The sequence below is a fragment of the Caloenas nicobarica genome, chromosome Z (genome assembly GCF_036013445.1).
Source record: "Caloenas nicobarica isolate bCalNic1 chromosome Z, bCalNic1.hap1, whole genome shotgun sequence".
NCBI lineage: Eukaryota > Metazoa > Chordata > Aves > Columbiformes > Columbidae > Caloenas > Caloenas nicobarica.
Genome location: NC_088284.1, coordinates 77,207,239 through 77,328,926, shown reverse-complemented (window position 1 = coordinate 77,328,926; position 121,688 = coordinate 77,207,239). Strand labels below are relative to the sequence as shown.

Here is a 121,688-nt window from a genome sequence, read left to right as displayed (position 1 = left end):
AGCAGTTACACAATTGTTTAGTGCACAATTCAATATATTTTTTTTTCTACTATGTAATTCAAATTCCTCTAGAAACTACTACAGTGCACAAAGGGTACAGACAACATTCTGCTGTAATCTAAATAATAATTGATTTCATTCAGTGTATTATTTATCCCCATATGAAGGAAATCCATATCCTTCAATTACAGCAGAATAACAGCTTGGTCTTCTCAAAAAATAAAAAACAATCTGTCAGCGGAAAAACAAAACAAAACAAAACAACTTTGTAACCAAACTTGGAGGTTTTTTTCCTTCTCAGTAGCATGAAAGATTCATCTGTTATTGACCATCACTAGTATATGAATTTATGCCTGTAAGCAGAGAAAGTAGCAGTTCATGTCTTGTATAATTATGTGATTTTTCATCCTAATTAGAAAAGAAGTGCTGTGGTTAGGAGTCACTATATTGACGTATTGACATAAGTCCTTGTTATATGCTTTGCTGCCCTCTTTGCCAATACACCTACCACTATAATGCCAAATAATTTTAAAATAACTTCTTTCTATTTTCAGTTTTTCTGAACACATTTATAAGAATCAACTCTGTGGATGTTCATGTACTGCGTTAGTAATATCTGATTCACACAAGATGAAATAAAAACTCTGGCAAAAGAGTTATCCCATGAGCCTGCTGATTTACAACACTCAAGAAACTAGCATTTGCATTTTGTAGCATTGCAAATGGTTGTGTCGATGGAGCGAGACATTTTAGTGCAATATATTCTGTAAAATTGTGTGAAGAACTCCCCTCACCAATCATAATTATTCCTGCAAGTACAAGAGCAATTCCCACGCACAGTCAATTTTTGAATTGAAATAATTAGCAAAAATGCACCAAACATTTCAGAGAGCATATTGTTCCAGAAAGAAGACTACTTGTTATAACTACATAATTAAAACACACCTGACAGAAATCAAGACAAAACTCGACCTTGGCATTACCCCACTGAAGCCAAAGGGGTAATACTGGACTAAATGTCAAACAAACCTCTTGCTGCAATTTTACCTGATGTGATCAACCCAATAGAGTGTGTCAGCAAAGACAGTACAATATAAGGCGTGCCTCAAAATCAGAATTACCCAAGGAAACAAACTCATAGAGTAATAAAGTGTTATTCCAGATTTTATACCGTATGCAGAGTTGTGGCTTTTTGTGGGACTCTTAATGGAGTCCTAATTTCTTCTGTTTGGTTTTGCTTGTTATTTTTGAAACGAAACTTAGTGCTTCTCTGTATTCTGCCTGCTGCCTCTGTCTCCTCTCTTCTCTTTTAGACCTCTCCAGTGATGCCTCTAGACCACCAGCATAATTTCACTTCATTATTTTAAGCAAGCGAGCGACTGTACCTGTTACATTTAATCAAAGTATTTTTAAGAAACACTGTTGTTTACAACATGTTATTGCATTCCTCTCGGAAAGCAGTTCTAGAACAGTAAACATCTGCCCCTGTACATAATGTTTTAAGTTGTATTTTTAAAGTAATTAATTAGTATATAATAATATTAATTTCAGGATTTCTTTTTTCAGTCACCACAACTAAACCAAGTTAATTGTGCTTTAGTATTTTCCCATTTATTCACAGTTTTGAAAAAAATTCTATATACCAATACATAATAATAGAATGATTAGAAACACTTAAATTACATTATACCATGTTCAACAATTTACACACTACTACATTAATATATGAATAATTGTATGTCATAAGCTATCATGTCTCCCTCTTCATTTGAATCAGTTTTTGCTAGTGTAGGCTTAGGCTAGTCAGTACCAAACAGACATGACAAACAAAGTGTTTATAGTCTCCCACAGAAAGCAAAATCCGAAAAAAGTTTTGTTTCAGATCAAATGAAAATATTTAATTTTTTTTTTCTTCTTTTTTTGCATAAACAAAATGGGACAGCTGACTGTTGATTCCCGGTATCCCCAAGGACCTGGGGAAGTGCCCAGCTGCGGTCAATAGTGCTCAGAAACCAGAAAACCAAGTATGTTTCTATAGTCTAACTCTCTGCCGGCCTGTATTTGGACAAAAGTTTATCAAGAATCAGTGCAGTGGAACATTTTAGTCAATTAAAATGAATGTTGTTGTTCTGTGGCCATAAAACCTTCCCCTGGCAGATATCTAGACAGCCCAACTGTCAGTGAAATACAGGAGAGGGTTTGGTTGATAGACATCCCGAGAGGGTTACCAAGAAATATGTGTGTATGCAAACATCTTCTGTATTTTAAAATAAACTTTGCACAGCATTGATGTTTTCCCTACTCTGATTTTCCACCCTCTTTCACTGTTAACATAAAAATTAACTTATTGATACCACCAGTTGTTTTTATATCAAATTAAAAGCACCAAAAATGGAGGATATTGTGACATTTCCAAAAAAAAATCTAATTATCTTCCTAAAAGTGCTCTTCTAAGAACTGATGCCATATACTTTGGGGGGTTTTTTGGTAAGAGATTTGTGTTGGCTGTCATAAGCACAACAGTACAATGCAAGCAAGGACAGGAGGCAGAATAAGAAAGTGTACAAGAGAGCTGCAGAAACCACAGAAGTGAAGATTCTCCGACAGCAGAATTGATGAACCGTACACAAGTGCACACTGCCTCCATAACTTATATAATTCACACAAAAACTGGTCTGAGAGGACCAGTCACCTTCCTGAAGAGTGGGTGTTCAATATACATGCCTTTCTGAGACTCTTCAGCAAAGACCGAGCATTAACAATGTGTGTTATGTGCAGAAAGTAACAGAAAACAAAGGTAATTAGGATCACTCCACAGAGGAAAAAAAAAAAAAAAAAGTCTGTGGACATTCTCCCAACTTAGTTTTTAAAAGACGAGGTTAAAGAGTAACTGAAGAATCTGCCCTTGGGATGTTGTTTGTCTTAGTGCCTTATTCATACGATTCATCCTGCTCTTAGTCATGCTGGTGTCTAAACGATCCTGTCATGCACTCTTAAAAAGTGGAACAGCACAAATCTCCTCCACATTCCTCCTGGAAACTTCTCTCTCCTGTGGTGCCTAAAAAGGCCCTTCACAACATCAAGGATGCTGGTGCTCTGTGACTGCTATTTATTATACCAAGCATGATGGATTGTTTCTCTATTACTTTGCCCTCAGCTCCCCTGCTTGCTGCATTCGCCTGTTATCTTTTATTATACGCCAAGACAACAATGTCTTTGAGGCAGCAGCTGCTTTTTTAAATAGATGAGTACAGAACCTTGCACAACAACAGCACTACAGCCCCCGCAAGTAACCATGCTTGTGAGGGCAATGAGAGGGTTGCTGCAGGTCCCATGTCTATCCACTGCATCATTCACGTGTTGCCACCACAAAAGGTGAGTATGTGAAAAGGCAGCCAAAACTTCTGCAAAATGTTGTGCAGAACTGTCACAGCCTTTGCTTTTGTGGGCATCAGGACTCCAAGAAAACATCCTTGGAATATCAGCAATATCAGCAGGAAATCCTGTTATTCACAGGTGTGCTTAAGGATGCTGCGTAGGCATCATCAGAGGCGCCAAACAGCTAAACGAGACTACAGCACAGAAAGGTGATCAGAAGTGGTCAGCTTGGCTTCTCCAAGAGAAGTCATGCTTGACCAACCTGATGACCTTCTAGAGTGAAATTACTGGCCTGTTAGATGAGAGGAGATCAGTGGATATTGTGTACCTGGACTTCAGTAGGGTCTTTGACACTGTCTCGCAGAAGATCCTTGTAGAGAAGCTGTTGATGGGTAAGCTGGATAAGCAGGCAGTGAGGTGGATTCAAAACTGTCTGAACAACCAGGCCCAGAAGGTGGTGGCCAGTGGCACAAAGTCCAGTTGGAGGTCAGTAATGAGTGCTGTACCCCAGGAGTCAATACTGTGTCCAGTCCTGTTTAACATCTTCATTAATGATCTGGATGATGATGCAGAGTGTACCCTTAAGAAGTTTGCAGGTGACATTAAAAAAATGTCTGGACATGGTCCTGGGCAAGTGGCCCTAGGTGACCATGGTTGACCAGGGTGTATTGGACCAGATGACTTCCAGAGGTCACTTCCAACTTTAACCATTCTGTGATTCTATGAAGGTGTCCTAAACTTGCATGAAAATCAATGAGGTTCTTTCACTTTGCTTTTAAATTTCATAGGGTTTTAGTAGTAACCTGAAAGTGTCTAGTAGAAACAGAAGTTCTATGAGATGATGAGCTTAGAAAAATGGGACCCAAGGAGCTAAGATAACCTCAGAGAAATGCTACGTGGCAGCTGTGAGAAGAAATTCATCCTAGTATTTGACAGGAACTTTTAATTTTGCTTTTTTTTCCTGATTTTATGGTCAAGAGCCTCCACCTTGGCTTTGTTGGAATATTTTTTTCTAATTGAAGCTCGTTGGGTGCTGAGGCTGATTCCAAGCACCTGTGGAAAACATAACTTCTTCTCAGGAAACAAATCCATACCAAGTGATGTTCCATTGAAGCGGTGTTGCAGATTAACTTTTCGTGTGCCTGCCATGCAAGAAAATCCCAGGAACTGAGACTTACTGCTGCTGGGTTCATTTGATGGTGGACAATGTCAAATATCAAGCGAGAATTACTTTCGTGTCGGGCTTTGACCAGATTGCTTCTGGCATGGAACAAGCAGCAGAGACAAACCACGGTATCAGGTAATCGCATATTGATGTGGGGGCCTCCGTCTCCAACAGAGTCCATGTACTCCTGCAGAAGAAAAAAAATGGTATTAGAATAAGAAATGTAACCAGCTGGATGGATTTAGGATTGTATGATAATGAAGAAGCCTTGTGAGAGAACTGGAACCTCCCAGTCCTCCTGCAAGCAGATAGGACCCAACTCCTTTTTTTTTTTTTTTTTTCCTTCTCTTTTGGCAGTTTTGCCATCCCAAGCAGTCAGGGACTATTGCAGCGTAAAACTTGAATACACCTGAAGGAAGCATCTCTTTGGGCTCACCTTCCTCTTACTCCTTTTAACACAGTTAAATTCCTTCCCTTGTGTGGCAGGAAGCAGTGGGGTGATGAAGAAGGTTCTTAGGTGGGTCGCTTCTGATGTTCACTACACGTAAACAAGCACAGCGGAATGCGTCTCGGTGTCGTCTGTGTGCCACACTCTTCACCAGGAGGGATGTGACAGGAGGCGCCATGGGTCGGGGTTGTGTGCAGGTGTGAGGGTGTTGGGACGTGTGCGGCTGTAGGGGCGAGGGCATGTGGAGATGATGGGGTCAGGGTGTGAGGATGTCCGAGGGGTGTGAGGGTGTGTGTGGGGGTGAGGAGGTGCGGGCGTGTGGGAGAGAGGGAGGTGGTGGGTGGATGTAACGGTGTGTAAGTGTGGGGGGTGTAAGGGTGTGAAGTGTGGATTTGGGAATGTAGGGGGGTGTGAGGGGCAGTGGGTGTGGGCATAAGGGGGTGTGAGCAGGTGAGGGGGTAGGTGTGAAGGGGTGGGGGGTGCTGAAGGTTTCAGGGGGTGTGGAAGCGGGTTTGAGAGGGTGTGGAAGTGGGTTTGAGGGGTTGTGAGGCGGCTGCTGAGGATGTGTGAAGCGGGGTCTGGATGTGAATGGGTCTGTGAGTCGGTGTGAGGAGGGCTATTAGAGTGGATGGCGGTGGGCATGAGGGCTTGTGTGAGGGGTTTGCGGCGGGTTTGAGGGGGCCGTGGAAGGCTGTGACGCTGGGCAAGGGGGCGGACGTGAGGGGGCGCGGGTGCGGGGGCTGCCGGTGTGGGGGCCGCCCGGCCCCGCTGCCCCGGGCGCGGCCGCCCCTCGCCTCCCTCAGCGCCGCTCTCCTCAGGCTGCGCGCTCCCGCGGCCGCGCCGGCGCCTCCTGCGCGATCGCCCGGGGGCGGGCGGGTGTTGGCGGCAGCGGGCGGGCGGGAGCGGACCTTCCCCCCGCTGCCCGTGTGCGGTGCGGCGGATCTGGGCTCGGGGCAGCCGGGCGGGCTCACAGAGCGCTGCCCTGGCCCGGAGCTGCGCGGGAGCTGCCGGGGCGGCCCGTCCCGCCCGGCGGGCGCTGAGGCGGGAAGAGCGGGCGCTGCCGACGGCGACAGGTAAAAACGCTCCCCCGGCACCTCTGCCAGGCGCGGGGTCGCCTGGTCTTCGCCTTTCCACACACGAGCGTTTTTCAAATTTTATTTTAAACGTTTTACATCTCGTTAGGGTGGGCAGAATGCTGAGGAGGGGCTCAGGTCGGTGGATGAAGGTCTGTCCGTGTGTGTTTGTCTTGCAGAGCGTTTTTCTCGGGCTCTCAGTTCAAACACCGTTCACTCTCGGTGAATTTTTCATGGAAAAGCCCTTAACATGCTTACTTTTTTAGTCTGCGTTTATATTTTTCAGGTGTGTTCTCTGTAACTTCTCTGTAGAGAAGTTGTTCGTCCCTGTTGGGGGGGGGGGGGGTTTGTTTGGTTGGTTGTTTTTTGTAGGTTTTTTTCCAGATCTCTCTCAGGAAAAACGTTAGAGCCGTTAGGTTACAAGTCAGGATGCTGCGAAGCAGGAATGAGCAACAACATTGACGTTAATGTAGAGCCTCAGTGAAAACTTCGGTCTCCTAGTGCTCCCCACCATGCTCCAGCCACCCCCGGCAGTAATTACTGCTGTGGGAAACACCTCCAAATGAGAAAGAGCGCTTGGAAAGATGATAAATGCTGTGGCAGGAGAAAGATACTTAATAAGCTGGCCGGACTGCTCCAGACTTTCCCAGAAAGTACAAACGCAGGAGATCCTAAGTGAGAAGATGGGTGAGAAATGATCCTGACTGTCCTGCAGTTAATCCTGGGAGAACGCGAGGCTGAAGAGACGGGCGCTTCGCTGTGGAAAATTGCACTTTACAGGCTAGTTTTCCAAAACTGGATGTGGGTCTGGCAACTTTGGGGGAAGGTGAGGAAATTTTGGCTGTGTTAGAATGTTTATTTTTGAATCAAAAGTTACTCTCATGTGTGATAAATTTCAACATGTTTATGACAGTGTAGGAATTCAGAGTTCTTCTTACACTGGCTGAGAGATTTTACAGGGTTAACGTGGATGTGAGGAATCATAAAAATCTGTAAAAGCTTATGCTCCCTAAGTGTGTAAGCATGTCTTTCTTTCAGAGATGAAAGAATGATTTTTAGACTCTAAACCCTACTGCGTGTGAAAGCTTCTTTGTGTAACTTCAAGTGCTGAGGCACAGAGGACAGAAAATTTGGCTTTCACATTGAAAAAGTGAGGAGTATCTTGCAAGAGCATTGATTCATAGCACTCTATTACTTAATGAAAATGTTTATTTTCATATTTGTTTATAACATTGATCAGCCTTTCTCCCCTCAATTTTGTGATTATTTCCACTGTTACATGTAATAAAACACTGTGAGAGGTTCTCATAGTAATTAAATACTATTTACAAATAAAGAAGCAAGGGTTGGAGGAAGAAGTGTTGAAACTTTTTGAGGGTTAGTGGCTTTTCGCACTGCGATGGCAGCAGGACCTGTATCAAAATAGAACTCTGGGATATCACTCTTACATTGTGAGCCTGCCCTCAGGATAGGACCCAGCACAAATCCACAACACTGGCTATCTACTTCTTGGAAACAAATCATCATCGGCTTCGAAACTTGATTTTTATGCTACAGGGTGCTTTCTGCTGCTTCATCTCGGAGCATTTTCCAGGATAGTATTGCTTTTTGAAAATAAAATGAAATGAAACTCTTCCTAGACAGAGGTTCCAGAAATATTATTTGTACAAGAACACCAGGCATTTGTGGGTGATCTGAAAGACCAGTTCATGATTCAGTGTCAAACACTAGGTTGCATAGTTCTTCATTCTTCAAACTGCTTTCTTGGCACAACTTTACCCTCACAGCTGAAGAGCAGCTGTGTCACTCCTGATGCCTCAGCAACACATGTAGTGGTTCTAACAGCACAGTTAATTAGATTTAGGGATGTTTTGTAATACCAATCTGTTTAGCATCCATCTGTGATGAATTATCAGATAAATTACTCTTTTAGGGAATCTGCCTGAACTGAGATCTTTCACTTCAAAATAGCTAGCCGTGTCTCTTTTGGAGCAGGTTGTACCCAGTCCTGGTGTGGCCTGTGCATTTCCCGCTTTATATTTCTTTCTCCGCTTTCCCTCCATGCTACTCCATTCTCTCTTGCAGTGCAAAGTGTGAATCAGCCTATGATTAACATGGCTGGACCTGGGCAGCAGAGGAGCCCCTTCTCCTTCTTCCAGAGATTAGCCACTCCGCTTTGCAGACCTGCCAGCCCCAGCCTGCGGATATAACCATTAGTCGGGTTTCTGAAATTAAATTTATTAGCACCTGCAAGCCCTGGTGAGATCTCAGGCTCACTGGAACTGCTGACCTACCTGCACAAAAGCATCTTGGCCTTTCTCCAGGCCAGGTTCATGCAACATCCTGGCTACACAAACTGCTCCAAGCATTAACTATTGGCCTCACTAGCCTTCTTCTACCCTCACAATAATAGTCCTGGTAAAGTCTATGGAGATGGTGAATTTAAGCAAGTGGAAGCGTCAGATGTGATGTCAGAAAAACAGTCTCATTGTTAGCATTGACCTGCTACCTGACTTGGACTATCATTCTTCTCTTTCTCTGCCAGTTTAATATCTAATTTTTTTTTTCTCCATAAAAAGTATTTCAACAGATGAAAAGACTTGTGTAAGAAGTGCTATATGCCGTCACTTAAGTAAAGCAAGCAGTTAAGTATCTTAAGAGCTTTAGATAAATATTGAAAGAAATGCAAAATCACTGATGACTTCCAGGTAAGCCAAAAACAAGGGAGAACACAAGCTGAGTTCCAGCATGTGTGCTAAAATATATTTCTCTTTAGTTTGTTCCTGGAAGTCTAAATGCACGAATTAATTGGCTACTTTTATAGAAGACTCAAAATCTTGAATATATTACTTGTCAAAAATATGCCTTTCATAATAGTGATTTGCACATCAGTGAAAGCTATGATAGACACTACTGAATCATGTACTTTCAGTATAATGGAATGAATCCTTACAATAATTTCAATGCAATTACTTAAAAAAAAAGAAGTTTTATCAAGACAGAGGGAAAAAAACCAACCAACCAAGCAACAACCACCAAAACCAAACCCAACCGGTTAAAATAAGATGATAGTACCACAGTGGTGTCTCTATTCTTACCAGTGATCAGAATTGGGATGTTTATTATCATGCGGACAGATAGGGAAGTTCTGGCTCTTTTTCATCCTTCTTAATTTCTCAGAACAGGACTGCGGTCATATGTACACAATGAATATTCTTTGTGAGGGCCATAAGCCCAGAAATAAATGCTACTAAAGATGAACCAGTTCATCTCATGTGTTTGTCTCCTTGTTTGTTTGTTTTGGTTTTGTTTGTTGTTTGTTTGTTTTCCTAACATATGAAATATTGTGAGGTATCTTACCCAAACACGTGCTGCACATGACCATTATTACATCATGTCAACAAGCTACTATGTTGAATTATAGTTAAATACTTAATTAACACATTGATCTAGCTGTTCTCATTGTGACTGGTAAGCCGCTGAATGTCACTGCTTAGCAAAAGCACCGGTAGCTGCAGAGCACGATGCTATGGAGTGAAATACACTGAGAGGGGAGGGATCTATAATAAAATATGTCATAGGTATTTCAACTGACTTTGTTTGTTTGTTGGACTTTTGGATCAAGCTACATTGATATCATCCTTTGATTTTGGAATTGAAAGTAAAGCACCAATATTGAAGAAAACCAACAAAATGATCGCTCCTCAGTTATTCACAAGAACATTACTAGTGCTTTCAATGGTAGATAAAAATGAGTCTCTGTTAATTTCCTTTGCAGTTAAACTAATTAAACATTTTTATTTAGAAATACACTGTAAATAAAATGTAATTTTCATATCCATGTCTAATGTTGTCTTTGAATTATACTGCCATGTGAACTGTTAAATATTGATTTTTTTTCTCTAGAGATTTTCTCTGCATGTGGGTAAGCAAGCACGTAAAAGACATAAAAGTAATTTAATTGTGTTGCTCCTGTACGTGCAGGTGTATGTTCATACAAGACCTTTCATTATTTATACCACATTAAGCTCTTATCTTTTTGTGTGTGAAGCCTCTATATTTTCTTCAATGCTATCGAGTATTTCTTTTGTTTGGGAGTCGATACTCTCTGCCTGCCCAGGTACTGGACTCCTCTCAGCTCACGGATCCCCACGATGAGTGGGACAGGTTGTTTCACTCAGACAAGTTTGTTTCAAAGCAGCACAAGGAAGGTAGTGTACTTCCACAAATGTAATTACTTTTATAAAATATGTTAATATTTATTTTTCAGCCATTTAATTCTTCTTAGAAAAAAATTATATTACAATGATTGCCTTTCATAGTTATTAAGACCCATGCATGAACTTTCTTTAACTCATTAATTTCTAGGTGTTTAGCATTGCCTATTTATGAGAAAGAATAAGTGAATGTGACAAAGAATCTCACATTACTGAAAAAAATTCTCTAGGATTAATTCAGTTCTTATTCCTTGCACTGATGAAAATCAGGAGGGGTACAGCTGTCACACAGCCACTTGCGTGTAGTCAGTATAAAGCCATCAGAGTGTGGAGAATTAAACTTTTCTGGCAGATTATTTAGCAGAGTGTGCAAAAGGGAGAGCAGTCAAAGAAAAGAAAAAAGGTGACAGTCATGCTTTAAACATATGTAAATGTTATATTGAAATATGATTTTAATTTTTTAATGCACTTCTTGTACTGGGATATTTAAAGGAGCAATTTTCATACAGTTAAATCTTCTTTTTTTCCTTCTTTTTTTTTTAGGAGGGGCTCTTTACTTTCTCTGAAAACCTGTTGTTCTTTGCAACCATGAGGAAGGTGTGAGACAACTGCGATGACCGAAATGATGGAGTTGCCAGCAGACGGGAATTCCCTGATCAGAGCTGTCTACCAAAGCCGCCTTCGCCTCACCAGGCTGTTACTGGAGGGTGGTGCCTACATCAACGAGAGCAACGACAGAGGTGAAACCCCTTTAATGATTGCTTGTAGGACGAAACATGTGGACTCCCAGAGTGTCAGCAAGGCAAAAATGGTTAAATACCTCCTAGAAAACAAAGCCGATCCCAACATACAGGACAAATCTGGAAAGACGGCCTTGATGCACGCGTGTCTGGAAAGAGCAGGGCCCGAGGTGGTGTCGCTGCTTCTGAAAAGCGGAGCTGACCCCAGCCTGCAGGATCACTCCAACTGCTCTGCGCTTGTGTACGCCATAAACTCGGAAGACAAGGAGACCCTGACAGTCCTTCTTAATGCCTGCAGGGCACGAGGGAAAGAAGTCATCATTATCACTATGGACAAGTCCCTGTCGGGAAGGCCGAAAACGAAGCAGTACCTGAACGTGCCTCCTGCAGACCTGGAGGAAAGCCATCCCCCAACTGCCTGCACTTCCCCATCAGAAATAGAGCTGAAAACGTCTCCATCCCCACTTTCAAGTTCAAGTGAAAGTAAAAAAGCACTCTTCAGCTTTGAAGATCTGGACCATCCAAGAAGCATGGACAGCTCATCTCAGACAGTTTCACTGATGAGAAAATCCAGCTCAACAAAAGTAGGGTCCAAGCTGGCACAAGTGCAGCGGCTTCAGTCTGAGCCTTGGAGAAAGAGCTCTCCGTCACTGTTTCACCAGAATAAAATTGCCTCTTTACAAGAAGAACTTCAGGATATTACTCCAGAAGAAGAGCTCTCTTTTAAAATCAATGGCCTTGCTTTATCAAAGAGATTCATCACCAGGCACCAAAGTATTGATGTAAAAGACACTGCTCATTTATTGAAAACTTTTGATCAGGCTGGATCAAGGAAGTTCTCATGTGATGAGATAAACTCTCAGACTCCTTATGGTGAAGAGAAACATAACCCCAGTGCGATTCCTTTGGGTAAGGATGCCAGTTCGGGACAAATCAGCTTTATTTCAAACCTCAGCAGTATTATCCAGAAAAGAAATTTGGGAGCAAATCACTACAGCTCTGATTCTCAGTTAACTACTAGTCTAAGTCCTGATGCTGTAGAAGACAGCAAGCCAGTGATAGGAAAGAAAAAGATTCTTTCTCCATCTCACTCTTTGTTATCAAGTTCTAGAGAAGTACCGGAGAACATGCCTCCTGTTACTCTGAGCAGGAGAAATCAAGCTTTTCTCGAAAGACGGGGTTCAGGAGCCTTATTGTTGGATCATCTTGTTCAGACAAGACCAGGTTTTCTTCCGCCACTGAATATGAATCCCCACCCCCCAGTTCCAGATATTACTGTTATAAACAGGGTTTCTGGGATGATTTCTTGTGGACAAAAGCACTTAATACCAGCAGCACCTGCTTTCCCCAGGGAGACCAAAAATGCAAAAATGCTTCTAAGGAGACAGTCTTTACAGACTGAGCAGATTAAGCAATTAGTGAATTTTTAACAGGGGATTAAAAGGTTACAAAATTCACTGCACTACCTGATTGTAATTATGTGTCACAAAAGATGGCAGGTCTGCAGTGTAGGGCTCTCTGCCTTGGAATGAGTTAAATAGCTTAGAGACTACATGAAAAGATACGTTCAACTAATGATGCTGCTTTCTGCAAAATGAGGAATATTTGTCATACTGTTTTCATCACGTTTTCAACTTCAGCACTGAAATCTTACCTGTGACAGGCTGAACACACAAAGGGTCTTAGGCACTGCAGTTCTCATTTTAGGCTGGAAATACTATCCCTCCAAGGTTTCCCCAAACGTGTACTCTTTTTCCAGCCAGAAAGGTGGTACGCGTGGAATTTGGGAACAAAACATTTGAGTGTGATGCTGAACATCAAACTGACTCTGAGTTGTGCAATACTGAGAAATCCCGAACACAACCGGTGTGCACAAAGGGCAGGTGGTGGCAAGTGTACACAGGCAGCGTTTTCTGGCTTCAACGGCGCTGCTATGCATAGACAGGCAACACACAGACTGAATAGAATTGATGTTGCAAAGCTGTGTTGCGTGCACAGCTGCTCCCAGAAGATCCCAGCTGAGGACTGGGCGCCCGCTTTAGATGCTGTGCTGCCCACCGGAGAGCTCAAGTTCAGCACACACTGCCCAGGAGAGTCAAGGAGCCAGCACAGTGAGCAAGAAGTGTTGAGTAATCTCATGTAACATGACCAAACCCTGTTCACACTGTCAGTTAGGCCTGTGTGATTATTTTCTGCAGTTCCAGACTCTCAAAAATCAGATCTCTGGATCATGCAGGGTCTTTCTCCCCAGTCACAGGCCTGGGTTTCTTTTCAAGATAGGATACAGGTGATGGGACACACACCCAGATGTTGTCGTGATCAGCGAGGACATTTCACACGCTTGGCAGCAGTGTAAGAGCTCTGTCCTGCTCATACATACCTAAAAAAAAATCTGACAGCTACGATACTCACCAGGGACACCCAGGTCCTCATTTTGCCTAATTCAAAGCAGAGGACTGAATTTCTTACAGATGAGACACATGCCTTTGCCTCCAAGCTGTTGCATATTTTTAAAGTATCTCTATCTCAAGTCTATTTTTCCTTCCCATTTTGTGTTCTGCAGTTCTAAACCTCTGCCTTGTCTTTGTGCATATTCCATAGATGCTTGACTTCTGGTATCACATTTAGCATTTTATAACTCTCCTTCTGAAGACTGAGAAGTATTGAAAGTGTTCTCTTTTGTCATAATTCACAGAAATTAATTATATTGAAATTGTGTCTGTATAATGTGAATTTCTTTATACTGAGGTAGCTTTTTTCTGAAAATACACAGGGTACTATCTGCCTTCTTGCACCTTTAGTCAAGATTCACCCAGTCTGCCATCACCTAACAAATAACTGTAATGTTATTTAGCTTTTCCCTTAGTATAAGACAACTTCAAGTGGATTATATACAGTCTATGTAAATACCTTTTTATGTAGAAATATAAAAATATCCGAAAGTTCATAATACGCATATCGTGAAGAAGGGAACATTTGACTTCGGGAAAGTAAAGGAATGTGGTTTACATCCCTACACGACAGAGTTGTACACCAAGTGCTGATCTGAAACAACAGATTTAAATCTTGAAATCAGTTTTGCAACGAAAATCTCTCCCATCTCTAGTGACGGCTGCTAGAAGGCAGATGACCTTACCATCGATCCTCTGGCCAAGGTCTCGAAGGTAATAAAATAAAGAAAGGTAAAACAATAAAGAAAGATGCAAATCTCTATTGCAGTTGTAAAAATTAATTTTTCCCCACCAAATACGACGTTGAAAGCCATGGTGTCTTTTGCTCTCCTTGCATCACAGATCTGCTAACTTGGGATGCGGCAGCTCAGAAGGTCCACAGTGACCTGCATGATGCCATCATGTTTCACTTACTCAGATACGATTGCCACACTGGTTTTGTCTTTTAACCCTCAAGACCAATCGGTACCAGTCACTTTTTTTTTTTTTTTTTTAAAATTAGAGATAGAGATAGAGATAGAGATAGAGATAGATTCAGCCACTGAAAGACTCTTGGTCATTTCTGGATTGGCTGACAAACCCTATCTTCAGCACATACACAAATAAGTGTTCACCGTGTTAAAAATAAAACAAAACAAACCCAAACAAAAACCAAAACAAACAAACCCAACAACCAACCAACATCTGAGTTTGAACATTAAGCATCCAAAAATGAGAAAGCTCCAAAAGTGAAGTTACCTACATTTTAAGAGCTATTAACATGGTGAAGGAGTATTTGGTTATGTTTCAGTTCTGCCTCTTACTTCAGGAGGTGTTACTGCATCAGCATCTATATATACCAGGTAGAAACAAGGATTACATAGAAACCTTTTTAAGGCAAAAAAATTGTATGTAGCATATGTCAACATTAAATTATTAACTGGGTACAATATACTTTTCAAATGGTTTTATGATATTATAAATGGAAATGGCAATTTTCTCATCCATTCATTGCATAAGGAAGTTAAATATTTGAAGTTAAAAATACATCTTTAAAAGACGCAAATTCTTTTTTTAGAAAAAATGAAGTAGGAAATGAGGTGTTCTAACTGGTATCTTTGCTGAAGGTATAAAGCCTGATCTCTGTTGTATTGATTTTAAAATTAACTACACACAAGGGATTACTGCTCCCTCAACTGAAAGGGTAATTTTTTACAAAATGCTCAATGGAGGAAAATGGCAAATGTCTTGAGAAGTGACATTCTTCTGTACTGTTGCCAGTATTTTGTGCTTAATTTTGATGCAGAAACAATGTGAAAGGTTAACATGTTTATTGTTACAAGCAACCTTCAAAGGAAGAACAGTTCCATTTTGTTCTCTTGATGTTATGATGCACAAATAAAACTTATTTTTTCCCCCGTCGAGGGAATACGGAAATAGACATCTTTAATAGACATCCTTTAATCACCACTGAGGAGACGCTGAGTCACTGCCAAAGGTACTCGCTTGTAAGTGTTTCTCAGGCTGCCTCTACACAGGAAAATTGAACAGTTAATTAGATTAACCCAACATAGCTAACTTTGTATTAAGTATTGTGTGAGAGAGGCTCTTCTGTTGGCTCCACTTCGGCGGAGATAAATGCACTTCTACCATCTTTGAAGTCTTAATCCTCGTCATTTTCCAGTCATCCATAATGTCTTACAAGCAAAGAACGGGAAGCAAGACCTGAATTTCTAATGTTAATTTCCCCCACCAAAACATTACAGTTTACAAACAATGAAACACCTGCCAGGTGTTTGTCATGTATCTTGATAAAGAAAACACCACAAGCTGGAACTTTTTCCTTGCTGGTTTTCTTTCAAGCGCTGTGGCCTCCCACCCAGAGAGGACCATCTGGACCAGTTCTCACAGCTTACACTGAGGAGTTTCTGAAACTGATGGCATAAAATCCTTGAACATTTAAGCTATATAAAATGGAAATGACATTTTTGTAAGTATGGCTGATAATGCAAGTTACTTCTTTCAGTAAAACACATGACCTGTGTGGTTATTGATTTCAAATGTATGTGGTAAGTTCGGATATGTGAAAAACATTTTAATTTTTGGTTGTCATTTTCTCTGCAAAATGCTGTGAAACCATAGTGAAAGCAATTTCTAGATAAATAGTGTTGGCATTGCAAAGACCAGTGATCACCTAAAAGGCTTCATAGTTTGGTTTAACAAATTTAAGAACAATAAGTGACTACACAAGAATGCTATAAAAAAAGCAGTTTTCAAGGTTGTGTTTAAGGCATGTTGTTCAAAGTAGTTTTCCAAATATCCTTCCCTGCACTTTATGTGTTTTTGCTTTAAGGAGAAAAGCACTAGGAATTGCTTCGTTTTGATTTTTGTTTTTGTTTTTTTTTTCTACAATTATGCATCACTTCCAAAAGAATATTTCCATAATTTAATGCAGCTACAGAAGAAAAATAGTGAATTAAAAGAGACATTAAGTTCCTTTTTTTTTTTCTTTTCAATTCTTAATAAGACCTTCATCTTTCTGTATCTGTTAAGCAGTGCAACTAATTATTTTCCAGCTAAAATCAGGCATTTATAAATAAAGAGATCCTTACATGAGTAAACTCTTATTCCATTAGGTGACTATTTGGTTCATGTAACAAGAGCATGGGTTATTACAGAAAGGCTAATAATAGTCACAAATAACCATCTTGCTAAAAACATCCACACTGTATTCATAAAAGGGACAAGTTTGTTTGGTTTTTAAAATTAGTTAGAGAGACACTTTCCTGTTGTAAAATATTTCCCAATATTTCCCAGCCACACATTTTCACCTTATAGTATTACTGGCACTGAAGTACCTTCAAGGGCATCAGGTTTGCTAAGGATACACCTTAAGAAAACTCTTTTTTTTTTTTCAGACTGAAAGGAATAAAATTCCAATTTTTATGACTAATTGTTCTGATAAAATACCAGCTGCTAATCCTTCTTAAAAGACAATAGGTCTTATACTCCTTTACACAAGTTAACCTTACTTGACTATATATATATATACACACATTATATATGTACATATACATGCAAAATTCCATTTCTTCAAAGAACGACACTGGTTATCCGATCAGGAGTCTCCTTGGCCAACAATGCCTGTAGCTGGGTGAAAGCAAGCGCAGACCTCATAGGAATGTTCTTGGCTTCAGCATTTTGGCTTCTTTTTACTGGTCAAGAATGGGCAACAGAACCCAAGGATTTCAAAAAGAACCGGGGCACTTTGGCGATAGGACAGTTACTTCGTACAAATTCTTTACTTAAACAAATTCCTTGCAACTATCTGTTAAAGCTCGACAAAGATGAAAGTAATTTGTAATAACCAAACTATAGGAATTACAGAAGAATTACGTAAAACTCCTTTTGCATCTATATTAAGCCTCTGCGATGGTATGTACAAGGTAGCAGCTGAAATGTGACATTAAATAATAAAAAATAAATCTAAGCTGAAAGGAATCCCTGGAGGTCTCGACCGACCTCCAGCTCAAAGACAGGCTTGCCTCAGCCATACTGCTCGGCTAAACTGGGACTAAACTGGGACTCAGGAAGCCAAGGTATCAACAATTCAACAATCAAGGATTCAGAGTTGCCAACATGAACTCAAAACCACCGTTTTAAATTTAACCATAAAGACGGGATCCCCTGTGCCAGCACCACACCACAGATCTAATGTTAATTCAGAGGCTGGAAAATAAGTGAATTTCCGTTCAGCCATTTAAAAAACATGCTGAGATCTCAAGAAACAGTGAAGACTTTTTTTTTAAGAATTGTATACAGTCCCATTTATTCCCAAATTTCTGAAATCCAGATGCAGATGCATGCTGATGAACTGTAATTAATTTCGGTATTTTTTCCCTGAAGGCATCAGCTAGTAATTTTGAACACTTTAATGAGCTGCCAGGGACGGCATGAGTTACAGCCTTCTCTCTCAAAAGCTAGTTCTTTTCAAAATACAAACATGACCTGTAAAGACATTTTAAAAACACAATAATGAGAACACCTTTTAAAAACATTTTAATTCTGCTTGGACAGACCCTACTCAGATTATGAATGTGCATAATCAATTTTTTTCTGCTACAGCAATGAGAGGAATCACAATTAGGCAGTGAAAGCAACAGCTATGACAGGAAGGTCACTGAAAAATTCAAGAGAAACAAACCAAAGTATATGGGTATTAAAAAAACCAACATACAATTGACAAAAAAAATTTAGATGTTCAAAATTCAGAAGACGGTAAGAGTACAACACTTTGAATTTTACTGGAAGCACAATACAAACTGCTTCTTCTTTATGAGTTTTAATGAATAAGCCTGAGATGTTATCTTTAGCTGCTTATTGTACCAATCTGCCCAAAGTTACTGCTACTGTATATGGGAACACTGACCTTAACACTCCAGTGCAATCCGGAGTGTGGAATGAGTATTTTCATCAACGATGCTGCTAAAAGGGTAATAACAATTACAGTAATTTGCAGTAAAAAGGCGTATCAGATGTAATAGCAGGTAGAGGAAGGTGGTAACATCTTGCTTCACTGCAAAGACATGTGCCAAAACTCATCGATCAAAGCCCTGGAAGAGAGGCAAAGAACTAAAGGATAACAGAACACTCTCACTTTTGCACATAGCACAAGATTTATAGGTAAAACTGACAGCAAATATAACAAGTTAATACACAGAAGATAAGCCTGCGCATCAGGGAATCACACTGCGTAGGGGAACAGGTATTCTCACAACAAAAAATGGTACAACTGAAGAATAAATGTTTGTGAGCTTCAAAACACAACAAAAAATTGGTTTTCAATCAAAATGTCAAGAAACTAGATAATTTTGTGGTAAGAAAAGGTTTCTAATCAATATAAAGCTTATTGAAAAGTGTTTCTTTAAAAAATTGTCCAAACACTTCCTAATACATTTTCTTATATTAGTACTTTTACCCTTATTAAAAGAAATACTCAGAAAATTGAAAGAAATTTTAAATCAAGTAAAAAGCATTTTAGAAGAACATTGAATCCATGGAAAATCTCACGATTCTTGAATGTTATGTAAGATGCAATTCATAACAGGCGTTCTCTATCCTTTACAAACAAACAAAACCAAAACCAGCCCACTTTCATTTCCCCAACACAGTGATTTCCACATTTTTTTTCTTGAAGGACAGTGCCATTTCATCACCAAATTATTAAATGAGTTATAAAGACTTTCTGTGCAATTCAATAACTCTGTCTTATCACCAATAACAAATTCCTGATGGCGGGCTGCGGAGGCAGAGGTTGATGTAAACCCAATTCTGCACGAGGTAACTCAGAAGGTTCAAATTGAGATTCCAGGGGTGGCTGCACAAACATTGCTGACAAAAAAAGACGGTGTGTGGGGGTGTTTTTTTGTTGTTTTTTCAGTCAGAGGAGGCCAAAGCTGAATAATTCTTCAAATAAACAATAAAGATGGGGAAGAACTGCTTTTGAAAAATGCGTCCCTGGGTGCATTTAAACAGTACAAACCTCAGAAATATCAGCTTCTGCTTTTCTTTCATCAGTAAACTTCCACGTTACTGCAGGATATTATTGAGTAGTTGTGCAGGACTAATGAAGTCAGTTCTCTTCTGCAACATGTTACTTTATCTATTTAGAACGGTCAATCAAATTCAAAGAAAAATACAAAGCTTGAGCTACACTTGCAGTAAATTAGAAATGTTTTATTAATCAGTTAACTCACTTGGACATCCTGAACAATACCTAACTCCATTAAAGTCAATGAGGTTTTCATGTAACGAGGGCTATTAAGTCTCAAACCACATCTGAAAGGTATCAGCAGACATGAAGAAACACTAATAGAGAAAATTATTCCAGAAAGAGGCAGCAGAATTTATAGCTCCTAAACAAAGTTTTAAGTACAAGGAACAGATCACTGACAGAAGGTTTAAAAAAAAAAAAAAAAAGCAACAGCTACAGTAACACAGAACTGCCACAGATCCCTGTTTCCAACAGAACAAATGAGTGGCTTTCATCTTACGTTTATCACATTTATTACTTTATTGTCAGCCTCACAGTTACACATCTTATTTCAGAAGGAGAGCGTTTGTATGAAGACTGGCATGAAAACAGCAAAACAAATTCAAATTAATTTATTTACGTGAAAGTCAGACCAGACTGACATAAATATCATCACAGGAAACTAAGATCCATGGGTAAAAAAGAATACATTCAGAAACTCAGATATATAGGACAATCCATACAGAATAATCAAATTTGCCATATAGTCAAACCCTTCTTTCACTCCAAGAATGCTTCATTGAATTAGTTTCCAGCATTTTGTTTTATCTAGTTTTACATGTTTCATTACCTTAATTAATTTTTCTGGTAATCCAGATCAGGTCTTCTTTTTATTTTATCTGAATATCCCTGTTTATTCGTATCCACATATATTATTCAGTGATATATCTTTCATGATGCCTGTACCCTTAAAAATACTTCTGACAATTTCTGATAAGGTTTTTCACTTAAGAGTTTAACCAGTTTTAAGAAATCCTAATACTCCAGGTGTGAATTGAGAAGTGGGAAAAAGGTTTCTAAATAACAGAAAAGTTTGTCAGTACGACCACAAGAAGGCCCAACCAACTGAAAGACAAAATCTCACAAGTCAATAAATGTAACTGCCTGAAAGAAGAAGCTGAAACAGATCTCAGAGTCCCTCCCAGTCCTAAACATCTATTTGAATTGCAAAACAAAAGGACAAGAAGATACTCTTGTCTTTAAATCTTTTAGAAGTAAATGTATGGCTGGAAAGTATTGCTGCTTCTGAATGACTGGCAATATCTTGAAATCTTCACTAAGCCTAGAACTAATAAAGCGTTTCATAAGAATAATACAAAACCCCCAATGTTCTTTAATGGCATTTTCATTCAATAAATGAACATGGCTACAGCAATGTGTCCTCATGGTATTTCCTTTATATCCCTCAAAAGTAAATATTGTTATTTTGACACCTGCCCACCCAGTTCATTTTGCCTCACACAGCTATGTTGATTGCAAAAGCTGGTTGAATTCCCCTAAGTGCTTCTTGTTCAATGGTATATCCCAAAATATAAAAACCTCTGAACTATACTGTTTCCTACTGATTTATTGTATGTGCTATAGATTCAAAGCAATGTCTGTAACTCTGGCTTAATTGGAGCTTTGGTCAGTCTTGTACCCTCTTCTCCCAGAAGGGGAGTTGGGTGGAAGCGGCATGACCCCAAACAGACACCGCGAGATGAGGTCTGTTCAGACAACAGCTCCTGAACCTGTGGTAGTGAACATGGTCTGGCTTAGAAAAGCATCTTTGAAGTATTTAAACTATTTTCCATAGTTATGATGTTAGGAAACAGTTAATCCACCCTCCTCCCATATATAGTAAGGTGTGCACTCAAAGCTCAAAGAAAACAGATGCCATAAAGAACTGAGAGGTTGGATTGGTTCAAATCAGACCATGTTGTCACAGTGAATTTTAAAATATTTCTCACCATTCATTAAAAGGTCACACTGCCAAACTTCACCTTCTGGTGGTTATCACCATTCATGCTGACTGACTGTGTAAATTAAGTACTCTGCTTAACTATTCCAAGTATAACTAGATGGTTTTCTTCCTCATTTGGAAAAATATTTCCTAATTTTACCCAAGTATATCTTATTCTTGAAAGTATATCTTAACAAAAATGATGAAAGCTCTACCCCTCAATAATGTAAAACAATTATTAGATAAACCTGGCAAAGGAGCTTAGGTAACAACCAGGAATCTTGAATTTTACTGACTGCATGAAATCACCATATTTCATGATTTAGGATTAATAAATATAACTAACTTTTCTATCACAGTTGTACTAATACTATAAAAAAAAGCTGTAAGAACCAGAAAATGCTGTAATTAACTCTATAGTTCTAACAGGCTGTTCAGTGTTGTGTAAAACGCCAAAGTTTAAAGAATTAATTCATGTGAGAGGAATAGGGAAAGGAGGGCAAGAAGATGACAGGATAATGTCTCTTCACAGGGTCAGATTTCATTTAGAAATCAAAATCTCCTATGTCATCGTGAAAAAAAATTGTAGTGTTTGGCAAAATATGACAATACACAACTTCTATCTCAATCTGCACAGATTTCAGTATCTGTATTCATTTTAAGTGATGCAGAAGCAAGAGAGCAAAAAAATGCTTGAAATGAAATCAGGTTGGACACCTTCTGTAGAAGGTGCAACATGGTTGCAATGATTTCAGAATTTTTAGAAGGCAACTTCAACTTTTGAAAATTTTTGAAATCGTATTCTGAGAGTTAAAAACATGCACAATCCAGGAGAATGTAGCAAATAACCGTACTTTCACAGAAACGTACAATCTTTGCTGAAGGCACTAATCACTGTGCAGCTACTTCATTCTTAGAGCCTCTGGCTTTCAGAAAGATGGCAGCGCAACATTTTAGGTAACTCCTCTTATACTTTAGTTTAAAACTCTTGAAAGAACCACCAGCAGTTCTCTATTTTGTAAAGCACTACAGCTCTTTTGATGCTGTCTCTGATGTGTACCTCATGGTAATCCATCTTTGTGCTTTATGTACAGGACAAGATCACTCTTCATTTTGGGTGTTCTGTTTGCCCCAGCACCTCCTGTGGTGCAGGGACAACTCCAGTTCAGCAGTTCTTGGACTATGTTGCTGATGACTCAGAAAGCACAGAGTCAAGACACGACGTGGAATGCACAATAACTGCATTGCAGAGAACCTGATTAGTTTTATTTGGTAAAAATAACCTTTCTCTCTGGGATGTGTAGCATCATAGACCCCACTCTTCACATCCAGCAAACAGAATCTGTTGACTAAGAGTGAAAACGTTATCCAATTGCAATAGCATTAAAAATAGAGTCTTTCCAGATGAGCTACAAAATAACCCCTTTGGTAACTGCATAGTTTTGTACTTAACACAATCTTGACTCTTTTCCTCCCCTGTAAAATGCGAAAACAGGTTTTGGTAGTGACTGAGTGTCCCACAGACTGGCTTAGAGAAAAGCAGTTAGCAGCAAATTACTTGGTCCTCGACTGTCCACTGGGGCCATCTTCCCTTTTATATGCTTGCAGGGAAGAAGTACTAGAATATTTAGGTAATGTGAGCAGCGTTTACTACACACCACTGGGTGAATGAGAGGAACATGCATATGGTAAGTAACATGCATATGATAAGTAAGTAAGGTAATGCTCTTAAAGGCAGCACTAAAATTTCTATTTGGGAAGCCTTTCAATAAAGTGTTATACAGAAACCACAGTTGTGCTCTATAAGATTCTTTTGGGAAGGAAAATGTATTTCCCTGGACAAGAAGTCTTCACACTTAAAAAGGCAAAGTATTATAAGGCCAGAAATTGCCTGCTTTGTATTTGCTATTCTATTCCTATGGCCTTTTTGAATTCAGAATTTTGTGGCTCCAAGATGTCATAATAAACCCTACTTTTATCAAAGTTTTCTCGGATGTAAAGTAAATCTTCCACAGAATACACATCTTCTTTTCCTGTCCAAACAGTGAGGCTGTATCTGTATTTAAAAAAAAAAAAAAAAAAAAAGGAAACAAACAAAAGAATAAAAAGAGGAAAAAAGAATATGTTATTATCTTAAGATAAAGCACGTAAGACAGAAAGACACTGCACTAGTAGGCTCCTGAAAATATTCAGGACTATTGTATCTCAATTTTAGGAATGTAATTAAATACCAAAAACTTAATGTTTAGGTTTCAAAAGTAAGCAACCAGAGCTTATGAACCATCAGAATTAACAGTTTGATATGTCCCTGTGTTCCTCACCCCTCTACACCCAGGCAAGTCACCACCCTGGATCTGTGCCACAGTCAACAGCACTGAGAGCCCCTCCAACCCTGTTGTTACCACAGGAACTTCAAGTTACTGGGAAAAGCAATTTCTGGATCAAAATGCTACCCCAGAAACTGGCATGATCAAACACATCCTGGTTTGCACAGAATGCTTGGTACAGGCAGACCAGCTGAAGAATATGCCTGATAGTCTTTAAATAAACCTCCATTTGACACACAAAAACTAAAATTTGCAGAGGTCTACTCCTTTGACACATTCTTTTTTCCTCATTACAGAGGTAAGTCACACAATCTGGTTCCAGTTCTTGCTCCTAAAGCTTAAACTTGCTAGAAATTCCCCAAACTTTGAAGATGGACATTCCTTCACCACCCAGAACAATTTTTCTGTAGCCTGATCCTTGTGTGAACTGTTCTGCCAAACCTAGCATGGACTAAAATAAAAACTCTTAGGCAGATATCCAGCAAAGACATCTACCAGGCTGAGCATTTAAAGTTTGACAAAGTAACACACAGTTACAAGCATAGCATTATAACAGAAAATATGAGGCAATGTCACTTATGGGTGATTTTCACACTGTTTTGTCACCTAATACATGATATGTAATGATGCCATCTGTTTAATTGAATATATCTTCTGTACATTATCACATACACTTTTCTCATTAATTGCACAGACTTTATTACAACTCTAAAAAAACCCCGAATAACTTTGAAGTATCATTTAAAGCTAAAAGCATTCTGCTCCACAATCTTCAGAATCTAGTCGTATGTCAGCAAAACTGGCTCAGGAATGTGTGTCTTCTAATCATGCCACTAAGAAAAAACAGGATTTTTATGCTGAGGTAAAAGAGAAAATCCTAGTATTTCAGTGGGAATAATGCTTGGGTCCAGTAAGGACCTATTTGATGGCTGATGCTTAAGGAACAACTAATAAAGTGTAGGTGGGCAGAGCAGGTGATAAACATGAGTTAAAGATAATACGTACAAAGCCGGTTTTATTCTATTATATGTAAATAGTTTTTTTCTATGAAATTGTTATGCGTCTGTAAGAACTATTTTTAGAAATAAATACTAAGTGTTTGGAAACCACTGAAAGTATTTCAAGTACTTAAGCAAAATCAGCTTTGTAGCATGCTCATTAATTTCCAACCTAAAAGTCACCATTAACGTTTTTATGTCACTTTATTACAGAAAATATAAATGCTGAATCCAATAAAAAGTATCTGTAAAATGTAAGTATTTAAACTTAATTAATTCCAAATTGCAACATCCAACTACTTGGTCTATTTAACTACACTAGTCTTAAGAAATGTTTATAGTGTGACTGGATTACAAACCTACACAAGATCCCCCACCTTTAGTAAGTAATTTTAAAAGACGCTTTTGGAATTTTATTATTTTAAAGAAATGGATAGTGACCACTTCTGTGTGACAACACAATGCAAGAACTGAAGGAAATAAACAGCTGAAGGGATAATCTAGAAGAAAAAATACTGTCAATGTAATTGGGATAAGTAGGTACAAACAACTGTTCTATATTTAATACAAACAATTATGTACCTTTGCAATAAAGACAACTAAAAATAAAGGCCCCAAACTTACCTATCCGACTGTTGCGTTAACCAACACAGCTCAGACATTGACTGTCGTACCAATGCCGCTCTAACAGGGAAAGTTACAGGCTGGGAAAGGGTATTGCATATCTGAGTCATTTCCTTCACCATTACCCAATCATAGCCTACGATAAAGACCACTGATTAAAATGAATTCTTCACAAATATGATCTCTATAAAGAGACAATAAATTCTAGAATGGTTAGGCTGCAAGATAATACAATAGCAAACACTGGTTTTGTGAAAGTGACAAAGCTCTAAAGTGAAATTGCTAAATCACTATTAAAAAAAATGTCATTGTCCCAGAGAAGAAAAGTAATACTAATATGGAAAAATGAACTTATTTTGAAAATCTTTACTTCTGTTTATTGCAGTGTTATTTTACATATAGCTATAGAATGTGACATTTTCTAATGTCCAGGAAATTATATCTTTGCTCTCTCTCTAAAAAGCAGTGTTGCCATTGACTGCAACATGGACTAGTTTTAACTTGACAGTGGTGCTTAAAAAACAAACATTTGGAAAAAAAATAGAAAAAAAATTGAATGAATGCAATAGAAGTCTTTAAGTTATAGAGAAATGAAGCATGTGAAATGTTATGTACTTAAAAAATGCTAAAATCAAGCAATCTAAAACACTTCAAGTGCTTGCTGTTGAAATGTTTATAAGCATTGGAGCTAGTTAAAACAGTATTTAATATTCTCTTATTTCTACAGGCTATGAAAACCTCAACTTCAATAACAACAGTTAATTTCTTTTCTCAAGTACATGTTGTGACTGAAAACTTATGGCACCAAATCTTTAAACACCCTAGCAACTTGCTGAAATCAGTCAAATACGCTGCTTTTCTCATGTCTTACAGCATATGCTCAATTAGCGTTACTATAAACTGAAATTTAGAATGGAGATAAAGTCATGTTTATTAAAAAAGACTCAGTACAGTATTTCCAGTACATTATTTCCAGCAACTTTTTACTTCACTGAAAATACTTTAAACTACTTTTTAAACTTTTTACTTTTTAAAGACTACTTTAAACTACAACTTAACTTACAGTTTAATGAAATTACTGTATATCATGCAACAAAATCCTCTTAACACAATATTAAATCTTGGTACTGAAGAATTAGCCATTTAGAAAGGTGTATAATTTTGCTGTTGTAGTTACAAGCAACACTGGTGGGGACTACACTACTGCACACAAATGTATGTGCATTGGAGTAAAACACGCTAACAAAGCAGCTATGAGAATTATGAGAGGGAGCCTGTGAAAAAGATCCCAAAATAACAGCTACATGTTCAGGATCTAAATTCAAGTTAGGGATTAACAATAAGAAACCACAGTTAGATTCTCAAAACTGAGATTTAAAAATGTTACTAACATCAATAAATTGGGAATTTTACTGAAAGAACTCAATTATTCAACAGAAATGAAATGTTAAAAGCAATGTGGACCTGGAATTTTATTTCAGGTCTCTACTGCACAAGGACACTTGCAGGGTTTTAAACTTCCAGCTAACTTATTTTGCTACAGGAAACGTGCCAGAATTCCAACTACCAAACCAATCCTGTTAGGATTCAGGGAGCAGATGACCTGGAACAGAGTGTAAGCAATTTGTCCCCCAAAATTCCTCAGTATGTGCGAATAAGTTGAAGAACAAAATACTGTTTAATGATTAAAATATCAGGGTTTTATACAGTTCTGCTGCAACTCAAACATTGACCTAAATGCTACAAAACAGTACAAAACATACTCCAAAGAAGAAAATCATTCTTCCTACATTCACTATTATTTTCAAACTGACGGGGTGGCATAGAACTTATTCCGAATCCACTGTTAAATGAACTTGAAGAAAACAGACGTTGCGGTCTAAAAATCAAATTTTCAATCTTTACCTTTGTTGTGTTTGCCAGGGTGCCAGCCAGTTGTCCATCCCAGCGATAAAGTCACATCTGGGAAAAACGAAGTGACGGTGTCGAGGAACCCTTTTGCATCCACCACAGCATTACTTCCATTAGGTCCCAGGAGGATGTCTGCGTTGATCCAAACAGGTCTCTTCAAATGCTGCTTCACGTGCTCAAGAAGCTCCAGGGAAGGTCGGGTGGCTTCTAGACTGTGCCCAAAACACACCGGAGAGACAAGACACCTCCCTCAGACCCAGGATGGGCAATGCACAGCACATGTATAGATTGATACATTAATGAAACTGTCCCTGTAAGCCAGAGAGCAAGTGCTGAGGAACTTTTCTACGATACCATCAGGTGACTATGACCGCTGGTGTGAAGTGCTGCAAGCCTCCTGTATCCCTGCGGCCCAACACGAACTGCTTCGTGGCTCTTATCTCATGGATCTTCTGACTGTAACCTGTTAAGAACTGGATATTACTGAACGCTTGGGAAGGATTTTAATAAAGGAAGCCACTGCAGGCTCTAACACTTTGGCTTAGACTAGACCACTGGGCTGAAGATACCTGAAAGTCACAAATACTACCATGAATTTAAATATATTTATTCCATTTACACGTCCCTGAAGTTTATACACTGTTCAAAGGGTAAAACGAATATCTCTCAACCTTAACAGCACTTTAAGTGGTTAATCTTCTATCTATATTTCAGATCCAGTTAACAGACAGAAAGTTAGCTTCACAATTGTGCAAGACAATGCACCCACACTAGGAGAATAAAAACCCCAAACCTTAACATTTTCAGGCAACTTATAGACTGTAAAGGCACCCATCTGAAAATTTTATCCCTGATCGTGGTTGCTCTCACAGCTCAAAAGTGTGGCATGGTGGCGGTATGTGAAGTCTGCCCGTCAGATATTCATCCTACAGCTAATAATTAAGTATGAGATATAGTCAGTAGAGGGACCAATGCAGCATCTCTTGTAAGCATTTAACAAAATATCTTAAGTCACATATTCTCACTGTTCTCTCAAATAAAAAGCATAACTAGAAGGCAAAAGATAACTTTTCTCTATCCTAACAAAACTTTTGAAACAGCAGTATCAAGGAAGGAAAGGAAATGTGGTATAATGGGGAAAGGGAATGAATGTCAATAAAAGATGTACTTTTTCTCTTACAGCAAATTAATTAACTTTCTATATAACCTTCAGGAATTTAACATCATTATGGTCAGGATTGTGATTTCCTTACTAATTAGCAAGGACCCATGTTTCCTCCTGCAAGTCGTCAAAAGTTCTGAATAAGTTCTGTTCTCTTCCTCAAAACCTTGCAGTGACCTGATAAAGAGCTGAGCCAACCGAAAACTCTTCATGCTGTTCTGCAGGGTCAAATTTCCGTGTTCAATTCCCTGTTCAGCAGTCCGTGAATGCAGGGACACAAAGTGGTAAAAAACTATTCTCACTGTTTTGTAGAGATCGTTATGTACCAAGTTATTCCCAAACCTGGCTCACGATGAGGGCAGGTGAATCGTGTCAGGATTTGCAGCCAAAAATGTGAATGGCAGCCAGCTGTTACATTAGGTTAACTCCAAAGCCAAATCCCACCTAGAGCTGCCCCCGTTATTTCCTGTGAAAAGTAATTTTAACTGTTGTATTGTTGAGAAAGCTGCTTATATTGGAAGGAATTCCACTAAACACTTCCAGTTAGTATTAGCTTGTCTTAGAGAAAAGTGAGTCATGGCTTGAGTTAACATTATTGACTTAAGTATTTCTCACATTGCCCAAGCCCAGAACAGTTTGCATTTTCCATACGCAAGTAAACGTCAAAAACAGTGGAATGCCTTCCTTTTTACTACAAAGTACAAGATAATGTAGAGAGAAAAAAGCCCAAAGCAGCATCTCTTGAAACAAACAACAAAAAACCCCCCACAGATAGCACTGTTTTTATTGCACAGCATTTGGAAAATTCGAAGTATTGCTGACTCCATATTGAATGATTCTGGCATTCCTAAAGTGGGACTCTGAAGTCCTTTTGCAGAATAGATTCATTTCTGTAGATAAAGCCAGCAGGAAATGGGACTGTGTGCTCAATCAAGCTGACAGAGTAGAAAAGTACAAAATACATATTTTTAAGCACTGTTAAAATAATCTTCAAAACTTGAGCAATGGCATCCAAATAAATATTACTCAAAAGAATATCAAATTATTTTAGCACTCATTTGACTATATCTGCACTGTGTGCTTGTATTTTTTAAATGCTTTTATGCAATTAGACTTCTATAATGCAACATAATTTTAAAAGCTTTTTAAAATCACTGCACTTGGCTGGAAATTCCTTGTGGAAAAATAAGAGGCAGATATTTTTAAATTAATTTAAACAATAATTAAAATACCCCCCCCCACACACACAAAAACCCAAACCAAACAAAACCAACCAACCAAAACGAACAAAAAAACCCCAAAGAAACACACAAACAAAACAAAACCCAGCCAACCAAAAAAAAAAAAATCAAACAAAATAAACCCAACCATCAACAAACAAATCAAAGCAAATGTCTACTTCTCTTGCCCTTTCAGTTCTCTGCTGCGGCAGACATTTACAGATTCCTTCTAAAAGGATTTAGCCTGCCCACATTTTTTGTGTTTTCATGAACTTTGACAGGAAAACTGTGATTGCATGACACAAAACAACAGATACAAATCACTTTTCACAACTATCCAGCATTTTTCTGCATCTCTATAGCATTCCTGTCCTTGGGGGGAAAAAAAGCTCTGGGAAAATGAAGATATTCATGCTAGTATGGGATGACATTTCTAAATTTTTATGAACTTCAGCAGACCTGAACAGGAGTTGGCTTTTCAGCAAGCTTTTCAGAAACTCCCTGTAAAACCTTGACACTTTCATTCCCCTTCCATGGCAGAGAAGGACCCAGGGAAGCTGGATGCCGGCAGGAGGGCCCTGTGCACCGCCAGGCAGAGAGACCTGGCGGCTCAGCCCCGTTTCCAGCCTGGGAGCCACTCTTTGACTTCACCATCAGAAATTGTCTTTCCCAATTTCTTTGCGCAAGCAGAAAACTCACAGGTGCTTCCCAGACAGGTGCTATCGCTTCAGTTTCCCCAGTGGGAAAACTTAGCTCTAGAGTAGCTTGGTAACAAACTCATTTAATATAAAATAATTATTTGTAGTTCAAAACACTTTTAAAGCTTTTATTCTTGACATGCATTTAGTTATACTGATTACTGATTATGATTCACTGCATTTTCTGTTCAGGAAGGAATGCGTTACACTAAATTTTACAATAAGAAAACGTTTGGTCTACCACCGCCATAGTTAGGACTGCCTCTAAAATTATTCATTAGTCATAACCCAAAGAATATAAAAATCTTTTTGTCTTGAGATACCTCTTAAAATCCAGTTTAACACCTTTATCTGTGTTGACAATCTCTTTTAGCCATTCCTGCAGTGTGTTGTCACTGTCTCTTTCAGGGGGGTGAGCCATGATGGGTTCTCCATTCCCTCCCTCGCCACCACGAAGAAGAACATCTGCTTCTATCATATGAACATCACCTGTGGATTTGAAAAATAAATGCTCTAACAGAAGCACATCCAATAATTCCAGTGTCTGCTTCAGAGTCACAACTGCAAGGCAAGTCTTTCTACACTGGCCTGTGCACATTTACTCGTCACAATGATCACGAACTGTGAGCTGCTCTCTGTGAAGCAAGAGGCACATTTATTTGTGTTCTTCAGTCGCTAAACTCCTCAGAAATCTACAAGCACGTGAAAACTGATTTTTGTAGATACATTTGGCCAAGCAATCACTTTTTTTTTTTCAGAGGAACAGCAACACAAGTATCCAAAATGTGAATCCACTCATGCTAAATTTCAAATATTTTCCTCTTATTACCAGGCTCCAGACAGCCTTTTACACTAAAGGTGACCAGATTTTAACACTGTCAGAGACTGACTATTCCCTTTGCCTCATTCTCAAATCTGGCCAACTCATCTTAGCCAAATCTTTAAAAAAAAAAAAAAAAGTCAGCCAGCCAGCAACATCCGCAACAAAAGGGCAGCTGAAACACAAGACAAGTTAGTGAAAATTTTAGGAACACTGCAAGATCTTGAAATCAGGTTTCTGTAATGAGAGGCACCCAAAAGCCTGGGCAGTGCTACCAGATTTGCAGTGAATTTAATACGTACCGTTACTCAGACTGAAATAACAATTTTAAAATATGATAATTATACAGTCAATAGGAAGGAAATTACATACAAAATTACATAAATAAATTACATATTTTTTCCAATATTCACATAAATTAAATTAAGATTCACTGAAATAAACTGGTTACAAATAACCTGAAACCCTTTAATCGTCTGTAACGAAATGGGACAGGAGGAAGCAGTAATAAAACTGTCCTGTAAAATTCAAGAAATATTGGAGGGAGCAAGGGAGGGAAAGGGAAAGGGGAAGGGAAAGGGAAAGGAAAGGGAGGAGAAGGATTTTTAATCAGGTCATTTCCATTTTCTGTTTTCCAGAGTACGTCCACAAAGAGGAGTGTCTGCACGCTAGGAAAGGTGACCTACCACAACATCAACCAGGGAAGAACAGGGAGAACTTGTTGGCTGCTGCCCAGGCTGGTGTCACAGGGAGCTGTGGTCCAACCCCAGCACTACACACCTGGGACACCAGTTTTACCTGCAGCAGAAGCTTCTGTGTTCCCCTGTGCAAAAACATAAACTGAACAACACTCCAGATAAGCCTGAGTGCGTGAAACCAGGAAAATCCTGGTTTTCATGGAGTTTTACAGAAGGCCAATGCAGACCCTAAAACAAAGAATAGGATTCAAACAGAACAGGAACTGGTTACTGATGAGAGGAACTTGAAGGAAAAACCCAGAGATAAAGCTTGAAGAACATGCATATAGTAACAAACCACGAAATTTAGCAAGGACTAGTGGTGTATTGTGAACTTTGGTGAGCTGTGCTCATTATAAGCTCATTTTAATTACAGAAACATGACTCCTTGTCAAAAGCTACCCACTTCCAGAAGACCCCTGCTCTTAGCAAATGAGGAATGGACTCTCGATAACGTGCAATGAGAGACATTTATTACAAATTCAGGATTGCATTTATACTTGCCAGGATGCTTGCTCACGCACTACTGATTTGCGAAGTGTTGCATTACATAAGCGATACATTTTTGCCTTCTGACCAAACTTGCTACCATAGAAGCGCTTTTTGATCTATCACAAGTTACCCCCCTGTCCTTGATGTATCAATATGTATCAATCCCTCTGGCCTTAATGTATCAATCAGTATACAGTCCTTCCTTCTTGTATTTTTCCAACAACGCTGGTTCCCACGTTGTCAACTCTTGTAGTTTCTCACAGGCCCGATGTCAGAATATTGTGACACCTGCTCACTAAGCATGTGTGGAAAATTTTATGTTTACCTTTTAAACCAAGGTGAGAAAAGTTTAGACCAATAGATTTAAGTAGACATAAGCATATGTAAATATTAGGAGCGGTCAAATGAAGATGTATAAATGCATTACACGTTTGTTTCCCGGTGTGCCAGCTTTGCCAAAGATCACTCAGTGCCTGTTTCTGTGCTGAAATGCAAAAAAAGTGAACAGCCCGGCCCTGTGTGTGAACCGGTACCTGCACACGGGTGATGACACCGTCTTTTGGGATGACGCCACCTCCAAACAGAATCACAGAACGTCAGGGATTGGAAGGGACCTCGAAAGCTCATCCAGTCCAATCCCCCTGCCGGAGCAGGAACACCCAGATGAGGTTACACAGGAAGGCGTCCAGGCGGGTTTGAATGTCTGCAGAGAAGGAGACTCCACAGCCTCCCTGGGCAGCCTGTTCCAGGCTCTGTCACCCTCACTGAGAAGAAGTTTCTTCTCATATTTAAGTGGAACCTCCTGTGTTCCAGTTTATACCCATTGCCCCTTGTCTTACCATTGGTCGTCACCAAGAAGAGCCTGGCTCCATCCTCGTGACACCCACCCTTTACATATTTACAAACATTAATGAGGTCACCCCTCAGTCTCCTCCAAGCTAAAGAGCCCCAGCTCCCTCAGCCTTTCCTCACACGGGAGATGCTCCACTCCCTTCATCATCTTTGTTGCCCTGCGCTGGACTCTCTCCAGCAGTTCCCTGTCCTTGAACTGAGGGGCCCAGAACTGGACACGATATTCCAGATGAGGTCTCACCAGGGCAGAGTAGAGGGGAAGGAGAACCTCTCTCGCCCTGCTAACCACCCCCTTCTAATCCACCCCAGGTACCATTGGCCTTCCTGGCCACAAGGGCCCAGTGCACAAGGGCAAACCGCATCCCACGGGACCGCAGGGCCGAGCGGCCACCCTGGGATGGGCCTCGCCCGGAGGACGATGCGGGAGCGCCCGGCGGCACCACCAGCCACCCCTTTCTCCGTTAATCCGGGACAGGCCGCCCGGCAGCGCCTCACACTTACTTCTCGCAGCCTCCCGGGCCCGGGCCTTGCTGTTGGCGGCGTGGAACCACCTCACGGCGGCCCCGTCTCTGGCCCCGATGCGCCCCGATCTCAGGAAGTGATCCACCGCCGGCTCGCTCCAGGCCAACGGAGAGCTCCCCTCAGCTCCGCGGCCCCGGGCCCCGCCACCGCGGGGAGCGCCGGTTCCCGCCGCGCAGCTCTCACCTTGCGCCTCGGCCGCCATCGCCGCGCCCGGGCCCGGCCCGCCGCTGCGGGGGGGGTGCTGCGGGGCGGGCTGAGCGCCGCCGGCTGCGGGGCCGGGCCCGCGGGGCTGCGGCCGCGCTCCGGACCGGGGAAGGGCAGCGGGGCCCTGGCTGCTGGCGGGGACGCAGAACCAGGGGGACGCAGAACCAGGGGGACGCAGAACCGGCGGCAGCGTGCACTGTCAGCAAGTTTGCTGATGACACCAAGCTGGGAGGAGTGGCTGACACGCCAGAGGCTGTGCTGCCATCCAGCGAGACCTGGACAGGCTGGAGAGTTGGGCGGGGAAAAATTTAATGAAATATAACAAGGGCAAGTGCAGTCTTGCATCTGGGCAGGAACAACCCCAGGTTCCAGTATAAGTTGGGGAACGACCTATTAGAGAGCAGTGTAGGGGAAAGGGACCTGGGGGTCCTGGTGGGCAGCAGGATGACCATGAGCCAGCACTGGGCTCTTGTGGCCAGGAAGGCCAATGGTACCTGGGGTGGATTAGAAAGGGGGGGGTTAGTAGGTCGAGAGAGGTTCTCCTGCCCCTCTACTCTGCCCTGGTGAGACCTCATCTGGAATATTGTGTCCAGTTCCGGGCCCCTCAGTTCCAGAAGGACAGGGAACTGCTGGAGAGAGTCCAGCGCAGAGCAAAGAAGATGATGAAGGGAGTGGAGCATCTCCCGTGTGAGTAAAGGCTGTGGGAGCTGGGGCTCTTTAGCTTGGAGGAGACTGAGGGGTGACCTCATCAATGTTTATAAATATATAAAGGGTGGGTGTCACGAGGATGGAGCCAGGCTCTTCTCGGTGACAACCAATGACAGGACAAGGGGCAATGGGTACAAACTGGAACACAGGAGATTCCACTTAAATATGAAAAGAAACTTCTTCCCAGTGAGGGTGACAGACACTGGAACAGGCTGCCCACGGAGGCTGTGGAGTCTCCTTCTTTGGAGACATTCAAAACCCACCTGGACGCCTTCCTGTGTAACCTCATCTGGGTGTTCCTGCTCCGGTGGGGGAATTAGACTGGACGATCTTTCAAGGTCCCTTCCAATCCCTGACATTCTGTGATTCCGTGATTCCCTCCCCCCAGCACACACTCCTGCCCAGGGCTGTGGCAGGAAAGGTGCTGTGAGGAGAATCCTCTAAGGGTTGCAAGGTCACCACACATCCCCGCAATGTCGTCTTTCTTTAAAAAATAAATAACCAAACTAATATGTCAAATATTTAGCGAACTTTATTGATCATGACTTAATGTTAGTAGCAGGTGAGTGGAAATTCACCTGTTCCTGTGGTCACCTCTGCTGCTGGTTCTCCCATGCAGGGTAAGACACCTGGGACAACAGCTGGGAGCAGCTGTTCAGCCTCTCACTGCTGCTTCTTTTTAAGCAGGACATGTTTTGTTTCTGCTTCTCCAGAACTGCAGTTTCTCTGAAGTTACATTAACCAGCTCAAATGCTGCCTCAGTTTCCTCCAGGGGAGGATCCTGAAGCCTGAACCCTTCTAGGACTGGTATTTTGCAGCACAGGTAACCACAGAGCAGATGAGGTTAAGTTACAAATTGTTTTTGATACAAAAACATGAAGTATCCCCTATTAGCATAAAGAAGGCATCAATATTTTTAATAGTCTCATTATAAAATTGTACCAGCATTTTTACTGAAAACAATATATATCTTGCATATATATAATATTTAGTTTTGGTTCTGTTCTTGATCAACAGTTGTGTGACAGTTACCAAACCCCAACTATGGTTCGCTGAACCTCCGTACAAATCACATGCATCACAAATACATAAATAGATCTTAATGACCCAATATCAAAAATACATAATATACAAGAACCTCAGGTATACTAAAAATCAACCTGTTAATGAAAATTCACACTTAATACATCAATTCTCCCTGAAAGTAAAGGTGGCTACTCAGAGGTGGCAAAAGCAGTAGACAGGAACAGAAAAGATATTGCAGAATTCTTGTCTGATTTATTGCTAAATGTAGATTACATCATCAGTAATCTGGTTTATTATTAATCCTTGAAAGGTCAAATTGTATCAGGACTTCTGAGCACAGAGTAAAGAAAAAATACCAGTATTTATAAAAATAGCATCAATTTAAGTTAGATAAGTTCTTATAAATACAAGAAAGGAGTTATTCTGTAAAAAAAATAATTTAGAGTATATGTTCCTGAAGCACTACCACAATATCCTAAGATTAAAGGCTTCAACTACAAAGTCTTCATAAACACACCTACAAAATTCTTCCTCATGCTGACCATAAACAAGTGTCAGAAGGCATGCAGTTGCATTTCATACTGACACATGAGATTTGCAGTCAGCTATGAAAAATCTCCTGTTTGAATCTCAAATTGCAAGAAAACAGTTTTGTGCCAGCTTCTACTTCAGCGTTGAGCTCATTTGCACGTGGAAAGCACATGCTGCAGAGATCAGAGCTAACCACAGCGATTTTAGTAACTCATTTATTTGAGGTTAAGAGGGAAGACAGTATGGCTTGAAGTTACACTACATATAGTAAATGCTACGACTGTGTAAAGAGGTAACAACAAAACCTGTCCTCTTCTGGATCTGTATTAAGTGTAAACTTTCAGAACTTTAGGAAAAATTACAAACTACAATTTTTCTGTGGTGAAGTAACCAGAGAGGATTTGACAGTTCTAAAAAAGTTTGAAAATCTATTAAAATGTAACAGATTTATAAACTTCAACATTTTTAGTGTTTGTAGAATTATAACTTTGGTGTTCAGACCTAGTAAATCAGTATATTGCCTGTATTTAGCATCACCAAAACAGATGTTCTATAATGAAAAATATTAATTCAATTTTCAGTGGTAGACTGGTAGGATCTGACATTCCACCATGAATCACAGGAATCAGAGCACTGTCCAGTTCATTCAGATAGTTCTGCGGGAGAAGGTGACCTTCAGATCCAGCTAAGTACTCAACCTAGAAGGAAAACATATCCATGATGATATTAACATTCTTGTATTAACAAGACAACACAAAATTGTGGTATCTTGGTAAAAAAGTATTTCAGCTAGCATGAAGTGACAAAACATTCAAACACGGGCAACTGGAAGGACTTTGTGGTCAATCATGACTGATTAGGCTTGCTATAGAAAAGCATACACACTCCTGCGTTTACAGGGCCCCAGATTCTCTGTGTCCAAGGCTGCTCTAGTCTGATGTCCAAGAATGACCTAATTATATCGTAGTATCACAGCTACTATTAGATTAATTTCAAAATACACTACTGAAAACTAGGTTTTTCAGGACTGTATTTCCAGATTCTCTGAAAAAAAAGACAAGGAGGTGTAACAGAACACCTTCAGAGGCGAGGAACAGAACTTGAACTGACAGTTTCGTAGTCTCTTGAGGGGCACCCCATGCTGGACAGCCTTGCCTTCCCTCTTGTCCATCCTCAGCTGGGCAGACCTGTCCTTTCCTGCTGTACAGATTTTGGTGCAAATATCCCTTACTGAACTACATTAGGGAGCAAAACCAGCTGAAAACCTCACACGTTGAGAAAAGCATTGGAAAATTAGCTCTTTGATTTCTCTAAATTGACTCACCTTGGAGGCAGACGAGTGTCAGAGAGGGTTAGAACTAGGGAAGGACTGATAGTTTACAGCAAGCAGCTATTAGGGAATTTAGGCAGAATAAGGAAACGGGACTATTCCTTTCAAGAAACACTAGTCATTAAGACAGCTTCTTCATGAACTTCATTCTCAGTCTGGATCCAGGCAGGGCAAAAAACTAAAATCATTCAGAAAGAGATCCAAGGTCTTTACAAGAAAGAAATTTCAGCTGAAATGGGAGTGTCTGCAACAAAAGTTGAGAGATTACCATATCTGAGTCAACAGAAACCCTCAAGCCGATCTTACTCATCCCATTATTTTTCAAGGTTTTAAGGTGTGGGCAAAGAGCAGTACTGCAAGCAATAGCAATCTCTTTAGCAAACTGTTGAGGAACTGGACAGGATAGTTCATGGTCCTTCAGGAAATAGTATACCTGAAATTACAGAGATTACAGGACAGTCAGCAGCGTGGTTTTATTACAAAGTAAGGAAAAGAGTAATTCAGCATACACATAATGCAGAAGAGAGCAAACTATAATGCTTTTTTACTGGCAGAGTAGTATTAAATATCTTCAATGAAAATACTTAAGTGGTCATGTGAACATCTAGATTATATATTTATAGAGTTGTCAGTGCTAACAGACTTTGTCTTTTTCAGAGTAGAAAAATGAAAAGTATGTAAACTTAGAAGAGTTAAGAACATTCTACATATCAGTATGGCTACACACCAAATAAGTTAGTTTCTTTAGTAGTATCACTTAGTACAATCACTTTACCACTTAACTATTCTAAAGAGTAGCAAAAAGGCTCGTGAACAACATAATTTACTAACTTTGGTACACTTCAATATTTTTTCCTCTCTTTCAAAGTCTCTGCCTTGTGGTATTTTTTCACCCAGAGTTCCTTTCATTGATATTCCATCGACTGGGCTTAAAATTCTATGGAAGATAACAGTATGGTTAATAATTAAAACAACACTATGATTTAGATTGAATAACTTCTACAAAATAATGTTTAGCCATCCTTAAAGGCTATTTAAACAGCTTTACAACAAGATGTAATACAGGACTTACAGCATGTTTATTTTCATGATACAAAAATAAACATCTTAAACAGGGAACAAACAACACTTACTCAACAAAAACCTAATCTTACAGGCTTAAGAAACCACCTAAGGTAAAGCCAACATTTGTTCTACCTGGTCACAGAGCCACAGACCAAGACAAGCCCATGGCCTGAGAAACAACTTCAGATGAAACAAGTTTTGAGTTAGTGGTGTACAATTAGAAATTTGAAGCTACATAAACAAGCATTCAAATCACATCCAATAAAGATGTATTGCAACTCATTTTGCTTTGTTGAATGCAGCGAGTGGCCAAGGGCAGTTCTATGCATTTTCAAGTACCTCCCCCCAGCAAGGAAGCTTAAAGGAATTAACTGCATCCTCATACAAACTAATTAATGATTTGATAGAGGATTTAAAAAAAACCACACCACACAACCTGGTGGTTCGTACACTCTTTCTGTCAACTTCCCGAACAGAGAAAACAGTATTAATTTTGGTGAACTACGAGCAAAATCGTTCTGTTAGTGACATCTAGAGGACTGCAGCTAGTTTACCATTCTACTCCCTTTCAGGTTTCAGTATCAAGTACTTTCTTTCAATAAAAATACCATAGTTTAATTTTAAGAAATCAAAAGGTGGACATTTGAAAACTGGGAACAAGAATTATCTAAGATGTTTTGCTTTGGTAAAGCATTTACCCTTTGTTAGTTTTTTCTTCATCTTCTACCCAGCAAATATCCACATATTCTTTTATGTCTCGTGTATCCATTTTGCCACAAGTTATTTTGAAGTCCTTCTTGTCTCTTAACGCCTGACATAGGCTTTCCATCATTTCTCGCGTTATTTGTACCATTAGTCCATCTAGAAGAAAACCAGTTGAAAGTCCAACTTATCTACAGAAAGATTAGCACAGCTTTTTAGTAGAATTTTGGCTTAAATTCTAGTGGGACCAGCTGTCTCCTACAGCTCGTCAAATGGACTTCACCCCCCAACTACAGCATTAAATGTTATATGAAAGAGGAAGTGATGAAAACTTTTCTTGTCAACAGAATTAAGTCTTAAAGATAATTCTAGACTAATCTTAGAAGGTTTTTTGCATGTGTGTCAAGATACATATTTCATCAATGCAGCAACGAAAATAGTTCCAGATATAGGCAGTCATAAAGGAAAGACTTGCATTAATGCAAGAAGAATTAAAACTTAGTAGGTTTTAAAATAAGTAGGTGAACTAGCATGTATTTTTAATACAACATTTGTTTGCAGTATGTTTTCTACAAAGTTAAAAATCCCCAAAAGTTTAGCTTACTGATAAACAAAGATCTTGCACGAGACTGCTGCTATTTTACTTCTTTTTAAGTTCTCTTAATACGAAACCACATAGGACAAAACTCTTACCTTCAACTATACTGGATTTAGCTAAAAATCCTGAAGATGTTTTTAAGGCTCCATTAAACACCACAAAACTTGCACCTGTAACTAGAAAAAGTAGGGACAAAGTGAGCACCACTTATATCGCTCAAATTTGCAATATTTACCATTTAACTTGCATTCCTTTTTATAAAGTCAGGCAAAAAAGGTACTATGGTACTGACAGTGCTAACAGAAATCCCTTACTGACAGGACGATAAGAAACAGCTCTCTAAACAGAGAAGACTTTTTTTCTAATCAGATCTTGTCAAAAAAGACGAGTTTTGTTAACTTATTTGGTGAGTGCATACAGTATCCTTTTAAGATATTGCTGGCAAGCCAACACAGGCAAGCCAAAGAACTCCATACACAAAGAGACAGTTGAAGAAACAGTGGTGTGTTGTGGGTTTTTTTTATTTATTTTTTATTTTTTAACTCCCCTTTAAAACAGACATGCGACTCAACTTTTGAATTAAACTTATTCACAGAAGATATTTCTGAAGTTTAGATAATTTTCAGTGGTACTAAAAGCAACAGAAAGAAATGACATAAGTGAATTTCCATGCCACAAACCTTTGAATACATTTGTTTGTTACACACAGTGCTTCAAACAAAAATACACTAAATAGCAATGCCTAATGAAGGACAGAACAACATTTCAGGTTGACACCAGAGAGGGTAAGAGTACAGCCCTGTCAATCTGTAATTTCCCCCAACTAATGGGCCTTGTTGAAAAGCATGACCCATCAACAGCCCAGACACAGATGTATTACTGTGGCACAGCTGCATTACTTTCAGAACCCAAAAGGTACCTCTGCTCTCTTCTCTCTACATGTGGTTGTAGCAGTTTGCTAGGTGTTGTGTAGAGGTACTCACTGTTATCGTATTTCCATACACTCAGTTATTGAGACTATTTGAGTATTATGTAAACATTTTAACCAATTCAGACTAAAGTATCTCGTATCTGAAAATGCAGACTATATTAAAAAAATTCTGGAAACAAAGAGGAAAAGTGTTAATCTCTATTTAACACGTTATTTGTAAAAGGTACCCAAGTGATTATACAAACCCGCAACATTTTATTTTGCACTTAAATTACCTTGCTGCTTGAACACTCAACTTCTTGTCTCAACAGTTTTCTGGGAATATGTATTTTCCTTGCAGCCTAAAAGTGAACTTGCATTTCTGCTCTAGAAATGTGATTTTTCTCCAAAAACCAAACTAGACAGCTTACCTTTCCTAGGGTGTCCAGTAGCACTGATTGCTTGTGTGTCATAAAGGCCATGCTTATTCTGCACACACACAAAGTGAGAATCTGCTTCAGTATTAAAACTTGCTCCAATACTAATTACGTGCTCATTGGAAGAATTTATCACCTTCATTACCTGTCAATGCAAAATTTGTAACTAAACTGACAAATCTCATTATGCAGTACTCGTTTTAAATACAAGACCTTAGAAAAATCCAGCTCTCAAAACAAATTCCAATAGTCACTTGGTCTATTCCAAAGAGTCTGAACAACACCATTTGCCACTACTAGCTGGAAGAACACTAAGCATGATCAAAAATACTATTTCAGTAGAGAGGGATCCGTAAATCTGAGTATCTCTGGACAATGCAGAATATCAGAGTTGCAGAGGTTTTGTTTGTCTTAAGGCTAAAATATGCATTAAGCCTCATGCAGTCTACTATTCACTTTTTTTGGTTAAATCTTAAGTAAATAAACTGCGATAACAACTAAACTGGCAAGAAAGATTTTTTTCAAGTTTCAAGCAAAACACCACTAACAGGAACTGTGTAAGAAATAAACTTGGAAAATACATGCTAAAAGACTTTGAAGAAATAGCTTTTTTTCAGCATTTAGCAGTTTTCCTGAAGCTCACTTTTCATTCATCATTGTGCACTTTCCAACATATCTAGGAAAAAGGAAATGTGTGTTTGGAGAATTTCATGCCCTCCCTCCATCACATGCTTATGCCAGTTTGAAGTTCAAGGAGCCTACTGCAGAACAAATAGCAAAGTAATCTAGAGAGTTGCTATCATGTGGAGAATCCACTTGCAGAACTGTCTGGAAACTGATTATGGAATAAAAACATTACAGCCTCTGGAAAACAAACAAACCAACCAACACCACCACAAAAACAAAGGGAGGAGAGGGTGGTTCTTAAAGAGCTCATGTTAAAAGATGTGATTGGTATTACACAAAAAATAAAGACTACAGCAGTTTGGATTAGGAAGCTAATCAAGATGGTTTTACTCACCTCATTATACTTCCTTAAGGGTATTTTAATACAGCTCCTACCCATTTCCACATGAACAAACAGGTTGTCTATGGTAGGCAAAGTATACTGGTAATTTCTAAGGTCCTGTAACAGAAGAAGTTTATGTTAGCAGACAAGTATAATTTTCTTACCTTTCATAATAAATACTACCTAGACAAAGAACTTTACACACATCGCTAAGACTTCTAAAGACAAATGACATTAAGGGAGGCTAAAGACCTAGTGATAACTTTTTTCCTACTGTGATGTACGCGAAGGGTACCTTACCGAATATATAAACAGATTTATAGCACTGACAAGGTACCTCTATTTACCATTGGGTTATTTAGACTATGGCTACTTTCTGCAGATTAGGATCTTAGTGTTTTAGGCAACAAAATACTTCAATGCCCTCTCTCTCTGATAGAAACGCAAACCATAGAAGCCACCATCTAGATTAGTTTCCAGCCTCACACCCTGGCCCCTACAGCTCTAACTTCTTGAGTTATAAACTGAATGCTGTACTGTTTCTTATACCTTTCTCTAACTCTGACGGAGTTACCATCCACCATTTCAGCCACTTCTGCAAAATTTTCCTATTCTGTTTTATTCCAGAAGAACAACATTAGGTGTAAAATGCTCTCATTCCCCTGTATTAATTCAGTTGAAGAAAGGTTAGAGAAGGCTTTTATCACCAGCTGAGCCACAAAATCAGTATCTTCCTTAATCAGCACAACTCTACAGCAAGAATCACAGAATCATTTAGGTTGGAAAAGACCTTTAAGATCAAGGCCAACCATTAACCTGGCACTGCCAAGTTCACCATTAAACCATGTACCTAAGAGCCACATCTACATGTCTTTAGGTTAAAGTTTAGATTAAAACTCCTACTGCACCAGAAGAGGTAATCCTGCCAAGGAGCACACATTCCCACTGCCACTACAAACACAGCTACAAAGGAGAATCACAGTAACTCTAATCCAGTTGAAAATAAACTACAGAGAAGCCCCCTTAATCAGCAGCACAACATGAAGATGCCTCAAAGTCTGAAGATGCAATTCCACATTGTTACTGGCACCTCACTTGTCAGGTAGGGAGCTGGCTCATGGAACTAAAACGCAAGATTCCTCCATTAAGGAAAAAACACCACCACACACTACTTTTCATATGGTACAGCTCCTCTGATTGATTCCTTATGTAATGACATGGACATAACAGTGGCAAAAAGGAAAGAGGAGCCAAAGACTGCAGTTTCATTTCAGCTGTAACAGTCTCTAGATTCTTATGACAAGATGTAGTGATCACCTAAATAATACGTGCAATTCTCTCCACAACCTTACAGCACTTTACATCACAGCACTAAGTATATGGTCTAAGTATTAAAAGAATGTTACTAGTCAGGAATACAGGCTTTCTGAAGTATAATAAAATTATTTGAGTAACAGAGGAAAAACTTCCTCAGGGAGGGAATGACATGAATTCCAGACTTGACTTTGCCAAAACCTAATGCTCTTCACATAAACAGTGAGACTGGTTAATTGTGGTAAGGTTATGTTTGTGTGACAAAGTAATTACTGTTACAGTTGGACCACAGCATCTGCCTGTCACCTCTTCAGATTGAAAAAATGTCAAATTTAAGACTAGAATTCCTGCACCACACCAATGCTTGGAAGTGAAAAATGCTACTGAATGATTCCTACCAGTTTCAGTGTAACTGTTAACATTTTTCTCATTCATTTAAAGCCATTTCTTACTACCAAAACCGATGTGTAACAATATAACATGAAAGACAGCTTTCCTAACTCACATACAAATATTCCTTGGTAAGAAAGCTTCGAGTCAAGTATGAAGAACAAAAACATTAGCCCTTTGCCAAAAAGAACTCTGCTTTCAAGAAACAGAGTTTTGAGGATATTTTACATAATCTAAAGTACAACAGAAAGGGAAGAGAATAAAACATTTACTCACAACAAGCAGATTCATAATTGTGTGTCCTATCTCTCCAAAGAGTGGTTTCCGGTGCCTGAAACTTACTACAGGAGTTGGATACACTAGGGTGGAGAAAAAAAGTCATGTTTACATGTCAACAACTGTAAGACTTGCTAACTCAACTATTTATTTTTTATTTTCAGTTATAACTTCTGTTTCTTAATCTCAGTATCTGACCAGCCAAAGGAACTAGAGCCCCTGTCTGATTCTCTATCACAGACTGTCCTTCAGCCAACTGCGTGGTTTCCCCACCCTTGGTTAAATCCTACTGCAATGTCATTGCATGGAGTCACTCTTCTAGTGGCAGTAGTTTTTGGCAGAGACTTGCTGCTGCTTTCTGTGCTTTGTCAGCTGTGTTTTGTGCAATAGATCTGGATGGAAACATCCTGGGTTCAGTCTCTGGGTCACCAGCGGTGGGAGGGGTTGCAAGGCTCAGTAGTTGCTTGAATAAGAATACCATACAGGTTACATCTGCTGCTATGTTAATGCTCTCATACAAAGTGGAGTACCACTTAGTATTGGTAAAGAGAGCAAATGAGGATGTTCGTACATGCTTTAAACTCCCATGGCTACAATTTGAAACATACACAGATGGAAATTACGGAAGGCAATGAGATGTAGGAGACCACAATACGAAGCTGAAAGCAAAACATGTAGCGTAGCAAAGTCAGGATTCTAAGGTCAAAGACAGAAAATTGGCAAGGAAAACCAAAAAAAACATAGTTCAGTAAGAGAAAGAAGAATGACAAAGAAGCTACAACCCTTGTCAGCACACAAACATGGAAGCCCAGTGAGTAGAAATCTGCTCCTGACTCAAGAAATCCGTAAACAGGCCAGTGATAACCATATCTATGGACTTGCAGCTTCTAGAATGCTAGGGCTTACAAAAAACGCATTCAGGTCAGGAAAATTGTATGATGCATTTTTGAGATTCATTCCACTTAAGCATCTGATCTGAACTCCTGCTCTCTAAATCATAAGCAGCAGTGCAACAGGAAACAAAACAGCACCTGTATTGCTAAATTAAATGTCCACGTTATTCAAGCAAGTATAGAAGCAACTCAAGAGGGCATTTAGGACAGTATATACTTTCAGGTTTTCTCAAGCAAGGTTTATCTGTTCTTCAAGGCAATGGGAACCTGTGTAAACACTTTCCTTTGGTGAGCCTGGAGCAGAGTGAATGTAAGTCTCATTGGGAGAGCAGAAGATGCTCACATCAGCCTGCAACAGATTGCAGAAAGTAACTCCCACATGGAGGTTGTGCCACTGCACAATCTCTGGTGGTGCACGTTCACATGCTCTCTATCTACCTCACTTTGAAAGAATGTTTCCTGTATGTTTACAAGCCTAGAGATTTCTAACGTATTAATTAGTAAGTTATCCTTGTAAGTAATGAATGCCTTTTATCCAGGAAGCAGTAATATTTTGCCAATATACCCAGTATTTAATTAAAAAAACAATTTGTCAAGAGTTGTAAATTTGGCTTGAACTTCCCTTCAAATCTTTCTCATATGACAAGGGTCAGATACTTTGATATCTGTCAGTTTTGGTTTCTTAGATTTCTCACCAGCTAAGAAAAAAAAAAAAACAACCAAACCCAAAAACACCCCACCAAAACCAAAGAAACACACACACAAAAACCCAAACCAAAAAAAACAAACCCCCAAAAAACCCAAAAGAGTCTAGTATTACAATGTAAATTCCCAAGTGTCTCGAAGTTGGCTTCCCATTTATGAAGCCGCAGTCTTACGCAAGTGTAATATAAAATACTGTGAAGATGACTTTAAATACTTTGTCTAAAAAACTTCTATTTTCCCAAGGGAATCTTACATTTATACAGCTATTTAAAGCGTTAAAACTTACCCCCATATTCTGCTCCCAATCTCAACATTAAACGGATTGGAAAAACTTTCGCCCAGGGTATTTCCAGCTTATGGATAAGAATGCCACAAAGAAAAGGGTTATCTGGTAGAGTTTGATGATCAAGCTTCTGAAAAGTCGGTGAAACAAACAGGAATCCTCCATGCTCTTTGTTACCAAGAAAGTTTTCAGTAAAAGTAATGTTTTCCATGTTTTTTATTAACCTTCCTGTAGAAAGAGTGACAGAGTCTTTGCACAGCTGGAGAAATAATACATTAGTGTCAAGAAAACTACTCTGACCAGTGGTCTCCTACAGACTTGTAAGCCATACAGTGTATCTTGCATCATCCTGAAAGTCTGGCAGACAGCTAAACCCACAGATTAAGCACTCTCTATTGACTAAATGAACTTGAATACGAAACCAGGTTTTTCCAAACAAATAGCAAAACACTAATGTGTACAATGTTCTGGCACACACCAGTTGATGAACTTCAGTTAACCAAACATCAAGTATTTATATACAAAGGAGTGTTACACTTCTACAAATCAAGTTCCAGATGTCCCAACCCATGGACTCAAGGCCTTAAATCCAGAATCTCCAACACAATATGACTGAAGAACAAAAACCCCCTGCAAAAGGGATGTTTACAGAAGCATATGAAACAAAGAAACCTAAATTCTTTCCTTCCTGTTGTTTATTTAGAACCCAAGGCTAACATTACAAGCTTTTTCAACAGAATCATTAGATACCTACAAAAAAATACTTACCAACTTCCGGCTTTAAAGATCAGCAGGAACATATTATAAAGTAAAAAGCTAGACATTAAAATTACATACCTTTCATTGCATCCTTATAGATGTCAATAAATAATTTGAATATTTCACTAGGAAAAATCTCTTCATCTGGCAAACACTGCAACAGAATGATAATTTCCTCCTGACCCAGTCCGTGTAGTCCATTTGTTGAGAAGTACCAGCACTTTTCTGAAGAATCTTTAATTAAAAAGAAAGATACCACAGTAATGTTGTTTTACAGTCAAAACCAGAAAGCTGGATTTAATGGAAAAAATAAGATGTGCACCACTTACAAGTTATTAGCTTGACATTCACAAGCAAGTTTGCATTTAGGACAAAAGTTAATGGATTAGGACCTCCCTCCATGAGAAGCAAGGTGACCTGTTGGCGAGATGGATGTTCTTCCACCAGAGGATCTAAAAAAATTAACATCTGATTTAGTTCAACGAGTCAGTCAACTACCTAAAACAAGACTTACAGATCACAGCACATGAAAGACTGTCCCATTCTCCTGTCTTAACAGGGTGGTAATTATTTTTAAACTTATAATAGCTACAGATCATCCAATGAATAGTTTACCGTAAGATTCAAGCAACATATGAAAATAAAGCATTACCTTGTAACAAAGGTGCAAACGGGCTACCATTCATTTGCTCATTACTGACAAATTGTGTACGTTGTCTCCTCATCTGTATACTGAGACTGTTAGTTACCATCAGTGAGCATAGTCACTACTATAATGCATTTCACTGATGAAGTATTCTTTTCATAACATACTGATCTTGCTAATAATGCATGTTCAATTATCCAACAATCCAACATGCAGCAAACAAATGAGAGATTAGAATTGTATTGAAACACAAATTATATATACACAAGTTCATATTAAGAAATCTTGCATCAGGTGATTAAGCATTAAAAATTTTCTCAAGTTTTACCTTTTCCTTTTCCACCCACTGCAAGCAGAAGCGGTGGCAGTCTATCACCATCAGGAACGAGGCTAATCTCTTTAGGAACACAGTTTTCAACACCACATAGTGCTCTGTAACTTGACGGACTAACAGGCATATCAGTTGTTGGATTAGTTGAACTGGAACTAGTCTTCTCAGCTTCTGCAGTAGGAGAACACCCTTCGTTTTCTAGAGTTACAGATTGGTAACTATGTACCACCTCAGCTGGGCCTGGAATGGCCTGCTGTGCATCATCTGAAGAAACAGGACATAATTCCTCCTTTCTTCTAACAATATCAATTTCTTCTTTAGGATTTGAATTTACATCAGTTAACGTGTCACCTTCTTCCAGGTTTGCAGTCTATGAAGAAGGAAAAAAATACAACACTACACTTTCGTCTCACAACAAGCTAAAATTTAATTGTTAGCATTCTAGAAGCTAAAAGAAAAAAGAAGAAAGCCACCAAATTTCTCCTGGATCTTCCTTTTCTCCCCATCCCCATCTTTAGAAGTTACATTAGTCCCTATTTTAGGTTAAGATGCATCATTAATTTATTTGTTTGATAACACAAAGTTTGTATCAGAGAACTACAGATTAGTCGTTTCAGCATACAACAGTCAGATGTAATACAATCAACAATAAACCAAGTACCCCTCCAAGAATCTGTTTAGTATTACTGTTTCCTCACTCATAGCTACTGAACATTGCCATAACTGTAATTTTTCCATCATTTGGATTAGCAGTTGAGTGCTGCAAGTGTATTTCTACCCTATGTACTAATAGCTGAGTCTAGTGTTTTACAGTCTGATTCATTTCCGTTTGGAGTCAAACCTATGCTGCTTCCCCAGTGAAACAGATGGGACAAGCAATGAGCATAGACACATCAGGATACGAGCTGTCACAAAAAAAAAAAAAAAAAAAAAAAAAAAAAATCAAGAGGTGTACTATCATCTTTTCAGTATGTTGGATTTGCATCCTATGTCAATAAGGACAACTCTGCATTGCAACAAGTTAAAAAAAACCTAAGAACTCTATGCTTTCCCTGTAACAATTTTCCTGGTATACCATTAGCTTCCAGCAAATCCTCTGCTTATAGAGTATATGTGTCAAGAAAAAAAAACCCAAACACCCACACACCAAAAAACAACAACCCTGAAAGGAATATCCCACAAGCACACAAAGAAGACTAAATTGCCCTCTAATCAAGTTCCTCCTCACAGATTTGCTTGCTGGTGTTTTGTATCACTTTATACTTTTGACCCTCATAGCACCCCGTGGCAGCACATTCAGGATTATGCGTTACCTGGCAAAGTACATCCTTTGTTTTACAGATGCAGTACAGTGGTTTTGTTTGAGCTTCTGAAGCTGCATACGAGAACCATAACTGTCTCCTGTCCATGCTGCTTTTCATTTTAGATGTTGCTCATCTTTTGCAAGTGAAAATATCCTAGTCTTTCCCCAAAATGGAAGATAGGCTGTACCTTATGATTACTGCAACTTACCGGAGTCCTTCCTAGTTCAAATGAAGTCACATTTACTGTTATCCATTCTTGCTGAATTAAGGCTGATTTACATGCCATACACCCATTAACTGTTAAGATCCTCTGTATACAAATATTAATAATAGTGATCTGGTCTGGTTGTTAGCTTTACTAATTTAAGAACTCTTGAATACTGTTAGAATCATAGAAGTTATGTTATCACTTGAGACAACACTTTAGAACTATGTTTTATTTTAAAAAGGCTCCAGTTGAGGAATCTCTTCAAACCTTTTCACAGCAAACTTACACCATGTCTTTAGACTTTTCTTGTCATGTGCAGCTAGTTCAACACCATGAGTATGATCTATTACAAAAAGCCAATGCCCCTCTCAGTTCAATATTAAAAGCAATATGTACATTTTTCTGCACCCTATAACGCAATATTCTAATGCAGGCGTGTCAAACTCGTTATACAGTCCTAAAATGACATTTGGCCCTTTGAAGGGAACCGCGAGGCTGATGTGACCCCCAGTGAAAGTGAGTTTGACATCCCTGCTCTAAGGCATTAAGCAACTTCTGCTTAGTTTAATCCAACAAGCAAACTATAGCAAGTCACTGCAAAATGAAAAAAATCCACAAACTTATCCTATAAGCATGTTGTTAATGACCATGGCCGAGGTTACCTTCACAGAAGTAGTTAATCAAAGGCTGTGTAGAAAAAAAAAATCCTAATTCTGGAAAATTTTCCACCGTACCATTTTTAAAGTTCACATACACCCCAAAACAAATGCAGTTTCCTTTGAAGTATGGTCTACAGAATACTTCAATCCAAGGACTTCACAGCCACCCTCGAAAAGATAATCAAATAATGGCTCAGATTTCAAAAGCTGTGAGGCATAAGTTGTGTTACTATACATAAGGGCCCGCACCAATAGCAAAACGTATTTCAAGAGGTAATTCATGCACCTACACACACTTCTTAATTCATACCATATGCATCTCTGGCAAGTCAGGGTTTACAGGGCTAAAGTCCTGTGACGACCTCTTTGCTCCAGAAGACAGTTTTGTTGTATCAGCCACTTCACCATTTGGCAAAATACCATCTGCAAACCAAACTCTCCTCTGTTCTTTGGGGCACAGTCCTAGGACAGGTTAAGAAAACACTGACTTCATATTATTGTACTGTTCTCATAGCTGAAAGGGATAAAAATTAAGTCCTTTCTCCCCCCAAATATGTAGAGAATCTGTACTGGAACCAAGCACACAGACAGTTTGACATCAGCCAGTCTTCAGTCAGGCAAATATATGCAAAAAAATCTCATGCTTGCAGATAAAGCTGCCACGCTATAGTTAAACCTATCAACACTGATATAAGGAAGGCAACTTCCTCAATCATCCCTCTGTACTAAGGTCAGAATGAAGCACGTATCACAACTAAAAGATTAAATACACTTTAAAAAAGTTAGCTTATCACTATGTTTAGAAGTTTGTTTTCATTGAAGGAGGTCAGATGTTTAATAGAAGTGGAACAAAAACAGTACTTAGCCACTTATAATTAGTATTTACACAGAGAATGAACCCCTGGTGCTCCCCAGCAACTCTTCTCTAAACTTGTCCCTTTTTGCTTTTACTGTAAGACTGGTAGCAGCAAAACAAGTCAGAGATCTCCTGAGCTACATAAAAATGATGAAAGTAATATCTGCACAAAACACTGCAATATAAACAGCAAGGATAGTGACAAAAAGATAACATCCACATTTCATAAATAGAGCCTTAAAACAGACTTGGTCAGGCTTATACATAGCATGAAAAGTGGGAGCTAAAAGTAACTTTCCGGAGTCCCAGTTCACAGAGTTTCTATTTCCCACAAAAATATCAGTATACCAAGTATGTATCCATGATGCAATAAATAACTCTTCCCAAAGAGATCATGAAAGTGTTAGATAAATTATACTACACTTAGCATACCTTCAATACCAGGTTGTTTAAGTACTGAGATAGGTAACAGTGCAGAAGGTGAAGGAGAGCTAGCACTACCAGACACCCGAGCTTCTTCTGAAGGTGGAACAGCAGAAGATTGCTCAGAGGAGATACTGGAACTGGGGACAGGACCAGTTGGACTCATCATTCTTTCAAATGCCTGTGCTAAAAAAAACGTGGTTAGTTTTTAAGATTTCACAATTGATCATATTTCACTTGCAGTACAGTAATATGGGTGGGTTTTTTTGAAAGACCAAGGCACAATTGTTAGTTATGAAGAATGAACAATCAAGCTATTGTACAGAAGAACATTTAGATTTCTTGATTTTTCTACCAGCACATTTGTCGAATTCATCCCTAACAGAGACCTGCTCCTATATCTTGCTACTGTTGCAGCAACTACATTGAAACACGTGATTCCTGTACTTTGGTGCAAATACATATATTTATACATATATTATATACATATATTTATCAAGTTGAATTCCATTCAGGTGGCATATTAAAAATCTGTTATGTTTTCAACTTGTTAATTAAATATGAATAATCATGACCTCAATTTTTTCTCCCAATATTTCTGTAGGCACTCATTCTTACTTTTCAGTTAAGAAAAGGCTATCTTATGATTCAACTACTATAGCACTGTTAAGTGACTTGTAAAAATATCACAACAGAAAGCTACATAACATGAGCAAATAACATGTGAGAGCAAGCAGGGGTATGGCCTTCAAATACACAGAAGGCCACTGTGGAAGGAGGATCACTTTTGTTAGACTCCTGCCACAGATGAACCAATAGCATAACTTTATATTTATTTACTCCTATGGAGTACAAACCTTACTTTTTTAAAAAATAAAAAATAACCAGCTTGCTACTCAAAGTTTAAAATAAGAACAGAAATCCAGCTAAGAGGTACAATTATTATCTTCCTCCCTCCATGCAGAAATAGGAAAACATACACCAGTTAAAGTAGTGAAGCTCACCAAAACCAAAGGTTAAAGAGATACTAGCTGTACCTATTCTTCAATGATTATTACAATTACTCAAAAAGCACATTTTTACCTTTATTAATATCATCATAACAGCCAGTACAGACTCTTGCTTCCTTCTCCATGTACTGTAGTTTGCACTTTCGTTTGCAACAGCCACCACAAAAAACCTGAACCAGAAAAAGATTGAATTAAACGTTATAGACAAAATCTCAGTATTTCCTGAATTAAGCTCCTGTTACTATTTACTAATTTTACTAAACCAGATTGCATTATATAAAGCATGCATGCACATTTTTGGAAGCAGGGAAGGAGAAAAAGACCTTTAGCATATGTATCCTACAATACATTTCTGTTTGGGGAGAAGGGAGACTACTAGACTAAAAAGGATTTTATTAAAAAGGTTTTTACTGCATCTAGCTCTGGGGTCCCCAGCACAGGAAAGACATAGACCTGTTAAATCAGGTCCAGAGAAGGGCTCTTGCCAATACTCTCTCAGACGCTGTGATGAAACCGAGCAGCACCTAAAATTTCTTGCTGTGAGTGGATCTCATCACATAAGGCCAGATCTTCACAAAGTGGCTAAAACTGGATTTTTTTTTGTTGTTGTTAAAACATTATAACTGGAAGCAGTTGTTATACAGTTGCATAACAGTTAGAAAAGTTTGCCAAGGAATACACTAATTTGATTCTAAACCCTTTCCAGACTAATATTCAAGCCTGTTTCTATCAAACAAAACACAAACAAAACCGAACCCATAATATTTACACAATAAAGAGGAGCAGCAATGAGGAGGCCACAAATCATATTACATTAATATTCTTATCTAGAGTGATAAAAAGAATTCCAGGTTGCATCACCTATTCCCGAATTCACCCCTACAACTGTTCTATATTAAACAACAGTGACAGGAACAAAGACTGAACCCCAGAATTGGGTCAGATTTGCTCTACTGGTTTAGTATTATCTCTGAAGATAACTGCTGCAGTCTCGCATTAGGATTTGGATAGTGGTTAAAAGACCTAGTGTCTTTTATATCAGCAAAGAGCTCACTGCTTCCCAAGCTATTTACTAATGTAGGTTCAGAAACTATGTTGGCTTAGCTTATTCAGAAAGAATAAGCATAGTTGCCATCATGTTACTAGCTCTCTTCAGCAAAGCATTTTAAAAGCTTGAAGGCTGCTTTGAAAAAACAGAATATGCTTTTTTACTCCAACAGGATATATACCCTGTCTATTTTTATGGAGAGATGTGGGAAAAAAGTGCATATCTTCAGCCTGGACTACATCTGCACAATCTCACTCAAAGAGATATGTCTCTAGTAAAGCTGTTTTCTGCAAGAGTTTTGATAAATGTCTGCTGCTTTTCTCACTTTTCCATTATGTTATTTCAAGGATGATTTGCAAGTTTTCAGAGCATTTCACAGCATTTTTAGCTATATCCAAACCCTAGAGTCAGTATTAGCCTTTACAAAAGGTATCTTTTGAAACCTTGGTCTGAAAAAGCGTACTACCACTGACCAGAGCTAAGTGGAAAAAAAAAAGTGAAAAAAACCCCCACTAAAAGTCTTCTGCTACTCCTAGTTATCTCCAAGAAAACAAGGTAGATTAAGTGGAAAAAAGATAAACAAACAGTAGCGACAGAGGAAAAAAAAGTTATTACAAGTCACCTCCTTGAAGCAGAAACAGTCACTGTAAAACCAGTAATACCTGAGCTGTGTAATATGAGCTCAAAAAAGAAACCATTCCAAGTGCTCCTGCATTAGTGTAACATGCAATTTACCTCACCTGAAAAATGCACATGCTCAGTAAAGATCTCAAGAATGTAACTGGTTAAGATTAATTGCTAATCAGTTACAATCCACCTTAGGGCTTTGAATGCTAAGCAGTACAATCCTTTGCAACTGGTATTCTCCTCTTACACTTGGTGCAACTGGGACCCACAACAGAGGAAGCAGCTTCATCCTAACGTGCAGCAGACAAGAGGTGAATACAAACTAGAGGGACAGGTAATGTAACAGGCAAAAGGAGATGAAGACAAGGCTGCTGATCAAAGAAATTGGTTACGGTTGAGCTAGGAAGAGGAAGCATACCACAGGAGACAAACACCTAAACAAAGAAACTGCAAAGTTGCCTGGCATCACAAATGCCGCAGACAGGAGAGAGAGCAGGGACCACTAACTTCACACTTCCCTCCAGCACAGAAGCCAGAATTGACAAATGTTGCTATTTTCATTGATAAAAAATGCTGTAGGACCACATGAAAACTATACAATTGTCTCTCATAATACTCCACATAGGACAACTGTGAATTCCTATCAGTCTCTCCTATGTCCAAGTGATTGCAAACACGACCCACGACATGCCCACAAGGAATGGGTCTTTTTCCTTTAAAGACAAAAAAAGTTACTACAAAAAGACAAAGTCTTAAAGGCAGAAAGTTAAGCTGCTGCACAATCAAAAAAGCTATGACAGTCATAACTGCACAGCACTCCAGTATACCTAAAGTTTAGATAATCTATATTGCCGTCATCCTCCCAATGAACATGCATTGTGATACTCCCCCTAATTACACTTTCTGACAAATCCCCTCTGTTAACACAGAAGATCAGCAACACTAACAGCCGATGGTTGTAAACAGGCCTGTGTAGTGAGGGCTGCTTTTATACCCATCCCTAGACAAGGCACAAGAAACTTCACAGCAAGCGTAAACAGGAACTTGAACTCAGTCTAATGACCAAAATGAAACCCACTCTGAAGAACTGTGTTTTAAATTGTTACAAAACTTCAACAGGATATTCTGACAAGTGATTAAGTCCAATGACTTCTACACCGCCATAATGAGTTCTTAATTTTCTTGGCACCCACATTTAGACCTACATTTTAGTTCACACTTACTGCAGTTGAAGTAAACAGGTACTATTTTTTGAACATAAGGTGCTAGAAGAGGCATCCTGCAAAAAAATTACAAAGCCTCTCCAGATGTTTCTCAACACTGGGGATGCAAAGTTATTAAGTAGTGACATTAGTCTTTGTTAGATCTCCTCATCCATAAAGCTTACAGAGGAACACTGAAAAAATAAGTTAATTAGTATTGTTACTATTTCTATTCATGCACCAGTGCAAATGTAAGCCAGGGCAGCTCACACGGGAATGCTGGATTAAGAATAAGCTTTGACACTGAAGACGACCACAGGCTGTAGAAAGTCCTACAGATCACTTGCTCATCGGTGAGTACCATTCACCTCACAAAAGCAGCATAGTTTTCCTCTGAGATGACTTCCCTGGAAAATTATATATCTAAATACACAAGGGACAGATTTAGGTTATCAATCCTTTGCATTGGTTACAGCTCCCGAAAGAACGCAATCCTTCCAGGTTCACAGACAGTGTTTTACAGCTAGTATAACCACTTACCTGAATTTCAATCATCGTCATCACCTCATTTTTGTTAAGCTTAAGTATTTAAGCTTAACTTAAAAACCAAGTAAAAAGCTGATTCGCTATGACTACTATAAAGTAGTCCACCGTTTCATCTTCTTTGTTCCATGCAAAACACATTAGTCTAGCCAGTAATGGAAGACAAAATACGAGCATCCTCTGTACTTTCCTTTAATACTAATTTTCACCAAAAAAATCATGTTTCTTAATTAATCAGCCTTTTCCAACAGTCTTTAAGCTTCTATGAAGGAAAAACAAAATTATTTTTTAAATAAAATACTTTGAGCCTAGAAATATTCTGTCAATATTCCTTCCCTTCTGTATTTTGATTATCCCTAAACTAGAAATCATTTGCTTTCAGTAACACAGGACCCCTCTCCAATAACTTACCTTTCCGCATGCACGACAGTGGTGTCGTCTTTTTGTAAATGTGAACTTGACTTGGCAGTTCATGCAGTTGGGTGCCTCTGAGTCAGGAACCCACAATGGTTGTTTCCGTGAAAGTGCTGCAGATATTTTAAGTGATTCCAAATTTTCAGATGTTTGATTTCCTCCAGCTTCAGAGCTGCTTTCCCCAGGGTGCACAGGGTCAGAATCTTTATCAACATTTACACTAGTGCCTGAGAAGGGAGCTTCTGGGGTAGCAGAACTGGCTTCCTCATTTTCTCTCTCAAGTACACCTGTTTTATCTGGTTGTCTCTGACCAACAGCTCCTTGTGAAAGGCCAAGCAACTGCTTTGGCCTTGCACCTTCAGTATGAACATTAGAAGCTAGTGTTTCACTACCACTCTCAGTTGTGTCCTGAATACAAGACATATTCTCTTCTGTTGCAGATTTCAACTCACTGGCAGTAAGAGATACTTTAAGATTACCATTAATGCTTGTTATCTCCACCAGTTTTTCTCGCATATGTTCTTCACTGACATCTGTGGAACCCAGGCTGTTCACATTTGTTAAATTTCCTTCATTTGCATGAGCTTCCATTAAGTTACTATCATCGTCTGATGACTTCAACACATTGGACTGGTGACTTTGTCCATATAAGAAAGCATCCAGCTCAGCATCACTTATTAGAGTATCACTGTTAATAACATTGTCCTCAACAGTAAAGTCATCCATAACTGGGTTCATACTTTCATCGTAGTAAGAGTCTATACCAACACCACATGGCTCAGCTTCACATTCTAGAAAAGCAGAAGAAAACACTTGGATTTGCTGAGAATCACTGTAATCAATTACATTCCCAGCATCATACTTCTCTCCATCTGTCCTTTTTTCCACTACACTTTCGTTGATTTCTATATATCCTTCCTGTTCACGCAAGTCAGTGTTTTCACAGGATTCCCTACCAGAGAGATCAGTTTTAGACTTTCCAGCATGAACAGTCAAAATATCACTAATAATCTCCACCATTTCATTTTGAGGTAGAGGATTAATGTTTTCTTCTGTTACAGTTAACGAACCACACATAGATGCAGGAAGCGGAAGACATGACAGCGAGGTCTGGACATCCTCAGCTGGAATACATGAAGTTGAAACACTGTTTAGTATTTCATTGCTATTAAATTCTTCACTGTCTACCTTCTCTTCTGTGATTTTCTTTTCCAATTCTACTTTAGCTCCTGTTTGACATGAAGAGCCTGGTAAAACACCATTTCCAGGTAATGTTGCATGGCTTTTGTGCAACTGAGGCTGCTCTGGCAGATCTGAAGGCATGGATTCAATGTCACTCTCATCTTCTGAGTTTACCCTTTCTATGGTATTTTTTCCATATGTCTCTTCACTTACTGCAGAGCATGCTCCTTCATCTTGTGCTTCACAAGGCAATTTTTTGTATGCTTTCTGATCTTTGGGACTGTATGCATTTGAATTCTGCAATGTCACAGGGACAAATGCAGCATTAAGGTGAGCAGTTTGTTTGATCTGATCAAATTCTTCACTGCACTTTACAGATTCTGTCCTGTGCTGATCACCACATGGATCAGAGATCTTTGCTGTAGCATAACCATCAGATTTAAAAGCTAAATCATTAACCTCCTCTGTTTCAAGACATCCTGAATCTTGTAGCATTGAGTCCCTATCACTCTGCTCAGTACTTGAAACACCACTGCAACCAGTTGATGAAACAAACAGCTGGAAGTCATTTGGCTGCAACTTTTGAGTATCTTCATGAGCAGCCACTGAATGGGTTAAGTTACCTGTGTCATTAACAAGATCACACACAGGTATACTACACCTTCCCAGGTTCAAAGCCTGAATTTCATTTAAGGAACCACTGTCTACAGTGGACAAAAGATCTGGTCCAGAAATGCTCTTCTCATTTTGTGGTGAATAACTCAGAAGTGCTTCACTTGTCCCAGTGTGGCCAGCTAGAGAGATTTCTTCTGATGAAGTGTAAATGTCAGCATGCTCTTGCAGTTTTGCTGTTGGGTATACATGTTGTAAGCAATCCAGAACTGAAGAAAGTGCATGGGTTTCTGAGTCATATGGATTTTGAGGTGTCCTGCAGCAGTCATATTCATCTGTTTTAAGCAAAAAGAGATCAAAAGCTAAGTTTATAAAACTCCTCTCTTTCCACAGTGCACTTCCTCTACATCACATTGATTCATCAATTTAAGCTTTTATTTAGAATATAGTACTTTCAGATTCCACAGTAACAGTCATTTGACCGATATTGTTACGCTGGAGAAGAAGGCATGCAGGAACTAACCTGTATTCTGTTCAAATTCATCAAGTAGTTTGTCCAGGTCACAGACTGCAGCTTTAAAGTAACTGTCCATTCTAGTTACAGTTCTAGTGAAGCTTCAGCGTCCTTAAACCTAAAAAAAAATACAGCATTTCATTCACGGTCTCATTCATTTCACGGCCTCAAGGATCAGTACTAGGGCCAGTATTGTTCAACATATTCATCAATGACTTGGATGAGGGAATTGAGTGTACTATCAGCAAGTTTGCTGATGACACCAAGCTGGGAGGAGTGGCTGACACGCCAGAGGGCTGTGCTGCCATCCAGCGAGATCTGGACAGGCTGGAGAGTTGGGCAGGGAAAAATTTAATGAAATATAAGAAGGGTAAGTGCAGAGTCTTGCATCTGGGCAGGAACAACCCCAGGTTCCAGTGTAGGCTGGGCAGTGACCTATTAGAGAGCAGTGTAGGGGAAAGGGACCTGGAGGTCCTGGTGGACAGCAGGATGACCATGAGCCAGCACTGGGCTCTTGTGGCCAAGAAGGCCAATGGTATCCTGGGGTATATTAGAAGGGGGGTGGTTAGCAGGTCGAGAGAGGTTCTCCTTCCCCTCTACTCTGCCCCGGTGAGACCTCATCTGGAATATTGTGTCCAGTTCTGGGCCCCTCAGTTCCAGAAGGACAGGGAACTGCTGGAGAGAGTCCAGCACAGGGCAACAAAGATGATGGAATGGAGCATCTCCTGTGTGAGGAAAGGCTGTGGGAGCTGGGGCTCTTCAGTTTGGAGGAGACTAAGGGGAGACCTCATTAATGTTTATAAATATGTAAAGGGTGAGTGTCACGAGGACAGAGCCAAGCTCTTCTCAGTGACAACCGATGACACGATAAAGGGCAATGGGTACAGACTGGAACACAAGAGGTTCCATTTAAATTTGAGAAGAAACTTCTTCTCAGTGAGGGTAACAGAACACTGGAACAGGCTGCCCAGGGGGGTTGTGTAGTCTCCTTCTCCGGAGACATTCAAAACCTGCCTGGATGCATTCCTGTGCAGCCTCACCTAGGTGTTCCTGCTCCGGGAGCAGGATTGGACTAGCTGAACTTTTGAGGTCCCTTCCAATCCCTAACATTCTGTGATTCACAGAATTTTGCTCTTTACAAAGCTGAAGTTTCATTATTACAAGACAACTCCTATGAAGCATTTTTTTCTTTTTAAATAAGTTTCTTCCTTCTCCATGTAAAGAAAACATAACTACAAACAGGGCTGCAGACTGTCAGCTTCTACGTACTCTGAATACAGTCTAGAGGAGGGGTGTCAAACTCATTTTAACCGGGGGCCTCATCAGTCTCGTGGTTACCAAATGTAATTTTAGGACTGTATAAATGTAAGAGCTAATTAGGTCTGTTATTTCCTTAAGACATTTGACTGTCTGCTGTACAAGTAAACTACAAGGTCTGATTCCAAGAGAAATGGTGGGGTGCTCACTTACTACTTCTTCGGCCAGAAATACACCAAAGATGACATATTAATGGATAGACACGGGTCAAATTCTGAACATTTTACACTGTTACAGGTCGCCAATTGTCATGACACCATTAGTCCTTATGTACCTCTCACTTCCTTAAGCAACAGCTGATCTCACTGAAAGAACAGAACACACCGATCACAAGGGTTTTCAAGTACATGCGCTGGCAAAGATCCATTTTTTTTTTTTCCAGTTAACACTCAACTCTTCATCTCATTGTTTTTCTTTTAACTTCAAGACAGAATAATACTTTTTGTTGGTGTATTAAAAAAAAAAAAAAAGAAAATCAAATCACACTACCAGTACTTGCCACTTCTCTAGGTAAATATTTGGTATGTTTCTAAACAAGCCCACCATAAGTCTTTGAAAGCTTTTACTTGTGCCCTAATTTCAAGGCCAGCATTCTTTATTATCTTACCCAGGTTTTTTAGTGGAAAACTAAAACCACTCAACTGCTATGCCAGGCAGTGGTCACCATGGTGAACGCAGGAAGCCAGAACCTACAACAGTCGACATGAACAGCACTGAAGTGAGCTATTCCGTGGCAATCTTGGTAAGGATTCTGAACAGCTAATATTTAGGCCACATGGACACCTGGTCAAACACCCTTCTTGACCTTCTAAGGCCTTCAAGAGGCAAGCTGAAATGGAACAAAAGAAAATAGCAAAAGTTTGCTTATGTTATTTGCCCAGTTAGACCAGGCTTGATCTCTGGCCAACTCCTAATACTGCACTTTAAATTCCATAAAAATAATATCTTAAGAAATAGAGGCAACAATTTTACTACATAAATTGTTACCTAGGGGAAACAAATACTCTGATCTGGATAACTGTGCAATGACTGCAAGTGTGTTGGTGAATTTAAAAACACTTAATGGGCTGCTTCTTTCATATCCTTTATAAATCACTTCTAATACAATAAGCACACATTCCACAGTTCAAAACCAACACTGAACTAGGGACTTCTCAACACACTCTTATTTAAAGGAGAAGATGAAACAAGTGTGTTATGATAGCGAATGGTCAAGATACAGGATGGATTGTCAATTTTTTTTTTTTTTTAAATACGGTCTCTCCAAATGGTGGTAGTTGGTAATTTTCTGTTATGATAACCCGTAAAATAAAATGGATATGTTAATTATTATCAGCTAACCAGTTTAATGTCTGACAAACTGCCTTTTGATGTTTTTAAGAATGCCTGAAAAACACTCTCTGTAGTGTTAATATAGACAGGCATTACCAGATCTCCAGCTCGTCACAGCTAATAGTCACTGCAGAATCCTGGCCTGCTTTTATAAGGAGCATGCTAGAAAAATGCAAGATCAGGTTTAGTGATAAACACACACACACAGGTTTTCACTCCAGAAAGCTGACCACAGTAACCATCTTGATTTTAGGCTACCAGAGAAGTCTTTTTGCTCACTGGAAAGTTACATGATTTCAACTCCATCATTGTGTTTAATCATCATATTTAGTCTGAGCAGAAAGCTATATTGAAGCCTTTATCCTCACAAAAGGGTTTAAGTAATTTTTTCCAGCTTACTACCCAGCAAATACCATAACTAGGACAAAGCCTCTGACAGAAACACAACCATTAAGAATGATCTAATTTCACAGTGCCATAGAAATGAAGTGCTGCATCTAGCACAGCATGCAGCTCCTCCCACCTTAAGAGTCTAAGTATTTAACTACCAGCCTTCTTCTTCTCGCCGTGCTCCAACATCTCTACACCACACCCCCACCCATAGGTTCAATGCCTTACAAAAAAAATGTAAGGATACAACTGCACACAGAGTTCACCAGCAATCAACTTAACAGGGAAGTTCATTACGAATGGGCAAATGCTTTGTTAAAAACTTAAATGACAAAACAAATACTAAAATGATTCTTGCTGAGCAAGACAACATATTATCCAACCCCCAAACTGCAGCAGCTGCTGCCACAGCACATTTACTAGCTGAATCAGGGGTTGAAGATAGAAGTTACAAAAGTTTTCAGACACATAAGGAAAAGCCTGCATGGCACACTGCAAAAAAACTAAACCGTCTTGCTTAAAGAGCAAGATTCTGTTAGTTCAACACAATTCCTTGAGAATAATAAAACTCTATCACCAGCATTATGATATTACCACTAACATGAATTGGACAACTCTATCCCGACATCATCCTCAGCTCCTGAATATTTTCCTTCGTTCATCCACAGTAATTTGTTTTTGTTCTTTTGAACAGAAAATGGTATCATTCACACAATACAAAAAATTGTCTGTCAACAACTACTGACTTCCAGCAGTGCTCCAACACATCAGCGGTACCACCAGCAGCCAGGCCCACAGCTGAAGAATCCACTTGCCCAACTGAACAAACACATCTCTCACATACTGCCGACAGTGCCACCGTCATTAGTTGTATCAGCAATTATTACTCAGCATTTGAAAATGAGTCATGAGAATATGATTATTACATCAGGTCTGAAAGAGCTTTCCTCAATGGAAACCAGTGTTCCCTCGAGATTATCATCTTCTGATTTACATTACTAATAACCAGATATTCATATCAGACAACCTCAGCAATGCAGCACTAGACACCAACAGCATCTAGTACCAGCAGTCAAGTGGGTCCTTTTCTGTGCTCTACGCATTTCTCCAGAATGTACTAATAACCAGTTCTCTACCATTACAGCTTGTATTTAAATACAAAGAATATCTCCCAGTTTGTCCAGAAGCATGTCTTAAAACATTTAATACCTCTATGGTGTAAACATGTCCATTATACACTGTACCCTATATAAAAATACATGGAACAAAAGTAAGCAAAACCACCACTAATATCTCTAAACCTCCAGGGACAATTAATCCACCTAAGCAACCTAATATGCACTAGACAGCATGAATCGCTGTAGCAGCTGTGTAGTTCTCCTACGGTGCACAAACAGCAAACTGTATGCTAAAAAACCACAAGGGTTTGTTTTTGTTTCATTACCATCTTCCATTCAAAAGACTGCATTTTCTGATAGAATCATTTGGGTTGGAAGAGACCCTCAGGACCATTGAGTCCAAACGTAACCCAACTCTGGCACTAAACCGTGTCCCTAAGAACCTCATCTAAACACCTTTTAAACCCTTCCAGGGATGGTGACTCCACCACTGCCCTGGGCAGCCTGTTCCAATGCCTGACAACCCTCACCATGACGAATTTTTTACTAATATACAATCTGATGCTACTGTGACTGTAAAATCCTTATAGCACGAAGTTCGTCTGACTAATGACAGCTCTTATCGGTTCTGAAGTACACAAGCCCTTCTCCAGGCCTGGAGCACACTTCAGTGCTCAACGCCCGCTCAGGACACTTTCCTCAACGCAGATACTTATCTGCGCCGGATGGCGTAAGACGAAGATATATCGCACCGACCCCGCCGCGGGGGCAGGAGGCGCTGAGGCCGGTCACAGCCGCCTCTGAGGAAACGGGTTTCGCGGTCCCGGCCCACAGCGGCTCGGCAGGCGCAGGCACACGGCAGCGCCCCGCGGAGCCCCGTCACCGCCGCCGGGCCGCGCGTCCCGCCAGCCCCGTACCCACATCCTCACCCGCGGGGCTGCCAGGACCCGGAGGAGGCCGCGCTCCTGCTGCGGGACGGGCAGCGGCGGCGCCCCCGCCGGCGCTTCACCTCACCTCGGCGGCCGCGCCTTGTTTGTGAGCCTGGCCGCCCCTCGGCGCCTGCGCGGCCCCGCCCGCTGCCGCGCCCCGCGCCTGCGCAGACGCAGGGCCCCGTGCCCAGCCGGAGGGGGGGCGGAGCCTGCCGTGTGATTGACGCGGTCCTTCCACGCGCGCACCCGCGCCCCGCCGGCAGGGGGCGCCGTCACGCCGCCGCTCCCTCCACCCCGCCTTTTCTTGCTGACGTCACTCTCCGGTGTGACGTCACTCTGACTCCGTCAGTCTCAATGCCAAGCCAGGGGAAGGGCGCGCAAAAGCGAGGGCTCCAGGCAACTGAAAGCTGCTTCCCCTCATTTGGAGACTATTGCTAAATGAAAAGCCCAGTGAGCTGAGCTGAGGCTCTTCAGTTTGGAGGAGACTGAGAGGTGGCCTCATTAATGGTTATAAATATATAAAGGGTGAGTGTCAGGAAGATGGAGCCAGGCTCTTCTCAGTGACAACCGATGATAGGACAAGGGGTAATGGGTACAAACTGGAACACAGGAGGTTCCACTTAAATTTGAGAAGAAACTTCTTCTCAGTGAGGGTGACAGACACTGGAACGGGCTGCCCAGGGAGGCTGTGGAGTCTCCTTCTCTGCAGACATTCAAACCCGCCTGGACGCCTTCCTGTGTAACCTCACCTGGGTGTTCCTGCTCCGGCGCGGGGATCGGACTGGACGAGCTTTCGAGGTCCCTTCCAATCCCTGACATTCTGTGGTTCTGTGAAATTAATTAAATCAGGCTGTTTTGCCAAAGGAACTGTTACCGCGCTACTGCGGTATCATTAAAGACGATATCAGCTAATGCATCGTTCTAGTTCGGGCCTCAGTGATGTCATCACAGGGCGTTTTTAGGCATTTCCACAATAAATTTATTTGTAAAAACTAAATTTATTCCAGCAGACAGCTATACAGAGATCACTACAGTCTCATCCGCTTTTCCACACGGATTATTTTCTTCATAGTGTGTCATCTCAGATGGCCAGGAGTGTGATTTTTGGAGCGTTTTTACTGGATTTTCAAGTGTTTCTACACTGGGAACTGAAGAATTCCTGCTCTGAGAACAGGGGTTTTGGCAGCCAGCACGGACGGGGCCCGATGACCACGGGGTTTTGTCCTGACAACTCCCCGGAGTGGCATTTCCTTTATCCTGTTCCAAAACATCCTCTTTCGCCTCCATTGCGCGAGCCAGCATGTAACTCACCTTTCTCTGATGAGCCAGAGCCTCCTCTTTGTCATTTACCTGGGTTATTTATTTCAAAGAGAAAGAAAATAAAGTGGTTTATAAGCTAAGAATGACGCAGTCTGTCTAAATCGACAGCTACATTTCCTCCCCTAAGGACCCACGACGAACAGTTCAACAAGATACGAACCAAATCTATTAACATCTTCAGGATCTCATGGGGATTGTCCAACTCTTTCACTTTCCTGCAGTCCCCGTCTGACGAGAGGAGTTCAGACAGTTTTTGCCCCAGACTGTTCTTGTTCCCTGGTAACTTGACACGTCCTAAGGAAAACAAAAGTACACGAACTGTGGGGTTTAGGGAGAGAAAAAACCCATACTTTTGGATAAAACGGACGTGCATAAAACTGGATTCTGAACGATCCCCTCTAAAAAGGCAACTCAAGCTGCAGCTTGTCCCGCTGTACATGACATGGCAGGTGACCTGCGTGCAGGAGCACCCTCAGCATCACTTAAAGGCTAAACAGACCTTTCATCGTACATATGGGCAAATTGACAATGAAATTATTTTCGCTGTATGCGAAATACACTATAACACTTCTCATTAAACAATCATTTGTGGTAATTTGTTTTTAAACAGTAGGTATCCTGAAAAAAAAAATTGACACAACCTGTTTAAAAATTCCCCACGTTTTAAAAAACATTAAAATACACTAAAGTTATGAAACATATGTATCAGGATATAGAGCTAGGAAACAATGCTATCAGTCAAGGGGAAACATATTCAAGATGTATGCTGCTTTAATACTCTATCCTGAGCCTGCCCAAGGAATCCAGAAGACCCACAAAACTTCTAAGCCTGGCACCTCCAGTTCGATGGCTAACACAAATATATCTTGAAGTGTCATTCTGACCACGACATAAGCACTTAAATACTTTTTCTTATCTGTTTTCTTAAAGAAGAAAGGGTAATAGAGATTTCTTCTCTTTACAGAGTGCTTTGTAACTCACAGATGACCATGTGAAGTATAAGAAACATAATAAACATTGATGTAGACACACATATATAATAAAAAACTGTATTGTATTTAGTATTTCAGTGAAAGCTCAGTACATATTTTTTGCCTTTCTCCTCCTTCCCTAACTCCTATATAGAGATCACTCAGAAAAAAACCCAGCACATTAAATTGCTGGTAGCATCTAAAACAGCCAGGATAAACTTGCCAGATATTAGGTTTTTTGTGCTGTTTTCATAACATCTTTAATATTCCAAATGTTATTGTCATCTGCAGAACAGCTTATTTATTCTAGCATGTTTTTACTCAGGTAATACAGTTCATGAATGTGTAATTTAAAAAGGCTACATTGAAAGCCCAGACTGGTAGCTCCTATGACCTACAGTAGTATTTATATAGTCCACTAATACACAGAAACCCTACATTATACATGTGAGACTTCCAGCAGAAATTCTTCATCTACACGACACACTATTTAACGTATTTACAGTTTCGACATAACTTTGTTCCTTTTTTCTCGACTCTTCAGAAACCTCCATCAGCAATCAGACCACAACCGTACATTTAATACAGTAAAAAAGTCTGCCTGTGCCACTTTTCAGCTAACTTCTATTCAACCATTATAGGTACATAGAATGCCCAGTTACCTTCATCTTTCAGACGTCTCCAGTTTATAAATTTCATTTCCTTCTTAATCTTTATCACTTCTGCAAGCCTCAGGGCTTGGTCCTTCCTCTGCATTAGCTGCTGCTCAAACGCAATTCTGAAAGCATCTGCCATTATGTAAGCTTCATCTTTACTCTTCTTCAGATTTTCAATCTGGTTTTAATTCAGAGAAAATTTAAAGTATATTAAGTGATTTGTAAGCAATAGCAGATGTAAAATGTATATTAAGAGACAAACTGAAGCCATTAACACAGACAACTTTCAAATAAATACAACCAAAGAAGCAGCAGAAACCAAAAGAGACGTGACAGTACTTCTTCTCAAAACCCGTAAGTCAGCTGGAACTTCTGCAGTGGGACCACAAGGATGGGTACCACATTTGCAGAGTGAAATACAAATTAGAGTAAAATTGCTAAAACTATAGAATTTTACTGAATTAAAAACCTCAAGAGCCCGAAATTCACATTGCCGATTTAAGCGTGATGTAAATACAGAGTTTTCAGCAAGATCAGCTTCCTGACCGAGCTGGGTGAGCAGGCTTGTAAGTGCTGACACCAATGTGAGGGAGGGGTGGAAATCAGGGCCAGGAAGGAAGGAAAAGGGCCAGCAGTAGTCCGCACTCACAGTATGTGCACATTTACAGAGTGCACACACTTAGAGTGTTTTTTCCTTTTTTTAGATTGAAAAATATGAGTGGAAGGAAAAAAATATGATAAAGTCAGGGGATTTTTTCTAACCAGTAAAGCTGATTGTATCGTAATTACAGTTTTTCTATCAGCAAAAGTTAGGGTATTACAATCAGTACGACCATAACATTATTTCTGAAATGCATTATTGTTTTAAGACACATTAGTTTGTGTAAGCTGCAGTAGAGTGCTTCAGGGTTTGTTTGGTTTTGAGCTCAAACGCTCCTCTGCTTCTGCGTATCTATGCCAAGCAGCATTACCTCTTGCTTGAGATGAAGAAGTTGCTTTCGAGTTACAGCTGCCATTTTAGCACAGGGACAAGGCTGCCCTCCAGAAGTGTTGCAGGTGCAGGCTCCAAGAACTGCCAGCTTAAAATAAAAAAAAAACCCACCAGTTAAATATCTATCTGCTTACACAACACAACCCAAGATATGCAGATGACTAGCAAAAAAAACATCCTGAAAATACAATGGGAGAGTATGGGTCAAAGGAAGCAAGCTACAAGAGATTTAGGCATGATTTCTTCTGACTCACAACCACATGCGTGAAATGTACTTTTCTGCAAGAAAAGTAAGAGACACAAAGTGTTGGGCTGTGTATGCTACTCCCCGCAAACCTCATTTGATTTTTTTTTTCACTCAATAAAGTAAAGCAGTAGGGATAGGAGTTAAGAACTAAGTATTGGGTAGAAAAAAAGCAGCATGCTGGCTTGTGAAAGATAGGTTGACACTCCTTCTGTCAACCTTTTATTTGCAAAATAGGAATGATGACACATCACAAATTAGAAAACTGATTAACAGGAATGCAAATGCATATCGTTATTAGCTAGAAATGGGTCCAAGAAACAGTTAAATAATCAGCAAACAAAATTAATCTATATATCTTTGAATGATCTATTTTGAAAGACATGTAAGCCATACTTACTTCAAGGCCTGTAAAATCTGTAATGTCACTTTTATTCAAGGACATGTTTTCCTGAACAATCTTCTGTTGTTTCACATCTAGCATTGCAAGAAATTCCAAGCACTGCTGATTCAGGACTGTGAAATAAAAAAGGAAAGTGATTACAAAGTCTGCTGCTCTAATTTCTTAATTTCTGTGTTTAACTACACCCAAATTAAGTGTTTCTGTAATTTAAGCACCAGCTTGGGAATGTGATAAGACTATGTAAATGTAGGAACTCAGATCCCAGTTGTCTTTCCTTCTGCATTTTCCTAGAGGTAACAACCCATATACAGAGATACCATTTCATATATTACTCTGCCTCATTACTATGGGCTTATCTCTTGGAATACTTACAACTAAGGCAGCTGCTCTTTTAGTTACAGCACAATATTGGGAAAATAATGATGTATGTCAGCTATTTTAAAGCCTTTTGGAAACAAAATTTAAGGGAAAGGGGCTTGAGCCATCTGACCCATCCAGATGCCTGCACAACCCGCAGTTTGAAAACCTCCACTATAAAGCTGACGAGCTGAATACCTCAAAAGTTTGTGCTATGGGAATCTTTAAGGGGGTAAGTTAAAAGTGAGTATCTCTGACACAGATTGTCATCGCAGCAGGAGCTTTTGGTGGCTCCTGTGGCTGCCGTTGCCTCCTTCCAGGTCTGATCTACTCTTCAAGCTGTGCACACCTGACCTTTCCTATCATCTCTTGGGTTTTTTTATTCAGTTTAAGCGACAATATGAGAAGAAAAACAAACACAGCTTGTCTGTCTACAGAGGGTTTCTGCATATCCACTAATATCAGCTACAAGTAACAAGATACTTAGCCCGACAGAAAGCTTCCTTCATAGCTAAATCCTGAATTATTCCTGAGAAACACTATGCGAAGAGGAATAGCTCTTGCTGGCTTACTTGCATTTTCAGCTTTAAGAGTTTTAATTTCTTCTGTTCTCAGTTTCAATGCTTCCTTAAGAGCCGCATTTTCACAATATATCCTGCAGAAGTTAGAAAGTGTTATCTTTAAAAAAATATTTTTAAATGGGTGCTTAAATGAAAAAAAAAAAGCCTGTTAAAATACTACATTTAATATTTCTGCAAATTAAAGTTAGGATTTCTGAAAAGATTGAAGAAAAAAATCAAAACTGAAAAGAGTTAGGCATTTGGTTTGACAAGATTTTATACGTGCTACATTATACAAGTGGTTTCCCCACTTGTAAAATTTTTGTATTGAAAAAAAATTGTAAAATTTTTCCATATCTGTACCTATAGTATGTGGTGTGTTGCTAGATCTAAATCTGCTAGCCAGGGGCCAATAAGCAACCTGTTATAAAACTACTCCTAGCTACCTCTCTGCAGAAAGTCCTGTGTGTAGTCTTGGTCTGACTGGCACTGAACCAGGGCTCAGAAAGCAGGACACGCCAGGCTGGGTTCTGCAGAGCCACTGCTGGTTATCTGGGCTGGCGGTGGCTCTGCAGGGAGCAAAACCATCTCTGCACTCATTCATAGCTTTATTTGCAACCCAGGTAGCACACACTGTTCAAACAGGCTCACCTTGTTCATGAAACCACACCCTCAAACAAGCAATCGAAATGCATCCAAGTATGTCCAAGTGAATGTTAAAAAAAAAAAAAGGAAGAAAAAATATCGTGTCTAAATAGATGGTGCCAACAACTTCAGACTTTAACTATATGTGAGTTTGAGTACCACATTACCACGAGAAACTTGAAGAAATTTGTAATTATGAACGTCTGGAACACTTTCTAGAAATCCCTTACTTGAAAGAACAAAATTGTTATTGGACATGTGAAGACACAGCTCGGGTCTTAATTTTAGAAAGTAAACTTCCTGTATTCGCACTACTGTTCTCAAGAACAGCTGTACTTTTAAGCGTTGCAACCTGAGAACATACAATATACATTTATAATGCATTTTTCCTTTAAGCATTTTAGTATTTGCTTCTTGAACAGAAAAGTGGCAATCTAATGTCCTAAAGTTTAAAGCAATACATTTTTTTTGGTGCATCTCTTCAGCTGTTAGTAACTGCAACATACTGTAAATTCATGGTTTTGTTTAAAACTAAATAGTAACCTGAATTATTTCACTTGAATAAACAAAGGAAAATACACATTCTTATCCTGCACTCTCAGATATCAGAAAACCTTTCATCAAAGCAGACTGAGCTCCTGGCTTACAGTTTTCTGAAGCCACGTCTTTAGCTTTCAACAATTAACAGTAGTTCTGTTGCTCCAAACTACCTGGCTACAATTCCTACTCTCTCAAGTCAGGGAAGCCAAAGGGTTTTTCAGGAGATGTCCCTCGACAACCGTAACTAAGTTAACAGGTGAACAAGACAAAATATCTTAACAAAACTCTTCTCAAATTCACAGTTTGGAAGCTTTTTGCTGATTTTTTTGATTCTAAGTTGGAAAATTTTAAATAAAAATCTCCACTGAAAGAACTGTAACTCTGATGGGTAGACTTCAGAGATATCATATCTATGTTTAAATAAGCGGGCCTGCCGGTGCCATTTTTCAAGCTCTGTTATTGTATTGTTGGTTTAGTGCCTCTGGCATCTTCCGCTTGCCTGACCACATCTGCTGTCTGCCCAGAGTAACTCGTATTTAAACAAAGAACCAGCTGATCATTCTCTCTCAAAAGCGTTTAGTTTTACCTGTACATATGCTCATGCTTACAATGCATAAAAATAAAGCGATGATTAACCAGCAAATGATATTTCCACATGCATGCACATACCATTATTTTCTATGCCTCATTTACATTTGAAGCAAACAAAGACAGTCTGGCTCCAGCCGGCTAACATAATAATGTAATAGGATGAAAATGAAAACTCGGCCTAGTAAAGCTAGCCTATAGAGATGCTAAAGAATGGAGACTCAATAATTTTAGTAGTTCTAGTTGAAAAACATAAATATGACTAGCACAAAAAATAAATAAATATTCCCAAATCTGGAAGGAGACTAGGAAAACACACCAACTCCAGAAAACCCTGTGAAGCAAACTTAGAACACAAAAAAGACAACATACAGCATTCAATGCAATTAAAATAACCCCAAAGGTGTGCAGCGTAAGTCAAATACCTGTCATATTTTTCTGTCCATGTGTCTTCTATGTTTTTAAATCGATCCTGATCAAACTCAATTTCCCACTGCAAAATATTTATTTCCTGTGGAAACAAGACAAACCTGCAGCAGCTCGTTACAAGCCCCCCATTAAAAGGACAAAGAGGAACTTCTGGTGCTGAGTTGGGCACTGGCAGAGATCCAGGTGACCAATGACAATGATGACCTATGATACTGTGAAAAAATATGTTTGGTGCCAGATACCAAAGAGTTTCTGCATCCCTGATTCCAGGATGTGTTCCCTGAACTGATGCTTGTAGTGGCTTATTACAAAAACAACCCCACACTGCCACATTTCCCTGTTCCCTTACTGTTCTGTGGAAGGTCACACAGGAAGAGAATTAAACCATAAAACTCAGTTTAACACGGTAACTTGATGCCACTTTCCTCCTCCTCCCCATCATCCCTATGAAAACTGGGCTCCTGTTTCTCAGACTCGTCGGGAAGTTCCAGCTTGACTAAGAAACAGTGCAAGTATCTATGAAAGACTGCAGAACTCACAGCAAAACCAGCTGAAAGTCCAGAGGGAACTCCAGTAACTTTCAGGTATGATTTGTACATGCTACAGCAAGAAAACATTTAGATCAAAAGAGTGGTACATTAACATTTTTCCTTTCTACTAAAAAGAAATACGAACGCTTTCAACAAAATCTGGAACTAATGACAGATATGTACTGATTTAAATAAAAGAGCCTGTTACCCCTTTATTAATAGCAATGGACTTCTATGTTTTTGCACAGATGTGGAAGAAACATGCAGCCTTACCTTTTCTAAAGTTCTCTTTTCTTCCTCAGTTTTTTGAAGCATTGCTTTTGTATGACTAGTAGCTTTATTAAATACTGCCTGCAAAAAACCCATAACTCTATCAAATACTGTAACTAGGTTTACTTAATTTCAGTTTTACATCAAGAGAAGTTCACATTCTTAGTTAAAGAGCACTGTGCAGAATTACAAATACTAGTAACTTGCTTGTAAGTCCCAGTGGGTTCTGATTTCAAGTCACTAAATAGCTCCACTGCATAACAAACTCACGTTTTGATCCCATAATCTTTTCTATTGGAAAAAAATAGCATCATTTAAAATAAGATCATGTCTTCTTTGGGGCTTATCCACAAAATCAGCTCTTAAAAAACTTGGTTACAACATACTTATACTTTGATCCAGTTGTATGTTACTACAAATGTCTGAGGGTAGAAAGTGCAGAACTATATAAATGGGTTACGCAAGCTGGCAACAGGAATTGATTTCAACAGAATTCGTTGTAACAGTGAATAAAAGTATTACAAACTGCGAACAAAAGACTGACCTAATGCTTAAGGCATTCTGTCCTCTAAGACAACAGACAAAGTAGTCAACTGAAAATATCTCTGCTTTGCAGTAGAATTTCAAGCATTGGCAAAATCTGTAATTTAAATGACTCGAAAGAAGGCTTTGATCTTCAAGCTAAATAGATAAATCCTAAAAGATCCTCAAATATAAAATTATGAAAATTTGCTATAACAGTAAAGTTAAGTAACTGCAATTGTTGATGCAGAAAAAGTAGTAAATTGTAGAAGCCAAATCTGTAGACTCTTGTAGACTCGATGCTTTAAATTATAGCCCTGGGAAGAACTTAAGGTTTGGGGGGTTTTGAGGAGGAGTGACAGGAAGATTTAATCTGTTTTCTTCACTTTACCACTAAGTAAGCGATTTTTGAACAACTCCTACCATGCCCTGCAGAATTCTTAGGGCTTCATCTTTTCCTTCAAGTTGCCTTTGAGACGCTTCAAGCTCAACTTTCAAAACTTCAACTTCCTGAAGCAAAATAAAATACGTACACTGAGTAAAAGCCAAGTAAGTAAAAGCCATTTTATAATATTAAATACTGAATGTTAAAAAAAGATAAAATCTGCATGTAGTAAGGATGCTGAAATGTATGATCTTGTGAGAGTGGAGGGTGCAGTTCTCTGTATATAGCACTGGATTTTGTAGGCTCAGAATTCCCAATGGCATTTGGTTGCTAAATCTTTTAAAAATGCCAGCTACAAATATCTCAATTTCTTCTCCTCCTTCCCTCCCACCTCTGTAACCCTTAACTATGTTAATGTAAGTCAAGTAAATCTTAATGGAAACAAAAATGGATCAAAGTTACAATGCTGAGTAAGTAGTACCTTTAAAACTGGGACATTTTTGGATTTGAGTTTCAATACCAGGTCCCAGGTGGCTGGATTTACAGAGAATTTGTTGCTGTCGTGAGATTTGGGAGCTGAGATGATGGCTGAGGTAGGACAGTCATGGCTTTTGGCTGTTAAAACTAGACTACAACAGCAATGTAAATTTGCTCCTTTCAAAAAACAATCTTCTGTTTCTAGCCTATATGATTATTTTCTGACTAATAGCTTGCTTTCAATGAAGAAATGTTAACAGTGCATGTTAGCACAAAATCCTTAAAGAACACTTGTAATTATTATTCTTTCTGTTCTCCTCTAGCGTATTTGGAAATAAACCACTAAATATTGCAGTTTTGCCTTGCTAAAGAAGTTGCATATACCAACTCATGTCTGGACCTTTAAAATAAGTAATCAAAACAGGATACATGCAGCAGATACAAAATATACTGTAAATATTACAAATATATACTAAAATACATATGCTATATTAGTATGATGTACTGTAAATATATTATACAAAATATCCATACTCTATAGCACAGATATCATGTTAGAACTGTCAGATCAAAACCCCTACTTGTCCAGAACAAAATAACAACAACAAAATAGATTCCTGCTCCAAGTACATGCCAATCATGTATTGATGCAACGCTCCCCCCTTCAGAAGAAAGCAGTTTTTCAATTTCCAAGAGCTAAATGAAAATCTACTGCTTCATATACTTCTTCCTTAACCCCTGTGTAGGTCACTCAGTTGTTCACTTGTGGTCATATGAAACTTTTTTCATAGTTCTTCCAGTTCTGTTACTGCAGCAATTGTATCTGGGTACAGTGTCAATTGATCAGTTTTGTCTAATTGAAAATGAGTAAGGTTCCTTGACATTTTAACTTGTTGTGCACTGAAGCCTTTTAATCCTAAAACAGCTTGAAAATTACCTACTGTGGGCTATCCTGATGTTAAAGAACACAGTGCAAATGAAGTGTATGTTTTTGCAGCTGAGATCACCCTGCGCTTCTGCCTGGACTGATGCCAACACATCCACATATTTCACCACAGTAAATGTAAAATGTAGGAGTTAACTACCTTTCAACAAAAATGCGGTAAAACCATGAAGACTATTCTGTTTATACTGCAGCTGTTCAGGCCCAAAGCTCAATTAAAAAAAAAAAAAAAAAAATCTGCTAGAAAATGAGTACAATCCCTTTAATATTCTATACATATTTAAAAATACTTCTAACTGCCCCCCCCCCCCCAAAAAAAAAAAAAAGAGAGCATAAAATTGGCATAAAATTTAATGAGGCTTTGAACTAGTGCTCTGATTTCAAGAACCTGAATCCACCCAAGGTTCTGGACATACCAAGATTTTCAGCTAAACTAACTTTTTGCTTCACTTTGCTACATGAAAAGGAAATGCAGGTTTCAATGCACAGTTACGAACCTCTAGAGCTTCCTGAAGTTGTTGCTTTAGCTCCTCATTCGACACTTCAGTATTAGATTCTGTAAGATTGGTAGGAGACACTAAACAATGAGATACTAAAATATTTACAAAAGAAAACATAAAAATTTGCTTTACCCTGAAAAAAAGGTAACATGGAGGTGAATTTTCATCTTTGTGGATTTTGTTGTTCTGGAGCTAATACACAGATTTAAGAATTACATAAATAATACGTTCAAACACATTGTTTCACAGTTAAAGAAGTAAAATGGGGGGAAAAAAGAACAGTTGTGAAAAGACCTAAAATAGGGACAATTATTTTCGAATTTCCTTTTAAAAAACACACCAAAATTGCCATCTTGATTTAAAAAAATAATTGCATTCTTTTAGATTCTTTTTAGAATGTAACTTTTCAACAACAAAACTCAACACAACAGCAGCTAGCACTATTTAGCAGTAGGGACAATTTTCAAGAGATGAAGACGACAAACATTAAGTATGGTGGTGGAATATCCCCCAAGGTCCAATATTCATCTAAACAAGCAGTTATTCTCGGTACCATTTTTCTTAAGCTGAGCATCTCAGAGATAGTCAAGATGCAGCCTCCTACTAAATCAAAGTCAGGTTCAGGTGGACTTTACTCATGCTTTCATGGGTATTGCTGTGGAAGACCCAGATCTAGGACAAGTATCATACAGAAGCCAGCAGAACACACGTGAAACCAATAGGAACTAGGCTGTTCTCCTAACATCTCACTGAAGATGCTGAAACCAATAATTATGTGGCTCAGCTTACTGTGGTGTGTGGAGAAGATAGTGGGGGCTCACTCAAAAGGAGAGAAATGAGCAAGTTATATGGAAACACTTCAGTCAAAATACTTTAACTGGCTAAAAATATATGGCAAAGTAGCTAAAGTGTAATGAATGGTGCTGCCTATATTTGATTTTATTCACAGCATGGTTGTCACAAAAAAGTCAACGGAGATGTGCAGTTCTACAAACAACTTCTCAACCTCAGAAGTATGCCAATTCAAATTTCAATTAATCAGTAAACAGGATTTTGAATATTGAGCCACAAGCTTCAGATACAGTCTATGGGAAATCACACTTAAACCAGGAATCCGAGCAATTCCATTTAATTTCGTATATGTATTTAGAAAAAAACCAATGCTGTCCCCCATCATGGTGTGCTCTTTGCTAAACGTCACTTTCAAATGTAAAACTAAACACTTCCAAATCGTCATTTTAAGCTAAGATGGGCCACAGCCTAATTCACAGAAAAGCAATTCCGCTGTCAGCGTTTTGGGAGGAAGATCTAGGAACAGAGATTCTTCTGCTGCCTCAGTGGCATGAAGGATCTCCTTTTGGGCCACCAAGAGCAGATTTACAGGCTGCAGCAAGGAAACCTGTGAGGCTGTGTGGGATGCCAGCAGGCGTGCAATGCACATGCATTGGCATCTTGCACAGATTTCAAAGTGTTTTGGCAAACGGTTTTGATTAAACTCAATGACACCTTGTGAAGCAGCTGAACTGCTCAGTTTTGCTAACAGAGATTTTTCTCACAGTGAATAGTGAACTTATAAATTACTCTTACCGCAGCTATTTTGTCGGGTGGAACTAGCAAAAGGCTTTTTGGGCGATCCGTCGTATAAACTGTTTCGCTTTGAACCGGGAAGAGCTGCAGCATCATCCTCTTCCACTCTCTGTGCTGACAAGAGAGAACTACGAACCTTTCCAGATCCCTTCCTAGATCTAAACGAATAGGAGTTTTGTAAATATCCCCCTTCATAAACACCTCCAGGCCTTCTGCCAAGTCCATTTCCCAAGTCTCCACATGCCATGTCATCGTCTTCTGCTTCCTCCATCTTCGTGGTGTTTTGTTTTGTTTTTTTTCCCCTGATTGAGGGCAATTCGCTTGCTGGCAACGTGAACAGCGGGTCCCAAAAAACAAGTATTTTACCTAGAAGAACAGAAAAACTCCATAATTAAAGCAACAAAACAACATTCAAGTGAAAAATCGGAAGCTGTCGGTGCGTGGCTGCTTCCAATACGGGTTCGGGCTGCCAGAAAAACATCGCTCCGGCCGCCCGGTAAAACATGAGAGCAGCGAAAGCTCCGGCTGCCCGCGGGTCTGCGGGCGGTGGCGGCGGCCGGGGCGAGGACAGCGCCTCGGTGACCCCCCAACCCCCTGACCGCCCCCTCCCGGCGCGCCCCCCGGTCCCGGTCCCCGCCCGGAGACCCAGACCCACCTGCCCGCCCGGCCTCGGCGCCACCGGTCCCGCCCCGGGGCGGCACCCGGAAAGGGGCCCCGGAGGCTGCGGGACAACAGGTGTCAGTTCTTTCTTTTTTTCTCTTTTCCTTCTTCCCTTCCCTTCCCACCCTGCCTCGCCTTTCCTCTCTCTCCCCTCTCTCCCCTCTACCCCCTCTCCCCTCTCTCCTTTCGTTTTCTTTGAAGTCTATATCCTGCCCACCAGTTTTTCAAAACATGATTTTACTCAACTCAGACGTGGTCATTCAGAGCATTCTCAGTAACTGGTATAGCTGGTATTGTCCAGACGCTTCCATGCCAGCAATCAACCACCCTCCACCCAGTTTCCCATTCAAGCAGTAACCCTGAAAGCAGCTGTTCAAGAGCAATACGTGTATGTCTGCGTTTCCATGATGTTTGGTCCCTATTCTGCAAGGAAACCCCAGGTTTTTCACCATTGCAGTTTATACAGGGGATGAATTGCTGATGCAGTATTTTCACAAAAAGTCTATACCGCATTTTGAATTAAAAACCCCAAACATCTTAAATATGTAACCATAATGCTCTTTACAATATTTTTTCAAGCAAATAGTTTTAGTATTCAAACTCGTGTATATAAAGAAGTTTTTTAGCAAGAATTTGCAATTTTAGCAAGAACTTCCTACAGAATCTTTCGTGAGGCTTTACAAGCCACCTTTACAATGAAGAAAGGTTATTTCTGCTTTGCACGGCCATGCTTTCATCAGACCAATGCTTTACAAGTGATAAGAACAGGTAGCTGCCAGTATTTTAAGTGTACCCATGTTTTGGATCACTGCAGGTTTATTATCCTGCTAAATGATATATATCCGTGATAAACTTACAGTGATAAACATATATTCCATGATTTGGATCGGTGATGGAGAATACAGAGAGAAAAAGGAGAAAAAAACCTTATTGCTTAATATGCCACACTGGTGCAGACGTAACCAACATTTCCTTATGCTGTAAGTAATTCCCAAAGTTCTGTGTGATCACTTTAAAATATCTCTCTTACCAAGTCACTTTTGTTCCCTCCAAAATAAAGCACCAGCCTTAAACTATGTCATACACCCTGCACTCTGCATTAGACTCCACACATTCAAGAATACAGTGGAATGTAGCAGGTTTTAGTGTAACAACTCAGAAACAGACTAACTCCTTCTCAGGATACTGCTTTACCCTTTAGAAATCAAAAGCTTCTCAACTGCCATCAGTTACCAGGATTTTGCAGTTTTCTTGGAGGCAGGAGTAGAGAAGGTTTGGTTTTAATTGTGAGCTCAAAAAAATTTTGTTATTGAACCCACTTCCTGCTACTAAAGGCAACTGCGAGATTTCCATCCTTTTGTTCACTGCTGAATTTTCACTTGTGTCAGTTCTCCTTGTGTGCCTCTCCCAGCGTGCTTCAGAGGCTGCTAAAGCCTCACAAGCTGGCTATTCGGAACCTTCATCTAGTCCCCAACCATACCAAACCACAATAAAATTGATTTTTATTTTATTATGCAGTAATTATTGTTAGAGAATAGACTGCCTTTACTTATTGAATTATTGAGTATACGGCTTCTTACAGAACTCCGTTAGAAACTGCTCATATAGAATTCACTTAGCATAAGTGAGTTTGCTTGGCCTAACTTCTGCAAGCTGTGAACCTTTGAACTTCCTGTTTCTTTAAGTAAAAAAGGCCTCAGAGCCTTCAAGCTATAAGATAACTCCTTGGAGATAAGTAAAGGAACAGAATGGCATCTAACAGAAGCATGTGTTGGCTATTACCAAGATCTTATTTTCTTCAGCTGCAGGTCCAAAATGGCAAGTGAAGGTCAGAACTTTGACAGCCCGCCTGATGAAAATGAAGAGATCCAATGAAGAACATGCAGACCTCATACTTCTGCAATTGGCTCGTTGTGACGTATTGCGGGTGGGAGCTTGAACCTTACATCAAAAAGTTGGCCATTTATCACTAAAACTGGAAGCCCAGCAGAATGGTGGCCACTGCAGGGATCCTTTGATCACCAGAAATGTATTTTCTTGCAACACGACCCAGAAAACAGATTCCGAGGACAAACGGGTTATTGGTATGTCTGGGATGATTTGGCATGCGGGAGAAAGCACCTGAATTGGGGTATTTGGACAAAAGAGGTAATGCTGTAGCTGAAGCTAGTCCTCTGAATGATGGAGTTCAGACTGCAGCTGCATTCTGCTTCTTCTTCTCTGTCCTCTGACACCACTCTGCTGCCTGTTGGACTCTATCCTGTGATTTCTAACGCGCTGCCTAATCTTAATGCTGCTACCTAACGGGGGAGCGGGAGCTCCAACGGTGTTAAACGTGTTTACTGAACAGCCTGGAAATCCTGGTGATGTAGCCACAGGGGGAGGCAAATTGCCAAGGTTGAGAGCGGATGCTGAAAGACGTGTTCGGTTGTTTTCTAATATGTGTACTGGATATAACCCAAATTGGACTCAAGTACTGTTGAAAGAACTGTTTTGGCTGGATGAGAGAAAATAATTAATAAGGATGCAGAAATTAGCTTAGCGGGTTGGAGGGAATAGAAATCCCTGGGCGGCTATTGATCCAAATTGGGATTATAATAATAGTCATAGAGCTGCTTGCTGAACAGCCGTTCAAAATGTAGTGAAAGCAATTAGAGCATGTGGACAGCTGGGGGATAACTGGACTGAAGTACAAGGATTTAGGTAGAGATTAGATGAACACCAGAGTGATTTTGGGGGGCGGGTCTGACAAGCCTTGCTGAAATATGGGGGAATGACCCAGCAGAATATTAACAAAGCACTTGAAATTAGTGTGTTTGTGGATCAAGCGGCACCTAATATAGGTAAGTATTTAAAAGAGCATATGCCCAGCTGGCACGGGAGAAACCTGCCAAAAATTCTGAGCGTGGCTGTGTTTGTGTATGATGAACGGGACGAGTTCTACCTGCTGTGAAACAGTATCCTATTCCCTAAGAAGCAGAAAAAAGCATTCAAAAATAAATTGACAGATATCTGGCTCAAGGAATTCACGAAGTGAGTCACCCTACAATACTTCTATACTCCTGAAAAAGAAAAATGATTAGCTGAAGACGGAGACCCAGAATATTGCTTTGTACAAGATTTACAGGCAATTAACTAGCACATAGTGGTTCCTCACCCAGTAGTGCCTGATCCTTACACAGTACTCCTATAAATATCACAATGGGCGAAATGTTTCACTGTGGTTGATCTAACTGCTGCTTTTTTTAGTATCCCACTACATGAGAACAGCTAACTTTTGTTTGCTTTCTTGTGGAAAGGACAGCAGCTGACCTGGACACATCTCCCACTAGGGTTTGGTGGGTGCCTACCATTTTTTCACAAATACTGTGAAATAATTTAAGAGATATAAAACTCCTGCGCAAATCTATTCTGTGGAATACATAGATAATTCACTAGTAGTGTGAAAGTGCCTGTACAATAGATACTGTGCGTTTATGTATTGCCTTAGTAGAGAAAGGGCATCGTGCATCTCCATCCAAACTTCACCTGTGTCAAAAAGAAGTGAAATACTTGGGTTTTATTTAAGGGAAGGGCAGTGAGAAATACATCCAGAAAGGGTAGACACTATGGTTAAACTTCTACATCTGGTCACACAGAAACAGGTACAGAGATTCCTTGGAGTAGTGGGACTCTGTTGGCTGTGGATCCCTGTGTCAGGAGAACTGGCAAAACCTCTAACAGAAGCAACAAGAGATGAGGAAGCGGAGCCTATTGTGTGGGGCCCAGAAAGGGAGCAAGCATTTAAAGCAATAAAAGGAGCCTTACCCTCTGCCCTAGGACTCCCAGGTTATGCAAAGCCCTTTAATTCATATGTACATGAACAAAAGGGCATAGCCAGTGCAGTGATAAATTATTTATTTTAGAAGAATTTATGCAATCCATGCCTGAATCTCTGCTGCGGGAAACATATGGAAAAATAACTTCCCTGACAACTATGACTGTCATTTATTAACCCCCTCCCCAGGAAGAGATCCAATAGAGTTATTTTTTCACGAAATGTCAATTGTTGTCCTTCGTCCATTGTTCAATCCATTGTGTAATCTGATCCAAATTTCTCTCTAGGTCTTCTGGAGTGTTGCTGGGTAACTGGTGCACAATTTCCTCTCTATATGACAAGACAGCTTCCTCATAAATGGTCTGAAAAATTTCACACTGAATGTTGTCTTGCAGCTTTTTCCCTTTGTAACCCCTAGAAAACAAGAACAGTACCAAGAGACGGTCTTAGATATGCAGAGAATTATGAAATATTCTGTAGAGAGTCAGTAGAAAAATCTCTGAAGTCACATAACCATATTTTACTCCTTGTTTACTCCACTGACGTACCTGCTTTCAAGTCTGTCATACAGAAATGAATTTTCCGTACGAAGTACAAACACTATATGAAACCACCGTTCAGGGAAAAAATCACAGCCGTGGTAATCGACAATAACTCCACCCTCACTCATTTTATCTTCTAGTTCATCAATTACCTAGCAAAGAAACAAAGATAGGCCTGAAATTACCTGAAATTACAGAAAGTCAAAATATAAAAATGGTAGGTTTTGAAGTTGGACTTACCCTGTCTTCATCCAAAATCGGACAATCGTATTCCTCATCAAAACCTTCATACAGTTTTCCTGCAGCAAAAATAATTTGTGGAAGTTTGTGAAGTAGCACCAGTTCTTAAAATTATTTATATTGTCATGTTTATTTCAGGAGCATGCATACAAAATATAGTGTTCAGAGCAAGGAACACTTTGCTCACAAACCCATAGAAAGATAAATTTGTTATAAAGGGTTAAGTAATATACAAAGTACACTACTGTTACATAAATCGTTTTTTAACTCTTGCCACCAAAATATTTCTGTTAAAGCAAATTAATTGCCTCTTCATTTAATATATGACATGCACTAGAAGCATAGTTATACAAAGGAAAATATCTTAAGTACTCTGACGGACTAATTTGTTAACACAGCCTACCTGCTTTTGCCATGTCACCCACATTGATATAAGTCATCCCAGTTCTTGATGCAAGTTCTTTTCCGAGCGTGGTTTTCCCAACGCCTGGAGTACCTACAGACACAAACGCAGATAAACTAGTAAGAGAAGAGTACAAGTCCTCTTCAAGTAACCTTCTGCAGAGTCAAAAAGGAAGCTTTTGTCAGTTAGGGCCAAGTTTGTATAAAAAAATTAGGGCAAAAAGCTGCACGACAAGGAAAAAAATAAGAGCAAAGTCTAGAGATTCAAACTGTAAGGAACATTTAACAAAGAACTGTTGTTTTTACATAACTGAGGACCTGGTGCCTGACCCCAGCAAGAGGGAAGGACCGAGAGACATCGGACTATGAATCCTTAATGTAAAACACAGTCTCTTCCTGGATACTTGTATGCATACTGATACCTGTATTTACTAGTTAATTTAGGGGGAAGGGTAGCCAAAGTACCAGGAATCCACATTTTAAATAGATTGATAAGGGGAAGGCTATTGTATGTAAACTGAGGCATGTGTCGGGGTAGTCTGTAAACCCTGAAGTACCCAGCCAATGGGGAACAGGGGGAGGGAAACTGCGGCCGGGATTTTTGGGGGGATATAAGCAGGGGCTTTTTGCCCTATTATGTGTGCTTACCTCTAGGTAGAACACCCAGTGTCGCAATATCGTTATTAAAAAAATTGCTTTGCTAAGAGATCCTGCCTGAGCCTATTATATTTGCAAAAGCATTGTTTCCTACAAAACAACAACAAAATCGTACCAATAAAACTATCACCCTGTCCAGAAGTGTCATTCTAACCGGGATGATGCAACAGTAAAACTCGCTTCATTTAAAAGCCCCAAGTTCTCACGCAGAGCAGCCGGCACCGGCTCCGCAGGGACCTCCCGCCCCAACACCCCCGGGCCGTGCACAGGGCCGGGGCCTCCCCCGCCGCTCCCAGCCCCACCGGGGCCAAGCGGCCCGGACACCACCGGCCTCCTCGCGCTGCGAGCCGGCCCAGAACCCGCCTCGGCCCCGCACCGGTGAGCAGAACGTTCGGCCGCCTCATCCCGCCGCCGCCGCGGCCGCTGGTCGCCTAGGAGACACGTGCGCGGGGGCCTCCCCCGCCGCCGCCGCACGCCGATGGCGTCACTGCTCTGCCTGAGGGACCGAGGGGTGGGCGGACGGGCAGGCAGGCGTGCCGCAGTCAGCTAAGAGCCGCCGCAGGAGAAAGGCCCCTGAGGAGGGCGGTGTTCGGCCCGGTGCTCAGCGGGTCCTGCCGCCGCCTCGGCCCGCTCGGCTGCTCCCCCGGCTGCTCCTCCGGCAGCGGGGCTCTCCCCTCAGGCCTGGCTGTCGCACGGCGGATGGGCCCCGCACGGGCTGAGGATGTCTGGAAGCTCCGCGGGAAGGCAGGCGGAGGTAGGCCGCGGTGGCGGGGGGGGCGGCCTGAGGGGTTCCTGGGCGCCGCAAATCTGAGGTTTTTGCAGCTTCCGGGAAGAGTCCGACGGCTCCGCTTAGCAATATTTTTAGGCCCGGTAACGACTCCTTGGTCTCTGCGTTGGCAGTTCCTCCTCACTTGCGATTTTTCAATGTGTAAGACGTTTATTTTCTTATTGGTGCGACGTGTGGAGAGGAACCCTCTTCACACGGTGGTATCCGGCCCGCTGGTAAATATGCAAATTCAACTAAAAATAGCTGTTGTCAGAATAACATAAGAAGCAAACAGTGCAGACACAAATCCTCTTCCCACTTGCTAATGCCCTTTACTCTCAGGTAATCTCTTACCTGGTAATGGTCTGTTGCCTTGGTTTCTAGGACATAAAATGTCCGTAGAGTATTCACAGACCCTTTTTGGAGGTGATTTGTCTATTCTGTTACTCCCGTTTTCATAGAAGTCTGTTTCAGCTTGTATCTGTTACGGCTCCTGTGCTGAAAGGTTCTTGTGGGGAGAGTGTGTGACTGTTGGGGTGTTAATTTGGGACCGTAGTTGGGCTGAAAAGTCGCCCTGGGGCGTAACTTTGTACACCTGCCCCAGCAGGGTATTTCTTCAATCTAAAATTAAATGCTTTTAGTAGTTTCGTTCCTTGTCATGGTCAGACTTCTGACACGTGGCAGTCTGATTCTAGATCAGTCCAAGCTTCCTCCCACACCAAACGAGTAATAATGCTTGGCTTTATTGTGCTGCCAGAATAACTTCGTTGCCTATTTCAACTTTTGAACACAAATAACTGCAGTGTAAGTAGAGAAAAAAACCCACATACTGAAAACCCTACAGAGACAACATGAGCAGGACCTTAATGTAGAAATGGTATGAGCTTACACTATTTTTTCATTCTTATATTTGTTTTAGTTTTTCTTCTTTAGTTTGAATGTGTGTTTGTAGAATTTTCAACCTGTTCTGAGTTGCCAATTTGCTGCAAATCAGTCTATCACAACATGTAAGTTGTAGCTTTTTTTTTTACTGAAAAAGCATGTAACTGACATGTTCAAAAAGTGTAAGTGCCCGTGTTTGTTCCTAACTAGTAGTATGCCTTTCAATGCTAATGAAACTCTTTAGATCTACAAGATGTTCTTAAATACACTTGATAAAAATCTCCAGTTTTCTAGGTACAACTGTACCAAATTAAGGGGAGGAGGGTGCTACATTAATAGCAAACATTTGTGTTTTACCAGGTAACAGATTGGTTGCCGCGTTCATTTGATGACTTCTTTGGAAACACAGATATTTCTTCTAGTGCCATTCCTGTGAACCCACTAGAAGTCAACTCAAGAAGAAACCGGCAGCAAAAGAAGAAAGACCTTTCTTCAGTGCCAGAAAGTGGCAGAACTAAAGTTCTGCCCAGAAAAAGAGCAAAGTCGTCTTCAGTAGATCTGCCCTGTAACAAGTCCAGACGAAACCGGAGCCAGTCTCAAGATGAGCCATGGGTAGATAGATACAAACCTGAAACTCAGGTGTGAGAGTTATTCTGATAATGTAGTAGTAACGTTATAGTGTAACATCGTGTGCTACCGTTCATAGTCTGTATTGGTCAGATTCTCAGTGTATGTGAATTTTTTAGGGCAGCGAAGTACTAGTTTCATTTATTCACTGTATGTAGTTAAGATTTTAATGAGCTATTTATCTGTAGGAGGTGCATTTTTCCCCTAGCCTTCCTGAGGAGATAAAGCTACCGATGAGCTCTTATTTCCTGCCCATCCACTCTTGAACTTTTGAACCTGTTACTGAATTTCAGCCAGATCTAACAGCTCCAAGTACTAGGAAAATCCAGAGCTAAAGAAAGGAGAGAGAACTGAGTTAGTGCACTCATTATGGGAAAGATAACAGAAATTATTGTGCACGTTACTGGACAGTGGTTGGCGTGTTCAGACTACTTGACTAACTGCAGTTTATGTTGTGTCTGGCTTGATGCACCTTAGGCGTGACTTTGCAGGTGTGAGGTGCTGTGGTACCTTAGGGCTTCCAGGAGAAAGGACTCAAATCTGGAGCAAACCTGTTTTCACTGGTTATGCTCATGGAACAGCTTTTTCACAGCATGTTTCAAAGGTATCAGCATGTGTGTTAATTGACCCCTAGCTTGTTGATGTAGGTAAGTTAGTGTAGTACTTGTAGTTTTATATTTAAGTATTTAATAACTCATCTCTGGAGAGGAATTGAGTTACAAGTCTAGAAGGTGAGTAAGCTGCACAAGATTTGCAGAAGTTCCAAAAATCCGTATAGTATTGGAGTCAGTAGAACCTAAAAAGTTCCGGCCCCAGCAGTAGCTGTAAAGCACAGAGACACAAACAGTCAAGATTGTAATATTGTCGCTTTAGAAATTATAAATCATTATTTCCCAGCTGCAAGCAATGGAAAATTGGTTGTTTGGGGAAACAGGCTTGAATGATTATCCTTAATGGTTGCATTTATCTCTACATAGCATAAACATATGTAACTGGAATAGACATGTACATGGCTGGTGATATTTTATAAGAGTCAGCATATATTCTGCTCTTGAATCTTGTCATTACAGTCTTAGAGACCAAGAGGTGTATATATGCATTTAATATATTTTAATCTTGTTTTAGAGTGACCTTGCTGTGCAAAAGAAGAAAATTGAGGAAGTTGAAACCTGGTTGAAAAGGCACATATTTCAGAGACAGCCCAAGCAGGTAATCTTGCTAGAATTAGCAGCTAGAGATATAAAACCATATGAACGATATAAAACCGTATGAATTTTATTTAATTTCAGTGAGAAACTTTTACTTAGTGATTATATATTGTATGATAAGAAATATGTAAAGAACATGGATTAGAGCTTGTACTTTTGTTTATGGCTTGTACTGCTAAGAGGTGGATTCTGTTTTTTTGCTCAGAAATACTGTTTTCTAGCATCCATTCATTTCATACCTCTTCAGTGTGTGCTTGTAACTGCAATTTATCTCCCACAGATTAATTTTAAGTATCTTGGCAAATTTCCAGTTGTATTGACTTGATATGATGTGTTTTTAGCCTCTTGATTGATACGAGGTATTCTACACAAATGCATCATTTAGCAGTGTTGCCTAGTGCTTTCCAGACCTGATTCTCCAGTTCAGTATATGTTATGTTGGTAGTCTACATGGTGTGCTGTTAACAGGTACATTAAAAACCAAGAGTGAAGCTTTCAGAGTTCTGGTCTAGCTTTTGATATCTGAATACTCAACAGGTAAATAAATTAATAACACAAAATATTTAACTCAGTTTTTATTGGGAAAAGAGAATCATTACGAAGGAAACTATACAAGAAATTAATATCAATCTACAGCCAACTTTCAGTCTTTATTTATAATATTTATCATGTTGTGGTTTGTTTTGTTTTGTTTGTTTTCCTGTGGCAGGGTGGCTCTGTTTTATTGCTAACTGGTCCTCCTGGTTGTGGAAAGACTGCAACTATACAAATATTAGCAAAAGATCTTGGTATTCAGGTGCAAGAATGGACCAATCCAATATCTTTAGACTTTACAAAAGAAGACTTAAGAAATATGTTTGGCCATGGTAAGTATTTTAGGTTTTTTCTTTTCTTTTTTTCTCTTCCTTTTTTTTTTGTATTCTCTGTTTTTTAGTATTTTGTGTCTCTGTCATATATGAAGTCAGACCCACATCCATGTAAGCCAGATATTTAGTGTTTAATAAGAATCTTTCTTTTGCTTTTATCTGAAAAGGGATTAGATTTTTTTTTACAGTGTTTACACCAAAATAATTTGCAGTTCAAATCAGCATAGAAAGCTATGTAATAGCCTGGATATCATTTGAGCCAATGAAATAAAAATAGGTAAGTCTGTCTGGGTCCTCAATTTAATTCTGCACTTTAAAAGTTCTCTCGTATTTGTAACATGTTTGTCAAAGGACCTGGCTGCTGGTGTTCAGTGGCTACTGTCAGAAAATAGTATGGGTGGGTATTAGTTCTTGTGGGTATTTATATTCTACTTGGTATAATATAGAATACATATTTTTAATTAGTTTTCTTTTTCAGACTCAAATTTTCATATGTTTCCGAGTCAGGCCCAAGTATCTCTCTTTCAAGATTTTCTATTAAGAGCAAATAAATATAACAAACTTCAGATGCTTGGGGAGTCCTCAGAAAATGATAAAAAGCTTATTCTTATTGAAGTAAGTAAAAACCTGTGAAGTCTTGTTTTGAAAACAATAACCTTTATTGTAACACTGACATGGTAACTACCTTCAGCTGGTGGATTGGTGTTGCCGAAAGCTAGTCTGCTCTACTGCACATGAGTTCTTTATAAGTTTTTGTGGCTCTGCAGCAGTCTAGAACCAAGTTTTACCTGTAGTTAAACTATATAAGCAAATAGGCAGAAATTGGAGACTAGTTTGTGTACAGTAATAAGTAACAGTATCAAAATGTAGATAAAAACAGTACTGAAAAGTTATACCCTTGTTTCTGTGTGATTAGCTGTTGAGAAATATATACGCCTATAAACAGTAACAGAGAGTAACAGGAGAGTGTAGAAGATACATGAGAATGAATGCAATGAGACAGCATTTGAAATTTAGCATTCCCTGGTCTTGCGAAGGGGATGTTATTAAAGCAGAGATGTGAATTCTGAGGGTTTGCAGGCCATAATGGGAGGGACAGAAGACTTTTATTTTTTTATTCAGGAATGTGTTTCAATAGCATTTTCTTGTTGAGCTTTTTTTACTGACAGAGGAATTTTATGTTACGATAGTCAAGTTGTCTGTAAACTTGCAAGAAAAAGAATAGATGAGACAAAAATTCTAGCTGAGTAATATGATGTACTGTAGAGTTTAGGAAGCATGGTTTTCTGTGACTTCTCTTCATAAAGTAAACCCGGTTATCTTCAATGTTAACTGCATTCAAATTTAGCTGTAAGTAGGAATAAAAAATGTGTAACAACATAATGTGCCATAACAGTCAGTATGTGAGAGAATATTTACATCTGAATGCAATGACAGTGGTTCATTTGTTTTGAATAGGACATACCTAACCAATTCTATCGAGACCCCAGCAGTCTACATGAAATTCTCAGGTCAGTTGCAAATGAGGTTTTAATAATTAGCTTTAGCCACTTAGAGTAAACTGGAGTTTGATTCTTGTTATATTTGTTTATTTTTCAATTTAGGAGATTTGTTCATACAAGTAGATGTCCCCTTATATTTATAATCTCAGATAACTTCAGTGGAGACAGCAACCAGAGGTTACTATTCCCAACAGAAATTTTAGAGGAGTTGTGTATATCCAATATTAGGTAAGATCTTTCGTCTCATTAAAACTTCATTGAAATAAGTAAGAAATCAGAAACTAATTATTTTTTCTTAAATGAAATTCAACAGTTTCAAGCCTGTTGCACCAACAAATATGATGAAAGTTCTTAATCGAATAGCTGCAACAGAAGCTAGTATGGTAAGTTGTAAAACTGATAACTTCTGTGCAGTGCCAGGATCAAAAGATTTCGGACTTTTATATCTGAAATATTTATATTTGGTACTGTATTTGTTTGATGTTTGATAGCAGATGCCCACATCCCCTTAGAGCCCCCACCAATCCTCCCAACAGAAAACAAGGAACAAACTGGAAAGATATTGTTTTTAGGATTAGTTCCGCTTGATCTTTGTTCTAAGTCTTCAAATTTACTTCTGGAAATTCTTCTGCCTATTACAGAAACTATATATAAGAAACAAGTAATAGGAATAAAAGGGATTTTCATTGTATTCAGCAAGGCCGGAAGAGGTCATGAACTTAAATCCCTTATTGTTCCTGAACTCTATTGATCACAACCAAGTCTGATATTGAGTGAAAGCTTGCAAAGAATTATGTGCATCATTCCCTTTACTATTGCTGTATAACATGTTTCAATGTGCTTGAATGGATTAAATATTTTGTCAGTGGTATTAGATAGTTTGAGCACATGATGGGTGCTCATGTAATCTGTTTATAGTGTGTATTGGAGGTGGGTTCCCACAGGCAGAATAATTTTCCAATACTCCTTTTCTTACATTTGCTTGGTACTTCGAATGTTACTTTTCTTTGTAGAACAGAGAGAAGAATTATGCTCTTGATAGAACTTCTCTGGAGTTGCTTTGCAGAGGTTGTTCAGGTGATATAAGAAGTGCAATAAACAGTCTTCAGTTTTCTTCTATGAAAGGTAAATACCTACGATTTTGTTAAGTGAAAGACATTTTGACCATTTCTGCTGTGAAGGTATGCTGTTCATTGTAGCAGTGCAGCTGGATGAGCTGTGCAAAGCATTTTTGACATGCTGCTCTGGAGCAGGAATAAAAGGCACAAAATGGTTTGTGTTTTTGTTCTTGTTTTTTAAGCTGAAAGTGTCCCATTTCATGACTGTTATATATAGTCTGAAAACTGAGTAACATGTGCTATGTGTGCGTTGATGTAATTTTAATGAAATGCCTTCTTTTTTTCTTGGTATCTTTGCTTTTGGTGCTTGTTAACTAACTCATCAAATCTTTTATGATGCAACCTTAACTAGAAAGGGTTATTTTTATTGGTTAGTTCTTTATACTTCTCCATGTCCTTATCTCTACCTTTGGAGCATTTCTCAAATAGCCCATTGACATTGTGTATGGCATTTCTGTAATGATTGATTTTTTGCTTTGGAGTTTCCTAGACTGTTGTTAAATTGAAAAGCGGACCTACTGTGAAGTTATTGAGCACATTATGGAAAAATTTGAGGCTAAGTGTTGTAGTAGTTTTCAAAGTGCTTGGTTGGACAATGCTCAAATCAGACTTAGTATGGGATTATGTTCCAACATGGAAAGAAAACAGGAAGCATTGGAAGTCAATAATGGTTAAGAAACAGATGTATGCGAGTTACATAATTACAATTTTTAGAAGCAGCATTCTGGCATGTGTAGTTAATTCTAAGAACCATTAAATGATGCCAACATTTATAGTCAACCTAGAAATAAGGAAGTGAATTCAGCCAACAGTTGTCTTCTCCTGTGTGTTGTAAAGCTAGCAATGATCTTGTTGCTTTTACGGATTTTTTTTTTTTTTTCCCTCCCATCCACCTTGCGAATAGAAAATGTGCTCATGGAATATAGGATTAAAAGTAATTCCAAGTCCTTGTTCTAAGAATGTAGTTTGAGTTTTAGAGTATATTGAAACTAACTTAGCTGTGTGAAATTACATGAGGGACAGAGTCAAGTTTCTGAGTTTAATTTGCAAACATGGAAACTAAATTCTTCTGATGTTGTCTTCTAGTAAACTAAGTTTGCAGTAGCTCACTGCTGGATGCTAAGTAGCTTCTATGTACATTAGAAAATCTAAAGAGTCTTAAAATTACCCCTTTGATTAATTTTCATTAAATTACCTTGGAAATATAAAAACATGAGAGTTATAGAGAGAACTTGGGAGAAAACAAAGGCATATGGCTTGACAGCTTCTGTATGTGACATTTGAGAATCATGTACTCAAGTCATACCACACTAAACATTATCTTCCCGCATTTTCCCTAACAGACTGAGAAGAGCTGCCTTCATATTGAATAGAAATTTTTCAGTTTTTCAGGTATTTCAGTTAGGTAAATGATTGTCAGCCAGTGATATTTTTTAAGTGTTGGTGAAACCTCACCTCCTTGTCGATCTCCTGAGAATGCAGTATTAATTTTTATATATATAATTTCTTTTGCCACTTGTGTATGTGTGTAAATACAAGAAATACATTCACTTTGGTAGTATTAGTGGATAAAATGGATCCATGGTAATCATGGGAGAAGAGAAAGGTAAATAGTTATAAGTTATCTTAGTTTGGTAGGGAACATTCACCTGTCCCTAAATCAAATTGTGGGTGAAAATTGTTGAGTTTCAAATTAGAGTAGAAGAAGAGTTTTATTCTTTGGAGCTCAAAACATCATGGAAATTAGTAGGCTGTTCTTGTTGGAAGAATCACCTAAATTAAGGGTTTTTCATTTAGGCCTCATATTTGAGTGAGAGTATTGTACAGATAGTGCAAATAGAAAATAAATTGATAAGTGAACAGAATGTAACTGAAATATAATTTTGTTGTATTTTTACTCGCCCTTGTTAAACATTTCTTCTTTATAAAGTACAAGTTGGGGATGCATCACAAGTAGAATGAATGAGCAAGAATGCTAGCTTTTTTTAAAGACATATAATTCAAAAAAGTACGTGGCACCTTAGCTGTGGCTTAAGGGACAGAAGTGGAATGAAGCATGCTAGTTTGGGTGACTGGTTAGTGCCCCTATTTAAATAACCTTTTTTTGTTTGCTTGGTTTTTTATTTGTTTCAAACATTAGTAGTAGCAATAAAATAGAAAACATCTTTAGATTCATGTATGTTATTCTGATTGTATTTTTGCTTTTATTGATAGACTGCTCATTGGAGGAGGAGTTTTGGTCAAGGAAGAAAAGGAGCTCCGCACTAAAATGTAGAGCATCAACAGTATCTAAAGTAGGAAAGAAAAGTAAATCCGATACTTTAGAAGACAAGGAGATACAAGCTATTGGTGGCAAAGATGCTTCCATCTTTCTTTTCCATGCTCTGGGGAAAATAATTTACTGCAAAAGTAAGAAAACTTTGACTTAGTCTTCCTTTCAGTGGGTAAAGCATGTCAGCTGCTAATAGCTAGATTTGCTAAAGTAAGGCTTAAGAGTGAGCTTTAATTCACGTTTGGTCATTAATAACAGTATAAAAACTGTAATAAAAGCTTATGGTAACTGTGATTGCAGCTGTCTGTATCTATTCCGTAAAAAAACATTAAGATGTACTACAGATATGTAATAAAATTACATAACTCTAGTTGCATTAGGTCCACGTGCTGTCATGCACACAAAGCTAAACAGGTAGCCACCACATTTGTTGCTTTGTACAAAAGCAGCTTTTGGTTTTGTGCAGAATTATATAATGTTGTATAGTTACTTTCTGTCCTCATCTGTATTCCTAAAGGTTACAGAACAGCCCTGCTGCCTCACAGCTATTGCCTCCCTTGGTTATGTATATGGGTTTGACCCTTTCTGCTGTCTTTTCCTCCTTTTTATCTCAACTGTTTTTTCCCTTTAACAGACATATGTGCTGTCTCCTTTCTGACTCGAAAACCTCTTCCACTCCTCTGTCATACTCTCCCCTTTCCACCTCTCCAAAATACTTTCTACCTTACTACTACAGAAAGTTCTACCTTTTATACACTCAGATTCTGTAAATCTAGGAAATCTATCTGCTCCTCGTGTGTGATTACCGTACTGTTTTTTTAACATTTAAGAACTATAATTGATAAGCATTTGGTACTTATTAAACTGCTGCTATCTGCACTCAGCTAAATCAGGATCCATAATGCAATTGGCTGTCCACATTTCGGTAACAATTCACAATATCTGTTCCAAAATCAACTGAGGAGAAATAGTGAGATGAGGAAATACGAAAATAATTAGATGAAATCTATAATATGAAGTGTAATTAACTAATTACATGTTGTTGACAGTGTAATATTGACTATATAATTAAGTACTTATGCTTGCATCAAGAGCTTTCTGGGAACTGAAAGTAGTGTAATCTGGTTGCTGGTAGACTTGACAGTTGCTAAAAAGATGCTCAATATATGTGAAAACTACTGTTCATGCAGTTACACATCTCTGTTCTTGCTCCTATGTAATTTTTATTCTAATTTTGAAAATTTAATCTAAAATGTGTGTATTTTTTTTCTGGCTTTTTTGCTTTTATGCAGAAATGTAACAACATTTCTGATACTAAAAGACTAAAGATTGTAAAATCCTTTGTAGGAGATCCAGTGTCAGAATCAGAATTTCCTCAGCTGCCTGCTCACTTATCAGAATACCGTCGAGACACCTTGCTTATTCAGCCTGAGGTACATCCGCAGTGAAAAAACCAAACCAAACTCTTAAATGATTGATGCAAATTTTCAAGCACAGTGGTTTTGTCACTGGTCTTCATATATACGTATTCAGTCTGTCTTAAGTTATAGAATAATCTGGAAGGGACCTCCAGAGGCAGATTAGGTTTCCAGGCTCTTGATCTGTCGAGTTTTGAGTATCTCCAGGGATAGAAATTCTCTCACCTCACTAACAGACTTGTGGAAGGTGGACTTTCCCTTGCTGCAGCCTGTGGCTGTTACCTCTCATCCTTTTGCTGTGTGTTGCCAAGAGGAGTCTGAGTTCATCTTTCCGTAACCACCAGTTGAGGGCGTTGAAGGCAACGGTGGTTTCTGTCCCTCCATCCCCACCGTTAGCCTTCTCTGGAAGCAAACCACCGCCCTTTTGTATATAAGCATCACTTTGCAGATTGTGTCTGACAGCTCCCTAACTAAATGTATCATAACTTTTATTAGCATGCTTTTCTTTGTGTAAAACCTGAACTTTTTTTTTCCTAATAGGATATTGTGGAAAAATCGCATATGTCTGGAAGCATGTTTAATTTATACCTTCACCAGAACTATGTAGACTTTTTTTCTGATATAGATGATGTGGTGAGAGCCAGTGAATATTTGAGCACTGCTGATGTCCTTTGTAGTAACTGGAGTGTAAGTGTCATCGTTTTATACACTTTTTTTCTTTTTTTTTTAATACTCTGACATTAAGCTTCTGACATTTTCTGTAAGTGTTTATGAATGGTAGAAAGCAATTTTCTTATGACTCAGTAAGAGTGAAGCTGTATCAATTCAAACTTGCAGTATGGGTGACAGTGACTTGTTAATGAATGCTAAAGTACATCAAATACAGAAGAGATGCAAGTCCAGTTTCTGTCAGTATTTTATTATAGTGGGTTATAGTGTTTGTAAAATATTCTACAAAGTATTTTTAAGTAGAACAGATGCTAAAAATGTGTTGGAGCCTGTATGCCTTTTCCCTGCAGTAACTGAGCTAGCTTTTTCTTTCAGCTGCTTTGAGTGAAAGTTTCACAGTAATCTGAATATATTCTGGGTGTGTCATGTCACTGCAATTACAGAGTGCATTTTAATTCAAATGAGACCTGCTGTACAGAGACTCGGAGTTCACATAATGCCTGATTTCTCTCTCAGACACGGCTTGTAATGGAAAAATACAGTGCATCTGTGGCTACCCGGGGGGTGATACATTCAAATACATCCAGAGCCTTTGCGCACCAGCAAGGAGGAGGGATGGGGTTCCGGCCTTTACATAAACCCCAGTGGTTCTTTATCAATAAAAAGGTAAATGCTTGACTTGGGGTTTTTTGTGTTTTGTTTTGTGTTTTTTTTTTTTTTTTGGTAAGATCTAATGAGTAGTATAGGTGAGATTTTCTCACAGTGCTAAACTTGTCAAATATCCTATTTTGCTATAAGCTACTTCTAAAAAGCACTTGCTCGAAGAGTTGTGTTTGAGTTATTCCTTTAATGGAAAAATAAATTGGAGGTCTCTGACAAAGTCTGATTCCTGTACCCAAGTTGGCATACTGCTGGGAGAGTCTTAATCCTGAGTTAATGGAGACACAATTAGTGTTGAAATACTATGAAATATTCCTAAAAGTAAGTTTTAAGTTTTTGTGCAGTTCAGATCACATTAAACTGTTGTGTAAGTTTAACAACAATAAAGGAGTTCACCATTTTTATGATCTGTATATGTAACTTGCATTGCTTATCTTTTTTTCTGGTCTCATTTTTCAGTAGCTTCCATAGAGTATTCAGCTGGCAAGAAGAATGTTTGTCTTTTGTGGTACAGAATATCCATGTTAATAACAATTTACCAGTTTTTTTTGCTTGTGTTTCTTTTCCACCCTACTCTTACAGTATCAAGAAAACTGCCTTGCTGCAAAATCTCTCTTCTCAACCTTCTGTTTACCACCTGAGTGTCTTCAGACAGAGCTATTGCCTTATCTTGCTATGTTAGCAAATCCAATGAGAAACCAAGGTAAGATGGGTCTAACTCTTGATCTTGGACTCTTTTTTTGTAATTAAAGCATACTGAACAATTTTGTAACCCAAAATGTCAATGCTATCTGTGCTTTTGCCTCAGTAAATACTTAGAGTAAATACATATAGCTGATACACAAAAATGTTTCTATTACCACAGCCAAAATTAAAGCTGTCCTGCAAGGTTTGAAACAACATCAAGGACACTTTAAAAACTTATGTAACTGAAATAATTAAAATAAGTATCTCCCTTGGCAGAAGTGAGGTGTATATGATGCTTTATAAATCTTTAAGATGGGGTCCTCATGTTGAAGCACTTCAAATAATTTTTCCTTTTTTTTCACTGTGTGGGTTTATGATATCTGTGTACTTTTGAATTTCATTATGTTGCCCTCTCACTCAGTTTGTTAAGGTCCTTGCACAGATTTTCTGTCTGCCTACGTCCTTAATCGCCTGTCTAATAGGGCAGCATCGGCAAACTTGCTCATCTCACTTCACCCCTTTTTTCCACATGGTTATGTTTAAGAATGTACTGGGTAGCCATGTCCTAGCACAGATTTCTACAGAACTGTATTGGCAAATCTATTCCATTGCAAGAATCAACCGTTACCTCATAGCCCTCTCCCCATTTCCTATTCATTAATTATTTATCAGACTTAACTAATTACGTTGTTATCTTAGGCTTAGGGCTTCTTTTAAAAGCCTTTAGTAGAGGATTTGGTGAGAAGACTTTTGGAAACCTAGCAGGCAATATTAACTAGATCTTGATTGCTTACTGATCCCTTTCCAGTAACATCAATAGACTTAAAAGGCTTTAAAAAGCCTTTCCCAGATAAACAAAAAGCCAGGTTTGCAGTGCATTTAAAAAATATGTGACCTGAGCTAATTCAATAGCAGACAGTTCATAAGGAAAAATTAACTTTGAATGGTACATCATCCAAAAATTACTGTTTACACAGCTGGGTCACTTATGCTGTGTTAATTACTTTTTATTAAAGGTGTTATGTCTTAACCAAGACCTTCACATCAGGACAAATTCATTTTGTAGGCTATGGAATAATAGCTCTACATTATAATACACAGTTGATGAATATCAGGTTTGTGTGGTTTATTTTTTTGATGTGTAGGCAATCTGTATATATGTTACGGTAATGCAGCAGTTTGGAAAAAAATACATAGGTGTGTGCACAGTGTTTTGGTTTACAAAATATTGCAAATAATACAGGTATACTTGACTAAATTTATGAAATATTTAGGTTTTGGTATGTTTAATTGTATGTGCATTATGATCTACCCAATATGATACTGGTGATTCTTTGTTCTTAGCTCAGATTGCTTTTATCCAAGACGTCGGGAGGCTACCACTGAAAAGACATTTTGGGAGGTAAACTTCTGTTTTTTCTTAAAGAAAGAAAGACTTTATTTCTTAATATACTGAGGAAAAGAACCATTTTATAGAGAAACATCTTCAATGTACATCTATGATGTGACATTTTCCCTCACTTGCAGCATGATAATTTTATATTTTTCCTGTTAAAACTTTTTCCAGTTCGAGCCTATTTATCATTACAATCTTAATAGCAACATTTTTATTGTAGTCTTATTTTTAATCCTTGTTTAGCTTTCTTTTCCATGCACCAAATATTAGCTCTGTCCTAGACATATCTGTATTTCTCCCATACATTCACAGAATCACAGAAAGTTAGGGATTGGAAGGGACTTCAAAAGATCATCTAGTCCAATCCCCCTTCCAGAGCAGGAACACCTAGGTGAGGTTACACAGGAAGGCGTCCAGGTGGGTTTTGAATGTCTCCAGAGAAGAAGACTCCACAACCTCCCTGGGCAGCCCATTCCAGTGTTCCGTCACCCTGACTGAGAAGAAGTTTCTTCTCAAATTTAAGTGGAACCTCTTGTGTTCCAGCTTGAACCCATTACCCCTTGTCTTACCGTTGGTCATCACTGAGAAGAGCCTGGCTCCATCCTCGTGACACCCACCCTTTATAAACATTAATGAGGTCACCCCTCAGTCTCCTCTTCTCCAAGCTCAAGAGACCCAGCTCCCTCAGCCTTTCCTCATAAGGGAGATGCTCCACTCCCTTCATCATCTTTGTTGCCCTGTGCTGGACTCTCTCCAGCAGTTCCCTATCCTTCTGGAACTGAGGGGCCCAGAACTAGACACAATATTCCAGATGAGGTCTCACCAGGGCAGAGTAGAGGGGCAGGAGAACCTCTCTCGACCTGCTAACCACCCTCCTTCTAATCCACCCCAGGATGCCATTGGCCTTCTTGGTTGCAAGGGCCCAGTGCTGGCTCATGGTCATCCTGCTGTCCACTAGGACCCCCAGGTCCCTTTCCCCTACACTGCTCTCTAATAGGTCATTCCTCAACCTATACTGGAACCTGGGGTTGTTCCTGCCCAGATGTAAGACTCTACATTTTCCCTTGTTATATTTCATTAAATTTTTCCCCGCCCAACTCTCTAGCCTGTCCAGATCTCGCTGGATGGCAGCACAGCCTCTGGCGTGTCAGCCACTCCTCCCAGCTTGGTGTCATCAGCAAACTTGCTGATAATACACTCAATTCCTTCATCCATGTTGTTGATGAATATATTGAATAATACTGGTCCCAGAACTGACCCTTGAGGCACTCCACTAGATACAGGCCTCCAACCAGACTCCGCCCCATTGACCACGACTCTCTGGCTTCTTCCCTTCAGCCAGTTCACAGTCCACCTCACTACCCAATCGTCCAGTCCACACTTCCTCAGTTTAGCTGTGAGGATGCTGTGGGAGACGGTGTCACATGCTTTACTGAAGTCAAGGTAGACCACATCCACCACTCTGCCTTCATCAATCCACCTTGTTATGTCTTCATAAAAGGCTATGAGGGTGGTCAAGTATGACTTCCCCTTGGTGAAGCCATGCTGACTGCCCCTGATGACCCTCTTATCCTTGATACACCTTGAGATGGCACCAAGGATAAGGTGTTCCATTACTTTCCCAGGGATGGAGGTGAGGCTGACCGGTCTATAGTTGCCCGGGTCCTCCTCCTTGCCCTTTTTGAAGACTGGAGTGACATTTGCTTTCCTCCAGTCCTCAGGCACCTCTCCCTGTCACAATAAGTAAGAAGCTTCCAGCAACGCAGTGGGTACAGAGCAAGAACAGGACCTGGACCGCATCTGGAATATTGTGTCCAGTTCTGGGCCCCTCAGTTCCAGAAGGACAGGGAACTGCTGGAGAGAGTCCAGCGCAGGGCAACAAAGATGATGGAGTGGAGCATCTCCCGTCTGAGGAAAGGCTGAAGGAGCTGGGTCTCTTTAGCTTGGAGAAGAGGAGACTGAGGGGTGACCTCATTAATGTTTATAAATATGTAAAGGGTGAGTGTCACGAGGATGGAGCCAGGCACCTCTTCTTCAATGATAGAACAAGGGGCAGTGGGTACAAACTGGAACACAGGAGGTTCCACTTAAATTTGAGAAGAAACTTCTTCTCAGTGAGGGTAACAGAGCACTGGAACAGGCTGCCCAGGGAGGTTGTGGAGTCTCCTTCTCTGGAGACATTCAAAACCCGCCTGTACGCCTTCCTGTGTAACCTCACCTAGGTGTTCCTGCTCTGACGGGGGATTGGACCGGGTGATCTTTTGAGGTCCCTTCCAATCCCTGATATTCTGTGATTCTGTGTGATTTTGTGTTCCGCTGTTGCTGCAGTATGAGGCTGTGTGGGTCAGTCAAATGTGAGAGCTGTTTGGCACCAGTGAAGAGGGGTGACTTGTGTGGTATTACAGCTTCCGCGTGAGAGAGCAGACGTTTTTTGGTGGTAACTTACTGTTGCAATGATAATTTTACAGGTTAAAGCTTGAAATGCTTACCGACAAAGACCCTGGGATACCAGACTTATTTGTCAGCTGTGAGGGGGACCGTGCTGATGTGCTTGCTGTGGAGACGGCTGTGCAGACGGAGAAAAACAGAAGGAATGAGAACGAATCAGATGGATTCCCTCTCTCCTCCAGCCAGTGCAGTGGAAGTGAGCTGCCCTGCAGTCAGCCTCAGCCTGTTGCAGCTCAAGCAGTCATGGAGGAGGATGAATTAAAAATAGAGGAATATGATAGTGACTGAGTACAACAAAATATCAACCACTGACTTGCCTGCATAGGTTAATCCGCCACTCTTTGCTAAAGAGAGGTGGTCTGCACAAAAGTACCACCTGAGATACTTAGGTGTGCTAGGAGGCCGAGTGTGAACATGCTGTGTCAGCATCGAGACAGCTCTTCTCAGCTTCCTCTTAACTTTGGAGGATGAGACCTGAGCTGAATACTAAATCACAAGCTATTCCTTGCCTCTCCTGAGCCATGAAAGAATCTATATTGATAAAAAGGGGATAATAAATGATGACTAAAATTAGTTTGAAAGAGACTGTAGATATGCAGTGTCACTCTTTAAGTTATTTTTATTTTTTACACATTTTAATTTACTTTCCAATTATGTGTTCCCTGAGTACACATTTGATAAGTCGTCAGCATTTGAAGGCTTTATTAAAATTCATACCTTCAAAAAAGTTGCTGTTTGGAAGCTTGGCCCTTTTAAAAGAAGAGACTGAAGTGTACATGTAAAAAGTTTGATACCCTGTACCGATCATGTAAATAAAACCACTGCATTAATACTGTTTTGCTTTTGCTGCATTTTTATGTGTTTATAAGTTGAACATATGTTGCACAACAGATTATTTTGGATTCCTTTTTAAAAGATATTTTCATAACTTATTGAGGGGAAAATATAGCAATCAAGCATAAGCCCTTCTCAGCCTTTGTGTTCCGTAGGTAGTTAATGGTGTAGTGTGTGTTTTTTCTCCTTAAATTGCAGTTGTGGTGGGGGAAAGAATAACCCTGGATTGGGTAACTGAGAAGTGAGAAGGATGTTGTGGTTTTCTGAATAGACTGTTTAATACTTCAGCTTTTCTCTGTAACTGAGATCAGTCCACGCAGATCGATCTTGGTACCTTGCTGTGGTTAGTGATACCACAGGAATAAGAAAAAAAACTAACAACTTTGTGTAATGTATGTTTGCACTTCTGTATTGCTTACCTCCAAAGTTTAGTAGAAATATGTGTTTATCCACCATAATTTTGGAATTAATACTGCTATTAAAAAGTTCAGATTTGTCCTCTTGTAAGGGACAAGTGTAGTCTTTCCATCTGTAGCTCTCGTTTAATTTTGAAGAGTGAAACTTGTCCCTTAATTCTTAAATTATGTTGCAGCTATACTCATCACAGCAAAATAAGTGGTTTTGGCTGTTGATGCCCCTTAGCACCTTTCCCCCTCTCTGGGTGCTTTGGATGGGGTGATGCTGCTCCCTCCTCCTGGGCCTCCTGCAGTCATGTGTCACTGAAATGCCGACTGACCCCCTGCGCTCCTGGGGGGTGCTCGTGCAAATGACATTACAGCGTGAAATACGGATTTCTACTTTGCAAGCTAAAGGGAGAACCAAATGAGTGACCTCAGAAAATAATTTGATGGGCTTTAAAAACCCTTCAGGAAGGCGAGGTCCTCAGTGAGCAGTTAGGGGATCCATGGATAGTGACCTTGATTTATCCTTTGGGACAGAAAATGTGCCTGCGTGTTCACAAAGGAGTCAGAAGCGTTACACAGCAGCTGCAACACAAGGAGATTTTGAGGAATTGCTCTGATATGGTTGCATCTAGAAAGGAGCAGAATGTGTGGATTCCCAGCTATAGTGAAGGATATATTTTGATGAAAAAAACCTTCACTTGTCATAAAGTGTTAGAGAAGGAAGGTCTGAGCCTTTCCTGAGGCTTGGCATTTCCAAGCATCCCAGGTGCTACCTTCGAGTGGAGTCTTAACCTCCTCATCTGCCATGTCCTTTTTGCCCTTCTCTAAGAGATGAGTAAAACGAGTGTCTTAAAAAAGCATGTTTGTTTTCCATTTTCTTCTCCTCCCACCTCTGTGATCAGTCATCTGTAATTCATATCTAATGGAGATTTCATTGGATTTTTAACGAAACTAAACCTTCTGTAAAAAATACAGGCCTCAGGTACTCCAGAAGGCACTTTTCAAACCATACAACTTCTCAAAAATGAGAATTTGATCATGCTATATCCACTGCCAGCAAAAGGGAAAGAAGATAGAATGAAATAATTGAGTATTTAATCCCCGGAGGCCGGTGTTCCAATATGTCTCCTTTAGTCAAAATTGAGATCGCTGTCCCACCTTCCCTGGCAGCCCACACAGGTTCTGTGCAGCAGGTTTGTCTTCTAATAATTGCAGTTTCTCAGGATTCAGTTTTACCACAGAGAGTAGCAGTGTTTATGCACAAAAGAGACTATGGGAAATCTTACTTGGGATAATTGTTGTGTGAGAGAGCATCCACACAGCTAAGTGAAAAGGTGTCACATCCAAAATCGGTGCCCTGAGTTAGTTCATGCTGGTTGTTAATTATATTCTCATTACACCGATCTAGACATGAATTAGTGCAGCCCCCAGATTGCCTTGTTGACTTGCAATGAATAATTTGGTGAACTCTCTTGTATCCTGCAGAAGGGTCAAGACACAGAAATCCATCATTGTGACCATGACTGTGAACTGCTCTGTAGTCCCTGTAAGCCCAGATGACTTCTTCTCGCTTCTGCACACAAACAAATAATAAAATACAGCCCTGGCCAGAAGAGTTCACGGTTTAAAAGAAGACAAAAAGAGGCTTGTGAAGGTGTTTTACAAGGTTCACTGAGGTATCCAAAAGCACATGTAAGAATTTCTAAAAGCAGAGTGTCACGGGTTATTGCTGTGTTAAATGAGACTTCCAAACCAAGTGTGAACTGCTGAAGGAAAACTCTCTGTTACTACCACCGATGAACATCAGAAAAGAGGTTTATGAAAGATATGGCAAAAAAAGGAATTATTTACCCGTATGTCCAATGGCTTTTCACTGAGAAATAAAGTGAAACATCATTTTTTGTTCCTCCCTCCTCTCCACCTCCGCAGTGTTTTCCGCATGTGGAAATGCAGCTTTTAGCACATCACATCCAAGTTCCCCATCATTTCAACAAGCTTTCAACCTATAGGAAACATCCAGGATCTTACAGGGGCTGTAGGATTCAAAGCACAAACAGTAACTTTCTTTTCTGTCTCCTTATGAGTAAATAAACTAATATGCTATTAGTTTAGAAGAAGCTACATACTTCACAACCAACTTAAAAACTGCAGCACTGGGACAGATGCAGATCTTTCCTGCTGCTGAAACATAAATGGTGCCTACCTTATTTCTCAATCTAGATAGTGTACAGGAGAACTTGATTGAAAATATATTCAACTAAATGCATGTCAGAGTAACGTTATATCTCTTGACACTGTGCAAATCTAAGATTTGCACATTCTAATAACTCTTCTTCTTTTTTTTTTTTTAATAGCTAGAAAGCTATGGCAAGTATATCTATTGACAAGTTAGAGAAAAGCATGTAAGAGATAATTTGCTTATCAATAAATTTCTCCTCAGCTGGCTTGGTAAAATGAGCCCAAACACCATCACCGGCTGGGCTGCAGTTTTGCATTCAATTACTAATGGGACTTGGGGCAGAAAGAGGAGTTCTCACTTGTGGATATGACATTGAAGTCTCATAACCCTGTGCTAACCAGTTTCCCAGCATGGTCTCACATGTTACAAATAAACGTATGCCTGTAATTTGCACTCTAAGGTCACATATGTGCACATGCATATCATGCTGAAGAACATAGTCTGCTCAACAGCATTTACAACAAATTGTGTTCTCGTTTTGATTGCTAGCTCTTTTGCAATTAGCAACACTCTGCAGTTTAATATTTATTTGTCTGAATGAATGACAGGCACTAATAACAACATCTCACAAGATTATATGCTCCGGCAGTAAGACAATATATTAACTGTTGGTGTGGGTTAGCCCCAGCAGACATCTCAGCCCCACGCAGCCACTCGCTCATCTCCCCTGTTGGAATGGGCGAGACAATTTGAGGAGTAAAAGCGAGAAAACTCAGCAGTTGAGATACAGTTCAATAAGAAAAGGAAAAACCACACACACAAGCAAAGCAAAACAAGGGATTCATTCACCACTTCCCACGGGCAGGCTGGTGTTCAGCCATCTCCAGGACAGCCAGGCTGCTTCACGTATAATGGTTACTTGGGAAGACAAATGCCATCACTCCCCTTCTTCCTTCTTTCAAAGCCTTTATAGTCTTTCTTGGTTCTGCCTATATTTTGGCTTGCAGTGTCATTTGTGCCCACATGAAAGAGCAGCAGCGGATGGTAGTCTGTGCTTTTGACGAATTGTGGAACCCTCTCAGCAACATCTCAGATGTCAGCTCCCAGAAGGCAGCATGTCTTTGGTGACTCCCTGTTAGGATGGCAGATGGGCACTTCAGTGCCCTTTAGCAGAGAGCCACCCACTATGGGCACCCTTCCTTTATTTTTAGGGTACCCACTGTGTGCTACTGGTGCAGTTTCTCCTTGGAGACCTTGCTCATGAGTGTCTACAGCTGTTAAAGCTTCATATGTGTTTCTAGTTGTTATGCTGGAGGGTCAAGACTGAGATGGAGCCCTGCTTTTGCAGGTTACCAGCATCCAAGGTGTCTCATTCTCAGTGGTGTTGGCTACAGGATCACGGTTCTGAAACCACTCATCTATCTCCATCCTGGCTCTGGGAGCCCCCCTGTCTGCCCTGATGTCATGTTCACCTGCAGACCTGACCGCTGCTACTGCTGTGCCTCGCTGGCTGAATTTCTTCATGGGCTCAAAGGGTGCTAGTAAATGGGGTCAGGTTGGGCTGACAACCAGTCACTAGAGGGTTCCACAGGGATCCACATTAGAGCCAGTGCTTTTCAACACCTTTATAAATGAATTAGACTCAGAAACTGAGGGATTGCTTAGTAAGTTTGCTGATGACACAAAATGGCGAGGAGCTGTCAACACTCTCGAGGGCAGAGAGACCCTGCAGAGGGATCTGGACAAATTGGAGAACTGGGCAATCACCAACCACCTGAAGTTCAACAAGGGCAAGTGCCGGACTTTGCATCTGGGACACAGCAACGCTGGCTGTACAGACAGACTGGGGGACGAGATGCTGGAAAGCAGCCCCGCAGAGAGGGATCTGGGGGTTCTGGTCAATGGCAAGCTGAACATGAGCCAACAGTGTCCCTGGCAGCCAAGAGGGCAACCGTGTCCTGGGTGCATCCAGCACAGCATGGCCAGCCAGGCAGGGAGGGGATTGTCCCGCTCTGCTCTGCACTGGGGCGGCCTCACCTGGAGCACTGTGTGCAGGGCTGGGGACACAGGATAAGAAGATAGAAAGCTACTGGAGAGTGTCCAGAGAAGGGCTACTAAGTTGGTGAAGGATTTAGAGGTAAAGCTGTATGAGGAGCAACTAAAGTCACTTGGTTTGTCCAGCCTGGAGAAGAGGAGACGGAGGGGATACCTCACGGTGGCTACAGCTTCCACACAAGGGGAGGAGGATTGGGAAGGCACTGATCTCTTCTCTCTGCTGCCCAAAGACAGAACCCGGGCCAATGGCAGGAAGGTGTACCAGAGGAGGTTCAGCTTGGACACTGGGAAAAGTTTCTTCACCCCGAAGGTGGTGGTGCACTGGAACAAGCTCCCAGGGGAGGTAGCCATGGTCCCAAGTGTGGCAGTCTGCAAGAAGAGACAAGACAATGCCCTCAGACACAGGGAGTGAACTGTGAAGTTGTCATATGCAGGGACAGGAGTTGGACTCGATGATCCTTGTGGGTCCCTTCCAACTCAGAACATTCTAGGATTCTATGAGCCTCCTCTCACAGGAACTCCGGCTGCAGGCCCAGCAATGGAAAAGGTTCTGAAAAAGCACCAGGCTGATGCCTACAGAGGAGTAATGAGTGAAGCACACACCACATCCATAACATGACTTAAGTATGGCGTTAGCTAAAGAACACTGTCTGAAATAGCCACTGTGGGACCAGATGTAGCCAAGCTGGGACCAAAGGGCAAAAAAGCAATTAGGGATGAGTTGTTTATTTTGGTAGGAGGCTGGACTGGAGAAAGTGAAGGGCGAAGGCGTCCGATGGGGCTGAAGACAAGACACCACCAACACCTTAGCGACTGGCATGACGGCCCATTAGGATGTCACCGTGTGGTGGAGGGTAACATCACCAGGTGGCGGATGGTGACATAAGCGAGCGATGGACTGTGACCTCACATCCCTCGCTGCTTATCTTGGGGCGTCAGCAGAGCCTGGCCCAGCCTGGCTCGTGCCTGGACTCCTGCCGAGCAGCCTGCGAGGTCTGGAGGTCTGAGCGAGGCTTCTGGCGGTGCTGGGTGGTGCTTTGGGGGCTGCTGGCAGCAGCTCTCGGTGCCCATTCCGGAGCCATCCCTTGTGTTTCCCCGGCCCTGCCTGGTTCGGGCAGCCGCGCACTGCAGACACGCTCGCAGCAGCAGAGGTGAGCTGTGTGGGGAAACATCTCCACGGGCTAGCCACGGGTGGGCGATGAGACTCCAGGAGCCGGGAGGGTGTCCTTTCTGATGTGCCTGGGCATTTCTTCCTCCCCTCTCTGGGACAGCAAGTGACCGTGGCCTCTCTCGCTTTTGCAGCGTGCAAACCCCTTTGGCAGCGCTGGTACCAGCGAGTGGGAGCAGCTCCTCAACCTCAGCTCTCATCAACCCGCTGCAGAGCAAACCCATGGCCATGGAGCCAGACTGGAGCTGCCCCATCTGCCACGACACTCGAAATGACATTGCTTCTGCGATGCCCTGCCACCACCAATTCTGCCTGGGTTGCATCCTGCGTTGGACACAGATGAAACCAGAGTGCCCACTCTGCAGAACACCCATAGCCAATGTCAGGTTTTCTGAGCAGGAAGAAGGCGACTATCTACAGTTTGTCGTCACACTCTCTGAAGAGTCGCCAGATGCCAGCAGCCAGGCAGGAACAGCTCCCGGCAGCCCAGCCGAAAACAGCCCCCATCACCCTGTGCCATCTCCTCCCTCTTCTCCGGGGGAGATGCCGTCCCCAGATGAACAGGGAGCTGCAGGGCCACGGGCCGTGGGTGGCCTCCTGCCCGAGGTCTGGGCAGAACTCTTCCAAAATCAAGAGCATCTCCTCGATCCCGCGCTGCCTTGGCTGCGCCAGCAGCTGGAGGCAATCTATGGGTCCCGGTGGTGGCTTGCAAGGAGTGCAGAGAGCACCATTCTGCATGCCCTGTGCGTCTGCGGTCTGGATGGGGAGGCCATGGTCCAGATGATGCAGGACTACCTTGAGGAGCACACAGGAGAGCTGGTCCATGGTGTCATTTCCATCATAGTGAGCCAGTGCAGAGAGGAGGCCCAGAGGCTGCTGCGATCCCAGGCTGCTGGGGAGGAGGACAGCAGCACCGCAGCCGGCTCCAGCTCCAGCAGCTCCAGTTCCAGAACCTCCAGCAGCTCCAACTCCAGCAGCTCCAGCTCCTGCAGCTGCAGCTCTGGCAGCTCCTGCTGTACCAGCTGCACAAGCTCGCGGGAGGGGACTCCCATCTCCAGCCTGGCCTCCTCCAGCAGCTCCGCAGGCTCTGACTTGGATGAGCAGCCCAGGTCGTCAGAGGCTGCCCTGCATGGGGTTCCCGGCCGTGTCCGATCTGTGCCCGTCCCTGCACAGCAGGAGCAGCCCCAGGACGAGCCGGGGCAGGCGGTGGCAGCAGGTCCCTCTGCCCAGGGCTGCAGCCACAGCCCCTCCACTCCCGGCCGGGGCAGGGACCGCTCGCCCGGGGGGCCCCGGCACCCCCCAAAGAGGAGGAACCCCGGCCCCCAGGACTCTCCTCAGCCCTGCAAGAGGCCACCCCACCGGTGGCACTAGCAGGGCTCCATTAACTCTTTATTCACAAAAAGTGAAATAAACAAAGATTCCCCTGACACAGTTACTGGGTTCTGCTTTCTCCCCCTTCTCCTGGTCCTTTTCCCTGCCCCCCAGCCCCACCATCAGCCAAGGGCCCCATGAGCCCCAGTGCCATATTCGCAGAGCCTCCTCCCACAGGAAATCGCCCAAGAGTGGAAGAGGTTCTGAAAAAGGCTGAAAAGCAGCGTCTCTGCAAAGGTGAAGGTGCCCAATAAAGGCCGCTGGTGCCTGTGTCCAGCCGGAGTGACCCTACTGCTCCCTGTGCTGCCAAGGGCTCAGGAGGCGCCCTGCAGCCCCTGGTTGAGGGATTTCTGGGCAAAGTGTCTTGGGCCACTGGTGCTGCCAGAGGGTCAGCACAGGTCCTGTGACAGGAAGAGCCGTGTCCCTGCCAGGGCACATGGCGTGGGGCTGCTGGGAGCTGGGGTGCGCTCATGCTGTGGCCTCCATGGTATGTGTGTTCTCCCTGTGCTACTGTCGTCCTGGGGTGTCCAGGGGACACCTCATGTTAAAAAAGGCTTTGTTGTTCTGTCAGCAAAGGCTGCCCTTCAGCAGTGACTGGGAAGGCAGCACCGACAGGGAAGGCTCTCGTTAACACTTGATGAGGGGCTGTAATGAGCAGGAGGGTGCTGCTCCATTGCCAGGCCCAGGAAGCTGCTGGCATGTTTTCTTCCACGGGAGGAAAAGTGAGAGATGAGGGAATAGCAAATGTGCATCGGCTACTGCAGAGACTGAGAAAAGCTTTGGGTGGCTCTGACCCTCAGAGGGGTCCAGGGGCTATGCAGACTGGTGTCCACCAGCTCCTTGTAGTACAGGAATGACCAGGCTTAGAGGCCACCTCTGGCCTCCCTGCTGCAGCCCCATGCACGTCCTCAGGTCCAAAAGGTGATGGGGCCATGTGTGTGTGACCAGGAAACGTGTCTCCCTAGATATTCTCCTTATTAAAAGAGAGGGTCTCGTGGGTGAAGTGGCAATAGGTGGCTGCCTTGGCCACAGCGACCATGAAGCAGCTGGGTTTAAAATCTATGCTCAAGAAGAATGCCAACAAGACCTCAACTGTAGTTGCGAGGAAAGCAGACTTCAAGTTGCTCAGAGAACCACTTAGTAAGGTCCCCTGGAAAAAAGTCTTTTGAAAGTGCTGGGTTCCATCAGTGCTGGTCACTGTTTAAGTACCACCTCCTAAAAGCACAGGAGCAGGCAATTACAAAATGTCAGAAGCCAAGCAGGCGAGGCAGAAGGCTGGCTTAGCTGAGCAAGGATCTTCTTCTAGAACTAAGGCAAAAAAAAAATATATGGCCAGTGGAAGCAAAGTCAGGCGGCCTGGGAGGACTGCACAGATGCTTCTTGACACTTTAGGGAAAAAATCCATATGACCAAAGCTCCGTTAGAGATGAAGCTGGCCAGTACTGTGAGGGACAATAAAAAGGCCTTTTAAAAATACGTTAATGGCAAAATGCAAGCCAGAAATAACATTGATGCATTACTTGATGAGTGTGGTCACCTAACAAACGGGGACATAGACAAAGCAGAGATGTTTAATGCTTTCTTCACCTCAGTCTTCAACACTGATGATGGCCCCTGGGACCACTTCAACCCCAGGCTAGAGAACCATGGCTGTGAGAATGATAAACTGCCAGGCAACTCCAAACTAATGTGGGATTGTCTGCTCTAGCTAAGTCCCTGTAAGTTGATGGGGCCTGATGGGATTCCTCCAAGGGTACCTGGAGAATTGGCTGATGTTATAGCGAGACTTTAGGACAGGTGACTAGTAAATCACCTCAATGGCTTACAGTCAACTGCCTAATATCCACCCTTCACCCTGCCGCTCACTGTTACAGGGCAAAGGTGTTAGTTTTCCATTGGTTTGGGAAGGGCACTTAAATCAATTGAATCCGCTGAGGGGGCACTTGGGATTTGGGGCTCCAGAATTTTCTGTTTTGGGCACAGGTTTTTCAGGCCATCCTAAAACTAGTTTTTCAATTTTATCAGTTTTTAATCTGTCCGTCAGATCTCAGGGAATACCTTTCCTTCATCCCATAGTCCAAAGACTATTACATTTACTCAATATGTCCCTCCTGCCTGAGGGCTTAACGAGAGACATTTTGTTCCTATTGGGCCACTGGCCAAATGCCTGGTGGTTCTTTTACGTGGTTTTATCTACCCAGATACATGGATCTTTTAATATAGGCCTTAAACTTTTTGGATTAACTGGACCATATTTCTGCCCATAATTAATCAACTCTTGAGTGACCTCTCCCCAGGTCCATACGTTTGTCCTTGGAGTACTTCAATCAGGGCTTACCAAGCCTTCTAAAGTGGCTGAGACCCTTTCACTTTGAGGTACTGCCTTGATAGTGCTTTGTATTTGTATGCCAATAGGTTCTAGAGATTCAGGGAGATCTCTTATCAAGGGGGTCATCTATTCAGGGTCAACAGGCATAATCATAGAAGACTCTTGTCTGTGTTTAAGCTCATTTGCAGATTTTCTTCTTTTTGTACATTTTCTGCCAACTGATCCATTGACCCTGTTATGGCGAGAGGGTCTTCCTGTTCCAAGGGATTAAGACCTCCTGCCCAATAAGCCGTGCTTTAGGTTGGAGACCAAGGGGCACGGGGGTCACCAGTAGTTAAGAACACTCCTGGTCCCCAATACCCCTGGGCTTCCTTTTCACTAAGCAATATTTGGTCGCCACCTGACAATGATGTGGTGACACCAGCCAAGGGGCTGAGTTGAGATCCACAGGCGGAGTGTCAGTGCAGCAGCCTCAGGTGCCCAGCAGGGCTGCCCTGCCCATGCTGGGGCCAAACACGTGTGGGGCTGCAAGGTAGCAGGTCACACAGCCCTGTGTGACGTGGGGTGGCATCACAGTGGGACACCCACATAACAGTGGCAACTTCCTCTCCCCACTGTGTCCCGGGGCCACAGCCCTCGACCAGGTTTGGGCAATACCAGGGCTGCTCCGTCCAGCGTAGAAGCTGTCCTGCTGCCAGGAGAAGCCCAGGGGAGGCTGTGGGAGAGCGTTGGGGACAACATTTGGGGAAGTGACGAGGAGGAGGAGAGGAGCAGAGGGGTTTTGCGCCAGGAGAAGCACCTCTGCCCCAGCTGCTGCACAGCACAGAGGCAAAGATGATCAAGTACCTGCTGCTTAAACCCTTGGAGCCTGAGGATCTCCCAACCCTCAGAGAGCTCACCACCAATGGTAAGGCTCTGAGGACCCTTGCAGGAGCACCATTGGAGCCAAGGTGAAGTGGAGACAAGCTGTGGAAACTCTGAAGCTGGGGCTGGGGCTGTAGCAGGGTCTTCTGGAGGAGACCAGCAGCTGCAGGGAGAGCCCTGCCTAATGGTGCCTTCAGTCTCAAGGGTGGCTATGATAGCACAGGCCTCTGGCTGTGTCAAAGGGTGAGATCCCCTTCCCCAAAATACTACTGATACCTGCCTTTCCTCCCCAGGCCTGTCCTGGGTACAGGGTGGGATTCTTGGAGACTAGGCGGGGTGAAGAATGCAACTGGGCAGCCCCGGTGGTGCAAGAGTTTGCTCAGGGCGAGGGATCCATGAGTGACTCTGCTGTAGACTCCATGGGTGCTGGATGCTGTGCCTTTGCTGACTCAGAGGATGGTGGGTCTTTCCTTTGCTTTCCAGAGATCTGCAAGGTCTGGGCTTCTGCATCAAAGTACATCAGGAAAGAGCTCTCACAGAAGAGGGTGAGCCTCGCCTCCTGCCCGTGCCCCATCCTGCCTCTCTGGCCCTGCGGAGCTGGGCACAGAGTGCCATCCCCAGGGACACACCAGTCATCTCGCAGCCTTCCTGCCTCTGCGCAGCCCTGCCAGTGCTCTATCTTCTTGCTTGTGTTTTCAGGCAGTGGAGATTGGAATTGGGACATTTGCACTTGTCCCAGCACATGCCTCGGTGGGAGAGGGCAAGGTTTTGGCTATTGAGAGACCTGTGTTCCAGCCATGCAGGTTTCTGAAGAAATTTTACAAGCTCAAGTGTGCAAAGACCAAAATTCCTGGTAAGAAGACGGGTGTTTCCCCTGCCAAGCCCTTGCATTTGGCTTGGTGCTGACAACCTCTGTGGCATGACTGAGCAAAGGCTCTTCCAAGCTGGAAAGCGCTGAGCGTGGGCACAGGTATGGTGGCCCAGCACCCTGCCCGTCCCTAGGGAGACAACCTCATCTCCCCAGCTCATCCTACCTTCCAGGTGGTTGCTTGCAGCAGGAGCCAAAGCTTCTCTTTGCCTTCCCATGTCCATCAGGTCCATTCTGGAGACATGGCTGAAGCTGAAAGGGGAGCACCTTCTGGCAGACCATTGCCTGAGGGCTGGGCACTGATGGCACCTGGTCTCGTAGTCAGCTGAACCATGCTGGGAGTGAACTTTGTTGCTTTGTGCTTGTTTCCTAGATGAGACACCGTTCATTCAGCTGGATTTTGAGGAGATTGCCACAGCCATCCACTTCCGCTCAGAAATCGTGGAGCGGTGCATCCATGAGACCCTGCTGTTCTTCGCTGGGGCCCTCCGAGACAAGAAGGAGGTGGAATTCTCCTTCAGAGGCATTGGCATCCTTGCTGTGCGAGGAAGAACAATGAGCATGACCTTCTTTGATGACTGCCTGCTGGAGCTGGATACGACAGGCAACATGCTGGCAGCTCTTATAGGGGTGAGCTGGTCATTTCTCTGGGCTCCTCCTTGTGGCTCTGTGACAATGCTGTCGGAGCTCTCTCCAGTTGCTTTGTCTTGCTTGCTGTCACCTGCCTTGCCACCTGGCCTAGGCACACTCTTGATGAGCTGGGTCATGTCTTGGTAGCGCCTTGGGCCCTCTGAGGAAGGGCTACTGACATCAAGGGAGAAGGTGGTGCCAGGCTTCCTGAGAGGCAGCCTTTGTGTCTTTGAGCAGCAAGATAGTTTGCTGCCTTTGTGAGCAACCAGCACATGTCCTGGGCATCTGCTGAGGTCTTTCTTTCCACTTGCAGGACCCCAAGATAATGCGGCTGGTGGCCTTCGCGGGCAAAAACGATTTTAGTCGTTTCAGTCGAGATGAGGTCATCTCGCTGCCAAGGTGAGCGGGATGGCTTCTGCAACTGTCTGCTGGTCCAGGGAGCAGCTGCTCAGCCCCTGCTGTGGGGGCAGCCTCTTGCCAAAGCCCCTTTCCTGCCAAACTTAGGCAAGACCCAGGAGAGCTTCCTGGTCTGCCCACTGCTTGCTCCTTCCCAGCTTGGAGAGTGTTTACAAAGCGGCCAGCCTGCCCTTGATGTGTCCTGAGAGAGGTGGGAGGGTCTGTGGGGGCAGAAAGGAAGGTGTGTGCTGGGATCATCAGCTTTCTGGCAGGAAGGTGAGGGAAGCACCAGCAGAGGCTGATGGAGAGTGCAGGGCCTCTCAGGTCCCACAGAGAGCTGCATCCTCCAGGGATTTGGCAGTGGCTCCCCAAGATGCAGGCCAGCAGCTTAGCAGTGTCAGCCCCAAGGGAGCGTGGTGCTCTTTTGCCCATCTGGTGCCTTCTTGTTTGCAGGCTTGCATGCGAGATCCCTCACCGAGCATCGGCCTCTGCGATTTCTCTGAAGCCCAGGAGAGACTCAGCGCCGTGGGGCAGGGGTGCCCGCAGAGGTGACGTCCCAGCTGAGTGCTGGCAGGGGGCTGTGGGCACTCCTCTCACCCTGGCCAGGGCAGCAGAGCCAAGGTGCCTCTGCTGGGTGTAGGAGAGGAGGAGGCAGCTCTTTCAGCCTGACCACCCATCCTAGTCCATGCGGGGTGACCTGTTCTCCAAGAGGCTCTGAGCTGGACAGCCTCACAAAGCAAAACGGAGCTGATGGCTCTGCCTCCCATTTTGCCTGGGGGCTGCCTTCCAGCAGCTCTGCCTGCAATTGTTGGTGAGGCCAGGCCAGGTCCACGTTGCTCTTGCAAGCCATGTGTTTGGATGTCAGGAGGAGAACTCACCTGTGATGGGATAGTTGTCCCTGCCCAGTGGGCCCCTGGGGTATCCCAGCACCTCCCAGTTCCTCTCAGTGGTGGGTCCCTGTTGCTGACAGAGGTGCGAGAGAGAGCAGGAAAACAACCATGCGCTGGGGAGGCACGTGGCTCAGGAGGAGTTCGGCGCTGGAGCAGACCCAATGTGGGCAAGGGACAAGAACGTCCCTGGAACCGTGGCTCCCAGGAGTGTCACGAACTGTTGGCGAGCCTTGTGTGGCACGACAGAGCAGCTCTGCTGCTCCCGCTGGCCTGCACTGTCCCAAAGATACTCTTGTGCTGTTCTCTTGCCTCCCTCTTGCAGTGAGTGTGCTGGATCCGGTGTTCCTGGCTCGGCGGAGGGTTTCTATTGCCAGGCAGCTGGCGAGGGCAGTTGGGTGGACTAAAGTCAGGGAACCTGGCCGAACCAGGTAAGCATACTGGAGGAGTGGTGTGGGGGCTTGGGGGCACACCGTGCCCTTGTTGTAGTGTGAGTGAGATGTTTTCCTTGGCTGGGGTGCCTCTGCTGATGCAGAAGGCCCTGGAGACATTGCAAGATGTTGTCCTGCTGGACATGTGGTCCTCCTGCCAAACTGCCTGATGGTGCCAGTGATGGGGAGCAGGCTGTGAGCCCATCCCAGAGCAACCAGCTAAGACTGGGCTCCCACAAGCTCAGCCTGCCAATGCCTCTTCAGATTCCTGCCAGTAATCGAGGCATCCCAGGAGGAGCTGAAACAGTCCAGACCTACAACTGAGCAGCTCCCTGGGGGTGTTCTGCAGCCCTCAAGAATGGTATGCCCCAGGGATTGCCAGCCAGTGTCACATTTTGGGCTGTGGGCTGGGGCAGAAGAGGCAGCGAGAGCTGGCCACTGTCCCAGCCCTCCTGCCCTGCCCAAGCCCGAGGGGACTAACGCTGCATGTGTGTGTGGCTTCCAGGGAATGAGCGTCTACAGGGCAGAGAAACATCTCCAGCTGCTGATGGCATGGAAGCGCCAAGAGGTGGAGGCAGAAGTGTGGCTCAAATACCATGCCAGCAGAGCAGGGCAGAAGATAGAGCAAGGCCAGGTATGGCATGAGCTTCTCAGCCCCCAAGAAAAGCACATTTCCCCTCTCCGGGAGGGAAGCAGGCAGGTCTCCTGGCACAGGCACAGCAGCAGTGCCGTGGTCAGTTGCCCAGGCAGGGTCTGGTGTCTTCCCATGCTCTGCACATTGCTCTGCAGGAGCAGCTGTCGCTAATGCCCCAGGCTGAAGCTTGCAGTTGGCTGTGACACTGGCACTCTGTTTCACTCCCATACTTCTCTGCCAGGGATCAGCATCACTGCTGTGAAGACTAAGCCGAGCCTGTGCAAGTGCCACGCCTGGGCTGAAGCCTTGGGAGCAGCCCCAGCTATCAGTGGCAGTGCTTTAGGTGAGCCTCTTCTGCCTTTGCAGAGCCTCTGCCGCTATGTGTACGAGGATCCCTATTGCCCTCCCCACCTCCTGAGAAAGGCCTATGCTGAGAAGCTGAAGGAGAGGGTCCAGAAGAAGGAGAGATGCCCAAGCCCTACGAAGCAGAGACCACCAGAGGGGCAGGCAGAGCTGCCCCCCCTGCAGACAGCGTGGGAAGTGTAAGTGTGTGCCGGCTCCCGCAGAGGCCAGGGAAAGCTTTGGGTGGCTCCAGCACTGGTGGCGTCTGGGCTGAAGATGAAAGGCTGGCTCAGCTGCTGGGCTCTGCCTTCCCAAAGCCGGCAGCCTGCACTTGCCCTCCCCGCGCAGCAACTCCCGGCCACGGCAGATGCGATGGCCGCTCCGTCCTGGCTCTTGGCCCTACCCTGCTTCACCCCTGGCTGATCTGCCCTCTTCTTACTGCAGAGGGATTGGGGCACAGGGGCCCATGAGACAACACACAAAGCAGCTGTTGCCCTCAGCAGCACCTCCAGGAGCTCCTGGCCTGAGCCAGGCTTTGAGGTGTTGCAAGCCTTTCTTCCCAGCCACAGAGCTGAGGCCCTTTCTGTTATGTCCTTTAGCAAGGGGCAGAAGAAGAGGCTGTTCGACCGCCGTGGGAAAGCCCAGGAACTCTCAGCCATGCCAACGAGCTGCGAGCAGCCCCCGGGAGTCCCTGGGCAGGAGCCTGAGCCTTCATGGCAGCCACCTTTACCAGCAGGAGAGCTGTCAGCAAGAGATGGTCAGGGCAAGGAGCTTGTCTGCAAAGGGGAAGGTGCCAAATAAAGGCTGCTGGTGCCTGTGCCCAGCCGGAGTGACCCTACTGCTCCCTGTGCTGCCTTTCTCTACGGCCAAGGGCACAGGGGGAGCCTTGCAGCCCCTGGTCGAGGGGGTTCTGGGCAAACTGGCCAGGGCCACTGGTGCTGCCAGCCAGTCATGACAGGCCATGCAACAGAAAGAGCAGTGTCCCTTCTAGGGCACAGGGTACATCAGAGTACAGCTTCTCTGCATCCAAACAGAACCTTGTAGGGGTAACCAGAGCTCTATGGCTGGTCACAGTGCACCCTCAGAGCAGATTCGGACTGGGAAAAGAAAAAATGTGGGTTTGACGCTCCTTGAAGAGCTACATTCTCATGGAGAAACGTGCTTCATTGAAGACACTCCTTACTTGATCCCTTGGCTGACTCCCAGGAAGTGTCCTTCTTGGTAGAAAGTTTATTCGTTGAGGAAAGAGAGAAACATTTGAAAGTGAAAATGTCCTTTTTTGGCAAGGTAAACCATAGCATGAAGAGGAAAGCCATGATCTGGAAGGATGAAGAGCACTAAGAGTTGCATATGCAGCTAAACCAGACATTTTTGTCATGTGGGTTTACTACTGCCTCTGAGTCTCTAGTCCAGTGTTTGCTTAGGTCTTGAGAACAGCAGGCCTGAAGCCCTTTACAGAGCGCTGAGCTGCTGAAATGCTCTGCTGCCATTGCAATGCTTCTGGTATTCAGCCTGTGTGTCATTTGGAGTTCAAAGTAGCCTCACAGAATGGAGCAAAACCCAAAATGTGTCCTCCACACTACTGGCAGCCCAAAAAGACACACGATAGAAGCAGAATTGCTGGAAAGATGGGACAAGTGTAGTGAAGGAGATGGCAAACTGGTCTGAAGAGAGCACGCATAGGTCCATGGAACCCAGCAAGAAGCCTCCCAGGGTCCTGAGGGAACTGTCAGATGTCATTTCCAGTCCAGACTCCCATCATATTTGAAAAGTCACAGCAGTTAGGCAAAGTCTCCAGTGACTGGAAAAAGAGTAACTGCACTCATTTTTGAAAAGAGTAATAACAAGGCCCTTGGGAACTATCACTCAGCTTTACCTTGGTGCCTGATACCAGACTGGGAGGAAGGGCTGACACACCGGAAGGCTGTGCTGCCATTCAGCAAGACCTGGACATGCTGCAGGACTGGGCAGACAAGAACCTGATGAAGTTCAACAAGGGCAAGGGTACGGTCCTGCACCTGGGGAGGAATAAGCCCAGGCATCAGTACAGGTTGGGGTTGACCTGCTGGAAAGCAGCACTGCAGAGAAGGGCTTGGGAGTTATGGTGGACACTAGGTTGACCATGAGTCAACAATGTGTTCTTGTGGCCAAGAAGGCCAATGGTATCCTGGGATGCATTAAGAAGACTGACCAGCAGGTCAAGGGAGGTTGTTCCTCCCCCTCTACTCTGCCCTGGTGAGGCCGTATCTGGAGTACTGCACCCAGTTCTGGGCCCCCAGTTTAAGAAGGACGATGAATTACTGGAGGGAGTCCAGCGGTGGGCTACGGAGATGATCAGGGGCCTAGAGCACCTTTCTTATGAAGAGAGACTGAGAGAGCTGGGACTGTTCAGCCTGGAGAAGAGAAGCTGAGAAGGGTTCTCATCAGTGTTTATAAATATCTCAAGGATGGATGTCAAGGGGATGGACCAGACTCGTTTCAGTGGTGCCCAATGATAGGATGAGGGGCAACGGGCACAAACTGAAGCACAGGAGGTTCCATCTGAATATGAGGAGAAACTTCTTTACTTTGAGGGTGCCAGAGCCCTGGAACAGGCTGTCCAGAGAGGCTGTGGAGTCTCCTTCTCTGGAGACATTCCAACCCGCCTGGACACATTCCTGTGTGATCTGCTCTGGTGAACCTGCTTTAGCAGGTGGGTTGGACTGGATGATCTCCAGAGGTTCCTTCCAATCCAAACCATTTTTTGATTCTGTGATTCTGTGTAACAGATCCTCCTGGGAGTTACAATGAAGCATATGGAACACAGGGATGTGATTAGAGAGAGCCACCATGGCTTCACCAATGGTAAAGCATTCCAGATTATTTGGTTGGGTATACCAAGTCGACCAAAGTAACTGTACTCATGAGACCAACAATTTTCATCTGCTCCCTGCAGCATGATCGATTCCCAGCCCTTCACTTCTTCATGATGCTCTATTGCTGTATCCCCCTGTGTATTGAGGTTGTTGTTCAAGTAGAGTTGCCATGTATCATTTCAGCTGTGCTATACAGAACCAGTGGAAATCCTCTGCAGCACCTTGGTCTGTGTTGCAGCAACAGAACTGCAAGATCCTTCCTTGCACCGTTACACTGGAAAGTATGAGTGCTTTCTTGCTACATGATTGCACAAGGCTGGAGACTATAGGAGGGGTCTCTTCTTTTTGGGTGCAATGATCCCAGCACACTGCTCCCGGTACACAGAAAACTAGGAGAGGTCTCTTCCAGACCTCTGTTCCTAACACCAGATACAGCCCTTAGCTGACCCTCTCTGGTCCTTTCAGATGCCGTTGCAGGACCCACGTTTCATGTATGAGAGGTGTTTTTTATCTGAACTATCTTTGGCCTCCCCAACAGGCACCTGGGCTACCTTACCCAGGGTATCGACTTATGCCCTTCTGTCCTCGGTGTAATTATACTAGCCCCGCATTTCATTTGTACATATACAGATTGTCAACCTTTATTGCAAGGTGACAATAAACCATGGAAGATGCTCCTTGTTAACCTCCCATCTTCCCTGCATAGGAAGTGTAGGAGGAAAAGGAAGAGAGGACTGCAAGCTGCAAAAAGATTTAAATGCTTTACTAATGCTATTAATAAATAGAGAAAATAATACAAAATATACAAAACCAATCTTGAATTTCCTGGGGTAGCACAGGGTTGCCCGATGTGGAGTTGGCGCCACTCCAGCAGCTGCAGGGCAGGCACCTGGTCCTGGGTGGGACTTTGCAGTAAACAGGAACTGGATTCAGGGATGCAGGGTCTGGAACCAGACCTCAGATCACAGGCACGACAGGCAGGGTCCTCTTCAGATGCTGGCCATGGTCGAAGAGAGCGAGACCCTCCTGATCTCCCGCTTTTACAGGGTGCATGATGTGGATGGGATGGAATACTCAGTTGGTCAGTTTTAGTCACCTCTTCTGTCCACCCCTCCTTGCAAATGCACCCCTCTCACTTATGGGACTTTATCAGAATCCTTGGTTGCTATAGTAATAAATCTAAACATTGGCTTCTTCTGCATTCCATTGGTCATCTTATCAGCTTCAGAGTGCAGTGTCTCAAAAAACATGCAGCTAAATTCAGAAAAGTGCAGTTACTTAGAAGGTACTTAGAAGAGCTTAGCTAAAAGGAAAATTCACTAAAAGAGAACTGTTTTTGTTTTTAACAAAACCAGGACACAGATACTCACACACATAAGTATGTGCATGAGGTAAATATATATACACAATCATCTATCATATATACCTACTTAGTATAGACAATGTCAGAATGGTCTACTCCTCAAACGATTTTGGGCACTAACTCAAGTGCTCCACTGCAGAGTTAACACAGCTTGCACTGAGAACTAGGAGCTCATATAATGCCTTCGTAGCAACAACTCCAAAAGAACTTTTCACTTGCAATCGTACCTTCCAATTTTTGGTCATGTAATCCTCTCATCTAGTGTTACCTGCAGAAGTCAGTATGTGATTATTGCTTTATCAACATTATTAACAGGCATTTTGCTAATGCACATCCAGTACTTGCTGTAGTCAAGTTCAGCTGAGAGGAAAATAGGCAATCAGACCAAGAGAAACAAAACAGTCCACTTTATTAAAGACTGTTATTAATTTAATTGTCTATTATATTTCTTTTACTGTCACAATCAGCTAGAATTTTTTTCTAATTTTTTCATAGTGACTTCTTCAGACTAGATTTTCGATACAGGTAAAGTATATCAGCTGCCCACTGCTCATCTCTTCATTAGAAGTATAATTGAGGCAGAATGAAGTGTAACTCTGCTAAATTTTTGGCTGAAGTTTTTTTTTTTTTCTGACATAGCAATCCTAAATAACTCAACAACATCATGCATACCCACTATTTAAACTAGTAAAGAAACTAGTAAAGAAATATTTACCTAATTTCCTTAAAAAATTGTCAAGAGAAGTGCTTGCTTATCTTAAAAAATGAAGAGATTTCTGGGATAAGTACAACTTTTTTTTTTTTGACAAAGAATTGGGAAAAATGGAAGTTTGGACAAAGTTTCGTAGTTTTCAACAACAACAACAACAACAGCAAAACTCAGAGAAAAAGAAGAACTGCTAAAAAGCTATCAGCAAGAGAACAAAAATGTTAAAATTCCCACAATGAAGTACAGAAAAGAGCCCTATGCTAAGACTACCATCCATAAAAAAAGTCCTTCCAAAAACTTCTGTGGTGGTTTACAGCCTGTTCTGAAGCCACAGGAGACTGCTGGTTGAGGAAAAGTTGCAGAGAATGGTGAGATTATTTCACTATCTCTAGACGTTACCACTTTCATACTATGATTCTAGGTACTCCCCCAGAAGAGGTAGCAAAGTCTTGTGCATTTGTCCTCACAAAGTTCATTTGTTGGCATATAGAAAGGTATAAAGACACATGAGCTCCTTCCCGCCTGGAAGTGTAGGAAAAGTTTCTTAAGTTCTCAAAAGGAACACAAACACAAAAGATTTTGGTTTTTAATGAGGTTGTGGAGACATAAAATTCCTCTTTCTCAAACACTATCCTTATTTAATGAACCAGAAGAAAGATCTTTTATACCTATTTTTAGAAAAAGAAGGAAATAGCAAAGATCTGATTTAACTAACAAGATCAAATGCTTCCTCTGTTTGTGTGATATAAATCTGGAGTTCTCATGAAATCAGAGCTTTAGCCTAGAAATGTTGTATAGGAAGGTCAGCTTATAAAAAAGAGCAGCAGAAACCATTTCTGAAGCCATATCTCTTCACTGTTATCACCAAGCAAATTAAGAAGATGGAACAAACTCACATTTAAAGAGATCCAAAGTCTGGCAATTTTTCAACTCTTTGAATTAAATACACTGTTCTGTTAAAACACGAGCCCCACAGTCCATGTTGTTTATCCCTCTGATGAACAGATAATTAAAAATAATTAAAAAAAAAAACCAACAGAAAAAAGACCCAATGAAACCAGAAACTTTTGCTTTGATTTTTGATTTGTAAGTAAAACTGTCACAAGTGCTGTCACCACGTGCCTCCAATAGCTCATGCCAGGCTGGACTCGGAATTACCACTCTCGTGTTTGTTTAACCCCTACGAAAAGAAACACATCCCAAATCACAGCAAATGGCTTTTCTAAAAGTGTTAATTGTAACTACTAACATCTTAGTTAAACTAAACATATTTATCTCTGCAGCTGAAGAGATGAATTAGAAGCAGAAATTCGAGTTTTCTTTTCTGTATATTATGAGAATAAATTCAAATTGCCGGTAGCTTATCAAGCTTAAAAGAAGAATTGTTCATTCACACATGAACCACTGGCAGTTACCCAGAAAACTGAAAGGAGATTTTTTTCCTTTCAATTATTTCCATGGCTTTTCCCTCCAAATAAATGTGCTGTTGAGTTGGTTTGTTTTAGCCATCAAAAACATGACAGAAGAATTTATTGTGTTACAGCAGCTGTCCCATCAGGCAAGACATAGCAAAAATATCATGCAGAGGGGCTAGTTCAGGATTTTTTTAGTTTGCACTGAAAAACGTCTCTGCATTGATTCTTTGTGTTTTAGGCCACATGGTGCCTGCAAAACTGAGCAGAGAAAAGAAGTGGATGTTACCTGGGATTAGGCTTCCCCAGGAAAAGCTGAGAAAGAAACTGTCTTTTAGAGCTCTGTGTGTGTTTTGGGTGTAGTTCTCATACAGCATGAAACCCAGACATTTGTTAGCAAGTGAAATAATGACTTAATTTGTTCATTGATTGTTTCCTTGATTTTCCCTGGATGTGGAATCGGTGCTCTGCCTTGGGAGCTGAGGCTTTAAAGATGCTGAGATACCTGGAGCTGTGGCTCTTGGTGGCCAAAAAGTGAGCAATTGGAC

At 41.4% G+C, this 121,688-nt stretch overlaps 6 protein-coding genes across 7 annotated transcripts; 2 read left to right on the top strand and 4 right to left on the bottom strand.

Annotated features, from left to right (window-relative positions):
• Positions 1-10,894: 10,894 nt before the first annotated feature.
• Positions 10,895-12,451, top strand: ANKRD34B (ankyrin repeat domain 34B). The gene has a single exon (XM_065657379.1). The coding sequence runs from the start codon at positions 10,895-10,897 to the stop codon at positions 12,449-12,451; it is 1,557 nt and encodes a 518-aa protein (XP_065513451.1).
• Positions 12,452-19,630: 7,179 nt separating this feature from the next.
• FAM151B (family with sequence similarity 151 member B) lies at positions 19,631-34,097 on the bottom strand. Its single transcript, XM_065657527.1, has 5 exons — positions 33,829-34,097; positions 30,750-30,915; positions 27,341-27,558; positions 25,436-25,571; positions 19,631-23,542 (listed from the first exon to the last, which is right to left on the bottom strand). Exons 1-5 carry the CDS (start codon positions 34,049-34,051, stop codon positions 23,392-23,394), a joined length of 894 nt encoding a protein of 297 aa, XP_065513599.1. The 5' UTR covers positions 34,052-34,097; the 3' UTR covers positions 19,631-23,391.
• Positions 34,098-35,290: 1,193 nt separating this feature from the next.
• ZFYVE16 (zinc finger FYVE-type containing 16) lies at positions 35,291-63,789 on the bottom strand. 2 transcript variants are annotated; one of them, XM_065656572.1, is made up of 18 exons: positions 63,740-63,789; positions 58,578-58,686; positions 56,258-58,389; positions 52,500-52,596; positions 51,426-51,602; positions 50,448-50,599; positions 47,964-48,336; positions 47,319-47,441; positions 47,068-47,223; positions 46,234-46,458; positions 44,350-44,432; positions 42,382-42,486; positions 41,355-41,505; positions 40,109-40,189; positions 39,412-39,574; positions 38,480-38,585; positions 37,917-38,081; positions 35,291-37,016 (listed from the first exon to the last, which is right to left on the bottom strand). In XM_065656572.1, the coding sequence occupies exons 2-18, from the start codon at positions 58,645-58,647 to the stop codon at positions 36,852-36,854; spliced, it is 4,524 nt and encodes a 1,507-aa protein (XP_065512644.1). In that variant the 5' UTR covers positions 58,648-58,686; positions 63,740-63,789; the 3' UTR covers positions 35,291-36,851. The 2 variants fall into 2 exon arrangements, with proteins under 2 accessions (XP_065512644.1, XP_065512643.1); XM_065656571.1 differs by having other exon boundaries at positions 63,655-63,770.
• Positions 63,790-64,668: 879 nt separating this feature from the next.
• On the bottom strand, positions 64,669-77,264 carry CCDC125 (coiled-coil domain containing 125). Its single transcript, XM_065657136.1, has 12 exons — positions 77,228-77,264; positions 76,573-76,938; positions 74,983-75,041; positions 73,104-73,190; positions 72,162-72,239; positions 71,355-71,440; positions 69,169-69,251; positions 68,237-68,352; positions 67,573-67,680; positions 66,608-66,779; positions 65,135-65,268; positions 64,669-65,004 (listed from the first exon to the last, which is right to left on the bottom strand). The coding sequence occupies exons 2-12, from the start codon at positions 76,841-76,843 to the stop codon at positions 64,669-64,671; spliced, it is 1,530 nt and encodes a 509-aa protein (XP_065513208.1). The 5' UTR covers positions 76,844-76,938; positions 77,228-77,264.
• Positions 77,265-81,107: 3,843 nt separating this feature from the next.
• Positions 81,108-83,351, bottom strand: AK6 (adenylate kinase 6). The gene is made up of 5 exons (XM_065657259.1): positions 83,267-83,351; positions 82,235-82,327; positions 81,832-81,890; positions 81,598-81,743; positions 81,108-81,463 (listed from the first exon to the last, which is right to left on the bottom strand). Exons 1-5 carry the CDS (start codon positions 83,292-83,294, stop codon positions 81,274-81,276), a joined length of 516 nt encoding a protein of 171 aa, XP_065513331.1. The 5' UTR covers positions 83,295-83,351; the 3' UTR covers positions 81,108-81,273.
• Positions 83,352-83,460: 109 nt separating this feature from the next.
• RAD17 (RAD17 checkpoint clamp loader component) lies at positions 83,461-100,640 on the top strand. The gene is made up of 16 exons (XM_065656124.1): positions 83,461-83,644; positions 84,899-85,177; positions 86,291-86,374; positions 87,083-87,239; positions 87,718-87,854; positions 88,698-88,750; positions 88,844-88,969; positions 89,055-89,124; positions 89,755-89,866; positions 92,074-92,268; positions 93,479-93,564; positions 94,090-94,236; positions 94,735-94,884; positions 95,461-95,581; positions 96,910-96,967; positions 99,430-100,640. The coding sequence occupies exons 1-16, from the start codon at positions 83,612-83,614 to the stop codon at positions 99,695-99,697; spliced, it is 2,076 nt and encodes a 691-aa protein (XP_065512196.1). The 5' UTR covers positions 83,461-83,611; the 3' UTR covers positions 99,698-100,640.
• The last annotated feature ends 21,048 nt before the right edge of the window (positions 100,641-121,688 follow it).

What these genes read in the sequence shown, in the direction of transcription:
- ANKRD34B (XM_065657379.1), top strand. Translation starts at nt 10,895, where the DNA reads ATGACCGAAATGATGGAGTTGCCAGCAGACGGGAATTCCCTGATCAGA.
- AK6 (XM_065657259.1), bottom strand. Translation starts at nt 83,294, where the DNA reads ATGAGGCGGCCGAACGTTCTGCTCACCG. An exon ending in GCCGAACGTTCTGCTCACCG is followed by an intron (nt 82,328 to 83,266) that starts GTGCGGGGCCGA and finishes TTGTGTCTGTAG; the next exon opens with GTACTCCAGGCGTTGGGAAA. An exon ending in GGGTGACATGGCAAAAGCAG is followed by an intron (nt 81,891 to 82,234) that starts GTAGGCTGTGTT and finishes TTTTTGCTGCAG; the next exon opens with GAAAACTGTATGAAGGTTTT.
- FAM151B (XM_065657527.1), bottom strand. Translation starts at nt 34,051, where the DNA reads ATGGCGGCCGAGGCGCAAGGTGAGAGCTGCGCGGCGGGAACCGGCGCT. An exon ending in GGCCCGGGAGGCTGCGAGAA is followed by an intron (nt 30,916 to 33,828) that starts GTAAGTGTGAGG and finishes TCAAATCCACAG; the next exon opens with GTGATGTTCATATGATAGAA. An exon ending in CCCTGGCAAACACAACAAAG is followed by an intron (nt 25,572 to 27,340) that starts GTAAAGATTGAA and finishes TCTTTATCGTAG; the next exon opens with GCTATGATTGGGTAATGGTG.
- ZFYVE16 (XM_065656572.1), bottom strand. Translation starts at nt 58,647, where the DNA reads ATGGACAGTTACTTTAAAGCTGCAGTCTGTGACCTGGACAAACTACTT. An exon ending in CAATTATGAATCTGCTTGTT is followed by an intron (nt 42,487 to 44,349) that starts GTGAGTAAATGT and finishes CTTCTGTTACAG; the next exon opens with GACCTTAGAAATTACCAGTA. An exon ending in GAAGAAAAAACTAACAAAGG is followed by an intron (nt 38,586 to 39,411) that starts GTAAATGCTTTA and finishes TATCTTCCATAG; the next exon opens with AATTTTAAGCCCAGTCGATG.
- RAD17 (XM_065656124.1), top strand. Translation starts at nt 83,612, where the DNA reads ATGTCTGGAAGCTCCGCGGGAAGGCAGGCGGAG. An exon ending in CCTTGCTTATTCAGCCTGAG is followed by an intron (nt 93,565 to 94,089) that starts GTACATCCGCAG and finishes TTTTCCTAATAG; the next exon opens with GATATTGTGGAAAAATCGCA. An exon ending in AAATCCAATGAGAAACCAAG is followed by an intron (nt 95,582 to 96,909) that starts GTAAGATGGGTC and finishes CTTTGTTCTTAG; the next exon opens with CTCAGATTGCTTTTATCCAA.
- CCDC125 (XM_065657136.1), bottom strand. Translation starts at nt 76,843, where the DNA reads ATGGAGGAAGCAGAAGACGATGACATGGCATGTGGAGACTTGGGAAAT. An exon ending in TAAGAATTCTGCAGGGCATG is followed by an intron (nt 72,240 to 73,103) that starts GTAGGAGTTGTT and finishes GGTTTTTTGCAG; the next exon opens with GCAGTATTTAATAAAGCTAC. An exon ending in TTCTTCATCTCAAGCAAGAG is followed by an intron (nt 66,780 to 67,572) that starts GTAATGCTGCTT and finishes AATTAAAACCAG; the next exon opens with ATTGAAAATCTGAAGAAGAG.